This window comes from Ammospiza nelsoni, chromosome 2 (genome assembly GCF_027579445.1).
Source record: "Ammospiza nelsoni isolate bAmmNel1 chromosome 2, bAmmNel1.pri, whole genome shotgun sequence".
NCBI lineage: Eukaryota > Metazoa > Chordata > Aves > Passeriformes > Passerellidae > Ammospiza > Ammospiza nelsoni.
This window is the reverse complement of record NC_080634.1, coordinates 68,791,768-68,935,946: the sequence shown is the minus strand read 5'-3', so window position 1 is coordinate 68,935,946 and position 144,179 is coordinate 68,791,768.

Sequence of the window (144,179 nt, the reverse complement as noted above, 5' to 3'; positions counted from 1 at the left end):
TCTACTGCTGTCTGAGAAGTCTCACAGTGATGTTTCCAACTTCTTGTACAATTTTAGGCAGGAAAGCAGAAGGATTCTTTTCTTATTTTAAATTGTATTCTATTCCTTCTCTTAGAAATATGTTACTGCTTATCTTATGAATTTTTGTTTTGACTTGACCTTAACTTTTAATCAAAACATTGTTGAAGAAATTTTTCAGCATTAAAGTGGAGGTGGAAATTCTATACTATCCTATTATTGGAGAACACTGCCTTTGTCTCTCTGCCAGAGGCTGGCTAGAGAGCTTAGCCTCAGATGAGCATGTAGCTTAGAAAAATCAGAGATGCAGACACCTTGTTATTATCTGCAGGTCTCTTAAAGGCCTTTTAGGGTCTTCAATAGGTCTTCCATTCTGATAGGCACTAGCTTTCCTGACTTTTTATTCCTCTTTCCTGTAGATGCCAAAAAAATGGAAGGAAGAAGTAGAAAATAAGAAAGCATAAACTCCTTGCTAGTGTTCTCTCAGCTTGTCTTCAATGGCACACCTATGAGACAGGGAAAAAACCCAGGTGTTGGAGGAAGGACTCAGGAAGAGAGAATGAGGATGATGACTACTGAGTAGGTGACTCCTTGCTGATGTATTCATCTTTGGATGGAGATGTGCATGTGTGTGTTTGTCTATCAGGGAAATGGGACTGCCTGCTTCCCTAAAACACTTGCATACCAGGAGTATTATTGTACTTACAACTGCCTGAGACTAACAGGAAATCTCTTCTCAGTGTTTCATGTGAAAATGAAGAGTGAAAGATCTTTTTGTCCCAGTCTGTAACACAAATATTATTGTCAATGATTGTATGAAAAAATGGCACAGGTAATGACATTTTTTGAAATTATGTGTTTGGAACTAATTGGTTTTAAGAAGAGTCTTGTAAAATACTGTCTTTGTAGAGTACTTTCAGTACTTTCAGATTCACAGACACGCTGTGACTACCTGGGTTGCTCTTCAGAGCAAAATCAGTAGCAGAGCTTCAGTAAATTCCAAACCTTATTCAGAAACCAGATTCCTTATTTTCAATGAAAGACAGTAGGCACTGAAGAGAGTCTTTCACTACTTTCCTTAGCCAAAGTAGCTACACTTCTGTGTAACATGAAAAAACCTCTCAGACCCTGTCTATATGAAAGAAGCATCATCTTTGTACCATGGGGAATATTGAAAGAACACCTTTTCCCTCTAATCTTAAAATGGCACCCAGGAAAAGAGTTTAGATGAAAGCCTCTAAATCACAGTGATCCCTCCCTAATGACAGTGTAGCTCAGTCTGGTTACAGCACCTTTGAAAGAGGAATCTGCTGTCAAGTGCAGCACAAAGGTGCAGTTCATGAATGGCTTTCATGAATGGATCAAATGGTCTTGGGCTGGTGTAAAATATGTACAAGTGAGATCATAATTATGTTCATTAAATTAACTGATAGCTACCCTAACATCTCATAGTCTCATGGCATCTGACACTGAGATACATGTTTTATTAGATAAGTCAAGAATGGGGATGTGTTTTTCTGTTTACTCACAGTTCAGTAGTTCAAAGAAGAATTTCTGGGAATGTGTTGTATATTTTTGTGCCCCTTGAGACACATTCTCTTTTGTTTCCCCTAGGCTGATCCATTGTAGCATTTCTGATGTCAGATGACTTGTACAGCAGTGCTGTCTGCTGAACACTGGATTTATGGAGAGCAAAATTTGGGGCCCTCATTCTCACATTTTCTGCTTTACTTGTTTTCAAGTGAACTTCTTGCTTCACTTTTGATGGCACAGTTGGCGATCCCTGAATCCTCCTGCAGAGCTCCATTTTATCTAGTAGCATATGGGTATCTAGCAGGTGGAGCAGACACTGTACAAATGAGAATTTGCCTTTGGGTCTTTTCATATTTCAGCTTCTGTGAATCTGGCTGTTGCATTTTTTACTGATTTGCTATTTTAAACTTGGCTTTTGTTTTTTTTTACTCATGGTAATCCAGCACATTTCTGATGTGTCTGAACAAGTTTAAAAGATTGCTACAAACTGAAAACCCCCTATGCACAACTATGATTCTTTCTCCTCTTCCTACTCCTCCCTCTCTACTATCATGTGGTTGTGGTTCATGAAACCCTTTTAGGTGTGGCAGTACCTTTTCCTTGTCTCCTGTGAAACTTGTCTCCTGTCTAGGCTCCTTCCTCAATGCCTGTCATCACAGATTTGTGTAAGGTACCTGCCTCTCCTTAAGGTTTGATCACCATATGAATGTTCTTGCCCTGTCTCCTGCTTCCTTAGAGCAAGAAGTGTGGGGAAGACCCTGAGCATCTCATCACTAGCTCACAGGAGCCACTAGCCTTGCTGGAAAGGATAAAGAGGATGGGTTAAGGAGTATTTTGCATTGCTAGACTGATGCCAAGTGAACCTGACCCGCTGTGTTTATGCACGCAGTCAGCACCAGCCACACTCCCGAGAATTCACAGACAATAAAATAATGGATGCGGTAAAAATACCTATGACAAATTCAATACAAGAATTGAAATACACGGTAAGTGGAAAGGTGAAGTGTTGGTGAAAGTCTTAAATCTCAAGCTGACCTTTTTTTTCACCCACAGGACTTGCTGCTGCAACTTCTGGGCTGTTCCGCGGTTGCTTTAATTTATATGACTAATGACATGAAAGATGTAAAACCTGTAAAAATACAGTGTTTGGCTGCTTAAATTAAGTTTATGAGTTTTTCTTAAGCCTGCCAAACAACTTAAATATTTCATGGCTTTCACAGGCTACAGTTCTAATATTTATAACTCTTGTGTGCAGATTTCAAAAATTATAATTACAACTCCCAGGATCCCAGATATAGCAGATGTTCAATATTTTTGTACGATGTTGGCAGAAATGCTTTTCATGCTCTTTTTGATCTCAGTACCCCATGTATTGTATCTGCTACAACAAGCTGTTGATAAGAGAGTTTATTGTTATTTCCCTGTAAAAGACTCTGTAGGGCAGATTCAGGATGGCATATAAAGGAGAATGAATGAGGATTCAGCCCTAATGAATAATGAGGAACCCTGTGCAGTGCATTCTTTCAAATGGTGCCCTAGTAAATGGCATATAAGATGCCTCTCATCTCATAGATCCACATAGGACTTTTGGAGTTATTGTGACCCTTTCATTTTAGGCTACACGTCCTTGCCCCATTCTCCTGTATTGATGGATCATGTAATTTCTCATTCTTTCTTGTATATTCACCCCCACGGTGCCTGTGCTCCCTCTATGAGAGTGCAAGAATAGCCTTATTTGAGTCGGATGCCAAAGCCCATATATATGTTTTAATCAGAGAGTTGATGTGTGAGATAAAATTGTGGCACTGACTAGGACTTCTCTAATGATCTGCTTGCATGAGAAGAAGAGAAATGAGCTTTAAGCAGCTGGGCTTGTCTCAGCTCTTGCCATGTTTTAGTTATATTGTATGCTCTATTACTGTAATTGGGCTTCTTTTCTTACAATGATATTGAGTACTCAGTTAAACAGTTAAACTTCACTGTCACTCAAATGATTGTCCCAAATTTACAACACCATAACTGTAATCACACTCTACCCTTTAACAGACAGATTTTAATGCAGTCCACAAAGGTCAAAAAGAAAAAAAGAAGAAAAAAAAAGAAGAATATCACATTAGCAGGTTAATACAATATCCTACACTATTGCTGTAAATGCTTAACAGTAGAAAATAGTAGAGGTCATTATATAAATCAAATTATGTAAATTTAATTATACAATTATTCATTTAGGTCACAATTTGAAATGTGCAGAAGACATTAAATTTCACACCATTTTTAAAGAATTGCTTATAAAAAATTCAAATTAGTACCTGGCATCTGATTTTCAGTATTAACTTAAAAATACCCATACAAATATAAAATTTAGATTGAAAACATAATAAATTCTGAAAAAAAGATAATTTATGGATATACAAACCTCTTCTATTATCCATGCCTATAGTACAGCTGTAAGAAAGCTAATATACAGTGTTTTCAGGAATTATTTGCATTGAAGCTTGTTTATTTGTTATTTCTTCTAGTTGTGTACACAATAAAATACTCAAACAATGTGAAATATTGCCAATTGCTATTTACATACAAGGAATCCACCAAAATTGAAATATACAAAGCATGTAATATGGAAAACCCGTGAGGCTTGTTGAGATTGTCTGGAGCAGAAAGGGGGTAAGTAAAATGATGTGTTCAAACTGGTGAATTCAGATGTGATAGAACTACTCTGGACAACAATCAACTGTAGGAGATTGTTTGGTAGTTTTAACATACAGATAATTCTGTGAGTTTGAACAGCACTACCCAGGTAATGCTAATAGATTTAAAGTCATATTATTTAGGGAATATTTTAGGGCAATATTTTATATACTAAATGTAAGTTGAGCTTAAAAGAGTGGTTCTGGATATCTAAGGAAGTTACCTCACATATGTTGTACTTGTCTGTTTATGGGGCACTATAAAAATCAACACCAAATTATGGAACTGGATGTCTGGAACCACAGAAATTCTTTTTAGCATGCTGGTCAAACACCCTTTCACTGGTTTTCCTTTCTTACAACTATCTGTTTAATTCTCTTGCAAGTTAAGTCAGTTTACCATCTTTGAAACAGGTGGTCCTTTTGCATCTCCAAGGTACAAAAGTGTCTTAAACACAGATCTAAACATCAGTGTTTGCTTTGGCTCAGTTTCAGTAATTTTTGTTCTGTGTGTTTTGTATCCAGTATTTGTAAACTGAAAAGGCCACTTGTCTTCTCGGCTGGGTTCTTCTGTGAACTCTGGGTTAAAAAGTATTCTTGACTCTGTGTCTCTCCAGGAGATACATTACCACCCAGAACTGATGCAGAGGAGTTACTCAAAAGCCTGTAAAATTAACAACATAGCCATGGGCAGTGGACTGAAAATGCTAATTAATGTCTCATTGTGGACTGTGGGATGAGGCAAGATTCATTATGTCCTGGCTCTGCCACTTAGTTCAGTTCTGGAGATTTTGTATTTTAATGTAAAATACAAAACTGGACCAACATTTCTGACTGAATTTAGTTAAATAGTCTGTTCAGAGAACATTTTTATATACTTCTGTGGAGATTAAATGCCTTGCAGAGGCCTCTAATTTTCCCTGGACAAAGTTGTTATTTATGGGCATCAGGAAATCCATGCTTCTCTCTAGCAAATCTTAATGTTTCTACTTTTCATCTTTGTCCAATTCTAAGTTACAATTTTCAGCTGATTATTATACCAGGCCTGAGTTTGTTGGGATACTCTTTGCCCAGGAGTGAGTTTTTCTGGGATGTCAAACAGAAAAAGTTCAGATATATTAAAAAGCCCAGATGGGTGTGGGGAGGTTATTTATAATACTTTAACAATTCATCTAAGAGAGTTTCTTACAATATCTGTAGACTGATGTCTTATGTTAGTAAGTGGTTAAAAGGAGCTGATATTTGGAAAGGAACATGTCAAGCTTTGTGGCTTTTTAATATCTTCAAAATGTATTTCTTGTTTTTTACTACAAATACTTTGTTAGTAAATACATGCAGTGTCTGGAGAAATTTGTGAGTTCTGCTGCCTCTTTGACTACTGAAAAATATGCAGACATGAAGAATGCAGCTGCAGCATTTTGAGGGAAGACTCTTCCTTGCACTTGCTCTTGAAAGGACCACCTGAAACAAAGCAGGCACTCTGTTTTGATGGAGCAAACAACAGAAAATGCAGATTGCATTCCTGCTTCCCAAAGTGTTGTAAACACACATGCATCTATTTATATTTGCAGGGCTTCTGACACCTTTTAGAAGTGTAATAAAAACAAATCCTATCAAGGAAAAATATACTTATTTTTAAAGTGGGGCTCGGATGTTGTTTGGTATATGAGGTATGGGACTGTATGCTGAAATATGATGCTAGCAGAAAGCACAGAACAGCTGTCTCATTCACAGAACCTTGTCCATCTCGTAGACAAAATGTGATGATTTTTCCTATGGAAATATATTGTGCAATTGTATAATAAATGACTAATTGAAACAAGGATGCCAAAAGAAACAATGACTTTTCACTATTAATTCCTTGACTTTTGAGGATTTTTCTTTGCAACTCTGAAGAAAAATTTATGACAAGAAAAACATCCCTCTAAGCATTGCCTCCAAAGTAGGTGAAACTGGTATAACCAGTTAAACTGGATTCTTGGAGAGGTATTCAGCCCTTTACAGAACATGCTCAATTGTTGTGGGGATTTAACATTCCTTTGCTCTAGGTAGTAATTAATCATGATTCTTCAGCTCCTTTTTAATTATGTGATTGATGATTTCTGATACATCAAAAGAAAATTAAACAAATGGAAATCAATTGGGAAATGAGACTGGAAAAAACCCCCAAACAAACAGCAAAACCAACACTGTGAGCACCCAGCATGCTGTATAGAACCAGAAGGTGTGGAGGAGGAGATACAATTTCATAACAGATAGATAGAGTCCTTCTATTATTATAAGGACAAAATCTAAAATTTAGAAGTGCAGCTAATTAAAGTCCTCATCTTCTCATGACTGTAATCCCAATATGTGTAGAGGAGCTTGTTCCTCACACATGTGATTGCAACATAACGAGTGACAAAGCATTCTATGGCATGCACATTATATGTCTGGAACCTTTATTTATTAATATCTGGAGATTTTTAGCGTTCTTTCTCCCTACTCCCCCATCTCCACTGTGAGACCTTAATGAGTCTGCCATCAAGTGTTAGTTGACTCTGCTCTTAACATATTTTCATTGTCAGTTTTAAAAGAAATGTAGGGAATCTTTATCTATTGTGCCCAAGAGAGGGAATACATTATATGGTAATGGGTGAACTCTCTTACTCTGGGAAACAAGATTAATATCTCCCAGAGTGAGAATAGGAAGAGTTTTGTATGTGATGAACTCTGTAGAGCAAGGAATAGGAAGCTCATGAATGCAAGAAATTCAAATGGATCTGTATCCCAGAGAGAAAAAGAGAGGCCAACAGAGCCATTGTTGGCTTGACAATGTGATCCTTAAAGGTAGAGAAGCACAAGTGGTTCAGGATGTCAGACACATGTTGTGTTCTCTGTTTCTTATAACATCTTTGAGAGAGAGGTAAAAGAAAACAAAAAAGAGTAGAGGTCACAGAGACCACTGCACACACCACAGCAAGAAGACAAGCAAAGGCAGAAGTGCAAAAGGCCATTGGCAGGGCACATTTTTCTATTTCTAAAGAGGAGGGTAGAAGAGATGACCAGCAGGAGTCTCATACTTGTGAGACAGAGATCAGCAGGAGGAAAGGAACCAGCTCTGGATGAAATGGGAATCATCAGCTGGACAGTTGAACTGTTTCACAGTCTGATGGGAGGTCTGGCCTTCTCTTTCATCTTGAGGACTTTGTAAGAATAGCTCTGAAAAAAAGGCAACTGGACAAAGAGTTTTTCCTCAGTTCTGCTGGGACCGCTTTAGCTTGGTGTTTTGGGGTGTTTATTTTTTGAAGGAGTTTGATTGTTTGGCTTTTTTCTGTGTGTGTCCAGAAGTGGTGGTGTTATTTTACCCTCTCCCTCCTCCAAGGTAACATGAAAACCTGATTGGAGGTTTGAATCATTCTTTGGAAAAAGACAGCTTTAATATGCCTATATTTATCTTCATTTCTATAAGCCAGCATGTTCTAAAAGTTCCTGCTGACACACAAAACTTGCTTGGAAGAAATTTGATTCAAACCATTCACTTTACAATTGAGATGATATTATCAGTGATTTCATGAGAAAAATTTCTTTAAATGGCTGTATAAATCTCATAAATGGGAAAACAGTTGCTCTGATTTGTACTTGCCGTAATAGTAGATATTATGTGAATAAAGAGATGGCATTGCTACAGGATAGATATCAAATCATTGACATTTAACCCAGTGACTCTTGAGCCTAATAGGAGGTCATTGATGAAAGCACATTTGGTAATTTCAGCTCATCTTCTTCCTGATGGAATCTTATATCATCCAAAACAATTACACATATACTGTGTATGTACATGCATAGCTGGCATAAAGTTACACGTGAAGATGACTCTGAGAATACTCCAAATTGGAAAAGTCTACAATAGCAATAAAAGTTTATCATTGTGTGTCATTGGCCTAGTGTTAATGTTGGACATTATTTGAAGGACTGAGAAACTGGGGATCTGTAATAGACAGCAAAGTCTCTCATCCATAACTCATGGCTTCAATCAGTTCAGGTCAGCTGCGGCAAAAATCATCACTTGACACAAGTCTGTAATTGCACACAATGAGTTGATGATGTTTTTTGGTCACACAAAAACACCCCATCACCAATGAGACCCTGCTGGTCTCACCCACTGAGGATGTGGATAATCCCACCAGAGTCAGAGTGAGCCCACAAACAAAGCAGCTGAGGTATGGCATCCACAGCTGCAGTCAGGACAAACCCTGTGAAGCCAACCTTCTGCAAGCCTATGGCCCCAGCCTAGATACTTTGGGATCTTACCAGATTTCATTTGATTGAAACTTTCAGTGGCTTCAAACATCCAGGAGCCCAGGTAGTGAAGACTCATGTTGATACATAGATTAAATAGACTGGCTTTTTTGGACATTGGATGAAAAACGCCCATTTTGCAAGGCTGGATGTAAATTGGAAAAGCACTGTGGGAGAGATTGAACTTATCTTGATTTTGTAAAGGCTTTCTGTGGTCTGTAAGTGTGGTTTTTCCTGTCATTTAATTCAAAGGGAAATATATGGAGGGAATTGGGTTCTCTCAGGGGGTAGAAATGGTGAGGTTCAGTGGCTTCAACTAACTCATGTCATTTTGTACAGGAGAAAGAAAATGTACAAAGCAGGCTGATAAATGGGTCTGCAAGCTGATGAGATATTCCCTTTAAGCCCTCCAAAGAAGATTGCTGGTATTTACTCATCAGATTTAGCTCTGGGGACATAAGGTGAACAGAGAGGGAAAATCAGTGTATTGGGCTACCTGGTTCTGAGGGAATTGGGTCAGTTTCTCATAGGTCAGTTTGACTTTTCCCAGTGGCAGGTTTTCTGCTTATTAAAATGAAGTTACCAGAGCTAAATACTATCTGCTGAAATTCTCAACTGGCTAAAAATTCTGAAAGGCAAAAATATTTAATTGGTGGTTTGATGACAGAAGCTAATACTGTAGCCAAAGAGGGTGAGAAACAACAAAATGGAACCAGCAGTAACTTGTAAGATCTTGAGGTAAAAAATATGAAAATTGAGCTAGATGGCATCAGCATTATATAACTTGCTTACACCATGCTAACCTGATGTTTTCATTAAAGATGCCACAGAAGGAGTTTGGAGAAAAGCTTTTGGAGAAATTTACCAATTTAGAGCTGACAAAGTGGAGTTGATTTTGGCTCACAACTTGATACCTAAGTGTAGTGAAACAGAAGTGAGATATTTAAGCTCCTTTTACAGTAAGCCAAACTATCAGTGTGGTCACTGTGACCTCTACAGGGATATCTAATGCTTTTTGAGACACCTCAAGGTATTTCACCAGTCCTTGGCTGTCTCACCACAAGTGTGTAAGTCTCCCATAAGTCCTACGCCATATCTGCCAATCCCAACAGTTGTCTTGAGCTCTTCATGGTGTCCCCAAACACCTTTGTTGGAGGAAGTGAATAAATCCTTGCCCTCCACTGAAAATATTTGGAGTTTTGGCATCTAGTTCACATGTAGATACTCAATTTAGGTGGCTACAGGTGGGACCTGATTTCTACCTCAGATATCTCTTTATGGAAAACTGGTTTTCTTGGAGCTAGGAGCAGGGTTGGAAATTTCCCAGTTACAGAGTCCAAAGCAGAAAGTGATTGTAGTATGGCTGTCAAAAAGACATCACTCAGTGATATTTACATGGGCAAAATTTACAGTAAAACTGAGGATGTGAGCTTCTGTGAGTAATGTAATGTCAAGCTGCCTCTGAAAGGGGCAGTCCTTGTTCTCTTGCCCTCATTCTGCCATGGACTTCTTTTTCATTTCAGGAAATCAACTGTCTGTATCAGCAAGATGGATTAGTTCAGCAGGCTGAGAGGACAAAACCCTACATTTAAAAAAATGTATTTTTCAGAGTTAATTTTGCACTTGAACACCATGAAGTGAATCAACTCATCCTGCAACCACTTGCTTATCCAGGCCAACAAAAAGAAGGAAAAGGAAACCGAAGACTTTCCTTCAGCTTTTTGGACTCTTTTGGCATAACTGTAGTGCTAGCATTGGCCTAAAGGCCCTGGAACAGAGGGAGAGCATCTTGTCACACCTAGGTAAATCTATTGCTTATATGTAGATATATTTACCAGATTTTTCTTTGTTTTATACACTGTCAATATGTATCATGATGGAAGCAGTACCTCCTGGGAATGATAAGGAAGATATCTGCTTTTCCACAGGTTGTTGAGTAAACTGGAGTGTGTGAGTATGTGCACACTTCAGAATCAATACAGAAATGCTTGAACCCACTACTTTTGCCTGGTAATCATACCATCAGATATATGTATTATGAAGAGGAATGCTTTAAAACTAATGTGTTTTTTTAATTAACCATTTTAAACTTCAAGTAAGTATTTAATATATTAGAAAATATTTTTTACTTGTTTACGACTATTTTCTATCTGTTTTATGAAGCTGTCTTTTCTGCATATGATCTCACTTTCATACTGGCAAAGCATTTAAGAATACAAACAACAAAATAATTTTTTTCACCATCTTCCTTCCAGGTCTTGGGGCAAGTAGCATAGTTATGTTAAGATGCTTGTTTTGTCTTTTAAATGTTTTATGAATCTGTTTGAAGAAAATATCAAAGGAATCCTGAATGAATGAAAAGTGATTTGATGTAGCAAAAGGGATCTAATCACTGGGATCTGTGTTTGTGTATCCAGCCAAAGAAAGTAAAAAAGCCAAAGGAAATTGGATGAAGCCAAAAGCTCTCTGCTAATGTCTTTGCTTATGTACCAATATCTTTGATGAAAAATCAAAGCTGCTATTGCAGCTGAAGTAATAGTGCTTTTGAGGGGACAAAAAGACTATCAGAAACCAGTATTTATTTCTGGAGAAGATTTTAGGAAGAGCAATCACAGATTTAAAATTCAGTACTATTGGGGACTACTGCTAATACTTGGGGACATAAAAATTCACAGGGTAATAAACATTATCCCTGATTCAGATAATTTCATTGCTTAAATGTTAATCAAAATTTGGACCCACACTGCTCAGTAAAGAATGAAAGAATGTCTGCAAGAATAAATAAAGGTATAGTGTTGTTTTCATCACATTCTGAAGGGCAGAACATGCAATCCAAGCTTGAATGTCTAAGAAAGACACCTTCAAATCTGCTGTAAAATAATTATTTTTACTGCAACTTATAACTCCTCTTTTTTTTTACATAACTAGATAGCCTACTGCTTTTACAATATGTTGGTCCCTTCATGTGCTAGAACATAACTGAAGAATAGAGTTATGCATATTTTCATCACAGTGCTCTGAAGAACTCTTTTAATCATATTTTGTTCACTGGCTGGGGGAAAATTTCCATAATCTTTGTTGTTAAATTGGTATTTGATAAATTGGTAATCATGGCTATCTTGATTAAAACATGATTAAAATACTCTTCAAAGTAGGGAAAAATATATATACTTTCATGGCTTACATTGACTATACATTTTAAGATCATTTAACAGGAAATCAGTTTCACCTCCTGCAAAAATTCTTGGTAGTGTTCTGCAAATTATTACACGTCATTATGTTAGCTGTGTTCATCGTAGGCGTGGGGTTCCCAAGGACTTAAGATCCCCAACATGTTCGGGTGTGTCTGCACACGTATCTTGGTGTGCAGAACTGCATAGGTCTGGACTGCAAGAAATTACATGAACTAGTCTGACCTAAGGAAATGGCAGAAATATGTTAATTGCAGGTTGCTCTTGTGTTTGTCTCTCCCTAGTCCTACAAATGCTTAATTATATAAACTAGATGGGTTTCAGAGGAGTGTGAGAGATCCAAATTTTTGGAGTAGCCAATGAAATTGAGATGAGGAAATGGAAGAACTGGTTATGCATTGGTAGCTTTTTTATTCACTTATTTTGGGAGTGCATTTATTTGGGAGAATCTATTCTAAATTAAGGGATGAAGCTGATGCTGAATCATGATTACTGTCCATCTGGAATTAGGTGTCTCCTGCTTCCCCCCATACCCAAAATCCCACGGTGATTATGTTTGCACTAAAGTCCATGGCCCTACACAACAGATGTGATCATTGCTTGGGAGGGCTCTGCTTGGGATAGACCAAACTTGCATTTGGATGATTCATCATGGATAAGGCTGAGCCATGCACTCTGGCTCCATTCACTGTCATCCTTCTGACCACAGCTTTTGTCTGGACCAGCTGGGTTCCTGGGTGTTTTGTCCAAGCCAGCCACACACTACTTTTTGGCTGGGAAAATGGGGGAGAGATGGGGAGTATGTGGCAAAAGGTAAGAATCCCTTAAATTGGGAAACTGAAGGAAGTCCCAGAAGGCAGAAGGGAAAATTTTCTATCAACTCAACTGAAAATGAGTTAGCAAAGTAGACAACAAAGTTCCACTTGACCTAAACTTTCAGCAACAATGAAAGCTGTGTACTCACATTATAGACTATGCCCTTATGCACAATATTCTGTATGGAAGATACTGTATCAGTCACATTGTAAAAGACCTAGATCAACTTAAAAAAATAAAACCCAATAGAATGATTACAGCCACTGCATAGAATGACAAGTATTATCAACAAAAATTAATCAGGCGCATCTTTTAGTGAACTCAATTAATAATGTGCAACAACAGGGTCTCTTTTCTTAAGATGAAAATTAATTAGTGGAGGGAAGGTCACTTGGAGATGCTGACATCACTCATCAGAATGCTCTGGCAGCTCTAATTATTTGTCTTCCAGGCTTGGGTGATCAGAAATTATTGCAATACCTGAGCAACATTTTGAAAAAGCTTTGTGCATGGCTCTTTTAATTAGACCTGGTATTTGATTAATGCAGTGGAAGCATTTAGATCAGCCTCTTATCATTGAGTGACTTAGAAGTTTTAGGGTATTATAGTGTGCAAGACAGGGTCACAACAGTAGATTTTTAATCCAGACATCAAAAAAAAAATCAGCTTTAACAATTTAAATGAACATACACATCCTTTCCCTTTTTCTTCATCATTACCTTGAATGAAATTATATATTCTCACTATCAACTGAGGTAAACTGCATAGTGTGTGAAAATGTAATTTGTGTGTGCATAATAATACACAATTTACATTTATATATATAAATTTCAAAGCACCTGCTAAATTTGTGCAAGCTGGATTTATATAAGATTATAGCAAAGCAGAGCATTGAGCCGTAATCTATATTGCATTGACTTTTTATTTATTTTGTTTTTATTTATATGTAGAAACACACACACTTGTGTGTGCATAAATATATATGAATGATTTCCTGTTAGAACTGTGTGAATAATTTAGAGCAATTTTCAATGCCTTGGAAGCCAGGCACTGGCTCTTGTTCTAATGAACCTAGCTGGTGGTACAGGTTGTACTGGCAACTGAGTAGTAGGCAAACACAAAGAATTTAAATGTTATTAATTTTAATAAAAACAATAATGAATAAAAAAATACTACACATTCAGAAAAAGAGAACACTATTAAAAAAAATATACCCCAAAGATCTCAATCAAACAATTAAAAGCCACTATGGACACTCAGAAATGACAAATGCCTTTAGTAGAACGCAGCTTTCCACTTCCTGTACCTCTGAAATCTTGCAGGTTAGTTTGGAAACACAACTGGCTTTTTCTGTCCATGGCTCCTCTCCCACCAAAAGATCTCATTATTCCAAAGTGTTCCTAAAGCAAGTCTGAGCTTCTAATATACTGATTGTTACAAGTACAAAAAATGCTTGAAATTTTGTTAATCAATATTGATTATGAATGAGGTTTAAATATAGAGCATATGCAGAATACCATTGAAAATACAGAATACTATTTCATAGGCAAACAAGAAGGCAAAGCAGTGATATATTTCCCCCATGTTTTTAAATCAAAATAAACTCTGAAATGAGCACAATTCTATGGAAGTTAATGTAATTGTTCTGGCTGAACACTAGATTTGGCCCATTATGTTGCATTCTCTCTCTGATTTCCTCCCAGCATGGTTTTATTATGACACAGCTTTAAATCATAAACTTATTTAGTCTAAGAGACTATAAAACAGAGTAATCAATTTTTATTTTTGATGTATTTGGTTATTTACAGCTTCATTGTCCAACTAGGGAATATGCAGCACTGATATACCACCACTGGCTTCAATAGAATTACACCCTTTTATACTGAGGCTGAATTTGGCAATAACTGCTAAAAATGAACATATCCCAAAAATGTAATAAATTGCAATTTCTCATAAAACTCTGTGAAATAAATTGCTTGGAATCTCCTATTACTTAAAGTTCAAAAAATTATGTTTTACTGTATCAGATATAATTTGTTAGTCTCACCCAGATGGAAAGGAGTCTAGAAATTACTTTCTGAGTGGAAGGGATCATATACTCAAACAAAAATACTCTTGCAGTATAACCTAAAGATCAGTCAAGGCCACAGAGGATAGTTTTCCTTGAAGTTTATATTGTGGTAAGTCAGTTTTTGTTCCACTGGCCAGCTGAGCTGACTTGCAGGAAGGAAGGGATAAGCTTCTGTTGCCCAGACCTACAGAATTGTTCCCAAACATTGATTTCTCATTGTCCACCAGATCTATTGCCACGAAGCAGGTATAATACTTCTCTGCAGTGGTGTGATACTAAGAACTAGATTGCAGTGATCTTTTAATTTAGTTTTTGGGGTCAAAATTTAGTATTTAAATAAACTTCATGCTACTAAATGAAAATATATTGAAAATACCAAGAAGGTTTTCAGATAGAGCTAATGCTTTGAAATTTATTTTCTATGAGGCAATAAGCTCTTCCTGTTAATTTTATTTAGCCTTACACTGTATCCAAATTGGAAACAGCTGTTTGGCTTTTTAGACAATGCCCTGGAAATTTCTATAAACATTTGTGGAGGCAAATGCTGGATGATGTCATATTAAATGAGGTGAAACATAAACATTCCATTTTTTCACATCTCATGGCCAGGTATTTAAAAAGATGTTAATATGTGTTAAAAGTTACATTTGAAAGAATAGAGCAAAGTAAATAATAATGGGGTGAAAGAATACAAGATAATTGATCTTCACTTATCATTTTGGGCTACGCAAGATTGATTTTTGACTGGTAGCTTACCCATATTTCATTGCTTTGCTAGTAGAAAGAGTACCTTTTATTCTGCTACCAATTTTAATTTCATGCAATTCTCCCAGTACCGTGCTGTCACACCTGTTTGCAGGAAACCTGTTTCAAACTTCTGTGTGAAATGCCTCACACCAGAGCAAGGGTATGATTTAGTTGTGTACTCAGAGGAGATTCCGTGTGGTACCTCCTCCACCTCCAGGTGCCTTTTCTAGAGCTCATCACATCAGTCTCTCCACTCTTGGCCCAGGAAAATGCAGACATTTGGGACACCCTCCCATAACACATCTATCTATTATTTTACTGTATCTGAGATCTGAACTTTTAAAAGAATGAAAATGTTCAAGCAAATGTTGGAAATACACCAAATTCCATAATGATTTGACACTTAGGAATAAATCAGTTGTCGAAATCTCCTTGAGCTGTGCACAAAGCAATATCAGGTTCTTGCAACTCACATTTTATTGTGGCTTTATTTAGCAGGTGTTTACAGTCAATTTGTTTAGAAATGCTCTGTATGTTTTTTACTCATTTGTATCTGTCATATTAACTCCCCTTTTTTATCACTTATCACTAAAAAGACAAATTTCTAGAACTTTATGGCTGAATTTTGTTGTCAGTTTACTTGGGGAATTTTTGGGATAACATTTATCTGATTTACAACAGTAAACTGGAGAACAGAATTCAATTTCAATAATGTGAAGAACTTCATAGGCTCAGGCTAGCAAAAAAATAAATGCATGGAAATGAACTGCAGTTAGTCGAACACTTGGGTTCATTTTACAGTCTATTATTATTAGACTTAAATTTTGTCCCCTGCTCTTCATTGTTCATTAATAGATAGAATTTACAGAAAGCTATACTTGCTGTTCTTGTACGAAAAATTTGTGTATAGAATACCACTGCATCTAGATTTTAGTATGTCATAGCAGCATTTTGCACACATTTATATTAATGTACATTTTTGATGCTTTCTTGAAACAGAAATCTATGAAGTTTTTTTAAGGACTGGCTTTGCTCATTGTTTAAAATGAGTTACTTTGTACCAGATGCCTGGTGTAATTTATGTTAATGTTAATTAACAATATTTGAAGCAAATAATGATAAATAGATGCCCCCCCAAACATTATGCATCTAGTTGTCTAGGTAATCAAATTAGCACAAGCTTTGCCAGTGTTTAGACATAGGTCTTTATTAGAAAAAGTATACATCATTCCAGCTGTGATATTTCTTATGCTTATTATTTTGATCAAACTTGAATCATAAAATTACTCTAAAGAAATTTACTGCCTTTGGAAACTATTTATCTCCGATTCTGGAGGCTAAGCTTTATTTCTCCTTCCTTCAAATACAAAATTAAAACAACTCTACTTTTAAAAAAATAATGCAAAGTTCTTTGTTTTATAAAATCCTTCGTTAAAAGCCCCTCAGCTTTCATAATAGCAGTAAAATCGGGTATTTCCATCTATTTATAAAATACATAGAAGTCTATCCTTGAACTGCCTTAGTAGCATAACTATATCATGAAGATAAGCTTTTATGTGTTTTGATTTTGACCTCCATACCAAATGCTAACTGATGGACAAAGGGAAGTTACACACTTATAGATATATTAAAGTTGTGTGTTATATTTTATATCAATTAAATAAATATTAGACAAACTCCTACTACTCTTTGTTTAGCTGTGTGGGGCTCAGCTGTGTTGCTTCTAACCCCAACTACATCACTTCAAATTACCAGTAAATTAACAGAGTAACACTTTCAACCTCAGAGCAGATTTGATCCAAATAGTCTTTAAATGCCATTTCTGTTCCTATTAACCTAAAGATCGGCATAGCAGATATTTTCGTAGGCTGCCCAGCAATACAGGACATTAATGGCTAAGTTGTGACAGCACTTTTCATGATGATTTATGATTCAGTGTTTAACTTGATTACTCCACTGCTGACTCTGAATACTATTTCAATTAGTGCACAGAAGGTCACATCACAAATATTCCTCTATAATCTATTCCTATTAACACTAATACACAGAGTAACCAAATCTTTTCACCCTTGTTGATTCAAACCATCCATAGCACTAACTGCAGACTTGTTTACCAGTTTACTTCCCTGGACACATCTGAAATGGTAATTTTTAGAGCTTTGAGTATCATTAGCAGCTGTACCATGCCATCATGAATAAGCATCCCTTTGCTCATGTGTGTGCATTCATAATTATCAAAGGTTTAGATATTTGAAATGGAATGTTTTAAGAGAGAACTCACCTCTAAATTATTATTTCACAGCTAATCATGAAGGGGGAAATAATGAGAAGGCATTTAAGAAGCACAACAGGAGAGGTGAGCAAGTTAGGAGAACACATAAATCAAGGGTAGGGATCCTAGTAAAGATGGAATCTGGGAGCCATGCCTTGCCTGATGGTTATCTACCACATTCCCGCACACACCTCTAGTGTTAGTGCTGGTAAATGAGGAACAGCTAAAGTTTGGAAAGCTTAAAATGGGAGCATGAGAAAGGCAAGGCAGCTCAAGCAGAAACCTCAATTCTCCTGGTCCTACTCACATATGTTTTCTGCCATCTCTGAGTCTTGCAGAAGTACTTTTGTGCCTCAGATGAGTAGGAGAGACATGCTAATGTTTCCAACTCAGGTTCTGGGTGCCTCCCTTTTGCCAGGATGGGCAGTCTTTTATTTGTTTCATATTTCAGTTTTGTTTGGATCAATAACTTGAACCTCCCTCTCTCCATATTCTCCAAGGGGAGTTGCATCAGTGGACACTTTGAACAGGTGAAGGTCAGTCTCTATGAAAGCTACAGCAACAGCTGCTGCCCCTTCCTATGCTGCTCCTGCCAGTCCTGTATGCCTCTGAAAGCCTTCAAATGCTGAATTCCAGTAGGGATTCCTGGCTTTTGGTTGTTCATGATTGGGTGAGATGATGGGTTTTGTAGAGGTGACATAGGCTCCCTAGATGAAGTTCTGCACTAAATAAATGACTTTTTCACCGAGCAGAGGAGGGAACATAATTCTCTGATGTCATGGGCAGGGCTTTAACTGGACAACAGAGTGGGATTACTTCCCAGCCTCTGCTCCACATGCCATTTACACATTTAAGACAAGCTGATTTCATATTAATATCAAGTAGGATTAGGCACCCTCATGGAAATAGCTTGTATTTCTAGCCTTTCAGGACTTTAAAATATGCAAAAGCTAGTATTATCAGTGTTTTGGGGAAGAATACATTCACAGATTTATTTTTTGAAGAAACTTTTTCTGGTCTGGGAATGGACTATATTTTGAGTTGACTTTAGTGGAGGTGACTGCATTAATATTTCAATTCAAATTCAAAGGAATATGCTTTTAACATCAGTAACCAAATTGTTCCCACTTTCCATGTTGTGGTTGGTATTGCAGAGCAAATTTTAGAGGGCATGAGCTGGATTCCCTTTGGGATGAAATTAGCACAAAGAATGTAATCTAGGAGCCATCAAAAGAGTTCCAGCTGCTAATTTATGTTCATCTTGTGGACCAGATTAGAAGTTCACTGTAAATTTCCCCCTCAACATTTCTGTGTATGTCAGGTCCTTAGCAGCAGCCATTTAGCTCCAAAGACATTGTGTGCAGGTCAAAGAAAGGGTGTCTTTAGACAGTAAAAACCCAAGTATAAAACTTGGAAGTCAGTAATTAAAACTTTTATTTTTAACAATGTACACACTTAGAAGGTAACAAGAGTGTTTTGAAATCAAATTATATCATATTATTATTACATTCATTGGTTTATAGGTAAATTTCTTCTTTTTTTCCCCCCCAGATATTGCATTCAGAGCTAGCTTACACAAATCTGTTGTTAATTTGCACACAGATGTCACTCTCTGCAGGACATAAAACCAAAGCAGAGACAGCCAACAGTACTATTTGTTGTGGCATCATATTTACAGAAGCAGCCTGGCTTTCATGGGGGTTTTTTTATAAAACAAAAACAAGCTCTCCAGAGGGAAAGTGGACAAAGCTCTAATTTGCTGCTCACTAATATTTAGGTACATACCTATTTATTTGCTGTATTGCATGTATTCTTTTTGAGAAACGTAAAATTGTTGAAAATTGAAGTGTTGGAATAATTTCTAGAACAATGCTACTGTTTCCCACTGTGTTGCAAAATGTGTCTGACTGCAATTTTGGACAATGTTGTTCAGGGGACTAAAATTGTGGCTTTTTCTTTTCCAAGTTTTATCATGCTGAAAGTTCCAACAAATATTTGAAAATGAACCATGCTGACAACCTCTTTTCTCACATAGCTGGTAGGAAGTGAATTGAGATCTAACACGTATTGGACTGAATTGAGCAGCTAACATGGATATCTGCAAGTTGTTGGAAAAAAACTTATTTTCAGGAATTACAGCTTGGAAACAGATGTGCAGTGGTAACTTGCAGGTGGAGTTTTTAACAGCCACCCACTGACTTATACCCCTGGCAGAATGCAAGAAAGCTCAGACAAATTTATTTAAGCCCATAAATCTATAGGTAATCTATACAACTAGCCCAAACTTGCAGCATTTAAGGATGAAGAAACACAAAACTGTATTGATTACTATGTAGAATAACTTTCCTTTATCTGTACTGTAAGAATTTTGTCTCTGCTGTAATCAATGTGAAGAGTTATACGACAGCATAAACAACGCCATTTTATTTTGGTATTTTATCTCTGATATTTGTGATTACAGCACAAATAGGAGAAGTATTAAAGAAATAGTGTACCTTAAGAACTGAAGAAATGGTCAGTAAAACTCTGCCATTTCAAAAGAGATTTCCCCTAACACAGAGTATAAGTACATAGAATTATGCGCAATGTTGTTACATGAATAACTCAACTATCACTTTGTTCCATTCATTATTCCACTTTGGTTTTAAAATACAAGTCACTATGCTTTTTGTAGAGAAGGGGGCCTGGATTTGGAAGGCAGCCACCTGTAGGTACAGGGGTGTTCATGAACTGCTATGCCTACATTAAAGCATCTCTGGTAATCCTGCTGCTTATGAGGTGTCACTTCCACAACATACCGTGTTGTAAGTTTAAATTGTATCTTGAGTTTCTGTCCAGATTGCTAAGCTATGAATTCAAGGACAAGGGAATTTGATTTATTCTTCTATATTAACCTTTTCTGCCTGCAATAAATATAAAGGGATGCCACTAGCAACAGTTCTTTTACATCTTTGGTACCTTTCTTGAACTCCCTTATTGTTCAAATTCTTCTTTTGTACTGAATGACATGTCCAAGCGATTTGAAGAAGAGTAAAACTCTACCAAAAAATCATGCATGATAATTGCAATAAAATGACAGAACTTAATTTCCTAAAATAATCACTCCAACATGTGTCACATGGCAATGGAAAACTAAAGAAACCAATATTCTTCTATTTTCTGCTTGATGTAAATTCTAAAACATCTTCAGACAGTTCAGCATTCCATGTGATGTGTACCCAAAAGCAGTACTTTTAAATACATCTATAGGAAAGAAACTGGTGTTTCTTGGATTAAAATAAGCATTATTACTTTCTGTGCTTAAAGGAATGTGGGACCACTCCTGGTACATATAACAAAAAATGGTCTGGTCTTTTTAACTTGTATCTAACATCCAAAGTTAACCTTCTGGAAGGTCACATCAGTTCTTTGAAAAATGCACCAACATTTTCAAATTTCAGAAGTGGTCTGAATCACTGCAGAAGAGAGGGAATGAGAACAACAGAAGAGCAGACTGGAGGGAACCTGTTCAGAGGTAGAAAAAGGAAGAAGAGATTAATAGCAATGAAAAGAGAAAGGACTGGCATGGGCAAAGCAGGATGTCAGCTGTGCCTGGACATTACAGAGGATGGGGAAGGAAAGCTTGCAAGCACTAGCAGCCACTTCTCTTCAGAGCCTTAAACAGAGTAGCTGAGTTGCAACACCCCTCATCTGTACGGGACATGGCTGCACAACTGGAAAATAAGCATCTTACTCCCTTTGGAGTCTAGGTCACAAAAAAGTAATGTGTTTTCACTTTCATGGCTTTTATAGTGTGTTTTCTGACATTGTTCATTAATTATTTCTTCTTCTTCCTTTTTTTTTTTCTTTTTTCAGTTTTTATTTAATTGGGAAATTGGATACTTAGGCAGTAATAAATTTGTGATACATTTCTTCAGTTTAAAATCTATGCAGAAAGAAATACATAATAGAGTTTTCTCAGATATAATAACTTCCAAAATTAACACTGTTAAGTTCCAGAGATTTTCAAGTGACATCAACAGCTGCTTAGAAATCTGCTTTCCTCTAATATTTAATGTTACAAAAGTCCATTGATTGGTGAGTACCATCAGGAGGAGAACTTAGGGAATTGCTAATGTTCAAACTATTTTAATGGCCCTCACTAAGGTGCTGAATTAAGGTTATGCAGGTACTTTGCCATTCCTTAAATTTGACACGAGTCTTCAGAAATTAATTTTTTCTGTGACCCAGTTTTTGCAGGTAATTATCCTTTCTGTTGTTTTTTCCAGTGCAGGGAATACCTCAGCTAAGATTTTCATCCTGAGATTTGGCATATCTTTTTCCAGCCATCACTACAAACAGGAGAAAGTAGGAACCATAAAAATTGGTTTGTGAAATAGTTGACTTTCTAAAGTATTACATATTCAGTGGATTTAACTTTAAACAAAGACCTACGATATTTTTACTTATCTGGCTTCTGCTACTCATAACTAAAAATAAAGAAATGCATAAAGCAGCCAACAATGAAAAACTTCCTTCTGCGACATGAAAATCACCTCTGCCAACAATTTGATTGTGTCCTAGGGACACGCAGAGAGGGAATTAAAAGGAAAGATCCTCTATCAGCTCCTTTTTGTTTGTGTATTGTTTGTGACTGGATCCGTTTATTAGCCTGGAGATAATGTGACAGTTGACTCGAGCAGTAACACAGCACTCATTAGTAAGCTTGACAGGGAGGTGCCAGCAGCTACTTGAGATTGTATTTTATCAATCTTCATGGCTCATTTGGGAGGCTCACCACACTGTGAGCTACTCCCAGTGCTCCCTGGGACAGGGGCAAGCACTGCGAGTGCTGCTGGGAATGGGGACTTGCAGAAGTTCTCTGTGATGAGATGATCTCTCAGTGAAGAAATGTGGTGCTGACCTAACAATCCTGCAATGTCTGCCTGAAAAATTCAGGATCAAAGGCAGGAGACTTGTAAGAGTTTTTAATGCAAATTTTCTAACATTTCTGTACCCCTTAGGACAGTTATTTGCAGAACTCTCTCTGAAAGGAAAATTGAAAAGATGGGTAAAAACATTAGTACCACTCTTGAAACAGTCATCAATAGAAAGAAGCAATGACAATGTTTTATGAATTTCAGTCTTTTCTCTCTTTTCCTTGATTTTTCCCATGTTATTTTTGGTAGATTATGGTAATTTTAAGTAATTTAATGTTTTTTAAAAAATTTTAAGATCATATTGATTTGCAGCACTGTGATTCATCACAATGATGCCAATCCCCATATGAAAAGATTTTGTATCATTCCTTCCACAGACATTAAACTGCAGTAAATAACACAAGATAATAGAAAAATAAAAAAACCCTAGTGTTTCTCCATTCCTCTCTGCATTTTGAGCTCTTCAGAGACATTAAGAACATGTTTTCAGTGCCCCTGGAAAAGATAGTGACATATTTATAAAATACACACAAGCTAAGATTCTAATTTATTTACACTGTTCACGAATGAGTACTTTGGGTAAAAAATTAACTATTGCAAGATTCATGATAAAAACATGACTCTTGGCAAAACTGGTGCCTGTTGTGTGTGTTGCTGAAATATCACGTGCTGCTGATAGTTTCCTACTGCTGTGTGGTGGTAATGTCCCCCAGATTACCAGCTGAGGAAACAGAATGTCAGCTTTTGTCAGGCAAGAAGAAATGTTTTAATGTGTTTAGGAGGTTAGCGCAGTATGAATTACTGAAATACCATATGTCCTCTAAAACACATGGCAAATTTATCTTGCCAGAAGAACTGCAAGTAAAAAGCGCTTGTCTGTGTGGTCTGATACCAGGCAGACAAAAAAACCCCAAACAATCCCCCCCCCCATGCTTACATGCCATTTTGGGTAATAAATTTTGTAGAATCAGATAAGAATTACATTACAACAATAATGTATAGAGCAGCCTGACTTCATTTATTCCAATCTTTTTTGTGTCTTTATATAATGTTGAATTTTTTTTAGTATATTTTCAATACTGTGTCCATATAAGGTTTGCTTATATCTAAAAAAATAATACTTTCTTTTAAAGGATTGTATCATCCCTGTACCAGAAAATGGTTAACCACAAATTCTTGTAATAAAAAATGAAAAATGCCTGTGCCCAGTCAGACTCACTGGATATAGACAGGAGATACCAAAGGTGACAGAACTCAGGGACTTTAGTAAGAAAGGGAGAACTGAGGAAGAAAAATATGAGGCTGGATGCTCGTTTTGGGAGCATGTATATGTGAAAAACGAGAAAGGGAAAGAGAAGTCACTCCTTCACCAATAATGTTGAACTCTGGCCATAATTTGAAGCATAAATGCAGCATTCATGATGGTGTCTAAAATTTTACCCTTTGAAGTGATTATACCATTTTTTTATTGATCATTCACTTTTTGATACTAGTTACATATTTGGTTTTTGTATAATCTGGAAGGAATTTCAGTTCATAAACCTAGAAGTCAACATGTGAATTAATTAGTTCAACAGTATCATCACTGAAGTATTGTTAAGCCTGTAGCAGCAAACAATCAAAACAAGAAAATTCACTGCTAAGTCTTCACCATGCCATATGTCCTCTAATATCTAATTACAACGGGGGCACAATAAGCAAGTCATTAAACTTGCACCCTATTGTGCATAGGTATTAGATGACATGTGGTGCATTTAAAATAAAAGAATGACATTCCACTCAATTCTTTTATTTGTGGCAACACTTTCCAACATAGGAAATTTTGGTCTCTCTTTTGGTCTTCTGGGAAAATTGCCAAGATTATAGTTTTTGACAAAAATTATTTTAAAAATACCCTCAGAGCTCTGGAATCTGCAATAGCTATTTATATTAAATATACATCAGCTTTGTTACAGAGGTCTCAAAAGTTTTCTATGGTCAAACATTTCTGATGAGTCTTTTCACCATTTAAAGATACTGAGTTGACACAGGAAAGGAAGAAAGGTTCCTTTATGAAAGCTGATTAAAGGATATTAAACAAAGAGCAGACCTTACTAGCCCCTTTTTGGAACAGAGATAAATCCATGCTGAAGCACTACACAGAGAGTTGGTCAGATCAGTTTTATTGAAATCTTCATTAACAACCCAGAGAAGGGACTGGACCAAGAAATCTCTTTGTTTGTAGATGATTTCAGTAAAATGTTACCAATGACAAGGAACTCCAGAATGACCTTAAAAATCTGAGTCACTGGGCAAAAACATGGCAAATGAAGTTTAATGTAGGTGAGTTTAAGGCCTCTAGGAAAAAGTAAAGTTTGAGCACAAACTTGAAAGTCACAACCATGGAAAGGGTCAGTCCTTAAATCATCAGTTTGGTGGAAAGTCCAACGAATTGGACCTCAAAATGCTGGTCCTCTCAAAGAAGGGAAGGGAGAACAAAACAGAAGCTCTCATTTTCTTACAGTCTAAGACTTTGTTAGCTCAACATCTTGAGTATTGTGGGTAGTTTGGGCCTCTCCATGGATGGACATAAGGAATTCTAGGAGTGTAGGGAAATACCAGGCGGAGTAGCAGATTTATGAGGAGACATTCAGTTTTTAGAGGAGAAAGGTAAAAGTGATACAGCTGAAATTCACAAGATCATGAAGGTGAATAAAGTGCAAGTAGGTTAATTGCATTTATAAATAGCTGAACATTCCCCATTCTGATATACTATTAGAATCAGAAGTATTTTAAGATGACATTTCAAATTGTGATTTCAAACTTTGCAGATCCCATGAAATAGTAAAGCAGCTTAGAGCCCAGGCTTGAGTTTGCCATTATTACAGCTGCTATGATAATTATTGTTTTGCAGCAGGTTTCATATTTTTAAAATTTACTCCTTTTTTTGCAGTTTCAAAATTCTCACTTTATGTCCAGTAGATAGATTTTGGTTCATCATTTAGTTCTAACTGAGTAGACAGTGTTAAACCATGGAAACCAATGCAGTCCTTTATGGTCCAAAGTATGATAATGTGAACTAACGTAGGTAACACTACAGTTAACAGTGCACAAGATTCAAGTGCAAGTCTCAAGTACATATTGAACTGTCTAGAGGTCAGAGTTCAATAGAAACTCCAGATACAGTCTGATACCATATACATATATAAAACATCTCACACTTAAGACCATCACTGTTTTCTGTAATATTTCTACACTTGCTGCTTTCACTTTTCTCTGTTTTTTAACAGCTTTTTAGGCATAAGTTTACTTATCTTCCTGTTATTTTGAGAATTCTTTGGACACATATCACTCTTCTCTGCTGCTGCAACTCTTCCTATAGTTTCTGCACATAGGATAAGAAAGGCTGTTTACTTTCCATGGCAGAATATCCTTAGCACAGTGCGCTGGTTTCAGCTGGGGTAGAGTTAATTTTCTTCCCAGTGGCTGGTATGAGTCTGTGTTTCAGATTTGTGCTGAACACAGGGATGATAATATTGAGCAGGTTTTGTAATTGTCAAGCAGGGCTTGCACAGAGCCAAGGAATTCTCTGCTTTTTATACTGGCACACTGGTGAGGGAGTTGGGGTTGCCTGGAGGATGGGAGGAGACACATCCAGCCACCCCAGCTGGCCTGAGGGATATTCCAGACCACAGGGCATCAAGCTCAGTATATAAAGGGGAAGGAAAGGAGGAAGGGGGGATGTTCAGAGTGTTGGTGTTTGTCTTCCCAAGTCACTGTTAGGTGTGATGGGCCCCTGCTCTCCTGGAGACGGCTGAACCCCTGCCTGCCCATGGGAAGTGGTGAATTAATTCCTTGTGTTGTTCTGCCTGCATGACTTTTGATTTCCCTAATAAACTGTCTTTATCTCAAGCCATGAGTTCTCTCACATTTTTCCCTTCTGATCCTCTCCCTTATCCCACTGATGGGGGAGTGAATGGTTGTGTGGGGCTTGGTTGCTGGCTGCGGTTAAACTGTGATACAGACTATTAGTGTAAAAGAGGAGGAAAATGGAAAACAATTATGCTCAAAACACAATGCAATAAAGCAAAAACCGTGGTATTAAAATGGACTCACTCCTGTATTACTTTAGCATCTCATTTCAGGCTGTGTTTTCAGAGCGTTTTCTTTCTTAGATACAGCCCCAATACAGACATTTGAGATGTACAGATCAGGCATATGAACTTTATGAAATGTCAGTAATTGCTGTCCATGCACATAAAGTCCTTATTTTAAACAAAAAAGCCTACTTAGGTTCCCCACTCCCCCTACAAAATAGGTGAAGAGATTAGATCACATTAAGGTCCAGTGGCTTGCAAAATTAAAACTGTTGGAGCAGAAAAAATCTCTGATCAGATATTTTAAAATCACAATGAAAAGATCAACAATGGGCTACCAATGAACTTCAGAGTTTTTAAATAAATCACCTTGTATCTAGGGTTTCTTAATGTTATAAATAATATTTTAGAATTCAGTATCAAAGTAAATAACTAGCAAAAATATAAAAACCAATTTCTTTATATTACATTGTCCATTAAATTAAGTCTCTGTGAGGATTCATAAAAACTGGACTATCTCTAAAAGTTTTTCACCATTATCATTTCAATATAATAGACTAAATGCAAGCATGTGTAGACATGTGCCAAAACCACACAATATATGTCTATATTTCTACTTTTCATTAATATCATGGAGGGTTACACAGAGGAAGAAAGGAGCAGAAGTACCTGAACAAAAAGCATTCTAAAAACCAAATATCTGTAAATGGAAAAATATGAAGCCTTTAAGCACAGGAACCTCATTTCATACTTAAGAATTAATAAGGTTAATATGTTTTTGCAGTCTACATGTTCATATAAATACATTTAAATATCTTGCTTTAGCCTAACACCTCCATGGATTGCTGGGCTGATGGTGAAATCTTTTAGCAGGATCCTGCTTTTCATTGTCATTTTCATATGGGCTTTCTTGTGATATTAGTCATGCCATTGTCAAACAAACTTTTGCTTGCTATTTGTTTTATATGATTAGTTGCTACCAAAACATAAAATTAAGATTGTGTTATAAGAGGGTAGCACTGTATGTAAGGGGGTTGGTGCTGTTGTCCATAGAAAAGAGAAACTATGAGAAAATAAAAGTGACCCAAAAAATGGAAATTCTTCCCATGGGAAAGTTTTCTTTGGTTTTATGATATAGATTTTTATTACACAGGAATTAAATGCCCAATTAAAAATAAATAAATAAATCCTATCTTGCCAAGCATATTATGATCTAGAATGAAATACTGATGTTGGCTGCCCTGATATACTGATAGTTCCAGATAATTATGCTGCAAAACATTGCATAGTGCTTTATAAACACAGCAGCATACAGCTTAAATTTTAAGCAGAAGAATATTTTCTTATTACAACAAATGACTGAATAAAAACATAGATAAATACAAGTTTATCTAGTCATAGTGTGGGTACAATGCCAAAAACAAGTTAGCTGTACATGTTTGGCTTTTTTCTGAATGCTTGAAAATGTGGTTGGCAAAACAAAGCTATCTTAAAGAATGCACAGATTTTCAAGTATTCAAATGCATTCTTTCCTCAGCTCATCTGTGACAAACTTTGGATGTGTATGTGTGCGTATGTGTAGATTTGTAGAGAAGAGTATCATGTATTTTTTTTTTCAAGGTTGGCTTGGGTGGATTTTTTGCAAATAACAGCCATAAAAATTACATTTTCACATTCAGAAATTGCATTTTTGAAACTTTTTAATGTTCATTTTACCCTTAAAATAAAGACTATACATGACTGATCTATACTTTGTATGAGAAATAATTCAACCTTGAGACAGATTCCAGCCAACTTTTTAAAAAATGGTGATTTATGAGATGGATAATTCAAATTGCCTTTAAAATTTCTGGTTTACATGAAATATTTTGAAATATACATTAACCTTTGAGATGTTTTGGGCTGTTGGCCAGAAGCACAAGTCTTCTTTGACAACAGTAGTAAGGGTTTTTTTCTAAACACCGCTGCCTTGTCACAGACCGATGCTATAAAAATAATTTAATATTTTTCTCAATAGTGTCATCTGCCTTGAAGTTTTATTTGTTGTGTATCATTATTTCTTCTTGTCCAAAGGTTACATTATGGTTTTGCCAATGGCCAGGAGCTGCCCAGGTCTGATGGACAAGGAGTTCTTTATTCATTCACAAACCCCTTTTTTTTCATTAGGAAACCAGCACAAGCAGCTCGTATGTGCAGTGTGTTAGGCAGAGGTGAATGTTGGGGTGCTTTTGCCAACCCTCATAATTTGCTCTATCTCACTTGGTAAATATTTTTTTTTTCTCTTTGAAAAGTTTTTTATTCTGGCTCATGCTATAACAAAATCAGTCCTTCTTGATTCCAAAGACTTTCTGTGGTTTTGCTGCATGTACTTTATAGAAAATTTGCAGGTCAATTTATTTGAATGCTCTGACTGTGGTGAGTTCACACATCGTGTATAAGAATTTTGTAAAGTTTTGAGATCATGTCAAGAGTAAATTCAAATGTTCCATCTAATTTAAGCAAAAAGCAGCCTTTGTGAAACTGGTAACCCAGCTTTCTGGTTTTTTGCTTCTTTTTAATTTTGATTAAAAAGGAAAAAGTATCTGCATTTATACTATCTCAGCCTAGGTCTGTTCAGTTATTTGCCTCAACCCCTCCTCTCCATACCTTTTAGTTAGTTTTGACCAAATTTCACAGGTTTCATGGATCACAGATCAGAGGAAATATGTAATGTAGATTGCAAAGTTGGAGAGAGGGACCCCATTAGTGACCCAGCTGAAGAAAATATTGCAACCACTGTTTGCCACTGTTAGACAGGAGAGAATCCACACAAAGCAGGTGGGCTTTTTCTGAGCAGAAAATGTTCACTGGAAACACAGCATCTGTAGGGGGAGAGAGTATCAGCTGTGCCAAACAAATCCATAGGAAACTCAGCTTGTTTAGCTCTAGTACTCACTAACCTGTGAACGAGAATGCTATTGAATCTGTCATATGTGAGAGAGTGCACATGCATATTCCTTCAGCTAGATGAAAGCAAGTCTTGTTATTCCCTAAACACTGATACAAATGTGGATTCAATTGTAAAGTTTTTAAAATGTGCATTTCATTTGCTAGAGATCTTAGGTTGTGTTTCATCTGCTGTTCTTTCTAACTCCCCAGCAACAGCACAACTCAATGCAGCAAGATTTACTGTCGCTCAAGCCACATTACTGAATGTTCCTGGTTTCATAAAATATTATGCCTACAACTGCAGCATGGAAAAGAAAGCTAAAAGGCTGAAAGAAGCGTATATCTCTAGTATATTATTCTCCATTTAAAAAATGCACAGGTAAATAGTATCCCATACTTCTTAGCCACTGATGTTATTTAACAGAAAGTTCCTATGTTTTATGTCTAGCACTGGGCATCTGAGTTGGATGGGCATGAAGAAAAGTGGCTGCATCATTTTAGGATGTTTTGTAGCACAAGCTTTTCTAAGAATTTGTCAGAATCATTAGCTACTTTTCTTATTTGCCACTTATATGCATTTGATTTGATGCATTTCTTTGATTTTCCCTTGGAAGGAAAGACTCCAGTCTCATCCTACTTTTGTTACTCCTGGCGTCTCTAAAATACTTAGAGTCTGACCTGTCATGTGCTGTTGAACTAGTAAATCAATTAATATAAGGAATTTAGTATATCCCCATTGTTTTATACCACCTCAAAAACACTGCAGGGCTTCAATGGCTTAATTAACTAAATCTCAAGTTTTATAAATGCATATAATCTGGACTGGAAGAACTGAAAAACCATCATTCTTTTCAAGAACTGTGCTTCCTTCCCATTAAAGTTCTTCTGTGGTGAAATGGACTTAGACATTATGACCTGATTATTATCTTTAGATGTTTTAGATGGCTTTTTGATGAAAAATTACTTGAGAAACAAACTTTACTGAAAACAATGTATAAAATTACTAGTTTGCAAATGGAAAATTTTCTATAGGAGCTGCTAGCTGTTCCAATAGTACACTAGCCTTGCACAGTTTCTACAGTGCAAAACTCCTCACAATTAGTAATCTGTATTTGGGTTGGTAACAGTGAATTTAGAGAAGCAATTCAGCATCAAAAGCTTTTGATTTAAGAAACAGGGTTTAAAATAAAAAAAGGCAATGGGATGACGCAATGTGGTTGATCTGGTCAGTAAGGAATGCTCCCCTCTGTGCTGGTGGATCCTCTTGGGCAGCAGAAAAGGGTTTGGGAGCCCTTTGAAAAATCATTTCTCCAAGTGTTCAGCCACATCAGTAATACCACAGTCTAATTCAGCATACTCTAATAACCACATCTGAGCCCTCTAGAGGTTTTTGTTGTAGAATCAATTTCTACAAAAATACTAGTCTGAAAGTATATATTTTTCAGTGGTGCAAGGACTGTAAAAAATTATTTTTGTAATGAGGCAGTATTTTCTTTCCCCATGTGAAACGCTGGTGGAAATCATGATAAATAAATGCAATGTCAGGTTAAAAAAAAATGTTGTAGTTTCATGTTGTTGGTTTGCAAATTGAATTTTTACATAAAATTTACACTAAATGGAACCTCATTATACAGGGATGAGGTCCAGTATGATCCAAATCATTAAAATCACTGTACTGCTTAATGATTCACTAAGTGGTACTGCAGTGCCATAAATTTAGTACTAGTTTCATGATTCAAAACACCAGACTGAGACACCAGCAAATCGTATGTGGATCATTAAATTTACAATGAATGTCAGAGATGAAATAAGGGGGAAAAAACACTTTGAGAGATAGGGATAATATGTGCTCTAAGGTGACATCCATCAAGATAAATGATCTTATACCACTTCTGCTTGGATAATAATGGGGGGTTGTTTTTTTGTTATTCTTCATTTCATAATTTCTAAAGGAGTTGAAAGTCTAAGCCTTTTAAGAATTAAAGTATCTGTCATTTTCTGAGTACCTTGTGATCTATTTTATTTGTATTTATACAATATACATATGCTGCTACATTCTCCTCTGACCACATTGGGCCAGATTCTCTCCTTGGTACGATCAAAATAGTTCAGCTTTGTACATTCTACAATGGTGGATTAAAATAGTGTAGCCAGTACACTACAAGTGCTATCAGAACCCTTGAAAATAATGTTTTGAGGTTTTTAATGCATATAATGGGTGATCAAATAAAGAAGGTCCTTTTTGACAGCAAAAACAACAACAGCCACAGCAACAACAGCAGCAACAACAGCAATAATAGTAATAATAGTAATTTATATTTCATTAGTATGCACGTTTTAACTTAGCTATGCAAATAAAAAAATTATATCCAAAGGAGAAGTTTAAGGTACAAGCATGGGATACTTAATTTTATCAGTTTTAGGCAACTGAATATTTTGCTTTTCCTTTGATTGACAATTTAATTGTTTTAATTCTCCACAAATAGCTGTTCCCCACCATGAATCAGGCATCATCAAAACAGTATACAGCATGTGGACTGCATTTTTCAGAACCAACATATCTTAAGTGAGGGGTAATGCATAGATTTTAAAATTAAAAATATTAATGGAATTTAAATAAATATCAGTTTCTGACTCTTTTTGCGTCCCTCAGTAGTGTCTCCTGGTCAGTGGTTCTGTCCACATTTTTAATGTTCTGGCTTCATGAGCAAAGAGTGTCTCTGTTGCCTGCCCTGACCACTTATTTTTTGATTGGAAATGTAAGATTTTTTGCTATTTTTGCTGACTTCTCAGTTCCTTCCTTAATCCCACCCTGTGGAATTTTCATCAGTCCACAGGACTGATACCAAACACAGTGCACACTTTGCATAATGGAAACAGTGATTCATGTTATTACAATAATGTAATTTTAGGCTGATTGCAGTAATTCATTTTGGATCAAATATCAAAGAGGAGAAGAAGCAAATGCTTTTTTTTGCACATCCAAGAGCTTAAGCCATAGAAAAATCTTCAAGGTCTATGCAGGTCTTAAATTAGTTTAAAATTATATTTTAACACTCATTTTAAATCACTGCCAGCCATAGGAGTTTTTTTAAGATTGTTTATAAATATAGTGTCTGTTGTAAGGAGGTTGCAGGCTGTTTGCACTGTGAAATTGTACTTGAAAACAATTTATGCCAACCAACCTGGATTTATTTTTTTTCTTCACACTAGTCTTGTAAAAGTGGAAAGTGAGATGAAAGGAAAATGAATTCATTTACTTTCAGACACAGGAAATGCTACTAAATTTGGATATGTGAAAATCTTGAACTTTCACTGGGGAAAAAAATAAATTATTTGAGGCCCTAGTGATCACACAGAGGATCCAGACAATTTGACAGGTATGAATTTATCTCACTTGTGAATGAATAACCTTTGGTAACTCACTTGAGACTTAAATATTCTGAACACATTTTCTCTAGAACACTTCAAAAGACACAGTTCATTTCTGTCTCTACCAAACAACCCCTTTGGTTACCTTCAGTTTACTGAGCTTTTGCTTTGCAAGTTTGGAAAATTAACATAATAAAAGCCTACCAGTGAGTTTTACTCATGAAGGAATGAAACTAGGTTAACTCTTTGATTATTCCAAAGTCTAAAAAATCTGCTTTTGTATCATCTGGGGGAGGCTTCATTGATCTCCTGTAAATCTTGCTTCAGCTGTAAATGAAAATTCTTTAAAAACACTTTAAAATACAGGCATACATTTTCAAAGCAATGCTGGAACACATTCAGCAGGTGACCTGTGTGAGCTGTTTTGTGCAAGGTGGACCAAGATGCGCCTCCAGGAAGTGCTGCATGCCCTCAAAGGAAGCAGAGAGCTGAAGATGTAAATGAAAGTGCAGGAGAAGGAAGGCACCCCAGCTGAGAGTGGTGTATCAGGGTTAGAAGTGGTCTCAGTTTGCTGAGTGTGCTTTGTAGATGGGTGAAGCACACTAAACTAGTACTCTAAGGTTACTTAAACTTATGGCTATGTCCCTTCACCAGTCACTAACTATGAACAGGCAACTGTGATGCATATAAGAGGATCCAGTTACTCATCTTGAATACGCTTCTTGAGATGTAATGGTGAAACATAATAGAACTTGGAAATTAAAGCTTGAAGGGAGAAACGAAAAAGGGCAATGGATATGAAAGTCACTGGTGCTTTAAACTTTGATTTATGTTTGTCAAGGTTAAATGTTTCTGTGCTTATGCTAAAACTCTGTCATAATGCAAATTGTTAAATATTCTTGTACTATATGCGGAAATTTCTATTATTTCAAAGTTTTCAGAAGGTTGAGTTATTCAAAAGGTTTTATTGTTTCATAATTTTCTGCTGAGTAAGCATGTGGAACTGAGAAACCACGAGATTACAGAATGGCCAAGGTTGGAAGGTACCTGTAGAGATCATCAACTTTGGATTCTAGAATCTAAATTTAGGTTTCTAAATGCAAGCACCAACATGTGAGTTAGCTACCTAAGCTTTCATCTAGTCCATAAAATTAATAGAAAATGGGAGTTCTTAAAATCACCCCAAAGTAGCTAATGATATTTAGTCAGATGTACAGCCTTGTTTGTTTAGGCTAACATTTAGCTGACCATAATGGGAAATGTATTGAGTCTGGCAGAGATGGGGCTCGCTTCCCCAGAGCAGCCCTCCCACTGCTGAGCTTGGCACTGGTAGCTGGAAAGGGGCTGTGACACCCCAGTGCTGTGGCCACTGCTGAGCAGCGCTGGCCCTGCATCCCTGCCCTGTCTCACATCTCACCCTCGGCAGCAGGAGAGGGGCGGGCAAAGCCCTGTGAGGGACACAGCCAGGACAGGCGACCCACACTGGCCAAAGGGGTATTTCACACCACATGGTGTCAGCTCAGATGCAAAAGCTAAGAAAAGGAGCAGAAAGGGGGAGAATTGGTTATTTACAATGTTTTTCTTCCAAAGCAGCCCCTACATGTGCTGAAGCTTTGAGTTCCAAGAAGTGGCCAGGTATCATTTGGTGATGGAAAGGAGAGAATGATACATTTGGCATTTTTGCCTTTTCTTGTGCACATGCAGTCTTTCATTTTTGCTTTAGTAAACTGCTTTATCTCAACCTAGAATATTTTTTCCATCTTATTTTTCTCTCCATCTGACAAAAGCAAGGATAGAGCAGCTTGGTGGGCACCTCCTGTCCAGCCAAAGTCAACTGACTACAGGAGCTTAAACTCTTAATTAACTTATTTTGACAATTAAATTGGGGTTTGCACCCTGCACTGGAAAGTCTTGGGAATGCTTATAAACTGTGTTCATTGTTGTCAAATTCATGCTTTGGAAGTTCACCAGCCTTGTAGGCTCCTTCTCATATGGTATCACCACCCTGGAGAATATATACATGTTTTTCCTCCTCTGTCTGCAAAAGTCCTCTTTTGTCTGCATCTGAGGAGATCTATTCTGCAGGCCTGAAGGAAGTACACTGATGGCAGTTCTTTTTATATACATTTATGAGACTAAGTGTAACAATTTGTTCATTGCAATGGTGTCCTGATGGGGCAGCAATGGCCCAAGCAGAGAGGTTTTACTTCTGTGAGTGATATGCATCAGTGCTGATGTTCCTGTTGTCACCTGAGTAATACATCTGCTGCAGGTCTGACCTTCTGAAACCACATTAAGGAGACAAGTATGAGCTAGGTGACTGATAATAGCTGATGCACGTGCTTCCTAGATCTGGTGCTCTCTTTGCTTCATCTTTTCTTCTGTAAAGCACTAAAGCTAAAAAGAAAACATGTCACTCATCTAAAAAGGATTATAAGCTTTCTTTGAAAACAATAGTGTAATTTAAACAGGCTAGATCAATAAAATAAATATATATGTCTTCAAGCAGCATAGTGACACACTTTTTTTTTCATCTAGAGTGCATTGTAAAGTAGTCAGCATACAATATCTTAACTAATATAAAAAATGACATATCAATCACTTCTACTGTGCTCCATCTTCATATGACATTTCAGCTCTTTGTTTAGATAATAACAATAATTGTACACAACTCTGTAGAGCTTTGTTTCTTTAGTCTACCCATGTCTAAAGCATTGTTACATTTAATAGGAGGATTTCTACTTACAATATAATTACATTGTATGTATAATTACATTCTATGTATCTAATTAGTCTAACCCTGTATTAGGTATTGATTGACAAGATGGGCTGAAACATAGCATGAAGAGACTTCATGGTAAATATCAATGTTTGGTTTATAGCTGTAAAGAGATTTTAAAACCTACCTTGGTTAAAAATGGTAGTAGTGAATTATGGCAGTTATAGTTTCACATTATAACTGATTTACCAGCTGGACTGCATCCACAGTGTGAAACTACTGTATCAAGATATAGAATTACATAGCTCACACAGGATATGCTATTCATTTATATATTAAAGGGTTCTTCATATAAGCACTCATGCTCTAAATGTAACACACAATTTTAAAACTACATCTTACAGAAATATGCATAAAAGGATTGAAAAGAGGAATTCTTGTGAATCCTTCCAATGTCAAAGGAATGTCTGTTCCTTCCTGTAAAACCCTCACAGCTCCATGAGCAAACTGTTTTAAAAAGCCTGGAAGAATAGATGGTTAGAAAATAACAAAATCCTGTCTAATCAAGAGGAAAAGGAACTCTCAGAGCAAAGTAGATCTCCAGGCACATCTACATTTGTACTTTTAACTGAGTTTTCTTCTTGTGGTACATAAGTCTGGTTTGTGGCCTAATGCTGAATAGGCTGAGGAACTAATGTCTGTGTTACTAATATCCTATTAATTAAAATTGACAACTGATAGTACATTTACAGTTTTGAAAAATCAAATATATGTGAACTTTTGTGAGAAAATGTTGCCATTGCTAATGACACACCAGTGTAAGCGCAAACACTTGTGATTAGATTTGCCACAGTGATAGCAAAGACTGAGGGACAAGGTATCTCTCAGAAATATGTCTATTTGGAACTCTATGCTTCCAAGTGACTGCTGCAAATATTTTCTCTGGTTATTTTACAGCAAATGCAGCCAAGGTTCACATATTTTTTCAGGTAGGTTACTTAATAAGGAGGCTCACCAAATCCTGCTTGTTTGGGTAGTTCTGAGTAGTGTCATACCCTGTGATTAAACCTGGAAGTGATAAAGCCCTGGGTTCTTACAGGAAGGCTTTAGTCCTAAAAAACAAAGACGTGAATATGTTGAGTAAGAAAGAGATGCTGAATAATTGTTGAAGTAACCAAGAATCTAACTGGAAACTAGCAAAGAATCTTGTGCTGGAAACTTTAGTCATTATAAGTAGTGGTGATAGGTGACTAATTCTCCATACTTTTGCTTTTAAATATTTTTTAAAATAATTTAAAATTACTGCTCATAATTTCTGTCACCTGTACGCATGAGGCCATCAATGACACATTGCTCTATTTCTTGCTTAACTGAACTTGAAATTAAACCAAACAAAACAAAAAAGTCCACAAACAAAAAGGAAAAAAAGGGGAGAGAGAAGGAAAAAAAGGAAAATTAGGCAGTTTCACATAGTCAATGTCTCAAATATGTCATGCCAATAGTTTTCCTGGAGTTTCCTTACGTTGCCAGTAAACAAAGGAAACTGGTGTCAATTTATTTAGGAATAAACAAATACATAAACTCATGTTGACCTTGTCTTTTAAGGTTAAGGTGTGCCTCATAGGAAACTTTCCCTCATGAAATCATATGCTTGCAGATGACCTTGTAAATGTTTATGCATTTCCCTCCATTTTTTGATTTTAGAGTTGTCCTGATTAAGTGCACTAGAGTCACTATATATTAATGTGACAGCTCAAATTACGGGGAGCTTGTAGAATAAAAAAGTAGGTAAATTGGATAAATGGGGTTATACTGGGATAGCTAAATTAATTAATTTTCTAGGAAAAAACAGAGTCTCTCTAATACTTAAATATCTAGAAGGTGATTATTTTTAAATAAATAATGCATAGACAATCTTTTAATAAATGTAATCGGTCAGATTTATTACTCTCTTCCAGCAAGTATTTTGCAATAATTTCAGCAGAATGTTCCAATCTGACATCCAACCTAAATCTTCACCACTTTGCTCATACTACCCCTCCATTTTCTGAATTCTCATATTTCTGAGTCGGCACCTAATAGCAATGACTGCTATAGAAACTTTTGCATTTGCAGAATTATTAAACATGGACATAGAACCTTACTGAAAATAGAATACAGAATGCCTCAGTCTTGTTTTAGGATGGCTGCCTTGAAGGTGAAAGAGAAGGTTAATTTTATCAGCTCCTCAGCTCTTCTCTCTTTAGTAAAGGCTACAGGGTTAGACTACTTGTATTTATGATTTTGTGATGTGGACTTCTGTCCACCACGACTGAATGCAGTGGCCTCTTCCCTCTCCTGAAACTCCTGCAGCAGCCTCTGCTGTCCGTGCGTAATGATTGTCATTGATAACAGATATAGATGGATTTATTTTAACCTTCTAGCTTACTTGTCCAGCTCCAATTCAAGGTTTCATATTGTCAGATTTGTTTAGAATTTCAGACAGTCCTAACAAAAATCTGAATTTACAGCTAATCTGGCAAGATACTAACTAACTACATTGAGGTCTGATGTAGACAGAATGTCAAAGTGCCATATGAGGAAGGATCAACCCCTAACTGTGACAATTAAAATGTTAGGCACTTAAATAAATGATGTTCCTCTTGGTACAGTTGTGTCTCCTTAATGATGTATCTTTACTATGGATGGTGAAATTAATGTCAATAAAGATGGCTCTGTTTGCTAAATTAGCATATAATTCTCACAAAGATTTAGTAATTTCTACACTTGGAATATTCTGAAACACAGACCATGTTCCTGTCATGGCAAATTAGGTCAATATAGAGAAACATGGAGTCATGGGATGATGAAACTTTAAAGAATACATTATGAACTAATGTCTTTTTAATTTAATTTTTCTTCTGTGACATTTAACAAATTGAATGTTAAACGCTGAGAGACACAGAAATGCTTTGATTACTAACAAACAGGGAAAAAGAGTTCCCTCAGCTGGTTTGTAACATAGTGATATAAAGCTGAGCTTAATGACAGATTTTGGAGATGTTGCTGAGGTCCCTCATCCCCCAGGTATGTTAGAGGTGTGCCATAATACAGTCCACATGATTTATTAAGCTTTTTGTGCACTTTTATGGAGCTACTTCAGTTTTGCCTCTGCCATGTCCCATGAGGAATTTTTAGAATCTCAAGACTGCAGAAACCAATGCAGCAGTTCTGCAATCCACATCCCTCAGAAGGTACCTCTCTGTCATCAGCACTTATCATTATCTTGAGTGTACAACCGTTTTTTCATGTTTAAAAAGGTGAGAGATTTGGTAAAGTTAGTCAGAGTTGAACACCTACTTGCAAGGGTGGAAGTCAGACTCCAGACACAATGAGAGCAAGAAAAGTTAACCTTTCCTATTTTAGTGTTTTTCTTCTTTGGTGCAAAACAGAAAAGGCAACATAAGTTTCTGCATCCAACAGCAAAGGTCTATAAGGTAACAATGACATTTGTATGAAAACTTCTGGGTCTCCCTAGCCAGGGGACTAACAGAGCAGTCGGCAAACTCATCATTCAAGAGCACATGTATTATATTTTAAACCAGCATTATATAATGCTGGTCTAAAATATAATATGTATTATTCAGTTCATGTCAGCACATCCTAAACTGCACCCATGAACATTATAGTGCACTCTGAATGCTTCTTCATTAAACATTCAGGGCAATGAAGTAATTGAAAGGATTATCACAAAATTTAAATCATGAAGTCAGAATGCATGTTGGTTTCCTGTTAATACCAACAATATTTATAATTAGTAAATTATTGACCATGTAACATCTCATTTATTAATAAATAAAAATGGATATACATAATTCTGTTCCTGAGACAAACATGTTTTTGGATTTGCTCACTTGGAAAAAAATATGGAATGTGAAATAGCAAACAGGTCTCCTAACTTCTGCCCTGGCTGCTCCTAACTAGATCACACTTTTGAATTATAATTTAACTGTATGACTAATATTATATATGCAACAATAAATGAGACACTTGGGGCATGGGACAAGGAACTTAAAACTCTGTCTCTGTCTCAGGACTGTAATTGTTTATTTACCTCTGTGTGATTCAAACCTGAAAGTATCCTCTTATACCCCAGTGTTTATATTATAAATTTGGGTACGTTCACTCTTTTTCTTGCTCTTTGTGGAAGTGGCAACTGTGGTGAAAGGAGTAAACATAACTTTGATTCCAGTGACGATCATTGCTTCAGGGATATTTGATTTTTTTAAGACAAAAAGTAATTTACTGTGTAATGCCTAAATAAATTGACATGTATTTTAAAAATTCCTTTCTATAGAATAATCTGGCATTCAGTTTGATGGTAAATGGAATAGCTAGAATAGAAGGAGTTAGAATAGAACTGTGGCACTTATTGGTGAGGTTTTATGTAAAAGAGCATGAAATTACTGGCAGTCCTGGTGACTGATGATGTGAAGTGAATGAGTTGTGTCTCCCTGTCTGACAGTCCAGCTGAATGTGGTAGATCATTACTCTTGTATTCTTCTCCTTACCTCTGCCCATTTCTTCTCCCCACTTCCTCTCATCTCAACAGGAGGTCATAGCTCTGAGATGTTGCGGTACTGCTGCTGCTTCCTGTATCACATACACTTCAAAGGTAAGGCCTCAGGCAGTAGGATCAAAACCATCTCACCTGTGCATGATGCAGGAGTTTGAGAAATGGGAGTATGGAGAGTTGCAATGCAGTTACACCCAGGGGGACTGCCCACCTGGAAAGCTACTTTGCAGAAGGGTACCTGGGGGCCCTGCTGGACACTAAGCTCGATGTGAAGCAGGCTGTGCCCTTGCCACAGGGAAGGCCAATGGCATCCTGGGTTGATCCATGTGGCTGCTGCTGGGGTAGGGGAGGGGATCCTTTCCCTCTGCTCAGCGCTGGTGAGGTCATTCCTGAAGTACTGTCTCGAATTCTGAACTTCTCAGACCTGGAGAATAGCAGACAGTGCTGGAGAGTTCTCTAGGTAAACTGGAGAGAGTCCTGCAAAGGGCCATGAAGGTGATGAGGGGTTGAAGTATCTCTCCTATGAGGAAGGGCTGAGAGAGCTGGGATTATTTAGCTGGGAGAAGAGAAGGCTCAGGGGGAAAGTTGTCAATGTATATAAATATATGCAGGGAGTGTGAAGAAAGCATGGAGCCAGGCTGTTTTCCTGTGGTACTCAGTGTCAGGACCAGAAGCAATAGGCCCAAGTTGAAACACAGGATGTTTCCTCTGAACATCTGGAAACACTCTTTCACTCTTTCAACTGACCACCGGCACAGGTTGCCCAGAAGGGATGTGGAATCTCCCTCCTCAAAAGGTATTTGCACATGGCCCTGGGCAACCGGTCCTAGGTGGCCCTGTTAATGCAATGGAAATTAAACCAGGTAACTTCCAGAGCTCCCTTCCAGCCTCAGTCATTGAGTGATCCTGTGGGAGGCTGAGAGGCATGTGGAATGTAGCATTTAAATCTTTATTTGGGAATGCCAGGTTAGAGAATGGTGATGTCAGACACATCATGCTGGTGACCTGGCTCGGGAAATTAATTTGAAGGTTGATTGCTGTTTGCAACTTTGTAGTGCAGTTAAGAAAAGAGCTTGATGATGTTTGCTGTACTTAGATTCAGGTGGTGGGGATATAATTATTTCAGGGGTAGGAAGCAGGTGATTTCTAATTTCACAGATGCTGCAAAGGAGGCTTCACTTAGGTCTCCCTGTGTAAAAGAGCTATCACCCTTAATGCCATCTCTTGGATTGTATCTTCTGCCTCACCCCCTCACATGAAAGGAAATAAGTATATTTACTGCTTGGACACATGATTTGGAAGTACAGAAGGTATCTTCAATGCCTTTTATTTGCAGAGTAAGCTGCTAAACCATGACCAGAAATGTTATTTAATATATACTTCCTCCTTAGCAATAGCTAAAGCTTTTTCATGGATAGAATTAAGAGGCTTTCTACAGAACTTGCAGGCTGCTGAGAGGCAGCTATGTGCTCCCACTGATTTATGCTGTTATTCACTGAGTCTTGGCCATCTAATCTGGGACCTTGATAGCAGAAAGGAAGTCAAGCCGCTTAAAGGTTTAGGCATTACAAATCCCAGCACAGCAGCACCCAATTCATTTCATATATCTTGCCCTCAGTGTCTAACACATGCATTTTATCAGCAGCTTGTAGGGCATGCAGTCAGACAATTTCCATTATGGTCAGTGAAATAGCATGGTTAAAATCCTGTGCAATGCTTTATAAATTTAAATTTAAGCATAAATGTTCTGTAACAAGATTATTGTATCTGATCTGATGGTTGTAGAAAGCTCACTCATTTTGTATTGTCAGCACTTGGAGCAGTCATTGATGTATTAAGCTCTTACACAAGTCATGGCATCTTACTTGAACCAACGTGCAGCCGCAAGGGATTGAAGTTGAAAGAGTAGATGCAAGATACACATTTATAACAGTGAGGGCAATCAGCTTTGCAATGGATTAGTGAAGAATATGGTAAATTCCTCATCACTTGGAGTCCTTTTATCAATGTCAGGTATCTTTCTAAAAGAAACAATCTATTTCAATAACACTTTATTAGGTTATATGCACAAATAAAGAGAAGAAATCTACAGTTTTCATGCAAAAAATTGGTTTAGATTAGCACAGTTTCCACTTCTGTTCTTAACAATTTATGGTAAGTAAGGTTATGAGAAAAAAAAATAATTGAGACAAACTACCAGATTGTTTCCCTCAAAACCACTTAAACAGGAAGTGAACTGTGACAGTATTGTCCTGAAATTGCTGCCTTAACAATCAAAGAATCAAGAATTGTTCAGATTGGAAAAGACCTCTAAGATCATTGAGACCAACTGTTAACCCACTAGAGCCAAGTACACCACTAAACCACGTCCCTAAGCATCACATCTGCACATCTTTTAAATATCTCCAGGGATGGGGAATCTGCCACTGTCCTGGACGACCTGTTTTGATGTTGAACAAATCTTATAATTGAGAAATTTTCCCTAATATCAAATCCAAACCTTCTCTGGGGCAAGTTAAGGAGACTTGGTCTTATTCTGCCACTTGCTAACTGGGAGAAGGGAGCAACCCCTACCCAGTTACAGCCTCCTTTCAAGTAGTCAGAGAGAGCAAGATTCCCCCAGCTTCCTCTCCTTCAGGCTGAACCACCCCAGCTCCCTCAGTTGCTCCTCACAGGGATTGTGCTCCAGACCCTTCCCCAGCTCTGCTGCCCTTCTCTGGACTTGCTCCAGCACCTCAACACTTCTCTTGTAACGAGGGGCCCAAAACTGAACACAGGATTTGAGGTGAGGCCTCACCAGTGCTGAGTGCAGGGAAAAAAATCATTGCCCTGGTCCTGCTGGCCTGGTCCTGCTGATACAGGCCAGGATGCCACTGGCCCTCTCGGCCACCTGGACACACACTGGCTCATGTTCAGCTGCTGTTGATCAGCAGCCCCAGCTCCTTTTCCACCCAGCAGCTTTCCAGCCTCTCTTGCCCTTGCCTGTAGTGCTGCCTGGGGTTGTTGTGACCCAGCTGCAGGACTCAGCACTTTGCCTTGCTGAACCTCACACAACCGGCCTCAGTCCATCAATCCAGCCTGTCCCGATCCCTCTGCAGATCCTTCCTGCCCTCCAGCAGACCAATGCCCTCAACCCATCTTTCTGTCATCTGCACACATACTGAGGGTGCACTCAATCCCCCTGTTTGGATCATGTCTAAAGGTGTTAAACAGGGCCTGCCCCAGTACTGAGCCCACTTGGGACTGGCTGCCATTTGTATCTAGTCCCATGCACCACCACTTTGGGCTCAACCATCCAGACAGTTCTTTACCCAGTGAACAGTACATCCGTCCAAGCCATGGGAAGTCAATTTCTCCAGGAGAGGGTGATCCTTTCAGAGCAAATGCACTCTAAATTAAACCCAAATTCTAAAACTCCTGACTCCACAGGTATACTGAAAACTTTTTTCTGTCTGTTTATATATTTTAAAACATTGTCATCTCTGCCTGCATATGATGGATCTGGCACTTATCTACACATGGCATAGAATTTTCTGAAGCAAATCCCTTTTGTCAAAATGAGTTTTGCAAGTATAAACTCCATTACTTACACGTGTGAATGCTTATGACTACATATTTGAAAGCCTCTTTCAAAATGTATTCTGTTAAATAAACACGCAAATTAGCAAGACTAGCATAGTTCTCCAGAAGAAATCTTTCCTTTAAAATAAATGTAATATTTCACTAGAAGTAAATGGAACCACTTATAGAACTGGGTTGATAAACAATATTGAGTTTGTGTAGATTTGTAGCAACTGATGTTTTAACAAAATTGGAGATGCATTTTAACAGGCATTTTAGCTTGACTTGTCTAAAATAATAAATTTCAGTAGTCCAACCTAGTCATGACAAAGGTATGAATCAACTTTTCCACCTTCTTTAAGCAGAGATCTCAGGCATATATTGTACCTGTAATGGTGAAAAGGGTTTGGATATTACATGAAGATGGCTGTCAAAAGGTAGCTCTTAATTCAATATCACATCAAGGATTTTTATGCTGACAGAGAACATGAGATTGTTGGTCTCAGAAAAATATCACAGAGAAAGAACTCTGCTCTTTGTGTTATTTGCAACAATTAGAAAAATGCTGACTCCATTTATATTGTGGTTTGTTACAAAAATAAAAACCAAAACAAACAAACAAACAAAACCCAACCAAAACTGGAAATACCTGAGTCTATTCTTTAGCAAACTATTCAGATATATACTAATTCAGATGTAGAACATGTGCCTACATCCTACTTTTTAAAGGAAAATTTTCCATTCACAAAAGACTGAAGAATCTGCCTGTTAAGAACTTTACTTCAAAATTTAGGTTTCAAATATTGGAGTGCAATGTGCTTCTGGTGCCGTACTTCGTTCCACAAAAATACACAACATTCTTTTTGTTTGTTTTGCTCATTTTAGATGGAATTCATGACTTCTGTTAAAGGAGCTGAAAATGAACAGGCATGATGAGCCTGGCTGCATTAGCTACTGCTAGTTTTTACAACCCAGCTTTTTATTTTGACAAGCATAAATCTTGGATGACCTTTAGCTATTAGAAAAGGTATAGTAAATACCTTAATGCACCACAGCTGTGAAAGGTTGAGAAAGTACTATGCCAGGTTTTAGATCTTGCATTTGCTGTTATCAGGACCAGATGCACATTAAAAATACCTGTGAGTTGCAACTGCTTTCTGTAAAATTTGTTCTTCCCCCATTCTCCACTTGAGCTGATTCTCTACGTCTTTTAGATTGCAGCCTAATGCATACACATCCCTTTCTGTAGCTTAGCAGTCATTTCTCTATTGTTTCTCCTTCTCATTGCAATATTTAAGTCATATATGCAGGATGTTTGGGATGTTGTAGACCTCCAAAAGATTACCTGATGACAGCCCTGGTGAAAAACAGTTCATTAAGGAAAATGCTTGGACCTTTGGGATGTTTGTTTCTTTAATACAGAGACTAATGAGTGGCTATATCTATCATCATTATTTGCCAACATATAAGAATGCTGTAAAGAGTTCTTGAGGTGAACTTTGGTATAAGGAAAAGTTTTCCAGCTCTTGAAGCTAGTGAAATTCTTTGAAACAAATTAGACATAGATATTCTAGAATTCCTTTGCCTGGATATTTTAAAGAGTAAATTAAATAGACTTCTGGCAAGTATGGTCTTGACCAATTCTCAGAGGAAAAGAAAGGTCTAGATTAAATCCTAACTCATTCCTGTTCTGTATTTAATTACACTTTCCAGTCAGGATAAGTTTATTTTGTCAGCATGATTTGGTTAGAAAACATATGCTTTGTGACTTTTTGGTAATTGTCAATAGCATTTTTTGGTGAATTTTTGCCAAATACCTTGCTGAAGAGGTTTGTCTAATGATGCGATCTTTATTCCTTTACTGTTTGGGACATAGAAGAACTTTGACAATAATATGTAAGATACATATTTGATAATGGCTATGTATTTTCACCTGGGTTATCATATATAGAGATCAGGCCACCCAGTGACACAGTGCTCCTTTCTGATTTTGATATGATTTGGTTCTTATTCACATCTTCGGGGGTCAGGGAAAATCATAATTGAATACACTCAGGCTTTATAACAGAATCAAAGAATGGCTGAGGTTGGAAGACAGCTCTGCGGATCATCTAGTCCAGCCTACCTATGTAGGATGGGCTAGAGCAGATGTCCAGGATTATGTGCAGCAAAGTCTGTATTTTGTCCAAGGATGGAGACCCCATGGCCTCTTTGGGTAAACTCTTACAGTGTCTGAACACCATTTCAGTAAAAGAATTTTTTTTTCTTGTTCCCATCACCTCCTGCACTTCAGTAAGTTCATGCTCCAGACTCAGGAGAGCCCAGTACTGGTGCCATCACTCCAGATGTTTCTAAGTGTAAGACATTTTATTTTCTTTTGTTGAATTTCTTGAGATTCCTGCTGATGTATCACATTTTATTTGTATACTGCTGAGTGTTGTATCATTCAGTACCTAGTAAATATCACTTCATGCATTTTCTCTACACATTTGCATAATTAGAAATTAATCAGTAAAAGTTGGGTTATTTATCACTTAAATTAATTTATTCATTTTTTTCTATACAGTCCACTTTTCAAGCTTAATTATAAACTTTGGTAAGTCTACCTGAGGAAGGATTAGAGAAAAGGAAGCTCTCCAAAATTGGTTTCATTCCATCCATAAAAATACATCTAAAACACATGTGTTGACTCACTATTTGGAAATCTTATTGTTCACAGCTGACTACAGATGGAATTTGCATGAGTAGTGTTTGTAAACTAGAAAGAAATGAGAAGTGGTCACTCTGAATGAGGGGATCTGGAGGTGTTGTCATTTCTTACCTAATATGAATGAAATACACATAGATTTACCCATTAGATAACAATCTAACAATATAAGTTTAAATACAGTTAAATACAGTTTAAATTAGTTAAATACAAGTTTAAATTCCCAGTTCTCACACCACAAAATGTTTTAAAAGTAATAATGACATAAAATGTTGTTAAAATTTATTTTAAAAGTATTGAAAAAATGCCCTTACATTTTAAGCGCAGCAGTGCTTGTCACTAAGTTTTAAATGCTCCAAAGCAAAATTTCCTGATTGTGTCTGGCCTTAAACACTAAAATATGCTTTCTTCAAGTTATCATCTAAATCATTGTCCATACCAGTTTCCAAAGATTGATCCATTTCTGCCCTACAAGAAGGTAATAAAGAATCAAGTTACATCTGGTTTGATTTCCCTGTAATGAAACAGCCAATTGCCCCATGTCAGAAAAGATCTACTGTAGGTATTCTTCTGGGATTTACCTGGCTTTTGCCAGTCAATAAAGAAATAAGATCTAACATTTCATTTATAAAACGTGAATTCCTCTGGGTTAGAAGCATCAAGAATGATAATAGGTTTTTACTCTTACATACAGAATATTTTAGCAAGTTTTTTTTGCTATCTACCATTAAGAAAACAAAAATTACCATTCTTTGTGATTTTAGGACTGGTATACTTCTTTTACTATGCAACAAGATAGTTTTCTGCAGTGCTTACAAATGCTGAACTGAATTAATGAGGAATGAGTTAAATTAAATTACTGTAACAAGCCTCACAAGTGAGATGAAGGATGTTCCAGTTTGCAGTAGAGGGGTTTTCAATGTACAAATTACCATATTGTAGCGAAATCCTCAAGGTACAATTTTTTTTCTTCATTTATTTATCTTCCATGAATACTTCTACATTTGATTTGACTCAGCTTTTCCCTTGTCTTTTTCTGTTGCCTCAGTTGTATCAGTTTTTTTAAAATTTGACTGCGCCACCCCTCATCCAGGTGATGCTTCTGATCAGAAGTAGCTCCATTCAACATTTGAATGTAGAAAATTAAGAAGAAATTAATTCCTCAGCTTGGAAGATATTACAGCCACTTTCCCAGAAATAATACTTTTGCCAGCATACAAGTTTTTTAATCCAATATTCACATCAGAAATGTTAAAATGGTATTAGTCATAGAAGCAAAACACACTTTAAACTGAGCTGCTAAAGGGTTCAGTTTGTCCACTTCCTCTGCCTAGTTGGGCCCTTTTGTTTTGCTGGGCCCTTTTATTCCCTGGTACCCTTCAAACTTTTAAGTCTCTGTCTTAGCACTCCAAGTCACCCCATGTCAACAAAATATCTCCCAGATATCCCTGTTTTCTTCCACTACAATGCTTGTTACCTTCTTTGCTCTTGCACTACTCCAGTTCTCCAGATACTGGAGATCTCTCTCCAGTTCCCTCTCTGATCTGCAAACCGGGCTGGGAAGAACATGGGCTCTGCTGCTGGATGAACTGAGTTATGTAAATGCTGATTGACTGGGAGACCCATCTGGCCTGTTCCCCTGCCTCTCTCCGGGCCCCCAGCTGCCAGGTGCACGGAAAAAAAACAGGAAAAAAGGTAGTGCTGTGAGAGAATCACAGTCCCTTTGCAGGAACGTGTGGCTGTGCATTCCAAAGCCCTGATACCTGCCCCTCCTGGCATGTTTTTCTTTCTCCGAGAGAGCAATGAATCTCCTTTCTGTGTTCATGGGGTGCAAGAAGCAGAATGGTGCTGGTATGTTTTGGTTAGAAGAGAGCCTAGGGTACTGGCTTCTGAATTTCCTTGGTTTAATATAGTCTGTGTCACTCACTGGCTGTATATTAAACCTTGGCTCTAGCTGAGAGGAATTCAGGTAGGTTAATTAATTAAACATTTTCTTACTGGGGGTTACAGGGCCTTTCAGGTCCACAGGGAACATACAAATGATGCCATCCTCTGGGATAATATATCATGCTTCTTTGCCTCTGTGACTTCCTTTATACATAGCCCCAAAGTGGATTTTTAATATTTCTGCAACTTGTTGCTGATCAAACAATGTTCATTAAGTACTTTAACAATTTTTATCTTAGTCTTTGAAAAACAACTTGTAGTTTTTACATAGCTTCATCTCTGACCTACCTTCCATATCTTTACCCAAGGCATGAAAAGCTATCACCATCCAAGAAACATTAGTTAGGAATAAATCCTCTAGCAGTTAAGAAGAGAATCCCTTCTTAGTACTCTTCTGTATGTATTATTCTTTCTTTGACACCTCTTTTTTTCCTTTTTTTTTTTAATAAAAAACAGATTATGTCTAAATATGCAAAGAAATATATCTACATCTAAATGACATTCAAGATTGCAGCACACTTATTAGCTGTTTTCAAGAAGTTTTGAAGTGGCAAGTTTTAAAAATTACCAAGAACAATGCTCCAGAAATTCATGTCAGTGACGAGCTCTGAACTAGTACACTGGCATTGCAAATCTCCTCACTTCATGTGTTTCTTCTTGCTCAGTGTGACATCACACTCACTGAGAAATAAACTCTTCTTCTTCTTTCAAATTCTGACACAATCACAGCGCTGGGGTTGGAAGGTGAAGCTTTTGAGGAGTGCTGTAATTCACCATTGTGCCACTTCTGTGCTCTAAATTAAGGGTTGCAGTGACAGTAACTATTGAGAAAATTAGGATCCTAGCATGGCAAGCCTTTTTTCTACTCTGGCAGAGTATTAAAATTTCTCACCACCAGTATTCAGCATTAATAGATAAGTTCCTAGCATCAAAGTGGAGGCAGAATGTGAAGGAGCTTGTTAGAACATGAATTAATCTTCACACAGCAATGAGCAGAGATAGTGCTACATTATGAGTTTGGGTGGAAATCCTCAAGTCTCTTCTCCTTCAGATTCTTAGTTATATATTACAGATTCACCAATGATGTGTGTTATATATTATAGTTTTCTTGAGTCACATATTATCACGGTAATGAGGGGAATTTGCTTTCATTTTGGCCAAATTCAGCCTTTTTTCTCCCAAAGGAAATTTCTTCTTTAAGTACCATATGAAGAAAATTCTGTGAAGAACTGAGGTGTTGCAGTTGCATCTTTATGTCTGTTGTATGTCCTTCAGTTGCTAATTTTTTGTAATGTGCTTTGAATGGGGTGCCTACTCTGAAGGGGAAGAACATATCCCTGAGCAGGCCCAAGCATTGATTTTGCCAGCAAGCCAAAATGAGGCAATGTAAGACAGATATTTGGTAAGTGTAAAGTAAAATTTATCTTCAGCCATTTTTCCTTTAATGAATCATTATAGTTCTGTTATTGAAATATATTGCATTAGTATAAAAATCCACTTTTAAATGAGAAAATCAGTATTAGCAATCCCATCTATTCTCTATAATGGTTTATTTACTTGGTGCAGACAACTCAGACAAAACCATTTTTGAATAAATATTATTTTGTTACATCACTAAATGTATCTTTTTGTATTTCCGAGTCATTTAGGCTGTCTTTGAGCTTAGCATCCTTGAATGAAAGCAGCCAAGTTTTTTCCTTCTTTTTATATTACTGAACTGCAACAGAATGCCTGGGCTGGCTAAATATTTGTGTGTGGCTCCCTCTAGACATCTAGGGCTCCAAACTCTGTAGACAAATATGTGAAAAATTTGTTATGTGTGTTCATGCATTTCCTGGTTTTAAAAGGATGGACATTATTTTTAGCACCATCAGGAGGGGAAGATGGTCTCTGTCATAAGTAGATTTTTTAAACATATATTAAACTCATGACATCCATAGCCATGCACCCAATAATTTTTAAATCTTTCATTTTTGACCTTCTGTAGCTCAGAAGTAGATTGTGAACCTATTTGTGACTATGCAGATAGTCAAAGACTAAAACCTAACCTTTGAAGTCTGAGCAGCTGTCTCTTGTCTTCTTTTTTTTCACTCATTAAGATAAACACCTACTTCCAGAGAAACCAGTTTTAGCTGTAGGAAAGGAAGGATGGAAACCCCTCCAGCAAGAAACTGAAGTGAGATCTTATGGTGACTAGCTGTGATGGTTTCAACAATAATTCTCATAGGAATTGTGCAAATGGAGGTTTTCAATTCCACATCCTTTCCCGTGGCTCACAACGAATAACATCTTAGTTTTAAGGATTTCATGAAAAAATCAAACAGGATTTCCTTTTACTGCAAGTAAAAGATGTGTTTTATTCACCATGTCTCATTTTTGGGCACTTTCGTTTCTGAAAAATCAATAGCAATATGTGGCCTCTCCTCACTGTTGTTAACACACTGGTTTGACTTGTCTTTTCATTACTAGAATCACTACTAATGTCATTCCACCAGTTTCAGAAATGTTGACATATTCCCAAAGCTATCAATAGCAAGAGGAATATAAACTCTGCAATTAGAGTTCAGTTTTGCTTTATCTGTTGTATCTTTTCCTTCTGGTCCTTGTTATGCATCATTATTAAAGCCAAACATGTCACCTTACTTAGCCATGCACAAGACTATTTATCAGAACAGTAAAATGTTCTACAGACATCATAGTTTGCACCGTAGTTTGTACTGCAGCCTCAATTTGTACTTCTGCTGTAACAATTACTTATTTTATGTTTTGCCATAACAGTGTTATACTGCTCCTATACACACCATAATTGTAAAACATACTGTGCTTCTGCATTCATTTAAAGAGTGACTACTTGATAAGTACAAAGTAATTAAGCAATAAGACATGACAGGCAGTGCACTTCTGGGGAGTTATTGCACTTCTCAGATGTCTTGAAAGATATGAGGCTAAAGGTTGAGTGACTTCAGCCACCTGAGAAGTGGAATAATCCCCCAGAAATGCATTGCTTACCACAGTTTATTGCTATTATGAAATGGAAATTATGAAACCAAAATAGCATGAAAAGATTAGATCTGTGCATTTATGGAGGATTACTTATACAGGTATGACATCACTGTCAGCTCTATATGTGTCCTGAGAGTTCTTAAAGACACTTTAGAATCAGCACGTGAGAAACACAACTCATCCCAAACTGCTGTTTCAGCACTCCTCATTACCAACTTTACTCAGACCAGCCCCCCAACATTTCCCTACAAAATCATATTTGTATTCTCGGTACAGACTTTGTCTCTGATACTAATCACACAACCTCAGGGGGTGTGGTTATTCCGAAATAATCATACCCCCTGGAGGATTGGAGGCATTTGGTTGCTTCCTTGCCTTGTAACACCCCAAGGTCATTATCTCATGATAATCACATCTCCTGGAGTTGCCTTATTGCTTAAGTGTAACACTAAATTTTAATTACAATGAAATAGAGCTCTTCTGGTAGTTTGTACAATATCCTGTGTGCCCAAAGCCAGATGGAAATAATGCCTAGCTTTTACTGTAATAGCATGTGGTGGGCTTGTGCTCTGGCACAACAAATGGTTATATTTTTGTTGGTTTTTTGATGAGAAAATAATTTTGAACTAAATTTGTAACACACCATTATCAAATTTAACTTGGAGTCTTTTTGTTCTGATTTGTTTTAAATAAATTTTAAACAACAAAAAAATATAGCGCGAAGACATGCACCGATAACATTCTAAATTACCAGTAACACTGGTTACTGAGTTTGACATGAGTTTTCTGAAGGTACAGAGAATAGCATTTTATTCTTTACACATTTCAATCAGTCTTCAGTAAAATATGAGTTTTGTATGGAAATTTGAGATACTAAATTTCAAATGTGGTTTAAGATTTCTGATTCTTTCAAATGACTCAAAAAAAAAAAAAAAGAGTAAAATTTAAATTTTCAAGTCCGTGAGTTTCTTCTCTTAGCAGTCAGAATTAACTATTATATGATGGTTTTGCTTAAGAACTTATATATGTATGAACTTATTATGCATTTTCAATTGTTTACATAGCAATATCTTAACATATTTTTGAACCACTCTCTGCTAAAATAGAGAAGTTATGGTATTTTGTATTTACCAGTTCCCTGATAAGGATACTCAAGGGTATAGGAAACACAGTTTTTCAAATCAAATAAATGAAAACATATAAGATATTTTAAGTCCAGGAATTTAAACAACAGACAAGAAAACAGAAAAAGTAAATCCATAAGATCTGTTGGGCTACATAGTACTATCTGAATGCATTATGTTTATGTTTGGTTCTACACCATTTTTGATCCCACTTAGAACTGCATGTGTATCTTGAGGCGTTTAAAGATAGATGTTTGCTGTTCATTCTTAGTAACTCTCTTGATATAATACAGCAATTTTTCAGAACACTTTAAAAACATCCCTTTCATTCTCTCTTTTTCAGATACCTACAGCAACCATAATAATATTAAATTCCTTGTGAAAATGATCAAAATATATGATCCTAGTTTTGTGAGATTTTATTTTGTTGTGTTTTACCTTTCTGCTCAACAATTTCTCAATTAAATCTTAATATTGAATTTACATCTTTAAGGGGCATGTCCTGACATTTGTATTGTTGTTAGCAAAAATTTTATTTCCTTGTTAACTTGTCATGAAAATAAAAAAAAAATCTGCTCTAGTATGATCACAGATAAGGTTTGCTGTTATGTACTTGAGAGTTTCAGGTAGATCACTGCACTTCAAGTCTCCCTATCACCAGTGCCTTTTGTCCCACCCACTGATACCTTTTTGGAAACCAGTGACCATTTTCCAGCCGACTTATTAGGAATAGATGCCATGAAGATATTAAGCTTCTATATGCTGCATGAAAAGAACGTGTCTCAAACAAGGGAGTTCTTAGTGTTTCTCATCAGTATATGAAGAAATCTCTCCTAATGAGGAAAAAAATGTATCAAAACATCCTTTAGTACACCTCATAGGGCTGATATGTGACAGATGTTAGGAATTAAATTTCATTAGATTTAATTCTAGTTCCACTATTTTTTAGATTTTTTTTTTTAATGTGTTCTTTGAAGAGAGACAAATTCTTTCCTTATATGCCCTTTGAAAACAGTAAATAACTTGAGCAGGAATTAGTTCTAACCTGCAATGTCAGAGATCTGTTGGCTTCACTAGGATTGTGGTGTGTGGCAAATGGTAAAATTTGAACAATCCTTCTGATACAAAACTAAATTGATTCTGTAGTATGGGACAACAAAATGTAATCAGATTTCTGCTGTGCTGAAGTTTGCTGACAAGCATTCATTATTTTTTAGCAGTATTGATGTAGAATTGCCTAAGAGAAAAAGAAACGTTTTATTTTTGTCACTTTATTGAGGAATAATAAAATAATGATAATAATAATAATATTAATGACAACAATAATATAGTGTTAGGAAACCAAATTATTAACTGTTGCACAAAGTAACCATACTGGGAATATTTCACCCTTACCAAAGCCTCTTATCTTGTTCTGCTTTTACACATAGGTCATATTATGCACTGCTTTGTGCTAGTTTGACAAGAACTAATGTGGATACTTAAATATTTTAAAGGCTGCACATTTCAGAATGATAAAATACTCAACTGATCTTCCTTTCCTGTTGAATTTGTGGCTAATGATAAAATAATTCAATTTTGGGGTTTTTTTTCTATAAGAGATTTTTAACAACAAACATTAAAAGTTCTCTTGAGGAAAAATCTTCATATAGGGCCATGCAATGACACTTTTTAACTACAGTTGTTTTTTATTCAGCCATAAAATCTATCTTTCATATAGAAACCCACTTACATGTCTTACTTCAGTGAAGGTTATTTGTAGACTGAAGGTCTTTTCTTGTCAAGATATGATGAATACCATGTGTGAAGACAGAAGAGCATCAGGACCTGTATTAGCCGGAAAACTCACTGATCTGTGAATAACCTAAAAAAGAAAACCTGAAGATTAGCAACGTCGCTTTTAAGAATGATCCATCAAATTCAACAAGCAGATTCACAGAGATGAATCATCTAGTTCCTTTTATTCCAACAATACAGTAAAGGTTATTTCCCTTCCTTACAAATAGAAGTTCTGAAATACAAGAAATAGAGACTTGTGAGTCCTTTTTCAGTCCTAAGGCAATGAATCTATATTTTTTTTCATTCTGTGTGGTTTTTAAACTTTTTTAAGATTTGTCAGTTGAAGTAGGTGTGGCTTAGCCCATCTAGCGCACAGCTAAATTTTGGCCCATTTATAAATGGTATTGTATTTTCTGCAACTATTAGGTCCACTGTTGAAACTATTAAAAAGCACAAAATGGATTTTGTGCAATTTTTAGCAAATTTTGTTATTTTATCACTGTATATTAAAGTATTGCTTCCTCCTAGCTTGAAAATCCAGTCAGACCACTGTGATAGACTTATGTGATGTCTGATTAAAAAACTTGGACTTTTTCTCTGCACTCTCCTCTCCTCTCCTCTCCTCTCCTCTCCTCTCCTCTCCTCTCCTCTCCTCTCCTCTCCTCTCCTCTCCTCTCCTCTCCTCTCCTCTCCTCTCCTCTCCTCTCCTCTCCTCTCCTCTCCTCTCCTCTCCTCTCCTCTCCTCTCCTCTCCTCTCCTCTCCTCTCCTCTCCTCTCCTCTCCTCTCCTCTCCTCTCCTCTCCTCTCCTCTCCTCTCCTCTCCTCTCCTCTCCTCCTGCCCCAAGATGATTTTGGCCCTTGATCCAATAATGCGCATTAGGGGAGAATCCATTAATATGTGGTTAGATTATGTGGGTGGAATATTACCTCCTCTTATCATGGAAATTCACTCAGAAATTCTTACTTGTAGGTAGAACTTTCATGTCAAGATTTCTGGTTTCTAGCCATTGATTGTTTGAATACCAGACTGAAAAGTTAGAGATAAATTACCCCTTCTTTACAAATACTTTATTTTATGTTGTGATTCTCACTAAGCATAATCATTGTTTGGGAGAAGAAATGGTTTAAAAAAAGAAACAATGTTACGTGCAATTCAAACTGCTTTCTTTTCTGTTGACTTTGCATTCCTCTATTTAACATTCGCTTAACATTTGTAAAGAAGGTAACTTTCCAGTGCCTAAACAATTCAGAAACATCTGGGATTCTCATAAGAATTTTGCATCTTGCTCCTATTTCTGGGATGTCAGGGCCAAGAACTACCTTTAATACTCAAATATTTTAAAATGAGAAGTTAGATGTCAGATTATTTTTATAACTTTAGTGCATTTACAAACTGACTAGACTATCTCCAAGCCACAGTTCTTACCTTCTAGAAAATAGAATAGCTGGTTTATCATTATGGGAAAATGGAGAACAAATTAAATAGAGTGTTTGAAAGAAATTGCAATAAAGCATAATTTTTATTTCTTTAATGGGGGAGATGTGAACACTCCGTGAAAAGGTCATGGGAAGCAGTTACTTTTTACAAGGGTTTGGAGCAAAAAGCAAAATTTTATCAGCTAACTGTCATCAGCTAATGTGAAGGTGTGATAAGTAAATTTAAATATGGATATATTGCAGATTTCTGTACACCCAAAAGGGTCCCTTCTGCTTGTGCTTGCTGAAAATGCTCTCCACTGTGCAAGAGAATATTTTGTCCCTGTTAGTGCTGAAGCATCATTGCCACTGGTGTCTGTGTGATAGGGAAGGGTGGGACCAGTGTGACACATGGCTCCTCCACCAGCCTGAAGGATGCTGAGCTCAGGGATAGTCCTCTGCATTTCTGACAGGGGTCCTAAATTCCTGAGTTTCTGGGTTTCCTGGCAAAAGTAAGAGAGGCTGTTTTTTTCTGTTAATATTCACACTTCAGCTCACAGCCAGAGTTTGACCAGTTATGCATTAGCATGCATTTTCTCCCTAAAATAATCTTCCTCATAAAATCCCATGACAAACAACTTTTATGTACTTCCTCCTTTCCTTTCATCTATGTAACTCTAAATTTTACTGGACACAATAAACTTTTCAACTATGAACAAGGGAATTGCAACATTTTTTAGGAGCCATCAGGTGACAAAATTCCATTTTTCTTCCCTTTAAATAGGTAGTAATTATTTATACTGTGATATAAAGCCTTTTTTGCAATGTTATTTATATAGTAATTTTCATTATGCAAATGAAATAATAAAATAGCAGCAATGTAACCTAGCTAATGATTTATAGTTACAAGAATGAGAACCTTATGGCTTGAACCATCTCAGAATATCTGGAATAACCTTGAGGGCATTTGAACATTTAAGTATCATCCATTTAGAGCTCTTAAAACTAATAAAGGATAAACACAAATTGAATCTTGGGTATTTATAATAAATTCACTCTTTAGAGGTGCTCCGGGATGTGTATTTAGCATTTCAGGTTTTGTGAGAGCCAGGCATATCTAAATATTTGCCTTTTTGACACCTGAAATTAATAATGAAACTCAGCATGGCAGTATATCCAAAAGAAATGCAGAAGAGAGAAATTCCACTGATTACAGAAAGCATAAACAGTGAGAAGGCCTTGAAACGCGTGTACCACCAAAAGGAATAGCCATAAATCACATGCAAACACAGGGCTGCAGCAAAGTGAAAGGCCCTGAGTTAGACTTTGGCAGCAAAACTCTACCTGTATTATTGATTTGAACTCGAATTTAAACAGCCACCCCTTCAATTTAATATCCCATTCTGAGGACATTAAAGCAATCTCACTGCTAAATAAAACAGAGAGTTAAAGAGACGTGTTGCTAGATATAGCAAAACAATGAAACAATTTAATTAGGCGATAATGTTTCTGGCACTGGAGTATACACAGCAATAAACTTTTTGTGGTTGATTAAATGCTGAAGTGAAGCAGAGCATGAAATCTTTCTCAGAGTGAGGAGTTGCTTCTGGCTCTTCCCATTACCAGTGTATCCCCACACTTCAGTAGGGCAGCAGGTCCCACTTGCAGCTCTCCTGTGACAGCTGTGGCTGTTGGGGGTGCAAATCTTAGAGGAGCCAGCACTGACTTTGCTCCAATCCATTTTCTCCATCAATGTGTGCTGCTGTAGGCAGTAAATTGGCTTCCTTCACTTTCACAAATAGGATGCAAGTGCAGAGTACCTCCCCACTGCTCTCAAAAGAAGAAAAGCAATTGAATATTTTTAGGAGCCAAAACCAAGCACTGCTCCAGCTCCTTGTTCATGCTGCCTCTAAGGCATTAAAACATGTCTTGCTGAAAATTTTCTGCATTATTAGCAAGTCTACAGGTGCTCAGCAAGGATTTTGTTGATCACTATTCTTAATGACTATATAAAGCTATCTTGGTTCATCTAGTATTTCTCCTGTGAAAATCCCAAGTTATTCCCGTAAGGTAAGATATACCAGACAATGCCATCACTTGAATCAGTTTTTGTAAAGGAAGATTTGCAATAACATTTTATTGGACAGCACTCAATTTCTTTCCCCATCCATTCTGTCTTTTTCCAGATTCTTTTTTGCTGTTTGTGGCTACACTACAGTTGAGTAGAAGATTTTCTTTGGGAACATGGTGGAAGAAATCACCTCAATTAATTAAAGAAAAATAACTTCTTAACACTGTCCATTTTAATTTTATAAATGGAATAAAACTTCCGTTTGAACTCCTGAAGATCATTTCTGACACTTTCTGTTACAGTACTTTGCAGATAACCTAACTTTCAAGGAATGTCCTTGGTTTGGCCATTACATAATTCAGTACTTTGGAATACTTCTGGGATGCTCAGAAGTTATATTTTTATATTTAAAAGTCTAATTGCTATGTTCCTAGGTGAGCTTTTTAAATGCAAATTTAGCACATCTACCACCTCCATTCCTCTTCTGCTCCCATGATCATCAAATCAAGCACCCCTCTGTCAGTCTAGGCTTCCTTCAGATTTGTAACCTGAACTGAAATCTTAATGGGTCTTCCAACAATTAAATCTTTGACAAAAGCTGGTATTTCTTCACCACAGAATGGCGTGTTCAACAAAATGGCTTCCCTGGGGCCCAATCTCCATCTTTAAACAAAAACAGTTCTGGTTCTCTGGAGACATTATATTTATTGAATGTAAACGTCATAATAGCTTGACAGGTGTTGAGCCTTGTCTGAATTTTGTGATCTGAAGCTGCAGTATCCTATTGCCTGCCCCACAATTAATCTTATTGTCTTTGTAGGGTCCCAGGGTCTATCTGCCCAGATAACAAGGGGCAAAGTGACCTGTCAGTTAAGCTTAGAAAAGTGCTAAATCCTGAAAGGGCACTTAAATCCAGCACTTAAAAGGACCTCCTGTACAGAATTGCCTTTCCTACCTTTCAACACTCTCCCCAGATAAGATGATGGAGGAAGGGCAGAAGAAAATCAAAAAACAAACTTAATAACACCTTCCCTTCCAAAGACCATGATTTATAACAAGATTGTGAGAACATTCTGTAGCTATTTCATGTTGAATTACAGTATACCTTTACAAGTGGCTGCTAAACTAGGAGTTCATGACAGGACTACTTGTGTTACTCTCATTCTGTTCCTTGTGCTGCCACTAAAATTTAAAATGCGGTACATACAAAATAGATCTATAAATTTATGTAGTAACTATCCCAACAAATGCAAACTCATTCTTAGTAACCATAAAATTACCTTCTGTTATCTATCACCCAGAGAATTATAGTTTCATCACTTAGAACAGCCAGCAAAACTGAATAACACTGCCTGTTTACCCACTATTTCACTGTTATATTCCATGCAAGCGCTGCAGCTTGCAGAGAAAAAGGATAAACAACAAAAAATTAAAGCCAAATATATGGTGTGATAAATAAAGGTTGTGTTATCAGCTCTGCACTGAATATGATTTTTTTTAAAGTCGCATCTACCTCTTTAGCTTTTTGTTTGAGCCACAAATAAATCAATATAATTTTGGTCCCCTAGATATGCCAACCAGCTTACATTTATGGAACATTCCACTGTCAAATTACTTTCATTAAACATGGCAACAGAATAACATACACAAACTGCATAGGTTTTAACAGCATACAAATTGATATAACTGTCTCTTTGACAGAGTGCTGGGAACAGTAAACTCCAGAGTGTTAATAAAACTTTTCCTTAGTGCCTCCTCGCTGCTCTGAGTTGAAGGTGGCTCCTCTACCACTGTTGCTGGAAGTGGTGGTTGGGTGCTGGCATGAGGGCATAACTCCTTGCCATCACAGGAGAATGCCAAACCCCTGTGTGCAGAAAAGCCATGGAAAGCACCCTTTCCATACCCTGGAATAGTACTTTTAGCCATGAAGCATCTGAAGCAGTGATCAATGCAGAGACAAGCACTGCTGCATGTTTTGTTTCACCTATCACAACTACGGAGATATAAGCACTGAAAACGCAGAGGAAGCTGTGACTAAAATTTACAGATGAAAGCTATTTGGGAATTTGGAGTATGTTTCAAATAATTGTTGCTTGATCACATATATTGTAGCATATCCAGCATAAAAGGCTGAATTCATCAGTTGAGTTGTTTTTCACTAATTATTTGCTCAGTCTGGTTAGCACCACTGATGCTGTATGTGAAGCTAGGATCCAAATACGCACAAAGAGGAACTGCTTTCGAGGAGCCCTTCAGTGGAATATTTTTAATCCTGCTTGCAAATAGTTTTGCATTAAGGAAAAAAATTAAAATGTACTGTCATTTGACTCTCACAGTATGTATTCCCAACGAACGTATCACCTGGATTCTATTCCCCAGTATAAAATCTGGAGAGCATCTGTTGTGATCTTGTTCTCAAAAATGTGATACAGAAACATTTCAGTCTGTGTTTCACTATTTATCTAGAGCTTATTAATTCAAAGTGTGATAAGAAACTTCTTTTTTTCCTTTTAAAATGTGTAAATAAAGCTTGACATCAGTCAGAAATCTAGGTCTTTTAACATTAACATTTGAAAATTGTGAATTGTCTGCCACAGAACTTTGATGATAATGGTTTTATAAAGGAATAAACAGGAAGGTCAAGCTGCCAGTGCCTCGTATACAAAGAAGAACTAGATCGTGCTGTCTGAATAAAGCCAAAAGTAATGTTAACTGATCTGCTACAAAGCACCAGGAATAATTTAGCATTTTAACCAAGCAATTGAAAGAGCAGATGAATACTTTTGCTTCACAATAGAGGGCTTAGACATTTGGGCAGTGAACTTCCATAAACCATACTTCTTTTTGTTTTAATATTCATGTTTATTATCCAAATAGCCTTTTTATTTTTTGATAAATTAGAAAAGCTCATTAAAAAAGCTTGAGTAAAGCTCAAAGGATGGAAAAAAATTATCGCTGACATTAAGATAAAATGCACAATACCAACCCTAGTCTGATTGTTTGCTCTAATGTGGAAGACTTGGATTTGCTGCATACCATCTGATTTGTCCTTTGAAAATTCTGCATATCTCTGCCTTATTATGGTCATTTCCTTTTCAATTCGACTGACTTGGTTAACCCAAGTCTCCCTGTCCATTTTCTTTTTTATCTTTCCATTATCCTTGCCTTAGTGCCCTTCCTCATACATCTTGTTAGAGGAGATCAGAACATTTCTTCCCTAATTTCCAGTCATTCAGATATCTTTAATTTTTTGGAATTATTTAAATTAATTTTAAAAAAATGAAAAATGAAAGGAAAAAAAATTGAAAATCAGCCTGGTGTTTTCATTAAGTTCTTTTCAGCTGATACACCTCTGCATCACTTTGGTTTACATGAGACTTTTGTTTCTTTCCCTAAACACAAAATGATTTGTAGATGAGTGACTCCATGGTGGTCAGCTTAGCATGAAAGTTGTGTGGGACGAGGAGTGGACTTTTGTATACATGGTGTTTGCAATGCCTCCAACAGAAATCGAGCACCAACATATAATTATTCAAAACTTTAATTGATATAGTGCCAATGCAGCATTTTTATGGTGTTTTATTAAAAATGACATTCTGAAACACCTTCAAAATTAAATACAGCTACAAAATTAAATAGACTGGAAAAACTATAAAGCAAATTAGAAATAAAATCAGGAACATTTTGTTTTCTCTGTCAATTCCAGTAGTGTCTGATTACTCAGAAATAGATTGAGAGCTCCCCTGAATACAACGACTGCTCTTGGGAGCATAGAAATGGCCACTTTATATAGCAACTATGATTTCTGCTCTTTAGCTTAGTTTCTTTTTTTCATATTTCTTTTTTTTTTTTTTTTTTTTAATCACACCAGCATAACTGTGTACCACTTCCTGTTCTATTTCTTCCTAATAAGCCCTGGGGTTTATCTCACAAAATGAAAAGAACAGCAGATTTTCTCTCTCTTTTTGCCAGTATGCTGACACTGCTCTGTATCAGTGCAAGCAGCCAACATGCTTCCCTAGGTGGAGGTGAATTGTCCTTTTCTGAAGGGGCATTTCAGCAACCAGCAAGAGTGAAATATTCTTTTCAGCAGACCTCTCTGCAGCTTTATTTACAGATTATTCTAACTCTGCAGATGGATGGCAGCTTTTCAGAGCTAATCAATTTGCCGAGAGTCTTTAGGAAGGTCAGAGCTGTAATAATAGCACAACTGAAACAGTTTAAATCCTTTTTCTACCCCCAAAATGCTGATGTTTATGGGAAGACAAGCAAAGAGAGCATTATTGATATCTGAAAGATATCAGATTCATACCATAGTTAACTGATTCCACTGAGATGACAGCATTGAAAGAATTTCAGTGACAACAAAACAAAAAATTAGATTACCCTTTTTAATGGTAACCTGTATCTCAGAAATGTATCAAAACCCCATAATTTATTGTATTTCTAGTTTTCTGAGATGTTGAAAATTTCAAAAGTTAGCAAGGTACTTAAGAAAATGCAATACTGATTCACATGGTCCAGAGACTGTCATCATAATTATAAGAATCCAGACTGAAAGGTCAAGGTCTTTTACAATATTTTCCCAAAAGTTGTTCTTCTATAACTAATTTTTTTATTGTTTATATTTTCTCCCATCTCCAAGTGTGACTGTACCCTGAAAATAATAACAGTAACTGAACACTTGAGAGAATTAACATTTTAAATATCAGCTATGGAAATGTGTGTTGGTGTTGAGTTCAGATGGGGCTGTTTGCCCTTCCTTCTTATGAGTTCACACATTTCATTTTATCATGAAATCTTTCAAACTAAGGTTAAGTTTATTCAAAAGGGGTACTCAGATTTCACCAGGAAAATTAAGAACTAAGCCTGCTGCATTATCTTTCAACCACTTAAATTTAAACAAGATGTAATTACTCACTCTAAAGAAGACTAAATGAAGACCTCAAGACATTCACTACATATGGGAAAGCAGAAGAGCTTTCTAGATGTCTTAGTGTCTGCATATTTAGGTGTATTTTCATGTCAACGTTTAGCAGTTCAATAGAACGAGTCGGACCTCCATTTCAAGCTAATCCATATAAATATTCCTATTATTTTTGAGATATTGTGCATTTTTTTAGTCATTATTTTCTGAAATATCTTTTACAAAACTCTGTTAGAGATAGGATGAACATTACTGCCCAGCATTACAGCTGTATCTGTATTAATAAAAAACTCTTGCATGGCACAACCCATATCTATACAGCCGAAATTTTTTCACCTCTCAGAACAGACTGGTCACCTCTAAAGAATGTGCTGAAATACTCCTTGGTCCACAATAATCTCAAAGCCATGAATGGGGACACTATGAAACAGCACAATTTCCCCCATTCTGAAGCTGTGAGGGGCACTTCCCCAACAAACAAATGAAACTCATCACCTTGTGTCTGTGCTCAGGCCTGCACCCTGGCTTTCTTCACTTTGCTGCTGCACACATCACCAAAATTTAAAACATGGGAGCTAATCTGTGCTTTGTTCATAGATTGCAACACATTAGATGTCATAAAAAGTGTTTTGTGCAAAATAGGTCAGAGTTCCTTTGTATTACACAGCATTCAAAATTAGTATAGATGTTTACACCATCAAGTACTCTGAGACCACATAGAGACGTGGAACACATCCAAAGTTTAGAAATAATGCAGAAACTTTAGCTTAGACTGTTATCAGTGGATATGGAGCTGAAAGGTAAATTTTGTAAGAATTAAGGCATGTGAAAAGAACTTAGGACACACAGGTGCACATTTTGTTCTATCTCTTGACTCATCTTTCTCAATATACCTTAACCTGCTTTTCCATCTCATCCACCAGTAATGCTTTGACTCCTTAGAGGTTTCTGAGGGAATGACTGATATTTTACCTACTTCTGCATTGCAGCTGTTGAGCCCACCTTGGTTTTGACCTTTATAAATTAAAATAAGATTTAAACCAACATGAACATTCAGATGAATGAATAACACCCAGCCGTGTCATTGAGTATGGATGGCAAAAATCAGCACCCTTTTCCCACTTCCTTTGTTTCCCAGTTGAGAAGAAAAACTAAATTAAAGCTCTGCTTTATGGTGCATGCATATCCCTGGGCAAATACAGACTTCTAAATTGGATGTCATGTGTGCGTCAATAGTGCAACATATCACAGATACAGGTGATCTCCTTAAGGAAAAGACATGGTATTTAATGTGTCTGATGGATGCCCTTTTATACTACAACAATATTGAGGACTCCATGACAAACTCCTGACAGCATAAACAAATTTCAGGCCTGCATGATAATGATGAAAAATCCTAAATCAGTCATACCATTTACAGTGGAGTGTCAAAGGTCTTTTGTAAGTCAGTGTATCTCAGTAAAGCAGGAAAGTTTTCACCAGGAACTGCATCAAATAACCTGCCAATTAGGTTATTTGATTTTTGTGGCTCAGCTTGTCCTTAAGGTTGTTTTTCTAGAACTATGTCAATACCCTTAAAGTTCTTACAGTACAACATGCCAGTAGCTGCTGTTTTGCCACAATTTCTGATACATTGATGCTTATCAATCTAATCATGTAAGGCTCATCTTCCAAAGGGAAACAACTGAAAGATCATAGCATCATATTTCACAGTGGAGTGGCTGTCATCACAATATATCATGCATGTATGCAAAGGTCATACTGTAAATCTGTTTCATTAGGACCAAACACGGAAGAAGGAGAAGGCAGCACATCAGGGAATTGCTGATGTTACAGAGATTATAAAGTCACTGCCTACACATAACTCCCACAGCCACTGCTGCCTTTTGCTATATATTTGTGCTGTGAAAAAGACTTTTCTTAAACACTTTTTCAACTTCACAGAAGATTTTCTTCTCTGAGATAGAAATCTACATTCTAATATTTGTTACTGAAGACAAAAATTTCCTAAAATCCAGAAGTAATACAATAACAGCAGCTTGGGGGTTTTATTTTTATTTAGAATTATTTTAGTGTATTTTGTTTTCGCTAGAGCTTTCCCCTTTTTTCTTAAATCTATATTAGCTCTGGCCAGTAGCATGCAAATGGTAGGCTAGGTATGTTTTTCTCTTTAAAGGAAGTGGTTCAAAATGAAAGAAAACATATTTAATCATTATTTTTTCTCTTTTTTTAATCTCTATGGATGAATAAATAACTGCAAGGCATATTTCCATAGTTCCTGTTCTTTTGTTTTGCGTATATCCACTAGCCATGCCTAAAAGCATACTAATAAGTGGTCTTAATATTCTTCATCCTTCTGGTCCTCTCTGCTTGCTTGAGTCAAATATGCAATTTCCAAAAATTTGTAGACATTTGACCTCTTCCTGCATTGAAGTGAGCCATAAAACTCTGGATTGAAGTGAGCTATATGAGTCCTGTGGTACTGGAAGTTTAAGAGGCAATTTCACAGAGTCCAGACCAGATATTATCAGAAATCACCACTTTGCTATTTCTCCCATTGTGTTCTAAGCAGCCCACATGAGCAGCAGGACACGGGCAGACTGTGATTCACACGGTGTTTTTTAGTGAGGCATTTGAATCATAGCCACTGATTTATTCACATATCCATAATCTTTTATTCCCATTGGTCAAACTTAAAAAAGGTTGAGAGACCTTTGACTTACGTATTTCGGTAATGGCTGTTAAAATCAATTCTAGCATTAAAGTCTCTAAGAATGAACAATGCATTGAGTGGAAAATTGATTAAATGGTCAAAGAACAGTCCTTTGTGGCCTCGTTTGCTTTTTCAATTAGTACAGATGTCACAGCTGGTCTGGGTGGCTCTCAAACTTTCACAAAAAAATGTCCTTGAAGCTTTGTCTTTCTGTGAATCTTTTTCTTCTTAGAAAGATGATTTTGCATTGAAGCTAGCACTTCTGTAATTTTTTGTACTCCATTTCCACAAGAAACCACAGTCATGAAAAGGAATTGGGCATTTGACTGATAAGACACTAACAGAAAAAAAAAATCTTTCTAGGTGATCTAGGTGAACTAGTGTCTTTTAAGGAATTTGCTTTCAGTGTTCTGGTGGATTCCACTTGAATTTGCTCCCCTCCTTAAGAATTATGGGGGTCAGTTTGTGCACATGTTTGGCAGATGAGAGCTGACAGGGAGATGACTCATAACTGCAGCTATCTCAGATTGCTTTTGAACAGAATTCCTGGGTCTACAGGTGAAGAACTGATGGGAACATGTATGAATTCATTTAGGGGAGCTCCAGTAAGTCATGTGATGAGGGCACTTAACTGGGATTTAGATGATCTGAGTGCAAGTCCAATCCCAGTTCTGCTACAACTTACTATTTGATGTTGAGAAAGTCATCCTGGAAATGATTTAGCTCTTGTCTAATTCTGCTGTCATTGACTTCCACATAAAAATAGTTCCCAGCATGTGCCATGACATGAAATATCATGTCTGTATTTGTAACCTATTGGTGTGTTGTCTCTTAGAAACTATAAGTAAGGTAATAAATCCCTAATTTCATTGCTTTAAATAAAAATGTTAGAGATTAAATTATTTTCAGTGTTCAGCTATGTAGAAGAAATGGATAGGAGATGATAACTGCACTGTTTCTCTCTTTTACCTGCTGACTGCCATGTAACATTCACAAATGCAAACACTGGGATTGTTTCTTTATTTTAGCTATGCAAACAATTTAGTTATAAGAGGCAATAGGTTTTGTTTTAGTGCGTTAATGTTTTATTAATTTAATTTTCCACAGTCAAAATCTTTTTTCATTTTGCCTTATGGCCTAAATTTCCCTTGATATTTGTAATGATATTTGTTTGTGATTATACTGCAACATACTGCAATTCTCGAACAGCTGACAATGAACAAGAAGTTTTATCTAATTTCTTGTAAAAAATAAAAATAAAGACCGATATGGAGATCCCTTAATTTATTTTTTTGCAAATTCAGAAATCAATTGCCTGATTAAACTTAATGCATTTAAAACTATACTTTCATCAGGCAAGTAAAACACATGAGCCAAAGGCAAGTCTCTTGTTGAGTGGCTTTAACTACCACCTAAGCTGCTGCAAGTTCTTTCAACCTGTGCATGGACTGAATTCCTCCCATAATATTTGGAATAATGGAGAACCATATAATGGATTAAATGGCTGGCCTTTCAAACTTAGTGATCTGCTTACAAATGAAGCCACTGTCAAATACCTCAGGTTATCTGCTTACAAATGAAGCCACTGTCAAATACCTCAGGTTATCTCCCAAAAAATCAGATAATTATGCAGTTTAGACATAATGAAACAACTGCTTTGCAATTTGGGTAGCCATAATTTGGTGTCCTAAATGATAAGGCTTATTTGGCATTACTTTGCATTGAGTAATGTAGAAATTGTGTTTGTCCAAATGCTTGCACTGTCCTCTAAAAAAGTGTGGATTAGCACTGTACTTCAATAATAGCAGCTTTTTGGTCTGGCCACATTATCTTTTGTTCCTTCGATCACCTAATATCAGGATGAAATAATTTTTTTCTGCAAAGGTGGCAACAAGAGGCAAAGCTGTGGATAAATCTTCATATCTTTCCCTGTGAGTAAAACAGACTGCGTTCTGAAGGGATGTAATTTGTATGAAGGGCTGGGACTGTGTTTGACCAGAGCTTTTTGTCTGGATAATTGTTGTTACTTGTTCACATTTTAGGAAGAAACTGTGGAATATAACTTCTCCGTTTTTGTGTCACAAACTTTTACTTTTCCTTTGGATAAAAGCATCCAGAATTTCACATTAACTTGTGATGAAGCCTGACTTGTCTTTTTAAAATATGGCATCCTCTAGGAGACAAACCCATAACCATTCAAACCTACCCATAACTGAGAAAGGAATAATACAAAGTTTCTGTTGGAAGGATTAACAGAATGGAGTCATTGCATGTTCCAGATATGATTTCAATTTTCTTCAGTTATGCAGAAATATTATTGATTTTACTGAAGATGATGTACTGAAGGCACATCTTAGAAACATTTTTTACAGGGAAGGTCAAGTTTACGCTCTCCTCTGTCTCAGCTCCCAGCTTAGCTTTTCCAGAATGTAGGGATTCACTGTGTCCATCTTGAGATAGAGCTGAACAGGTGGCATAAAGAAAAATTTATTCCTTACTGGTATTCATAGAGATTCCTGTTGTCAGTGATTTTCAGAGCAGTACATGTAGATTTTTAGACTGTTATAATGAGTAGGAGGTTATGCAAGTGGCTACTTGTTCAATAGTACAGAGTCATCAGCAAACTCTGCCACCTTGCAATCCTCTTACTTCAAATTATTAAAAAAATATATTAAACAACTTGATCGTAGTACTGACCCGTGAGACACTCGATTATTAATATATCTCTTCTTTGAGGTTATAACTATTTATTTCCTATCATTTAATCACTTTTTAATCCATGACAAGCCTTTGCCCCTTACTTCATTGTTATTTATTATCTTTAATATTCTTTTATGAGGGACCTTTTCTAAAGCTTTTTGAAATCCAAGTAAATTATGTCCATTGGGTCATGTTCATCTACTGCCTTATTAATATTTTCAGAACCTTCTAACACATTAGAGAGGCACAATTCTCAGTTACAGAAACATTGTTAGTTTTTCCCTTGCCATATATATTACAACTCCCTAAATGTTGCACTACTATTTAATTTTCAGACATTGTAACGAACTGTAACTCTCAAGACATCCCCAAAATCCTTAAATTTTTTTTTTTTGCTAATGACTTTCCTGTTTTCAGGAAGGATGGTGATTGGTAAGGGTATAGTGTAATTTTTTATTAAGCTACTCAATCAGTCAAATAATTTGAAGGATGACTCCAAAATTTTCTGTGAAGAAAATTCAGTTCCAAAGCAACCACTTTATTTATTTTTTAAAATAGCTTCTGAAAGAGGAGCTTTATAATCGTATTTCTTCCATTCTGTTGAAATACATGTGTATATTTTTAGCCAATTCTTTCAGTCATTATCCCCACTTCTTTAGTAATACATGCCAAGAAACCAATGGAAAGAATTATTCTGAAAATCTTCCTTTTTTAAAATTATGTCAGAGGACTCAGAAAATCTTATCACCCATCACTGTTTTAGTACTTTATCCCTTCCAATGTTGCCATTGCATGCTGATGGTCTTTTTCTTATGTGAGAGGTAGAGCTAGATGTCAGTCACCTTAGTCTTTCCCATGGTGGGCCCTTGGTCAGGAAAACACTGATGAAAGGGAGGAAGAAGCAGGAGAGCTTATGATGGTTTGTTCACCTCATTTGACTCTAGAGCCAGGGCAGCCACTAGGACTGAGCAGCAATATCCATATAGTGTATCTGGACATAGGTCAAATGAGAATCTCATGGATAGTGTTGCAATGATTTCAATAAGATGTTCTGTAAAAGAGGGAACATGGAAAATGCAGAGTCCTTTCTCTCTTCTTATCCCTGAATGTAGATACCAGGGAGTGAATTTGGGACAGAATTGCACAGAAATAAGAGCTATGCATAACTAGCAGAAAAAATTGTCCTTTCCTTGAAAGATGAGAAGGACCTTAGAGCTGCAGGTATTCCCAGTCTGTCGCAGAAACATGGACACGTGGGCACACCATAGCAGGCAACTGGTATCTGGTGAAAGCTCCAGGAGAGCTAGGTCTCAAATCACACCTACAGTTTGTAGCAGGATGCTTTGCCCTGGATGCTGTGCCCCAGAATGTGTCAAGCAACTCAATGTTCTACTTGCAAATGTGTTAGTGGGGGATCGAGAAGGGGCCCATGTGCTGGTTTTTAATTATATTAAGACCAGTCTGGCAACTAATCCTGCATCAATGTGCTTATAGTGAGGGAAAGATTTGGCAGCTAAGCTACTAAGCTGACCTGGAGACATATGACTGTCAGTCTTTCACTACACACTAAAATCATGCAGTGGGGTTCCTCTAACAAATTCCTTCTTGGAGTGTGTGTGCAAAGTTTCCTCTTTTGGGTAAGAGGATGCCCACCACAGATACTCCTCGAGGCTGAGTGAAAGAGACCTGCCCGTGAGCACTGCTGAGTTACATCAGTCTTTACTTAATAATGGTTTATTTTTGATAGCTTTGTTATAACTGCTTTTAATATAATTGCTTTGATATAGTGCATTATCATGTTCTATGCTATATCCTACTAGTAGTTTCAGCTTTTATACTGTGTAATAAATAATTCTTATTAAGATCATTTACCATTAAAAAAACCCATTTAATGCAAATAGATCTTATTTGCCAGATCTTTAGATCCTGTGGGACAAAGTTGATTAAATTATTGACAAAGGCTGGGGCTAAGATTGGACCCAATCTCACCTAGACTCCTCTCTGAGAACGGGTTTAGGATGAAAATTTCTCCTCGTGGCTCAGTGGCAGGGCTTCTCTAGCAAACCTTGTCTGAAGCTCCCACTCCACCCAAAACAGTGTGAGACCAAAGCAGGATGCAGGAGCTACTGGGACAAGAGGCTGAGGTTCATCCAGCAGTGTTTGCAACTCCCCTAGACACTATTGTCCTGGAACTGAGTGTGACAGATGGCAGCCAGAATATACAGGTTTCTTTATACAGAATATATTACTCATATTTGAGATTTGAGCCTTATTCTCAGCAATGCTCAAATGACAACATTACTGCAGCAGAATATGGGACTGGGCTGGGCTGTCAAAATTTGACAATGATGACATTTTTGGTCAGGCTGGAGATTTTATTCCTGGAATTATATTTGCCAGGTTCAAATGTGATAGGGTTTTCAGGCACTGGGAGACAAATGGACCTGAAGGACTTATCCTGTGCCCATCACATCCAACAAGTTAGGAGTTAAGGAACAACTGTGGTTTCACTACAGCCAAAGTGATTGTACCCAGTGAATCCTTGAGAACTGCCCTTGTAATTAAGAACCGGACACTCACATAGTGGTGAAGGAGTATATGGCCAATATAAATGACAAATTTAAACACAGACAGAAATAATTTTTCCTCAAAATATTAAAGGAGGTACAGCACGATAAAAAAATATCCATTTGACAGATAGGAATCTAGGAATCCCCTTGGGTTTTTTCAATTTATAATGGCACCTGGTCGTTGTTGTTATTTCTTGGAAATGATAGAGCTGCACACACTATTGAGATCATATTGTTTATTTATTTTATCATTGGACTTAATATAGTCTCCCTCCAGGGCTTGTACGCTTTGTCTAAGCAACGTGGATGGAATTCTTCATAACTTGTCCAGCATTTGAATGAGCATTCACAAATCAACCCTTGTGATGGGACGGACTGTGCTGCAGGAAAGCAGAGTTGGTTCCTATGGCCCAATATTTCAGTTCTTGGCTTTTTCCAGAGAGGGCTTGAGATCATGGTAAATTATTGCATTTTGGCTATTAGCTGAGTATGATCCCAAATTTACACACTTTTCCCAAAAGCTGTGTATCTAACAGAAAAAAAAAATAGATCTGTTTAGTCAAGTCATCTTGCTAGCAGTATGATCTTACGTCACCTAAACAATATCAAATTACTGAAGTCTGAGAAGGTTAAAATAGTGCTGAACATGAATTCAGCAATATTTACAGATCCCTAAGGTGGGAAAATTATGATAGTAGATTGGGTTTGTTGCCAGTGGAACAAGTCAGGTTCTGAAAACTAGGTTTTCAAATTAGTCAGACTTTTTTCTAAGTGAAAAACTATGAAGAATTTTTTGTTGGAAGCAACTAAAAAAGTGGAAGTTTACAGCTCAAATTGAAATATTTTTTAATTTCATCTTATTTTGGCTCATTTTCAGCACATTCTGCTTTTTCACTGCAGAAGCCTCTTATCAGCTTTTCCATTTTTAATACCTAATAAATCTCTAACTTAATTATAGTTAATATAGTGTTGTCAAATACTGAGAAATCATGAGTAAGGCTTCCAGAATTTATAGGTTTGGGTTGGTTTGTGGGCTTTTTTACTACCTGTTTTGGGTTCTCCTTGTTTGACTTCTATCTTTCGCAGTTTTAGGACATGGCTTGGGGTTTTTTTCTGCTTAGATATCAGGACTGGAAACATGATTTTTTAATGGAAGTTAATAGCCTCCTAATTAGTATAAATCTAGGAGCTAGGTCTTAAGGAGAAGCATCAAATATCATGAGGCTAATAATAAAATTGCAAGAGCTGGCAATATTGTTATCCAAAAATGAGTTAAGATTCCTTATTTTGCCAGAACAATAGTCATTTGTCTCAAATTTATCAGTAGCCTTTTAACTTTTACAGTTATGTCAGAGGTGTGGAAACATTTATTTTTATTTCTTACCTACAATTTACTTGTCTCTCTCTTGATGATGTTGTCTGGGTCTTCAGGCAAAATATTACACATTAACTTGTCATTAAGTCACAGTTTTGAAATAGAGCTTTTTACTCCATCCTGTGTATCCACTGATAATTAAATAAGAATGCCAAAGTACTTCCTTTGCAAACAAGATTTTTCCTTTTTTTTACTTCTTCTCTTGCATTTGAGTTTAGTTTTTTCTTTCATTTTCTTTTCCTCTGTTATTTTTTTTTTCTGTTAGTCATTCACTTTTCACAGATTAAGGTGCTCCTGCCTGAGAATGGAAAGAAAAAGCACAGTAAAATATGATTAAATATTAGCTGAACTGCTGAAAAATGTGTTGACAACAGGATAAACTGAAACTCTGCTAGGCTGGCTCATTCAGGATATGTGAAATTGTCACCAAAAAACCCCTGGGTTGGTCAGATAGGCTGTGGATGTCTCATCCTTGAAAGTGTTCAAGAACACATAGATGGGGCCCTGAAAAGCCTGGTCTAGTGAGAGGTGTCCTTGCCCATGGAAGAAGCATTAGAACAAGATGATGTCTAGAGTCCCTTCCAACCCAAACCATTCTGTGATTCCATGATGAGCAAAGAATGTGTTTTTGCCCCCCACAGCTGTGCCTGCAAAAATGTAAGGAGAACTTTACACACAGGGCTTCAGAAGAACCCCTTGGTAATTTGTTGTGCGTACTGCTGCTGTGTACCTCAGCAGAACACCAAAATTATTAGGCAAGCATTCATGCATACTTGAAAAGATTAGAGATTATCAATTTTGTAAGAGATTAAATACATCCTGTCTGTGCAGAGCTGCCAAGATTTGTCATAGGCAGGAAGGAAAATGGAATCTGGCTGTATCAGAAAGGAGCAGTGGAACCTGTTCTGGTCTTGCTCAGAGAAATGAAGGGGTGGAGGATAATGAAGAAAGGACAGCAACAGGGTGGAAATGCACAAAGGAAAAAGACTATTAAAGACTATCCCCAAAGTAAAACTGCTGCCACTGGAAGGATGGCAGAAATGGAAGGCTGAGGTGGTGCCTGTGAAAGGGCCCAGTACAACCAGCCCAGAAACTGCTAGTGACCACCCTCAGTGGCCCCTGACCCTGTACCCACACTGGCTTTAAAATTTAAAGTGATATGCTATGCCATGTTAAATGCCCCATCATTTAGAAAATGTACTTTTTTAAAACTATTATTACCATACCTTTCCTATCAGACCTCATCTCTACATCTCATCTGCCTCACATTGGCAGCTTACTAGAACACTGAGGAGTAGCAAACACTCATGATAGAAGACTTGGATCTCTAGATATCCTTAGAATGTGTAATTTTTTCTGTCTTTTAAAGAACACAACTTATTTTGTACTTCACTGCTAGTCTTGCTCTCAGAAGTAACACATTATCAGAAGATGATATGAAGGTCACTAGTAGCACTGAAATTGGAGTTGCATGTGGTTTGGAACTCATCTCCTATTGACATGGCTTTATATTCAGCCCTCAGAAGCAGTGTCAAAATTCAGGAGACCACTGAGGTTCATAAGAACCTCAGTTCTCAGTTGCTGTCAATCCAAAAAGGAAAAACTGCTTAGGTGCTAGATATTAGAAGCCTAGATTATTACTGCTGGGTTTTAATTTTGTACATTTTTATAACACATCAGATCAATTATGTTCTCAGTTTTATTGCACACTAAAAGACCATCAATTGTTATGGCCACCAAATCTTAGTTCAAACACAGGAGTGGCAATCTCCTTTGGACTTCATCTATCATCTTTGGCAAATCTTGGGAAGACTTAGCTACATATTTTTAGCTCATATTGAAAGGCACATTGAAAATGGTTTCATTACAGGGTAAAGGACAAAAAGAAAAGGAAGAAAAAAACAAGCACCTCCCCCTTATCTTCTGCAGAGAAGTGTTGCCTCAGAAATTTTAAAATATTTTATCTCTGATATAATAAAACAGTTATATGCTTTAGGGCTTTTAGATCTCACCTGTACTGCTGTGGTGGGTCAAGGATGTGCCAGATCATGCAGTATGTTCTGGGGGTCATCTGTTTTAGAAGACTGTGCTTTCCATTTTCATGTTTAGCTAAGGTAGCAAGTTATGTATCCAAAAAGTAACAGCAAAGAGCAGAACAAAGCTCAGGGGTTTTTCTCACATCTTCACAGTCAGGGCTTTATTATTTCTTCCTCTATCTGGCTAGCTTTCACTTGTTCAGATTGAAATTATTAAAGGCAGGTAAATATTTTAAAAAGCTTCATATTCTATTTATTTTATATCTTATATAAAATTATACATAAGAAATACTGCATATTATAATTTTTGTACTTTTATGAATTTATTATATGTATTAGATATTTGAGAAGTGTCTTTGTATGCTAGAAAAATAACAGCCTTTCCCCACAACTTGCCTGTTGCCATTTATGTTCCTTCAAATTTTTTGCATTTAATTTAATGGAATGATATGGTGCTTTTCCAGCCAAAGCATTGTGTAAATGTGTGCAGGATTATAACAATAAAGTCTTCTTTACACCTACTAAGAAAACAAGACAGGTAAATCCAGTAAAATTGTGAGACCTTTCAGTAAAAATGACAGAATTTTCAGGAAAAATGAAAAAAAAATGAAATAGCACAGGAAATATTAAAATTGGCAAAGTGAAGCTTCTGAGATGAGATACACAGTGTAAAAATTTGATCCTTTCTTGTTTTCACAGACTATCTAGGAAAGAGTTGTAACTCCTTTAAGCATCACCTTCCTTCACAGGTTTTGGGAGTCAGTCATTCAGATGGAGGAAAGTTGTGTGGATAGCTTGGCGGGTCAATGGAGCTCAGGTCAACCAAGTGACCCTGTTAATCTGTGAAGGGGATATAACTCAGACTGTCTAGCCCGCTGCTCCTCCTGCCATCTGCCTCTCCAAGCAACATCCACCTCAGGTACTCACAGAGGATCTGCTTCCTCAGAAAACCTGCCTTAGCAAAGGGCAAAACCCAAAAGAGGTGGGTACTGGAAGCAGGACTCCCAAAGCCTCGCATGACAGGATGAAAAGCCATCCCTCCTATCCATCATTTAACAGTGGTGGTGGATCGCCCACAGACGGCCAAGGACCTGCTACCAGAGGGAATGAAAGCTAATGGCAGCCCTCCTACAAGGGAAAATAATTAATGAAAAATTTATTACCTGTATTATAGAAATTGCTGCTGGATAGTCCCCAGATAAATTAAATTAATAAAGTTGCAGAGTAATTAAGCCATATCTTTCTGTTTTCTTGCATGGCTGGGGCTGATGCAAGCTCAGCAGAACAGAGGAAGGGGAGGATATAGTTTTGAAGGGCTGAAGTCTGAAAAGCAGAAGATTGAGCATATTAAAAAAGAAACTCAAAGCAAAGGGCCCATAGACAATGTAAGCACAGGCTTTTGAATGGGTTATTATGCTTCATTTTAGGAATATTACAGTTTAGGGAAGTTTCAGAAATGTGCAGAAAAAAACCCCAATGTTTTTTCAGAGGAAAAAATTGGTCCTGTGAGACGAACAATAGAATAGAGCTACAACATATTTTTTCAGTGCAGTGACACATTATCTGTTATAAATAAAACTACATATTATGTGTACATTCTATGTAATTACTCTTTGAAGTGAAAAATTTTCAGATTGAACTTTCTCAGACTTTCTGACACAAATTGCTGTACTACATATTGATTTAAAATTAGAAGCAAAACTTCTGAGAAAAATGAACATTTGTTACTTGTCTTGACAATGTATGAACAAATTCCTTACTTTTCTGAACTTCAGTTTTATTAAGTAACTTTCTATAAGACAAGTTTCAGCAGATCAGCACAAAATTTTCTTAATTTCATTACAGGCTGTAAATTAAAATTAATGAGGCTGACACCCACAATTAACAATGAAAAATGCAGATTGTTATAATTACTTAAGCAATAACATTGCTTTACATAGAAGACTTAAGGTGCTCCACAAATTATTTACAAGTGTTACATAAAACACAAAAAATGACAATTTCAATTTATTTTGTCAGTATAAAAAACAAAAATCCTTACTAAAACCTTTCTCAATTGGGAATCTCTCGCCATGCATAATTAAGCAAATTTGATTGCAATTAAGCCTGGCTTCTACAGTGGAGTTTTAATTAATGCAAATCTGGCATCTACATCTATAAGATTAATTTTTGTGAATTAAAAGAAAACAACAAAGCATATTTGAAAGTGCAGTTGCATTGTTGAAAGGATGGAATGCAAAATCTGATTATTTTTCAGTCTTCCATGTGGATAGCCTTTGACTTACACTTTAAGGAGGGATATTTTATTTGGATCTGTTGTTTTGTTTCTCAAAGCATTCGTTATTAAGCAGGATCATAGCAATTACACGAGGTTTCATCTAAAGAACATCTTTAAATGTAATTATATAGATTTAGAAGTAGAAGTGAATTATAATATAGGCTAAGGAATGAGGGCACCATTACACTATGCAATGTTTTTTCTGAAGTCACTGTTCTCTTGCATTTGGGGCATAGAATGTTCTGTGGCAACTACAGGAGTACTGGAGAGGTTTTCAGATATATTTTAATAAGATCTTCCCTTAAAAATCCCCAAAATTGGAATTACTTTTATAGGACTGGGGGAAAGAAAAATTTCTGTTTATTTAGCAATGTTTTTTATCTGCTTTTAAATTGTTTTTTTCTGTCTTAAATTTGTTTGTGCTTAGCATCTTTAAAACAAAAATTCTTTATTTGGAATTCTGTTCCTTTGAAAATCTCCTATAAGAGTCACCTATTCTGTCAATCTTTCTCTATAAAATATTCAGCTTTAGAATCCACATGGCTTGTCTTCCTCTTAAATACAGTACTGTGCAATTTTATTTTATCATTTGTGTGATAAAATGGTCAAATGGAAATGGACCATTAGCAGGACAATCAGATATTGCATTAAAAACTATTCTTCTCATTGACATGCTAGAAGGTAAATTTCATCCAGACTCTCCATATGGATGTCAGTCAGGTAATTTCAAGGAAGCGTTTACCTGTTTGGCAGAAATGCTCTGACTGATGTGTAATTTTTTATTGCTGTATTTTTTTTCTTGGTCATGCTTTTGAAAAAATATGGACTAGGTATGCAGAGAAAGCATAAATTCTTTTTTAGTCAAGGATGAAAAGGCTGAGTCTAGCCTGTGTTGGAGAAAAGGTCAGTGCTAAGATACAAGTGCCTCTGGGAGAAAATGAACCCCAAACCTTGCATGCAGATTATTGGATGTCTCTGACCCTGATATGCAAAGTAAAATTAAAAGCTGTGTAATTTTTCTTCCTATCTAATACAGCTTCTTTGTCATTTCTCTCCTTGTCTTTGCAAAACCCAAAAAGTCTCCATTTTGTTGTATGAAACACCATCTGAACTGAAAATTTCCCAAAGATGCTCTGTCAGAGGAACCGTTCTTTTACGGCTGTGTCAGGGAGAGTACAAAATCAAATCCTGAAGGGGCTATAAATGCTTCCACACTTGGTTCCCCCAGTACCATCATTATTACAGCTCCCAAAGGCAGCCTCCAAAGCTCCACACTCAGGGTGCTCACAGGGCACTGCAAACAGCAGGAGGTGAGCCCAGCCTTGCAATCACATGAACCACTTTTGCAGCAGTGGATTTAAAAACTTCAACAGTCTTTTTGTTCTGCTGTGCTTTACAACAGAGGTCTATTTACAGATTTTCTTTAATTACGTTTAATTTCAGAATATTAAGTCTAGTATTTACTTTGGTTGAAGTCAAAGAGTAGTATTGTAAAACATTAATAGCATGTTTAGACAAGATTTCTAACTCGATTTTCAAAATTATCAGCTCAAAAAAAAGGTAAAAAAGAGAAGATGTTCTGCAAGTCTCTGGATATGGATCAACTTCTGCCTTTGTAAATCTGGAAGAGCAGAAGTATAAGTGGTCTGTGACTTATATGATCTTTTTTGCTGGAATAGTAAAGTGTCCATCACTCTCTCCCCTCTCCAATCTAAGCATAGCTGGCACTAGAACCTGACCTCTATGCTTCCCTAATGTCTGTGTTTGCATGCTTGTTCTTTTAAATTATTTATCCTCAGTGTGTGCAAAAGAAAGATATTTGTAATTATATTGTCTGTCTGTATCCAGTGTTTGATAATTTCGACAGTGATTCAAAATGGCCACTGGTTTATCTAAAGGTTACCCCTGCCCCTTTGTTAAAAGGACTGAGGAAGGATCAAAGGAGATTTATCAAAGCGCAAATTTGTTTCTAGAGCATGATGCTTAAAACAGTCTTCTGCTTTGCAAACCAGTGAATTTTGGGGGGTTCTATTTGTTTGCTTTCCACATTTTTTCCCCAATATTTTTCAGCAGCCTCAGCCATGTATTTTTCAATCTCAGTTGGGTAGACATTCTCACAACAAATATAACATGCATGCCCACACACACACAATCTCTTGAAACAGAGAAGGAAAGCAGCAGCCACTTTGGTTAAACCTAGGGTCAGGGAAAGGGATTGTGGTTCCCCTTTCTCTCTAACTAATGCAATTAGTTAATCAAGCTTTGCTTGAAAGCTTTATAGCATTGTGGGTGAAGAATGAATCAAGACATAAAAACTTCTGAGATCAGAGAGAGATTATCAACCTTAATGAGAATAAGGAAAATTAAGAGAACATTAATAGTAATGATACCAAAATGAGAACTAGAAAACCGGTCCAGGAAATCTACACACTCTTGTGCCAGTCATTAATCTGAAGACTATGATTAAAATATAAGAAGTTATTCCATCAAATTGTTGTGCAAACATGCTGAGAACACCTCTCTCCTGGCTTGTGTTTTTGAAAAAAAGCCTAGGGCTATTAGGCACCCAAATCCATTAATAAATCCTTGTCTTGGTCTACACCTTTTCAACATCTAAAAATAATAAAGGTACATTGTGCTGGTATTTCCTGTTTAATGTTCATTATGCACTGAAGAGGTATTGAGAAATAGTTTTTCTCCTACAGTTATGAAGGAATTATACTCTTTTCTGAGTGAATGAAATAAGAGCAGATTTCGTGTGTCTATGCCAAAATCTATTTAATTAGGTCATCATTCTTAGGAAAATAATGCACCAGCAGCCTCAGAGAAAGTGCAAAGCATGACATATTTGAATTACTCCATTTAATTAAAGGAACACCTTCTGAGGGTCTCAGATTTCATGGTACAATCCTGTTGTCACTGTGACTGCTATTTTATGCATACTGGAGCTCAAGTTTTGTGTTGCACTTGTTGGTCTTGTTTTGTGCTAGAAGTATCTTGTTTTATATGAGGACTGATCACAGCAGCTACCAGGGACAAAACTGGAGGAATTGCCCCTAAGTGATGAAATACAGTGGAGATAATGGAAAGGGAAAAGGAGCAAAGAGGATGGAAGAGAGTTTTGAGCAGTTCAGGGAAGGAAAAAAAAAATGAAAGAAAAAGGGTTTACGTGATGTGTATATTCAGGCCTTTCAAATAGAAAGTGGCAACTACTGCTGCTGTGTTTCTACATGTTTGATAATTTTACCACTTTCTCAGCCTGGAAGTGAAAGATTTTATGTGTTAAGAAGGTCTCAGCCAAGGTAGTGTTCACTAAAAATAGAACTGCAGCTGTTTTCATTTGTGTAGATAAAGTCAATATGGTTCTGTTAAAACCAGAATTGGAGAAGTTCAATTAAAAAACATGCTTTCCATGTTTTTTAAAATTTATACCTTGATTTCGGAAAAGAACGTTTGTTGCCTTGTCTCTTGATAGAATTGGATATGTCTTATCCTTTTGTCTTTGAAGGAAGATAACTTTTTCCTAAGATTGTTGTGGAAAAAGAGAGTTGGAGGGTAGTCATAATAAATTTGACCTGATGTCATAGCATTAAAAGCAATTAGAGATTTTTAAAAAAGAAGCCCTCTTTTGAGGGTTACTGAGTTTTTGTGACATTCTTGTCTAGTTTGTTTGTTGGTTATTTGGTTTTTTTCTGCTAATGTAAATGATAAACTGTTCTCAGTAGTGAGGGTATAGAAGGGGAATTTTGGAAGAGATTTTAACTGTGAAGAGGGAAAAACATGAAAAGGTAGGGAGAAGAAATGACGATAAACTGCTGTATAGAGTATGGGGACAAGGATCTTCAAGGGACAAAGAAGAAAGAAAATTACTGGATATATATGCACAGAATGCAGGGGTTTGGGCAATTAAGACAAAAAGTAAAATTTCACTGTAAGCATAATTTACTTTCTTTTATGTCAATGAAAAAAAACCCAGCAATTCAGCTTACCTCTCCAGTATATCACATTCTACACTTCTCTAGAAGAGTATAAGCAAGGGAGAGGACACCAAAGACTTTTGGAACTCTCAATATTCCTGAATTTCTAAAAATGAAAAAAAAAAAAAAAGGAGACTGGTACACTATACACTGAAATTAAAACTATTATTTAGTATTTTTTCTCTCTTTGAAATTGGCCTCTGTGGCTTGTTATTTGGAAAATTGAGCATTTGCAGGAAAATGTATCCTAGTATCCTAGAGGTGCATTTTCATTTTCTAGATTTCAAGAGGATATTTGTGATGAACATGTGAGTAAAGTGGTAATTGTCTCTAAAAGGAAATTTTAGAAGTCCAAGTATGTAGGGTAAGAAGGAGAAAACCCATAAAAAAACATAGAAAGAAATCTAGTGCATATAGTGATGGAGGTTCATATGCAATCAACTAATTTTTAAATCTAAGATGTCTCTGTTTTATGGCTGTTACGCCATAAATACATAATACTTATAAGATATTTACCCTGGTTCCTTATCTAGAAAGAAGATGGCCCCAGAGACAAATATAGACTTATTTTGTCCAAATACTTTAAGTGTTCTTTTTTCCTCTCTCCCATTAATTGATTTGTTGATTTAAAGTTACTGACATGGAAGCTTAATCAGTCTAAGATGTGATATCTTTTCTCTCGCCTCCTCTCTGTGCTGCAATGATTTTAGTAAAAATATGAAAATGACAAACATTTCTTACACATTGAAGTTGAAAAATGAACAAAGATATGATTTAAAGGAGCAAATTCGATTAAAGAAACTTCTACATTAATCCATTACAACCCACAAAATTATTTTAGTCCCAGGGAGGGATTTCTTCACTTTCTTATTTACAGAAGCGTAGTATCATTAACATAATTTACAAGTGACTTTTCAAAGGTATTTCTATATTATCTAGGAGATACATTTGGAGAATTCTATATGATTCATTGCAGCATTTCATTATGATTCCACAATCTTAGCAGATCATTTCCTTCTTTTGATAACATGAATTTCTCTTGTTTATTCTTGCCATTGAAATTAAGGACATTGTCATCTGTGATGGATACTGAGTTGAGAACAGAGTATTCTGGATTTCAACCTTCTAATAGCAATCTCCTTCCTTACAGCACTTCCAGTGACCAGAATTCTGTAGTTAATACCATGAAAAAGTTTAAAACAGAAGGCCAAACACAATTTGCTCATGTAGATAGTAATCTGCCATCTTGAAAATATGGTACAGAAGCCTGAATTATATTAATTAGCTTATGATTTTGACTCAATGTTCATGGCTGAAGAACATAAGTATATAAGATCTTGCAGATGAGTTCATGAAGTTATTTGTAAGGTGAATCCATAGCGACAAACTAGTTATGGCATCAGTATTAATAAACTTCTAAAAGGTTTCTGTACAAAATTTGCTTCAAGATTAATTGCTGCTCAGAACAGACAAAAGCAAACATTTCAGTAATTTGAATTGTGAATGTTCTCATATGAAATGCATTTTTTAACTCTAACATTTTTTAAAGGAATTTTGCTGGAAAGCTGTTATTAATATGACTAGTAAAATCACTATATTTCAGTAATTAAATGTTCATGCTTCTTATGCAACATGTCACTAGATGTCACTCTGGATTCCATTATTTTGTGTTCTGGTGATTTCTAAATTTTTCTGCCTTCCTGTATCTACTTTCCCCACAACAAACCTGAACAGACAATGTAAAATGTGCATGAATAACACAGAATTGCTGACTGAATGTCAATTTTCTAGTGTGCGACTTCTATTGATCATTCATTATTGACATGAAGGTCTCTAGTGTCTCTCCTTTCCTCTTTAAACTCTTTCTCAGCTAAAATTTCCAAACAACAGAACCGGGAGGCCTTGAAGAACGGGATGATTCAGGTCTCTTAGGATGTTTTACAGAGTACTTTGACCTCAGGAAGGCATCAGAGGTACCTTTTTATAAAGACTCAACAACTGTTTGGAATAAAAATTTAAACATTGGGAAAAAAAAAGAACCTTCTACTTAAATTGAACCACTTTCATTGACACTCTTTTGGTGTAAATATAACTGGCTGCTTTTGGCAAACATAAGGACTTTTAAAACAGTTTCCTAAATGTATGCATTTCCCTTCCTTGTAGCAAATAAAATATAAATAGCATTTTCACAGTGACGAATGACATGTAGTACAGTATTCTATGATCATGGTTCCAGGATTTTATTTCTTTTAGCTTTGTATACATTAATTAAGTATACACAATCAGTGTTGAGTGCAGAGACAGCTAAATAAACAAATGACACTGTAGAAAGGTCTTTCTGCATACTAATCATATCCTACATCTGCAAGCAAAAGCTCTATAAATCGATTTGCTCTTTCACATCAAAAGACAAACAGTGAGGCAAGTCAGCAGTTCCTTTGTCAAAGTCACAGAGATTGCTGTTCTTCACAAATGCATTTCTACAGAGCTGAATTCAACCATTTGATGATTAGCATTATTGGCAACTCTTCAAAGAAGATTCATCAAGTAATTTGCAATTGGATTGGTTGCCATTTTTGTGATTCTACCCCATGAAATTGAACAAAAAATGATTGACATTTGAATTCTTACTTGGAGGACAAAGTGAACTAGCATAAGAAAAAGAAGCAAGCAGATTCCCAAGAGGTTGAGAAGCTGCTGTGATATCTCTGGTGATTCCCATGTGGACCAGATAAGATAGGTCTGAAAATTAAATGAGTGGGTAGGGCAGAGGCAAGCAGGAAGATATAATTTCCTATGAATATAAAAAAAAAAAAGAGCTAAATTTTTAAGATGTCAGTGTATATATCTGTGTTTATGTAGCCCCTCTAAACACTAAATCCATTAATGTGGGAAAAACCTCACTGAGGAGGAAAAATCAGTCTATCACTTCACATCCTTTGCCAGCAAGAATTGAGTTCTCTGCTACCAATGCACATTAAATATGTATGACAAAATTAAAGAATAACACAACACATTCGTGTGTGCATGTAAATAAAATGCAGCTGTGTAAGCAACTGCAAGTGATGTGACTGAGTACAGAATTATTCAGACCTTGATAACACTACTTGCCCACAGGTTTCTGTTTTTCAAAACCAACCCACAAAGCAAAAAAAAAATACTTGTTGGAATTCTTAAATATTTTGTCTCCTGCTGTCTCTGTTAGAGAAATTTTGAAGATGTTCAGATTCCTCCTTGATTATAGTATTTCCTAAAATAGGAGAGGAGTGGAACTTATTACAGAAATGTATAGATAGAGAATTAAGTGTATTTGAGTTCATTTGCTGACATTTCCATAGCTTTTTTCATCTGTAGGATATTTATTGTATAGGGGTTTTTTTGCCTTTTTTTTTTTTTTTTTTTTTTTGTTATGATGAAGCTTATACCTCCATAAACTCTTTTTGAAATAGATTTTCTTTCCTATGTTTTGACCTCTAATGACCACAGATATTTTTAGAGAGGCTGATCCACCCAGTTACACTATAAATGCTCAGCTAAATCTTTGGCTAAATCTTTACAAACCAAACCAATCCTTAATTCTGAATTTTAACTTCAACAGACTTCCATAATCTAAAATTAGGACGCACAGATAGCTAAAGGCTGAACTTGAAACCATATTTTTATGGCTAGTATATCCAAGCTGCCTTCTCAAATATACTTGTTGAATAATAGTAATGAAGAAATTGATTCTCTAGTCAAGACAGAGATGAGACTACTGCTTTACAGAACATATATCACATAGAAATTGAATTTTAGAAGGCTTTGGGTAACATTGTCCAGGATTAATTTGTCTAAAACTTGTCACTAACTGAAGGATGGATTTTAAAGATAGCTGGATCCCTACACATAGCATCCAGAACCTTCCTGGTCTGATCCTGAGTCTGGTGGAAGCAATCATTAAAATATGTCTCCTTTACAATCTCAGTGGCTGACCCTAAGACCAAGGGTGTAATACCTCTCTGGAGTGTAGTGGCTACTGATCTATCCTGCAGTACTCTCAAATTGCATCTCCTGCTCCATGGTTGGATTAATGCCACTGCCTGGTATTGTATGAAATCCTGAAAACAACTAAGAGTGCAACCACCTCCCCAAGCTTCATGTGTCTGAGGTACTGAGGCCAGGTTTGTGGTGTCCCTGAACCCTGCCTGCCATCAGGTTGTCCATTAAAGAATGACAGCAGATAATCAGAGTTAAAAATCTGTTAAAGGTGATAGGGTAAAGACACTCCAAATAATGTCTAAGCTTATATGTCACTGCTTTTGGTGAAACCATTATATATAAAAATATAAAACCATCTGTTTACCTATATATGACAAGTTCAAAATAATCAGGTGGAGAAAAATATCTGATATTTTTAATGATTTTCCTTAAAATGACTGTCCATGGCACAACAGCATGCATACTATATTTTAAAGAACCAGATGCTTATTTCCTCTTCATCATATCTATTTCTCTCTTGCAAGCTATGTTCTAATGTTAATATTGGTATTATCTCCCAATAAAAATAACAAAGCTCTCATCTCCAGGAAGTACAGTGACTTTTAATCAAATGGAATTAAACCAAAACCGAAACCAAAACCAACAAAACCTAAAACAAGAACAAAAACTAGACAAAAATCTAACAAACAAAAAACAAAACCAAAAAAATACGAAACAAAACAAATAAAACCACAAAGGAAAAAATAAAAAATCACTTCAGGCTACGACTGTCCTTACTTTTAAGTTATATCAAATAAATAGTTTGAGGAAATTCAACAAAACTAAAACCACTTAATCTGCCTAGTGATATGAGAATCTCTATTTTTTCCAAGGAATTCTTACTTACTTTAAAGGTCAAGTAAACAGAAAGAATCAGCAATGCTGATTGGTATTGATATTCAAATAGCTTTGATCTCTGCCCCATTATGAGATCCCTCACAATATAATTGGAAACTATGAAAAAAAATGACAGTATAATTAACATGTATTCTAAAAGATCTGCGACTATCACATCCAGGACCTCAATTAAAATAACTATAATTTTATACTTTTGTTGATTTGAATAATTCAATATCATATTCACTTCTGGAATAAATAGATGTGACTCTCACTGAAGTGAATATATCTGCTTTTGGAACAAATATGGTTCTCTGTAACTGACTATGCATAAAATATGATGGCAACATCTAGAGAAACTGGAGATAGCTGTTATTACTTTCTTACTGAGTCTGAAGAAAATAAGTAATCAAATATTTTACCAGATGCTGATTCTTGTATGTGCTTTAAATGTTTGTTACATATTTTGGATGTGTGCTATTCAGTGTACATCTTCAAAAAGAGAATTCATTGCCTTGGTTATCCAGATTTTGCAGAATGGTGTATGAGCTCTTGCAGAGTACCATCCTCACTGTTCAGAAAGTTACTTCTTTGAGTATTATCTCTCCAAATTATACTGGCATTAGAGAGAGATTGTTTTTACGAGCGGAAGTCAGGATATCACTCATATTAATTGGCTAGCTCATAAAGCCATGAATTGATGAAACTCACCGCACTTCCAAGGGGAATTCTATGGTAATGGATTTTAAGAAGACATCTGATTCTGGGACTTATATTAGCCAGACTGACTATTCACTCAGTAGCTGCAGTAGAGACTGCTGCAGTGCTTTCTGTTTTCCTAATTACACCTGTGCTGGCCACTTTCAACGTGGTCTTTGTAGTCTACAAACTCTGGTCAATGTTTGCCAATCAGACGTAAAGCAGCAGGACACATGGGTTACAAAGGCCAAACAACCAGCCCTGCCTTTGCTCTCTCTGGTGGCAGCTCACCTCTGAAAACCTGTCCATTTTACTTGGTGCTCAGTGCACTAATTATGGGAATAGCTCCCTCCAGATCCCCAAGACCAGGCACTCAGATTTACCCTTCCCGCACAGTGCAGGTAAAATACAAGTCACTTTAAAAAGACACTGACAAGGAGAGTAATTCCAAGCTCTTAAAGAAATAGGTTTTGTTGGACTAGAGCAGGGATTCAAGACTAGTGGTTAAAGCTCTAAAGATTATTTCTGTGTGAAATAGTTATGAAATAAAATACTTAAATATTCTAACAAGTGGTCAGTGCCTAGTTATTAGATTAGACTGATGTTACCTCTTTCAGACATCTTAAACACATACTTGTGAGGGTAACCCACTTTTTACTTTAAAAATATCATGTTTCTTTTTGGATATATATATCCAGTAGGTAGGGAACTTCCTGAGCAGATGAGAGATATCAGCTTTATCTGCCTTGTGCCATAGCAAAGATCTCTATTCCTCTGAGTAAATTCTCTCAACAGTGGAGTGAAAGGACCACTGTACAACTTCTGCAAGAGGAAAAAGAGAATCAGGATACTGTAGCGACTGGTAAATAAAGCATACTCTTAGCTCAAGGTTAGACTGTGTTACAGTTCTGAGTTAGCTAGCCCATGCAGGATGTTTGCACTGGAACTGGAAACTAAAATTCCATGGATCACCTGTTGACTGCCCATGGCACACAGTGTCTGGTCTCCTGCTCTTGTAGTATAGTACACCTCTTACCCTGACATGGACACTGAGGAAGGGGAATAATTCTTTACTTTCCCCTTAGAGAATACTGAACATGTGATAATACAAACATGAATACAAGAGTTTGGAAGTAATTAATGACCCTTTAATTAAAAAAAAAAAAAAAAAGCATTTGTTGAACAGGATTATATATCCTGGGAAAATTTAAAAGAAACAGATGGAAAAGTTCTTTCTTCTTCTCTCCCTCTTTTCTTCATTTCTCTTCCCTTTTTCCCTGCTCTCTTTCTCTCTTTCTTGCTAGAATTCTCCATTGTTGTTCAATTTTTCCTTCAGACAGCCTTTCATCCCTGAAGCACCAGTAGATTTCAACCCAGGAATCCACAGTAATTTTCTTCTGTTTGCTGTCTCCTGAATATTGCACTGATTCCTAATCAGGTGCAGTGTTAATCTATTTTCTAAAGAAGAGGTGTCTTCCTTCATAAGGAGCTATTCATAATTGACACCATTGACTATAATAAAGATAAAATTATTCTGAGTGCTAGAACTATGGCTTGAGCTATATCAGAAGTAGCAGCCCTGTTCAGGATTAGGATAAGAAACCATGCATCTACTAAGATAAGCAAAAGGGCTTATTAAATTGGTCTCAAATTTGATATCTGTGTGCTAATTTTGCTCCACTGCAGAGAGACCTGTATCTTCTTACAGTTGAGCATGTATGAAGGATCACTGTAAATCATCACATGTTGAAATTTGGGGCATACCCTCGATTAATGAAGTGTATGGCATGATGCCTCTTGAGCTGGGGAACAGAGTGCTGTAATTTGTGGGCTTATACATTTTTATGTACTGGAGTTAACTCTGACTCTTTAATTTTAACATGCCAACTAGGCATAGTAAGGTTTAAACCACTTAAATAGATGTCTTCAACTTTAACACATTAATTTATCTTCTACCGATGAATGGAAAAATTTACCAAAAATACAGGGAAAATAAAAGTTTGAAAAGTAACTTTAATTTGCTTATAGAGCTATCGTAATAGGTAAAAGCAGTCTTTCCACCCACTTACAATAAAATGTATTGGACCTTCAGAAAATTCTATTCTTTTTTAGTATGACCAAAGCAAAAAAAAAAAAAAAAAAGAAAAACAAACCAAAACCAAACAACAAAATACTTGTACAGAAAATCTCTTAAGTCACAAACTTTTATTATCCCTATTGTTAAGTTACTATAAGCTGACCTAAACTCTTATTGCCAGAAAAATACTTTGTGTAAAGATATTTGACTTTCTAGGGCTTCTGCTGAAACTTGCCTAAGCATCCTAGTAGAACTTGTGCTTTTAAGGAGAGTAGAAATTTCATTAAGAGGTACCTGTAAAGATGTGCTTCTCTCTCTCCATCCTTCCTGAAACTTTTCACCTCAAATATTTGTGAATTTACCTGTTTTGATAAAATAAGCATTGACATAAATACCTTATTAACTGTAAAATAACACTGGACTAGATCTATGACAATATCTAGGACCTGCAGCTTGCAAAAACTGCAAGTAAATTTCTATCTCAACTAAAAATAGCATATTAGTGTATGGCTCACTGATGTATCTAATGTGTTTTGGCTATCTAATGTTGATATTTTGATTTTTGTGGTTCCAAACATTTTCTTATTTGCAATAGTATATATTATTGGTATTTAAATTCTGTTTGCATCTAGTTTCTTAAAGGAACTAAGCGTAGATTGGTATGGGAAATTTGAACTGATAATCATAGGGTCATAGGATATTTTGGATTGGAGACGGCCTCTAAAGATCACCTACTACAACCTTCCTGCAATGAACAGAGACATCAATTTCATCAGGTTTCTCAGTACTCTGTCCAGCCTGACCTTGAATATTTCCAGGGATGGTACATCTACCACCTCTCTGGTTCAGCCTGTTTCAGTGTTTTACCACCTTCATCATAAAAAAAAGAAACCCATATTAGTCTAAATCTACCCTCTTTTAGTTTAAAAGCACTGCTCTTTGTCCTCTTGCAACAGGACCTACTATAATGTTTGTCCTAATCCTTCCTATAGGCCCTTTCTAAGTATTGAAAGTGGGCAATAAGGTTGTTCTGGAGCCTCCTCCTCTCCAGACTGAACAACCCCAGCTCTCTAAGTCTGGCTGCATAGAAGAGGAGCTCCATTCCCGTGATCATTTTGTTGGCTCTTCTCTGGATCCAGTTCAACAGGTCCACGTGCTCCTTGTGTGGAGGAGCCCAGAGCTGGATGCAGCACTCCAGGTGAGGTCTCACGAGCCCGGAGCAGAAGGGCAGGATCGCCTCCCTTAGCCTGCTAGACATGCTTCTTTTGATGCAGCTCTGGATACCATTGCTTTCTGGATTCCTGTCCAGCTTTTCATCCACCAGTACCCCCAGGCCCTTCTTCCTTTGTCTCCCAGACTGTATTGGCACTGGGATTGTACCAATCCAGGAGCAGAATCTTCCGCTTGGCCTAACTGAGCCTCATGAGGTTCACACAGATCCAACTCTGAAGCCCCTCGAGCTCAATACAACAAGATATTCACACATTCATTGTAAATGTAGTTTTTTATTTCCCTATTACATTAATGATGTTTTATGCTATGTTTTACTACAAATCTCTTCTTCAAACTTTATTTAGTTTACCATTTGATAACTGTTTGACTTCTTCATTTCAGCGAAGGGATATATGAGTTCTGAGATGTTTTTTGTTGATAGTATATATGCTTTTATCACCTAGTTAGTAGCAATAGCTTATTTGCTAAATTTTGTGATATATTTCCATAAAGAATTTCCATTTCTTCTGCTCTTCATGTAAATGAAAATGGCTTTGAAATTTTACAGCTGGAAGAAGATATTGCCGGATTTATATTTTCATTTTAAGGGTTTCCTCCATTCCTATTTTTAAAGTTTTGTGTTTGGGATTTTTCTTAATTTATATAAAATAATTGAAATACCATGAAAGACAAGAAGTCCATCTAGAGGCCTGTGTCTGAGAGGGACCAATACAAGATGTCTTCAAAGAAGCTTCAAAACTATATGAGGCAACAGTAGAATCACATACATTTGAATGGTGAAGCCTCTGTCTGCTTTATGCTCTGAATCACACCTTTCTGATTGTTTCTTTCTGTAGATGGCTCAAAGAAGGCTGACAAAAGTCACTGTTTCAAAGAGTCAAAATTAGACTGCAAATATATTATCCTTTGTCCTCCAAGTGTATCTAGGAATTTTCTATGAAGATGGTTTTTGAAATCTCCTGTATAACAGAGACTAAGAAATACCTGCTGTGTAATGGAAGGCAGTGGAAGGCTCATCTATCTCTTCATAGAAAATTCTATGGTCAGGAAATGTCATTACAGTACAACACAGTGAGTTGTTTCTTCAAAGAGTTAGTTGTATAAAATTGTCTGTCTCTTTAGCCATTTTATCTTTTCTGTCTTTTTACCCTTGTGTTGTTGTCTTCATTTATCATCACTTTCTTCATTCCCCGAGACTTCAGGATTTTTCTTTTCACTCACAAAATGTCTTCATCATTCCTGTGTTAGTCTTTAACATCTAGCAATTGTTTTCTTACCCTCTTTCAGTCATTATAATGAACAGAAACATACTTCAGCTGCACATAGATCAAATTTATTAGAGTTTTGTTTTGAAAGTATTTTGAAAACCTCCGTAGAAATGCTACTAAGTGTAGAGAATAGAAAATCCTTAACCTTCACAGAGCCTACCAGGTACACAACTTTCACACCCAGCTCATTTCACTCACTAACAAAATAGTACCCTTGTTGCCTGTTTCCTTTTATTGTCTTTAAGGGGATGGAATCTATCACCATAAATCTTAAATATCTCCAAAACTACAAGTAAAAATACATAAATATATGTAACAGATGCAGAATTGCCTCCTGGGATGCATGTATTATGCATACAGAACTGTCATAACATCCCTCATACAATCACATTTTTTACTCTGCTCATGGTCTTTACACCTACCTCATTTTGACAATGGGCCTGCAAGTAATATGGATACTAAAATGTAACTAACACCACAAAAACATATTTGCCACTTTTTTGGAATTTACTTATGTATACAAATACAGAATCAAATAAATCCATCTAGATTAGAAAAAGCAGTAACCACACAAAAGCATTTACTTTTTTTAAACCAAATTACTGAAAACAGTGCTATGAGTTTCAAGAAGAAACTGTCTTTTGAACAAATTAATAGACTAAGCTTATTCCACATGGTACAATTTTACATTTTTTTAATATGTATTACTTTAGAAGAGAGTAAAATAACTTAGGTTTTATTTATATTACAATGCATCTCTCTACATTTGCCAATAATATTGTAAATGGGTCGTATTGATCCCTGATCTAGCTGATATGGTTCAAGGTCTTAACCTTTTAGCTGAAAAGCGGTAGATCTTCTAATTCGAGAGTAAAATATTTTGATTATACTTTTCCTAATTTTTTTCCCTAATTCAGGAGCAAATTCTTTTTCATGTTTCCTCTACTTGGTACTGGTAAACTCTACTCAGCACTGGCAAGGTCGCATCTGGGGTACTGTGTTTAGAGACACAGAGGCCCTGGACAGGGTTCAGTGGTGGGCCTTGATGGTGTTGAAGGGACTGGAGCAGCTCTCCCTTGAGGAAGGGCTGAGAAAGCTGAGCCTGTTAGGCCCAAAGAAACTGGGGAGGAAAACTTATCAAAGTACATAAATACCTGAGTGAAGGGTGCAAGAAGAACAGAGCCAGGCTTGTTTCAGTCACAGGGCAAGAGGTGACAGGCCCACACTGAACCACTGGCTCTAGGTTGTCCTGCTCAAGCTGGGGAGTTGGGCAAGATGATCTCCAAAGCAACAGTCCCTGAAGTTTCAAAGTTTTTGTAGTGTCTTTGGGAATATTTCCCCTTTTTCTGTTTAACAGAAATAACCACAAAGAATGTTTTACTTTCAAAAGCAAAATAAAATGCATTGATACGGTGTTCTTGCATAGAGCTTGACACAATGAGAGCTTGCATAGAGCAATGACACAAGTTGCTTTGGGCTTTGTCAAACTCTCAGATGGATGGTCAAAGATTTTTTAATCTTTTATCAGTTACATGTTTCAATAAAGTCTGCTACATTAGGTAGGATATTAGACATCACTGAATTAGTGGTAGACATCAATAACAAAAGTTATTCAATAATATCAAGAGGTAAATGCATTACTTGTTTTATGGCTTTATTTCTTTCCACTGTATCAGACAAAGTGACTGAACATGAGTGCCTGTGTCTTCGCAGATTCATAATGTGTGTCACAAGAGACACAGATACTGTCCTCAATATTTTTATTTTTAATTCTAATTGATTTCCAAAGACATACAAGAGTAAAAAGATTTTTTAGGACATCTTTGTTAATAAATGCACACACACACTGCAGCCCTTCATATCAACAGTATTAATAAATTGTTAACAAAAGTGTACAAAGAAATTATAACACTTTTAGCAAACCATTTCTAAGTAATGTTTCAAATGTTTTTTATTGCATTGCATTTATAGTAATGTGTGCTGCATTCAGATTAGCTATGCTTCATATTGCAACTCTTCTTCTACCATACCTTTCTTCCTAAGTATGTGATATGAACCATGACATTATAATCTTAAAGCTGTAACAAGAATGAGTTATGTTTGTACTATTTCCCATTCTCATTATATTCTTTGTCACACAATGAATTAATGTTGTGTCATTCTCTACTCTCATTACAATCTTTTCCTTATGAATGGGGCATCAGAATTTTAATGTCTTTTGTAATCTCTGAGTTATAGGAGTGTGTTACACTACTATGACCTTGCTAACATTTTGCATGGTCATTGGGTGGCTGCACACTGCTGGGTGTGAGGTTGCACCCAGCAGCCAGTCCAGGCCCTTTGGCAGTGGCTGCTTCAGGATGTTCCACTAACCCGACACAAAACCCAGGGACCCAAGTGGGTTAATGCTGCTTCTAAGGACTGCCAAACACAAGGAAGTGTTCATTCTCTTCCCAGGTATGAACAAAGTATAAAGACTTCCATTTCCACAAATTATGAAGCACTTAGAGGAATGATAAAATGCAAGCTTTTTGCAAGTGCTTTTATTCTTCCTTTGATTTTATGTTTTTCACAGGCTTAAAAGCTGTTGTGCATTGCTTCCATATTAAAAAAGAAATTATGTTGAGGCTTCTAAATTTCTGTTGTTCTTAAATTGAAAGCAGTTGGAAGCTAGGAATTTAACAACTTGCTGATGCACTGAGTATCTGATGCACTGAGTGTGTGGCTGACAGATTGGGAACTTCATTTATTAAGTCCCTCTTTTCCAATTTTGAAACCCAGAAACAGGGTATATTCACTTTTCTTTACCTGTGCTTTTAGCTAAAACTCTGAACATTTCCAGTTATGCATTTAAATTACTTCTTGTCTTTTCAGAGAGTCTCTGATAGAGTTTTGTGCTATTAGTCTTTAAAAAATCTTTAAATAATAACAAAGTCTGATATAAGTCAAAATATATTGCAGAAACATGGAAAAATATAATATGAATTATAAAAAGGATTCATGTTTATCAAATATGCTTTTCATGTTAGTTGATTCTTGAAAACATTTTCCAGTTTACCAAACATAAATTATATATATGATAATGAATAAATATGGATTTTCTTTTATTTTTTGTATCCTATCATGTAATAAAAACATGTTCATAGCCCTAAGGAGCTGCTATTGTTGATTTGTGATAAAAAGTCTGAGTCAGTTAGGAAAATGTTAATACTGGCATGTTGAATATGATGACAAGTAAATTGGCATATGTCAGTCAGTACCATGTTGAAATAAAGCCAGTAACTTAAGTCTTCTTGGTAAAGTATAATTTTCTATTTAACAGAAAAGCAACTGTAAGCAATAAACAGTGTTTGACTTAGGTGCTGCTGAAACCCATAACTACTAAATCACAACCCACCCATCATTCTGAGATACTAAGGAGATTGCTTTGGTTAGGAAACTGTCATTAAGAATTGTGTAAAACCACTGTGACCTTACAGAGACTGTGGGAATGAGAACACTCACAGGACCCTAAGAGCTTTGCTGAATAGCAAAGGGTATCTTGCACACAGAATTACTTACCTGTAGTCCAGTTCTATTTTCTGTCCTGGGGTGGTATTTGAGTGCTATAAGAAACACTGATCAGCAGTGGTTCATACACAGCTTCTTTATTGAATTGTTTTTTCTTTGTTTCTTTGGAACTCATCAATGTGCATTCTCAGCATCTCACAAAATTTAAATTCATTTATTATTGTAATATTTCCAGTAAAGTAAAGAATTATGTTACAGCTTGAAAGCTGAATTTAGATAAAATGATTTGGCTGGTTTGGCCTAGCAGTAATATCATTACTTTATCTCTTTACACACAGTCAGTCATGTGTGTGAAGAAAAAGGATCTGGATCTTAACCACTGACCAGTTAGGAACATGTTCTCTAGTGGGCAGTGTTATTTTTGTTATTCTTAGAGGATTTTAGGAAAACCACTCCTTTGTCAAAATTTAGAGTGTGGGGCAGAGAATGCACTGAAGAGCTTCTCTACTGCTCTTGCAGCCCAGAGAGCCAAACGTGTCCTGTGTGGCATCCAAAGCAGCGTGGCCAGCAGGGACCGGGAGGGGATTCTGCCCCCACCTGCAGTGCTGCATGCAGCCCTGGGGGCCCAGCACAGGAAGGACATGAAAATGTGGGAGCAAGGCCAGGGAAGGGTCACCAGGATATTTAGAGGGATGGAGGAGGTCTGCTATGAGGAAAAGCTGAGAGAATTTGGAGTATTCAGCTTGGAGAGGAAAAGGCTCTGGAGTGACCTATTTGAGGCCTTCCAGTACCTAAAGAAGGCCTACAGGAGCTGGAGAGGGACTGATTACAGGGATATGTAGTGACGAGATGAGGGAGAATGGCTTTAAACTGAGAGTAGGTTTATAATGGAAAGAAATTCTTTACTGTGACCATGTTAGGCACTATAACAGGTTGCTCAGAGAAGTTTTGGATGCCCCATGCCTAGAAATGTTCAAGGCCAGGTTGGATGGACCAATGGGCACCCTGGTTTAGTGGAAGGCTCCTTGCTCATGGCAGGAGGATTGGAACTAGATTATATGTAAAGTCACTTCTTACCCAAACTATGATTCTACGATACTGGAAGAATAGGAGAAAGTCTATTTTGAGCTACCTCAGCAGGTGTATATTTTGGAAAGTCATTGGGCATTGTCTCTGCTGTATAATCCTTTAAGAATAAGCTACAAATTAATAAGAACTTCCACTCTATGGCTGCATTGTTATGGCATCTCAGGAAGTTGTAACCGGGAAACTAAACCTACCACTTAAAGTTGGCTTTTCTGGGAAGAAATGGGAGGGACTGTGCTGTGACATAAGATCACAAAACAATATTGCAGATTTATTAGTGTCCCTGAGAGTTATAGGGCAATGGCCTTCATATATTAGCTCATTTGTTTCTAAATTTATATATTTATATGTACCAAAATAATTTTTTCTTTCTCTTTTTGCATTTTTGGTGTCTACCTACATCTCGTCCTTTGCATTTAAATTGGATGGTCCTGTCAGCATTTAATTACTAACAAATGCAACTGTGTAGCAAAGTTAAGTGTGGAATATGTGTCAAGTTTTAAATTTCTCTTTAGAGATTTGACTTAATTTGATTTGGGTAATGTAGTTAGGCAAAATGAAGTTTACATAACATTAATTCTATCCCAGAACAGTGGTGTCCACAACTTGCGCGAGGAGGAAAGTTCACGTTTTAAACTTTGAATCAATCCCTTTATAGGTTAAACCTCGAATTCTGAGATTTTCTGCTATTGTGTTAAATGCATTAAGGAAGATATTAGATAATTACTTCAGTTTCCAAAACTTTGTGCAGCTACTTTGCTCCAAGGAAAACACAGATTGCTTTTATTCATTAAAAAGAGTTCATTCCATACAATATGTGCAATAGTAAAAACTATGTGAAAGCGATGGCTAAAACTAAAGTCAAGCTCTGAAATGACCAGACAAAGGTTATTTTTGCATTCTAAAGTCTCTTTTTTCCATAAGGATTTTTACTTCCATGATTGATGACCTTTTTTCTCCTACATGTTTTTCATCTGATAGCCTCTGGCCTTTCTGAACTTGAACAGAAAAAAAAACTCTGATTTTGAAATAAAATGGGAAGTACAAAGGTATGTATAAATGGGAATTTGTTGCCAGATGTCAGAAGATTGGACTGACTGGAGAAAATGACCTGACCCAGGGTACATGACATGACTACAAAACCAAGTTTGTTTGTTGTTTTCTACTGGATTCCGTTGCATACTCTCTTTTTTAAAAATAACATTAAGAAATCAAATTTTTTATTTATCTGAAGGATTTGTATTTACATATGCTTACTTCAAATCAATACCACAAATTAAGTTTCTGCAAAATGCATTTTCTCAGGAAAATTAAAAAGGTGAAGGGCAACAAACAGCTATAAGTAACCTTGGCATTCTTGTTGATAAAAATAAAAGCCTGTTTAGTTTAGAAAGTTCTATATTAAGCCCAGCAGTATATAAAAAATTAATTTACATGACTGCTGGTGAAGCATAGATCTTTCCAGTTTCATCTGTTCATTTCTGACTTAGCCAATTGCATAGCAGGAAAAGACTCTGAAAGGCTTTGCAAATTTTGCAAATATGTGCTGTAAATTTTGATAAAGTGAATAAACATAGAATTTTCCTTACTAGTTTTTAGTCTGCTTCAAGCAAAGGATTTTATAAAAGAGAACATTTGATTCTCTTCTGAATGCATATAGAATATATGATGTATAGGGTAAATGATATATGAATTATTAGTTTATGTATGTGTGTATATATGTAACTCTTGTATCCTAGAGAGACATCAAGTGTTTTAGGCTCTCTGCCTCATAGTGACTTCCTTGAGCTACAAGTTTTTTGCACTTGCAACATTAGAAAAAATTCTAAATTAAGTTGCTATACAGTGAAAAATTATCTGGTATTCTCTGAAAGTGAAAATGCTCGCAAAACCAAAGACCAAGATGCAGCCACCTCTGGTTAGTAGTACACTAACACTGCACATCTCAACATTTTAGGGTGTGAAGTGAAACAATAGCTCTTATTCAGCTGGAATTGTGAGGCGAATTTAGATAAGCAGAAGGTAATTATACAGGTTAGAATTTGGCCGTAACACAGGAGCTGACACCTCCTATCAAGAGGTATGTAATCACATTGCGTGGTTTTCTCAAGAAACACTATTCAGAGCAGTGCTAATTTTCAATGCTCTTGTGAACAGCATTTCACAATATGTGTTATTTTTGAGACTCCATGAAAATTCTCCGTAACCGCTTTTAAGACATTTCCCCTGGTGCAGAGATTTATTTTTTTTAAGAACGTGTTCTGAAAGGCACTGACAGCCTCTTCAGCGGAAGAGCCAGGATTGTCAGCCATTGATGCAAAAACCTGAATCTGCTTTGACACCCCAGAATAAGCTTCTGGCAATGTTATGTCTTTCTTTTAGATGTTTGGATAAATCACACAGCTCAGAAACTGCATCATACATTATGCCTAAGTTATAAACAAATGTTGCTGAGGTAAGGATATTTCTCAGTCCAATGTTCTGAATCTCTAGACATTTCTTAGCTGCCTCAGGGAAATGTTTGCTCAAGGCTTGGTTGTGTGTTCCAAGTGGTTTATATGGATCTTCCAGGAGACCCAACCAAACAGATGTCTATATTGACACTCACTCCTTTCTTAATCACCTGCATTTTTCCACCAGCAGCACAGTGTTTGGAGTATCTGTGACCCAGAGGAGATACACTAGAAAAGAGAAAGAGAGAATTTGTGCCAATCAGTCGTGTTCTTTCTGGCTCTGACCTCAATAAGGCTTGTGATCGTGGCAAGTGAGGACTTTCCTTCGCGGTGGTTGTCCTTACATGATACCTGATTGCTGCAGGTTCCTCCCTTCATGTGGTTTGTGGTTGCTGGCAGCTCACCTGGACTGAACAGAGCATCCTCTTGGATAGAGTGCTATTGTTGAAATATTCACAAGTTTTGTAACAGGCTTGCTTCACTAGCTAATGACTGTTTAACCTTTCCATTAGCTCATGTGGAGCACCACCTGCATTATGTGTCTTTCCTGTTGGGTTCTGTAAGGCCCAAAGCTTCAGGGTCTGTTCCTAGGCAGGACCAGAGACTTGGTGGAGATTGTGCTTGAAAAGTCCTGTGATAAAACCACTGTGAATGAGGATTGCCAGGGCAGTTAGCAGACAACACAGGAAAGATACATGAAATTTTAACTTTCTTCTAGATTAAGGGGCTTTTTCACAGACCTGAAAAGCATGTGCACATGAAACAAACCATAAGTGCAAAATTAGCTGCCTTGTTTAGACATCTACATTCTTCTTTGTTTCTTTATTGTTGTTTTTGTTTGTTTGTTGGTTGGTTTTTTGGTGGTTTGTGTTTTTTTAGTATGGTATTTATTCCCTCTTACTCTGAGTATTTAAAAGTTGGATTTTTCCATGTTTGGTGGGCAAAGAATCCCTGGAATATGATTCATCTCACTTTGCATGTGTTGCATCTGCAGAGAATTGCGTTTTGGAAGTTTTCTTCTATTCACTGTAAAAGGAAATTTAGACTGATCTATTCATGTAGTCTTCAACTCCTAAATGGTTACAGTCATACACTAGGAGAAGCACTTACAGACAATTGAATCACTATTTTAGTTGAGTTTTTTGAAGTATTACGGTGCTACCCATGTATATATGATAATGAGACTGTTAAAATAGTCATCATCCAGGATACAGAAGATTTATGCTTTAAGATCTCTCTATTCCAAAATGCTCTAACTTCTGTCTCCCAATCAGGTAAATTCCACCACTGGTGCTTGTATCAAATCCATCACAGCTAACAGTTACCAAATACTAAACTCCTTAGGAACAGCAGGTTCCCATGCTCTAAAACTAGGTCATACCATAACCACAAATGACACAAAACACAGTAACTGAGATTTATTAAAAAAAAAAAAAAAAGAAAAAACAAAAGAAAAATGTTTATTACCCCCGTTCCCATACTAGCTTGGTGTTACTCTGGATTTAACATTCCCACTTTGTTGCCAGATGTCCTACTTCCAGGGGACAGGCAATGGTATTAGAAGTGAGGAAAATAATGAGAACTCCAAAGGTAAATTAATGAGTGCTGATGTTCATCTGGCAGATAGCACCTCTAGTGTGTACCTTTTTTAAAACCTTTATCAAAAGACAGTTGATTTCAAAGGCACAAGAAAGCATGTGTGTGTCTTGATACAGTAGGTAGGGCTGATTTCAGGTTTTAGGGAACATGGGAAGTATAAAAGTTTCTCTTCTAAATTCAGCTGTCTTTATGGGTAGCAAGGAGATAGTCAGTATCCATTCTTTCCCAAAAGTGATGGAAAGAACTGGAAATGTCCAGAGCAAATCTCCTCAGAAGATGATTTATTCCATCTTGTTTAGAAACTTGTATGGATTATATCACAGGCTGGAAGTACCATTCTCTCTGGATTGACAACAGAGGAAGTTAAGAGAGTTCACCTAGGCTAAACAACTAACTTTTTGATGAGTTAAATTACATGAATGTCAACCTCACTTGTACCTGTTATGCACAACTGCTGAAGAATGAAGGCAGGCAAGCCGGGCAAATGACATGATCAGGACCAAAAGGCGTTAAGACAGGTAGTGAGTCAAGAAATAAGAGATGGGAGATCCAGAAAAGAGAAATTAAGATTTCATATACAGAACATTTTAAACTTATTTACTCCAATAGGTATTTTGCCATTGAAAAGGTAATGACATTGAGACAACCTTGTTAGACAATAGAATCCCCAAAATAATTTAAAGAGAAACACTAGAAGAGAAAATAGATATTCAATCCTTTTGCTGGCACTTCAGAATATAAAAAAATAATTGGACTTCAGGCAGGAAAGCTTAGCATCATCCACCTCCAGATAGCCATCTAACACCGTTATAATAAAAATGAGAGGTTTCCTAAATAATGCCAGGGAATTTCCAGAACAGGTCAGACATACTTGACCTTACTTTATGGAATATACTGAGAAAAAGTTCAGGAATTCTAAAATAGATCTGAAAATAGACAAATTGTAATGATGGCATGATTTCCTTCCCATATTAGGAGTGGATAAGAAGACAGATCAGCACTAAGGACTATAAAAGGTCAGCAAAATATTTATGGAGGAGTAAGAAACTTGCTTGCTGTATTTAGGCTTTAATTTAAGTAAATAAGTAAAAAAATAAACTCATTCAAATCTGAGGTTTCTGAGAATGTTCTTTTGTTTGGTTTGCTTTACTTTTGCTTGGTTTGATTGTAGGAAGAAATGGCACAGTACTCTAAAAATGAGATCTGAATTTTACAAGAAATCATAGTGCATCCACTCACACAGTGGAGGAAGATGGAAATACATGGAAACATGTAAAGTATCAATGAACTGGAGTGCTTAGAGACATTTTGAAAAAATAGACAAGAAAAATGCAATGCATTTATTAATTCCGAAATGGTGGCCATAGTATATGTCAAAATATAGTGCTAATGCCACAGTTTCAGGTTGGAAGACTGCTGTGGCAGCAACTTTTTGTGCATAAAGTTGTTAGCAATTAATAAATACATAAAAAGAAATAATTAGAATGAACTCCTGCTGCAGATCACCACACAAAAGGAGACAAAGAACTTAAAACTGCAAGCTTAGCTCTTGAGAGACTGTCCAGGACATTTATAAGAACATAAAAAGGAGAGGTGAAAACAATACATGCAATATGTTTATATGAGTCAGGGAATTCCAAAACTGATGCAAAATGCTTGCAAAGACAGTTATGATGGGACATGCTAATAACTTTGTGGAGAAAGTAGAGGGTACTTGAGGGAAGGATGCATCCTACCAGCTCCTGTACCTATCCATAAGCATGCAATACTACAATCAGAAGGGATTAAATATCTTTACAGATGGATATTCCTATTAGCACTGACGCTGGAAGTGAAGGAGGTCACTGAATTTTTTAAATTCCAGATATTATTTGGGTACAGGCATCGCATGAATGTATATTAGTATATATGAACCTCAAGTGTAGCCATAATTCTTGAGCATAGAATCCTGAGGGCTCTAAGACCCCTACTCTCAAAAGAACTCTGTCATGTGAACATTAGCTGAATTGTGTCTTGATATTTATTCAGTATGACTTGGGATATAAAACATGCTGCTGTTATTTCCAGTTTCTCTAGTTGGCTGTTGGAGTATCTTTTCTACTTCAGCCCGAAATCAAGCAGGTGAGCTTGAAATTTGAAGCAGACATGGAGAAGCCCTCCCACAACCTCACAGCGGGGTGGCCCAGGATGTGGCCACCAAAAGCACAGCAGTGCAGCTGAGACTGCCTCCCTGCACAAAAAACTTCTCTGGAACAAAACAAAAACCTCTCAGCTGGCACCATCTCACATGGGAGGAGGCAGATACCAGCTGAGAGGCAAATCCAGAGCCTGCTACCCTCCTCCAGGACATGTGCCTGCCTGCTTCCCAATTTGGAAACAACAATGGTAGGTTGCTCGAGGTCACACATACAGAGTAATCACAGAGAGATATTGTGGTGCTGTGGAAATAGTCCAAAGGGAAAAAAAAAAAAAAAGAACAGTAGATGAAATGCATGCAAATTTTGGTTTCATGTACACAAAAAAACAGCATGAAAATATTTTCATCCAGGGCCTTTATCATGTGAAGGAGCAATGTGAAAATTATATATGTGACAACTAATTTATGTCTTTTTTTTTCCCATATGAGGAAGCGTCTTAAAGAATATCAGTGGAGTTTAGGTTCAGTCTTCTATCTAACCTTTAGTTTAGTAATTTGGAGGATAGTAAATTCAATGAGAGGATTAATTACAAAGATAGAAGAGCAATAAAAGGCATCCCAAAGAAATTAGGATAGAAAACAGCAAAGTCTAAAGTCTAGAAAACACACAAAGCTGAGCTGGTGTGAGTTAACAAACAAAATAATCTGAAATACCAATACCACACAGAAACTGAAAGGATTTATGTGGGGTGAAGAAAGCATTACTAAATGGGAAATTGACCTGTGGTGTGAAACAGTGCCATCCATTTTGGAATGAAGAAGCTCACCACAGAGTATGAAGAGAGTCATAGCCCTTTCCACTGGGATTCTGTGTGATCCCATCCACTGCATTCCTCCCTGGATATCTCATTATCAGCATTAGAGTCTGGAAAGTGCCAAAGTAATTAGGAAACAAGAAATTGTTGACATTGGGTGGAGGGGGTGGGAATTAGTAAGCTAAATGTGAAAACTTACGTAGCAATATTTAAAGGAAGAGCGTAACACCTTGAAAATGCCCTGGAACTGTCAGGGCTGGAAAAGAATTGTCTGATGCAAGTCCTGGCACAACTGAGATAAGGCTGAAGAGAAAAATAGAAAAATGCAGGCAAAATAACCAGGTATATTTCCTGCCAATTGTCACTATTAGGCTATCTTCCAAGGGAAGCTTTTCCACTTGGGACATTGAAAAGTGGATTGGAAAGAATTCTGTGAGATGCATTGTTTTATATGGCTTCTTACGTGGTTTCTGTCACTAATATGGGCCAAATATATCAAGACTGCATACAGTTCCTGCTGCCATTAGGAGCAGGTATTCAAGCACAGAATGTGTTTCTGTGATTCTCCTATGGTGTTCTTCAATGAAATGTCCTTGCATTTACCATTTTCTAGAGATCTTTGGTCTTTTCAATGGCACATAACTGGCTGTAGGAAACATTTCTAACTGACTTGTATTTAACACGAGATTTCTAGCTGAGAAAGTGGGACCATGTTTGAGTATGTGCTGTTTCCAATTCACTGGACTTATTAGCAGTTTATACCCTGTGTTTGGTTAAGAATGTTCTCAGACACTATTCTAAGATGTTATTAATCCTTTTCATTATTGTTTTTAATCATTGTGGGTACACACCATATGCCAAGAATAGGCTGCAAGGTTTAGTTTCCTTGTCTGATAGTTTAATAGTTCTCTCTTGAATAGGAGAACTTGCCTTCAGAAAGATTTATCAGGTTAAAAAAAGGTTTTGATTTAATATTTGAAGATGGAGTTAGCCTCCCGCTGTGCTTTAAGCATTTGAAAACCTGCTGCAAAGTGGCATTTCAAAGACAGCTTAATATTAAATTCATTTTGCAATATTCATATCTAATTGTTGTAAGGCCTGTTGTTCTGTTAATAAGTGGCAGAATAACAGTGTTATTATGTTTGGTTTTCACATGCATTTTTAGACCTTTGTTAAAGGACATTGTTCTTGCAAAGGCTTTCCTCAAAGAAAAGAAAAACATTTACATATACAGTAGATAAACTCCTGCAGCTTCAGAGCAGTCTGGGTGTTTATCATCTTGTGCAGAACTGATTTGAGTGTTATTCTTCTCAGCTATTCTCAGAGTACACATTTTATTCTCATTTAAGCATTGGCTAGTTGTATTATCCAAATCACTGCATTATGAAAATAAAATATACAGGAGTATGAAATGATATGAACAGGAAAATATGCTATTTTTATGAACCTCATGCAATCTTGTCCTCTGTGTTTTCTTCTACAGCAGAGGTAATGTAATAAAGAATTTTATATGACTTCAGCACTGATGTTATTGGGTGATTTAAAAGCATTTTCCCACTGTAACTCAGCTGTTCTGCATTTTTAGAGATTGTTTTCACCAATATTACTGAAAATACCAAGAGAGTAGCTGCAGAAGTGACACCGGCTACTTGCTTCTGTTGGACGGCTTTTATCTGGCATAAAACTATTAAACATACAGTCATTATGAATCATTAATAGCCTGACAGCAAAGTTGACTGCAGTGGGAAAATCAAGTCAGTTTTATTATTCATTAAGACATTCCTGAAGGAGCTAACTTTTCACAGAAAGAATAGACAATAGAATTATAATATTTCATACTTATGAATGTGGTCATGTGTTAAACTACTTTGCCTTCTTATAATCAGATTTTTTCAGTTACTTATGCTAATCATTTTGGTTACATTTCTATTGCATGCATTCTGCTTAATTCAAAAACCTGTTTTACAGGATACTGAAGTAATGTCTGATTCTCTTTATAAGAGTTAAATTATACACATCTTCTCATATTAAATTTTAGTTTCTCAAAGGAATTTTATAAATTAAAATTAGGCTAATTGTGAATTTAAACCTAGTCTGAAGACTGTGCCTTACCTTCCTCTTACACAGGTCTTACTCTTTCCCAAACAGAAAAAAATAATCACAGGTTTTTAGAGAAATACATATTAATAGCTGATGTAAACATTCCAACAAAGACAAGAGCACTGAGACATTTGATTTCCTTGTTCTCTTTGTTTCTCTTTCATTTTGGCCTCCTTTGATTCAGGATAGTATTAGCAACTCTCAAGTTAGAGCCAGAGAAGCCATGCTGGGGGACGGTGCTGTAGGGAGATATATGATTCTAGCTGTTCTTAGGATAAAATTTGCAAATTTACCTCAGATTTGTGAACTCAGCCTAACTTTTAGAGGTGCTTTGAATACAAGTCCATGAGCAATGCTGGTGGAGTTGGCTAAGGCTTTACTCGCTTTTATGAGAATCCTCCCTCGCCCCGACTTCTGTGTATGTATATTCAGCATCCAAATCTCTTCATATTTCTGTCTTCATAATGGAATACTAATGCCACACAAGAAGAACTAAAATTCTCATATATTAAGATGTTTTTATATTTTTGATCATACATGTAGAAATGGATTTTCCATGCACATAAAGAGAACACATTGGCCTTCATAGATGAGATTCTGCCATATCTATGCACATGGAGCATTGTTTTACTCAGAGATTTTCACTTGGTCTAGTTTCTGAATTTGGCTGGGAAGATATGACTGCACAGAAAAACTCATTTTAAAGGAATAAATAAATTCAAAACTCAGTCTCACATACTAGTGTCACAACGCTAGGGTTGTAAGTGCTGACTATCTGTTTGTAAACTTTAGTTCGATCAAACTGTTTTAAAATAACACTTTAGTATTGATGAATCTATGTAAACTTCCATTCCACATCACTCTTTTTTCACAGGCATTGAGACAGTGTTCATGAGTCAAAAAGACAGCACCAAAATTAGAGAAGCAGTACTAAAAGAGCACTACAGAACAATCTGTCTTCTGGTAGGTTCTAGAAGTAGGTTCTGGTGTAGGATCACAGAATTTTTAGGTTGGAAAAGACCTCTAAGATCATTGCGTCCAACTGATCACTGTGTCCAACTATTAACACAGCATTGCCAAGTCCACCACTAATTCGTATTTAATGCTACATCTACACATCTTTTAAATACCTCCAAGGGATGAGACTCTGCCACTTTCCTGGATACTCTGTTCCAATGCTTGGTCACTCTTTCAGTGAATAATTTTTTTCCTAATATAACATCTAAACATTCCCTGGCACAACTCGAGGCTGTTTCCTCTTGCCCTGTCATTTATTACCTGAGAAAAGAGACTGACCCGTAGGTGACTGCATCCTCCTTTCAGGTCATTGTAGGGAGTGATAAGATCTTCCCTGAGAGTGCTTTTCTCCAGATTATACAACACCAGTTCCCCCAGCCACTCCTCAGGAGTGTGTAGGGGGCTGCATGAGTGGAAGGTGTGCATGCTGAGACACCACACGACAAGAACCTGCCAGACTTGTTGAAGGCTCTGCTGGAAGGTTGTGATGGAATGATGCCTTGGCCATCAGTGACACTGGGATTATGGGCCTGACTGACAGGATGCCAGTATTCTTCACAGTGATTAGAAAGCACATAAAAAAGAGCCCAGTTGTGAGGGAGGAATATGAATGCTATTTCAGCCATATTCTGTCATTGTTTTCTATGTTTAGGTGAGGAGGTCTCACTGTCTCTTACTTTTTTCAGTGTACCTCAGACAGTTCATCCAGGTTCTTAAATTTAATCATTAGCGTTATTCCTTTCATACGCAGTTTTAAACAATGGTCCATCCCTCTCACTCCTTTCCCACATCCTTCACAGAAAGTTGTTTGAGTTCCTGACCTCTCTGCCTCTCTCTCTCTCTCCACTGGCACTTCAAGCTTACTTTTTCTCTCGCTGTCTCCCCTTGTAAGTTGGCAAAAAATAATTTTTTCAGTTAATTCCTTCTGCATTCCTGACAACCCATTCTTAGCAAAGTTCTCTCATACCTTAGCTTGAAAGTACTTTGAGAACTGGTATGTTGAAAACACAAATGTAGGCACATGATATATACTAATCTGTGGAGCAGAATGTAAAACCCCAGAACAAAATCACCACTTTATTGCTGGTGTCATCCAAAGAGTCTATAAATCTGAATTTTATATCTGCAACACATGAGCAAAACCTGGCCTGTATTTCTTTTTAACATATCTTCATTCTAATCATTCCTAACACTAACTGCAAGTGTCTCAAACTTGACAGCTAGTTTAGCATTAGACAACAATAGAATATTTCATTTCTGTAAGTTTAGTTATCTTGTTAAAATTCATATTTGCTTGTAAAATACTGAGAAAGGCTTTTAATCATTTGCTGTCAAAATGCCAGGTGGGTTTTTACATCAAGAATTGGTAAAGTCAAAAGATTCTTTTTAAGTATTTTTTTTTTAATGTAAGATATATTTTGCTACTGCCTGAAAAATCAATAAAACATCTAGCTGAAAAAGGAGAGGGAGACATGAAAAATAAAGATGGGGCTTGCAGATCTATGGGGTTTTGCTTGACACAGCCCTTGTGGATGTGGTGGAGCTGAGGTTGAGCAAAGTAGACAGGGAGGGTTTCAGGGAGAAGAGAAGAGAAGAGAAGAGAAGAGAAGAGAAGAGAAGAGAAGAGAAGAGAAGAGAAGAGAAGAGAAGAGAAGAGAAGAGAAGAGAAGAGAAGAGAAGAGAAGAGAAGAGAAGAGAAGAGAAGAGAAGAGAAGAGAAGAGAAGAGAAGAGAAGAGAAGAGAAGAGAAGAGAAGAGAAGAGAAGAGAAGAGAAGAGAAGAGAAGAGAAGAGAAGAGAAGAGAAGAGAAGAGAAGAGAAGAGAAGAGAAGAGAAGAGAAGAGAAGAGAAGAGAAGAGAAGAGAAGAGAAGAGAAGAGAAGAGAAGAGAGAAGAGAAGAACCTGAAAGGAGGAGCTGCCTGAGATCAGCTCCTGCAGGAATCACATCAGAGAGAGTGTAAGCAGGATGGAAATGGGAGCTGCCTTATGCTGCCAACCATGAGCAAAGATGAAAAGTCAGTGAAGGACTGGGGAGGAGGCTGAAAGAGGAGGAGGTGGGAAAGAACAATGAGTTGAAATATAGTCATCTCTCTTGGCAAAACAATCTTCACCACAGCATCTTCTCACAGCCCCAGCTGTTTCTTCGCTACTGCTCCACTGTTATTGCTCTCAGACCTGTATGGAGAAAACAGAGAAACTATTTTGTGGCAGCTTTATTCTTAATGATCTGTTATCCATTTGTATTTATAGGCCATCCATGCCCAGGAGCCTTTGGGCACATAACAAAATATAACTAAAACACAGCTTAGTTTTAAAAAAGGCAACATGGCCCAATTAATTCCCCAATTAATTAATTTATTCTACATCCCTTTGAATTTTGGTCTAAGGATTTTATGTAGGACATTAAAAAAAAAAAAGAACAGTTCCACTGACAAGACAGGTAATTATTTTATTCAATGATTTTTCTCAATGCAAATCTAATAATAGCTGGATCACTAACGGGGGGCCAAATTCTGCCCTGAGGTAAATCCAGCACCATTTTTCCAACTTCAAGGGAATTGCTGTTTTACTCGGATCAGAACTGGGCTGTTAAATTATAAGTGCCCAGTTATTCATAGAACTGAACTAAATTATTTTTCTTTCCTTTTTTTCCCTCTTGTTCTTCAAATATAGAAGTTAGCTCTAAATCACCAAACCAAACCTGAAGTATATGGCTGTAGTTTCTCCTCTAAGGAAAAGAGGAGAAGCAGTCTCCCTCTCAACCCCTTGAGAATCATCCACAGACCCCATTTGTGTCCACATGCTTCTCTCTCTGCGAAAACACAGGCAGGGCTTGACAAGACCTCAAATAAAGTTCACATTGTCAGAAAACAAATGACATATGTAAGGTAAGGGGACAAAGGAAAGGCAAACATATTCAAATATTTAATGTACCAGGCTGCGCATCTTTTCTCCTCCTCCCAAATCCAAAGTTTCCCAGATATTTGTTGCAAATATGTCACTGAGTACCACAAGGAAAGTTTGTGTGTGCTTTGGTTGAGCTTTGGATTCTCTGAAGAATAAAGGGGTTTAGGTTTTGGGAACACTGTGCCCATATGTCAGCCTGGTGGTGGCTCCTCATTCCTGTGAAGGGAGGGAATGGGTATGTAATGAACACTGGTCTTCCCCCTCCTCTCAGTTAATTTACACCCACACGTTTTCAAGAACCCTGCTGTATTTAAATACCTTATTATTAGGTAGTAATCATGTTATCTTTTTGCCATAACTTATTTCGTTGTTTTGAACACAGATCACTGATATACTTAGACTGACACTGATAACTAAATGCCAGACTGAAAGGAAATTTGCCTCATACAAGATAGTAAACAGTTACACTTTGATATCATCCTTGAGAGAAAGGGCATTACTATTTCTCTGTTGCATGCAGAAACTTTGTGCCATGAGATAGCTCTGTCTTCTCTGTATTATGAAATGAAACTTGTTTATAGCACTTTTTTCACTCTAGCAGTAAGAGAAGACCTTTTTTTCATTGTTAACATCTTCCTCCTTCTACATGCCTTCAGCTACAAATAGCAAAAGTAGTCTAAACCCCCCCTACCCCCCAAATTCAAATTGGAGTATAATACCACACTGAGAGGAAATGTGATTTAATAACTTGTTAGCTTGGGAGTAGAAAAATTCATTTTCCAGCATTATTTTAGAGTGCTTGAGTGACCTTGAACAAATCCCTCTATCCCTCTCTTCGCCTAAATTCCCCATTTATATAACAGAAGCAATGATTTGTCTTTACTTGTCACTATAAGGATAAGTACAAAAACATTACAAAGCTCCAGCTGAAACAAAAGGGAGTATCTGAGTAGCAGATATTTGCAAAAGAGCAACTTAAATTTCAGGTATACTCCTTGCTCCCTCACTTCTCATCTCCGGAGTTTTAGAAACAGGAGATAGTAAGCACATCAGATTCTCTCACTTGTAGAACTGGATATTACCAGTAGTTTTATTAGAAGTGGACATATATGATGCAGATTAAAATCAACATTAAAATTACTTAGGATATTTACTTCTTTGTCTGTTGTTTAAAACCCACTGCAGACAACATTTATCAAAACTGAACTGCAGAATATACTACCACGGACTAATTAACATACATGAGATAAAAATCCCTTGACTGTGAAAATATATTTTTCAATACAAAAAGCCTATAGTAATCATCAAAACTACAAATTTGTAGAATGCCAAGTACTTAGAAAACAAAATAAAGAGTTCCAAAACCTCATTAGCAGGGAGTCTAGTCATTGTTTAACTGTAAAATGGGACAGGAGAATCCATGTTCAGCCCACTGGGGCTGAATACAGTCTGTAAGTCTGTTTCATTATAGTTTGTAACTGCATCCCTTTGGAGGAGATAGTATATTTTGGAACATTATTAATATGCAGTCCACCAAAAACTGTTTGAAAGCTAAGGAAAAGCCACCCTTGAAGTAAATAATTCTGAATAATTATGTGCAGAAAAATCTATTGTGTGAGTGTAGAAATCTCAAATAAATATACAGGGTGTGCCCCAGTTACTACACAATACTTCCAATCCAAATAGTGCCTTGTGTTGCGTGGGTATTGTGAGACCTGCTAGGATGCATTTGTTGCCAATCATTTTTATGGGAAAGATTACACTGCTTTTGGTGCATTCACAGAATTTGTGCTGAGCTCACTCTGGAACTTGTGTTATGACATTCTAAAACTTATTTGACACTTGTGGTATGATATTTTATGTCCTTGAGCTTTTAAACTTATTTTTTAAATATCCAAGTTGTGAAATATCTTCTGTACCCAGTCAAACCAGTTCCTTAAGCATAGAGGAGTTAATACTGTGATTTTTCAAGGAGGAATTCTATGCCTTTCAAAATTATTCTTGTGTCTGTACTACACAATTGTTTTGTAAATGATACTGTACACACTGAAATTGAAGATAATAGTATTTTACTACCCCAGAGACTAATGAATATGCTATTCTTGTGGCTCTTGTACTGTTTACTGGAACACAGGTAAATGCTCTGACTTGTTACTACAATGTCTGTAAGCAATTAGTTGGGAACTCAAATAAAAAGCTTTAGGATCATAACCCAGGTTTTTCATTTCCTTTAACATTCCCTTCAGTTGTACATTGTGAAGAATTTTATCTAAGAAAAGATATGGGTCTGGGCTGCCTGCCAATAGTTTTGGGTTCTTAACAGATTGTTTTTCCCTGTGGGGTCAACTCACTTTCTGCTTGAGATGTCCACTTTTGTCTGTATTTCCTGAAACAAGTCACTTACAAGCCTAACTCCTATACATCTTGAGTGCTTAAAGAAAAGAGACATGTTGGTAATGTTATCACCAATTGTTATCACCAGTTATCAACCATACTTAAATATAATGTCAAACACTTCTAAATCATTCTCTCAATGCTCTTCTCAAAATACCATTTGTTACTCCAAGTGCTTGTCAATCACTGCCCAGTCTCACACCTCATCAATGCAAAAAGTGATTTGAGACAACAAGGAGCCACACAAGCACATGGGCTGGCCTCTTATTACATGGAATCTCCCAGTAATTTTTCCTACAGGAATTCAGACATGGATCCACTCAGGCTCTCCTGTCTGAGCATTCCCCTGCTACACTACAGGTTATCAGACAGTTGGGCTGTAGCAAGCATGATCATGGTGGACACCGCTGACCTTACCCTTGGGATTCACTGGTTGTGATTCCACACATAAGACAGGCATGATGCAATTTAGAACTTGCATGCATTTAAAGTAGGTCACTGGAAGATACATTCAAAGCTGATCTTGGCAACTTCGTTCTTCACTGAACTCTGGTATATGTGGGGTTTCTTTAAAAAGCTGAAAACTTTGTACATCTTTCCAAAACTGTTCTTCAGTACAGTTGTAGGAAGTTGAAGTGCAGTTTGTAGACAAAGTACTCTATATGATCTGTTTTGAATATGATAGGAAAAATTTCATTCCCTAATGACAGCTGTAGATGATGCCTTTTCAGTTCCTCAGGATATCCCTTCCTTTGGCTACTAGTCAGAAAGAATGCATTCTTCTGCACTTTCTGAGTCATGTCTGCCAACTTTTTGTGGACAATCTATAATTTAAGACACTGAGAATTTCCCTGAGTATGCTTATGCCCCTGAATAGGCACTGCAATGTCATCCATAGAAGAGACTATTCTCAAACTTGAGCTTCCTACACAGAAAGTTCTGTTGGAGAGTGCCTAAACATATGGACATGAGCTTGTGGTAAGAATATTCATCAGCTTTTTCTGTATGCACTGCAAAATTTATCTGTGTTTACGAATTTGAACACCTGGTGGTTTTGGTTTTTTTTTTCACAACTAACTGTTGTAAGGAGAAGACTCAAAAGTCAAAAGGAATAGCAGTTTAAAAAACCCGAGTTGGGAATAAAGGTATCTGTCTATAAGTGTAGGAGAAGTATTGATGAAAATATTTAAAAACTGTTGAATATGCAACATTATTGAAAATATATTAATAACATAATGCAAATTTTCTGGATCAAACAGTAAGTTATGTAGTGTTTCCCCAAATATACTATTTAATATATTTAACAATAAACTAGGAAATGGGCAAAGACCACAATGAAGGTGACTTGTCTCTAGAGGAATTTATTGTCAGTGCAAAGATATAGATTCAAAACCTGAAGAACAAGTTTTCATTTCTTTCATTTGTGGATAACAACAAAAGAACTAGTTCATCTTTAATTTTTGAAAGATGAAAAACAAACTGTGACAACCACTCATGGTACATAAATAGAACATCAATGATAAATTATAAAACAGATAATTTTCCTTAGTGAATAATGAAGAATAAATACTGAAAAATTAACTATTTCATTTATGTTGATAGAAAACTTAAGGGCATACCAAACTAAGTTTCCTTGTTTGATCAGCAGAAAATGAATGACAATTTCAACTTCCAAACTGATAATGAGCTCTGGGCCAATTTGCAATGTACTTTGCCAGCGAAATTCAAGAAACATGAAACATATTGAATCATAGTGGTATTCCTGAACTTCTAATTACACTGGGAATTGATCTGCTTCTAGATATTTTAACTTTATTCTTTGAAAAGTGTAAGCTTATTGAGATATTCAGATGCATTGCATCATTTAGTTTGAAGCTTGCATAGTACTTTTACATGGAGAAAGAGCATATGCATCAATGCGCCGTAAGGCTGTGTATACCTCAGGTGTGTATACCTCAGATATTTTCCTGTGTGGGGCATGCATGCCAACTATGTTTAAGGAATTTACACCTCAAAAATGGTTTTCTTTGAAGGCCTTCAGGCCTTCAGGTTATGTTTCAGTTAAGCAGCATTTAGCACACTGCTTTTCAGCAGTACTATTTGAGTCAGTGATGCCTTGCCTCGTTTTTGTCTCTCTGTGCTGTGAGGTGGTGCTGTAAGCAGCATAACCTGATGCTGTGTGGCCTACATTCAGAAAGCGTATATCCATATCAATTCCAAGACAAAGCTTTGCTCAGTGAAGGAGACAATTTCCATTATACATACATACATATACATGAATAATGTATTTCTGCACTTAATTTGCTACTTCTGCATATTCCTGTTTAGGCATGTTTGAAGAAAGAGGACCCAAAAAACCCTTAGTCTCTCACAGAAGACAGTTGTTTCAGAAGAGGCAGGAGAGGGACACACATTTTCCCATCACCCAGTGAACAGTGCTGTGCTGCTTTTTGTCAAAAGCTCCTTGCACATTTCCTACAGAGGCTTCTGACTTCCACTGCAATGCCCCACTATTTAAGTGTGTCTGGAAGCTGTGGGAGTTTGATGTTTAATAAAACTTTCACGTTTCATAATTCCTTACAGACATTGCAAAGCTTTTTGAGCCAATACTGGGGGGTCATAAAATTTTATTGATCACTGACAAAATGCCCAATAATCTACAGAAGGATTGAAGCAATATTTTAGAATTCTTTTACCTCTTTCCTCTTCACTTCCTTTTGTCAACAATGGCATTTATTTTTATTTATTTTTATCAGATGCCAACTGAAAAAATGAACAAAAGACAAACATGTTTCTTAGTTCTTTTTAGACCTGGCCACTTCATTGGGAGGTTCCTGAGGTGTGTGGAAGATAACTTGCTGACATAGCTTGTGACTAAGCCAACTAGGGTGGGCGCTTGACTGGATGTGGTGTTTGCAAACAGAGAAGGACTGGTGGGTGATGTGAGGAGGGGGGTCAGTAGAACTGTCAATTACAGAGAGTTGAATTTGGCTAGTTTAGGGGCCTGGTTGATAAGAGTCCTTTGGGAGGCAGACCTGAAGAACAAAGCAGCCCAGGAAAGCTGGGCATTCTTCAAGAAGGAAATCTTAAAAGTGCAGGAGCAGACCATACCCATGTGTCGAAAGATCAGCCTGCAAGGAAGAACACTGACCTGGCTGAACAGAAAGCTTTGTCTGGAACTCAGGAAAAAAAAAAAAAGAAAAAGGAGAGTTTATGAACTTTGGAGGAAGGGCAGGTCACTCAGGAGGACTATGAGGATATTGTGAAATTATGCAGAGAGAAAATGAGAAGATCTGAAGCCCAGCTAGTACTTAATCTGGTTACTGACATAAGAAACATTTTAAGAATATGTCTATAAAGCAGTGAGCAACAAAAGGAGGGCTGAAGAGGCTCTCCACTCTTTAGTGGATGCAGGAGGGCACATAGTGAAAAAAGGGTGAGGAAAAGGCTGAGGCATTTAACACCTTCTTTACCACAGTCTTTACTATTAGACAGACCAGTTGTTCTTGGGGTTCCCAGCCCACTGAGCTGGAAGACAGGGATGGGGAGCAGAATGAAGTTCACAGAATCCAAGGCAAAATGGTCAGCAACCTGCTACAGCACACAGACCCACACAAGTCTATGAGGCCAGAGGAGATCCACCCAAGGGTAATAAGGGAACTGGCATAAGTGCTCACCAAGTCACTTTCAATCATTTACCAGAAGTTCTGCCTAACTGGGGAAGTCCCATTTTACTGGAAGATAGCAAAATGTGATGCACATCTCCAAGAAGAGCCTGAAGGGATGCAGGGAATGACAGACCAGTTTGACTTTAGTGCCATGGAAGGTCAGGGAGCAGCTCATCTTGAGTGCCATCACATGGTATGTACAGGACAACCTGGAGATTGGGTCCAGCCAGCACATGCTCATGAAAGGCAGGTTCTGACCTGCTCTCCTTCTATGATAAGGTGAACTACTTAGTGGCTGAGGGAAAAACTGTAAGGTGTTGTCTACCCAGATTTTACTAAAGACTTTTATAACTTTTCCCAAAGCATTCTCCTGGAGAATCTGGGCACTCATGGCTTGGACAGGTGTACTCTTTTCTGGGTAAAAAATTAGCTGGATAGCCAAGGCCAGGGAGTTTGTGGTGAATGGAATCCAACTGGTGGCTGGTGGCTGGTGGCTGGTAATGAGTGGGGTTTGCCAGGACTCAGGATTGGGGTGAATATCTTTAACAATGATCTGGAAAAGGGAATGGAGTGCATCTTCAGTCTGTTTGCAGACAGCACCAACTTGGGTGGAAGTGTTGATCTGCGGGGGGTAGGAAGGTTCTGCAGACGGATCGAACAGGCTGGATCCATGGGCCAAGGCCAATTGTATAAGTTGCAACAAGGCCAAGTGCCCAGTCCAGCTCTTGTGTCACAACAACCCCATGCAGTGCTACAGGCTGGGGGATGAGTGGTTGGAAAAGGCCTGGTGGAAATGGACCAGCAGGTGCTGGTTGACAGCTGGCTGAACATGAGCCGAGGGAATTGGAGATCTTACCACTCTCTACAACCACTGGAAGTTGCAGCAAGTTGGGGGTCAGTCTCTTCTCCCAAGTAATAAGTGATAGGAAAAGAGGAAATGGCTTCAAGTTCCAAAAGAGTTTTAGATGAGGTATTGAGAAAAATTTCTTCATGGAAAGGGCAGTAAAGCATTAGAAAAGGCTGCCTAGGGAAGTGGTGGAGTCATATCCCTGGAGACATTTAAAAGCCATGTAGATGTGACACTTCCAAACATGGCTGAGTGGCAGACTTGTTATGGACACAGTTTAGAAATGAACTTGGCAGTGCTGTGTTACTGGCTGGATTTGATAATCTTACTGTTCTTTTTCCATCTAAATGATTTTGTGATTATTTATAAACTTCATCCATGAATAAGCCCATGAGTGTTACCTGGCACTATGTGGCCTACATCCTTGCAGTTCTATCCTAAATAAGGCAGACCTCAAAAACACATGGGCATTTAGATACAAATACTTTGAGCACAGGCTGAACTGAAATGCAGTTTTTAAGACGACATAGTCTTTCATCTCTCTTTTCCTGAAAAGAGTGTGGCTGTCTGGTACATACCCTACCACTATCAGTTTGTGTCATTTCTGTCCCTTCAGCCCAGATCTACTCTTCTTTCCTTCAAAAACATGACATGAACAGAGAAACTCCCTAATATTCCTCCGGTTCAAGGCAACAAATATTTAACAATCATCTAAATCAATTCACTTAAGTTTTGCCTGCAATGGGAACTCACCCAAATGGGGTTCCTACTGAAGTTAAGTGTCTTGGTTACATAGCAATGACCTCATGCTGCAGTTTGGAGGTGGATGCCCCAGTTCCCCCACTTACAGTGCACGGATCCATTTACACCAGGAAGTGATTTGAATAAGACAAATTTCTTTTCAGATTAAGTTCAGAGCAAAGGAGAATATCCAAAAGTTCAAAGAGTGGAGATGTAAAGCTCCCAGCCAAACTAGCTGTGATCTATATACACGCTTCCACAGTGCAAACTCCTGGCTAAATGGAGCTGTGATGTGTTCCATCTGACAAGAATCTTACATCTGTGAAGCCAAATGGTTGTTTTACAAAATGAGAATGGATATTGAATTTAAACTTTTAGTTAAATGGAATAAATTTGTCTTGGAGCTCTTAAAAAAGACAAATCTTCTTGAAAACGCAGCTGCTCCTTTGATAAGGCCACTAATTTTTGTACTATGTAAAGTGGAAATCCCCTCACTTACTAATTTTCTCCAGGAATTGTACAAGCTTATTTTATGACTCTATGTGTTCTTCGAAATGTTGGGGTAAATTGCCACTTGCTTCAATTTTTATTATTTTCCTGTGTAGATGTATTAATTATTTTCCTTCACCAAACTGCTTTTGGCTTATTGTCATGCAGACTCATCTACAGGTACTACAACACTCTCCATAGAGTTTGGTTGTTGCTTTTTTTCGTACTTGTAGCATGCATCCACTCACAGCAGAGAAAATGCAGTGCTTTAAAGATCCTCAGAGTGGAGCTCAACCACAGCCTACCAGAAACATAGGATCAGGCACTAACACCTTGGTGCAAGGTCACTCCAATTCCCTCCCTCTGTTTTTCTCTCTCTGTTCTATCCAAATGGGAATTCAACAGTACAGTCTTGAGTGGAGTCTTCAGACTATACCAATAGCTTATTGAGTAACTGCACCTACTTTTAAATTTTAATGATGCATTTTTAATGTGATAAATGTATTATACTTCAATGGTTTTATATGCAGGTCGAATAAACTATGAGCTTTGTTGCTCTTCAGATATTACTTTCCTAAGAACATCTTTATAATTGTACAGCTTATGTAGTTGCACATGTTCCTGCTAGTCTGAAAATGGCTCTGGTTCTGTACCAGTGAACAAAAGGTACTTTTGAGTGCATATGCTAGTTAATTGTTTTTGTTAACTTGAGAGCTGCATCACCTAGAATCAGGCTGACAAAGCATTTAATCGAGATGGTTTCTGTGGAGGGGAGAGGAGGTTTTCTTCTGTTGATTTGTTACAGCAGAATTCAGAGAAAAAAGTTTCTGGCATTTTGTTTTAACTGAGTTGCTTGGATGTGTTTGTGATATAAATAAGATACTAGCCAGATACTAAAGGCAGAGTTTGACAACTGTGATAAATAATAGTTACTGATTTTTTATAGAGAAGTGGGTGGTTATAGTGAAAAATAAGAATTTTACTTTTTAATGTAGCTACCCGAGATAATTGACCACCAAAAGACTGAGGTGTAAGATACTAATATAGGAATTTGCCCAGAAAATTGATATGTATAAATAAAAACATTTGTGTGTTATTAGTTTTATTTTGCTATTTCAAGTAAAGTATATTTGACTTAAGAAATATTCCCAAATAATTCTTACTGAGTGGACTGGTTGTTTAATATAGAATGAATTCACTTGATCACAGTTTTCTATGCCCTACCTTGTCAGATTCATTAGTTGTGACCTAGAATACTTCTGCATGGTTCAAATTAGTTATTTGGACTTTTTGCTGATTCTCAATTGTTGATTCTCTTTTAAGAGTTTTAATAAATGTGCCACAGGGATAAAAGTGCTTACTTCTGGGCATTTATCTTAAGGAATTAAACTGAGACCAGAAGCTCAGCCTTGTATTAGTGTAATGAGTTCCAGTTGTTGTGTTTTGGTATGTTTTAATAAGATTAATTACCTTTTGCCTGGGCTGATCCTTTTCCTTCATTTCTAACAAAGAATGGACAGTCACTGAATTACCTGAGCAAATAATAATATCTAGTGTAGGAATATTATCCAGCTGGCAAAGAACTAATGTTACTGGTTTACACCAGCCTCCAGGCAGAAATGGAGTCAAACATCTGTCATATTGCAGCAATTTTCATCTGGCTAATGGGCTGTTGGCTCTACATGCCAGCTAGTGTAACCACAACTTACTTTAAGGTATTTCAGACCACTACAAGATGATTTTCAGATAAAAAAGGGTCTTAACCAGGTCTTAGTTGTTTTCCTTCTGCTATTTTCTATCAGTAATGGATGCAATGGAAAATAGTTCAACCTTGGTAGGATTCCCTTCACTGCCTTCCCTTAGAATAGATATAAGTTCCCTACCAGAAAACATCTGAATCCATGAATGCCTTTGGTTGTTGAACATTTGGCAGTAGTTGCATTTAACTTCTCTTTAAAGTCTACAAGATTAATGGTCTCCTAAGTCAAAGCATAAAAGTGATTACAAATTCAACCCATTTGGTTACCATCATGCTCTTCTTAAGAATACGGTCAGGCGCTCTATTGAACGATGGCTGACAGCAAAATTGTACTCAGTGACACTGATTCACTCCAGCACCTCCGTTATACCTTATCCCTAAGTCCTCTGTAAATGATTTTCTCCTACATAGGCTTAGAGGGCTAACCTTAGAGCTGTACACACAAGTGCCACCAAAAATGGCAAATTTCTCTAAGTTGTAGCTTAATTCTGAATCACAGCATGAGCAATTCACAGCAGCAGCTGGTCCAGCGTGCCTATGATATTGGATTAATTCCCATCATAAAATGTTCATGGAAATGATGAAGAAGAGTGTGTATAGACCAGAAGTGTGGACCTTGTTTGCTCCTTAGGCTTTCTTGCTGAATTTTTTCATAAGGAAGAAAGAAAATAAATTTCACAAACTACTGTTTGCAGTTCAAGGCACCTTCTTGCACTGTTGAAATAAATTGATTTGGGGCAATGGAATCTGTGAAATTAGCGCAAATATCCTTCCTTCAAAAGTTTGGATGTTATATATGTCTGTTTTCCTCCAGCAGCCTTTATATTTTCACACTACTAATGAATGAGTCCCTAATTGCCACAGTGAAGCTGTCTGGGGTTACTTCCCAGCAGTGTCTTGCCAAGGCCAGCTGGAATTCTGTTTGCATTCTGCAGCTGATTAGTGGAAACTGCTACTGCTAAACATAAATAAATAAGAGACACATACACACACAAGAAAAAAAAGCATGGAGTTCAAGAAGTGCTCCCCTGAAGTCAAACAATTTTCTTCAAATTAGAAAAATTGACAATGGATAAATATAATAACTCCTGATATAAGACATAACCAGCTGCAATCAACATAACTGGTTACTGACACCCTTTTCCCCACAGAAAAGCAATTGAAACAGCTTTTCTCTGACATTAGGGAATCAGACTGAAGGGTTTTTCCATCAATCTTTCAGTGACATTTTGAAATCATAGGGATATCTGGGTTCTTTTCTGTTTCACAGAAACAAAATCTATTCAAACTGATTTCTCCCTAGAGGGTTGATTTTTGTTTTTTCTTTTTTTTTCCGTCCTTAAATATTTAAAGCTTGAAAATTCATTTTGATGAGGCTACAAGAGAGATAAAATCTAGATTGCATACCTCAGTTCTCCATTAGATTCAGCTCTATTATTTGTCTTGTATTATATAAGCTCTGGAAATCCATGAGCTCTGTGTAGTAGGAATCATCTACTTACTAAGATAAGTAGAAGCTAGATGTTCAGTAGAAAAATGTGGGAGAAAATGAAAGGGATAGCCTTGATTTCAAAGAAAGACGTTGCCTCAGTGTCTAAACGTGTCTGTTCTGGAGCTATTCAACAAACTCCTTTTCTGAAAAGAAGTGTCCTGTGTATATCTGTAAGAGTCCCTATTATAAACAGGATGTTTTTTTCGTTTTTCCCTGAATGCAAAATGGTGGTTCTCCCCCAAGCTGCCACTTCCGGTGTAGAAATCTAACAAGTGGGATTTCAGAAATATTCCTACAACAGCAGTCCTTCGTTTGCTGGTTTCTCAGTTGGTTAATCTATTCCTGAATTTTATCTGAAAAATTTTTCTGGATAGTTTGACAGCCTTCCTAGTGGGATTGGAATACTCAAAGCTCCCGACCTTCCTCCACCACAGAACATTCAAAAGCTGGGATGGACAATGGGAGATGCATCTGTATTTCTGAAAAAGAAAGGCCAGGAGGAATTTTTGACAGGTGTTGCAGACTGCCTGACATCCTCACCGCTGGTTCTTCTCCACCAGACTGGTGTGCCTGAACTACATAGTGCTGATATATGGGTGTGTCTCAGTTCAAAGTATCCGAAATTATGGTAAATCTTTTTTGCAGTACAACAGTATTCTGATTTCTTCTGTAAGGTGTTTGAAATAAGACCATGTATCATTTTTCTAGAGGTAAGGTCTGTTGGCATGGTGCTATAGTCGGAGTCTCTTACTATAAACATACCTGCTCTTATGGTTATGATCCCATATTACTCTAATGTTAACCAGAATAAACAATGAATAATGTCAGATAAGACTATTTAATGAGTAAATTTAGCAACTTAAAACACTAGGTACTTAAAAAAATAATCTGGCATCTTTTTATGGTTTTGATGCTCCTGGTGGGATTTTTCTTCGCATACATTTATTAGTAAACTCGTCTACAGTTACAGTGAAAATTAGAGGTGTCTTTGGACAGTGATTAATCTCAGCCTATGGTGGGTGTCTAAAAGAGGTTGGATGAACTATCCTCTAGTAGTGTGTAGAAGTATCTCTTCACAGACTGGTAAAGAGATGGTGGCTCTCAACTTTTGATCCAGGAAAGGCAAATAAAAGCCCCAAGACTGGTGCCAGCAGAAATACTGACAGGAGGATTCATATTGCTTTTGGAAAATCTGTGAGATCCACAAGCTGGAAGAAGTTTAAAATTGTAAATGGAGTCTGGATGACACACTTAAGACTGAGCGCTGGCATTTGAAGTTGGGAATATAGTGGGAAATACTGATTTATATCCAACTGCTATACCTTGTTGCTTCTCTATGAAAAATTAAGGATGGACTTTTGGGAAAAGTAAAATATTGAGAACCCATTGTAAGCTTTTTGCTGAAAATAAATGGGATATTGGGGAGATCTTCACTTGTTATACTAGTAAATGGTCTATAAGTCACTTAGGTCTTACTGGGACTTATGCCAGTACAATACATCATTCTTTTTAATTAAAATACTAGTTCTACCCGAAAGCACTAAAACCCATCAAAAATTTCAAAAAAAATCTTGTCCTTGTTAATGTGAAATGTTACTTTGTCTGAGTCAGGGACATGATTTTGTCCCTGTTATCATCTCCACAAGAAAAAACAATGTTGCATAAGGCATTACTGTATACATGTGTATTTATTTATATAAATATATTATTTTTTCCAAGATATATTTGGGAGAAGTATGCAGTCATATTTAAGCACAGATTCTTCCATTTTTATGGCTGAGTTATGCAATGCTTCTTTCCGTAAGCTTACACCTTAAACAAATAATTTATAAAGCACTGTGTCTTGGGAACTGTGTTCTGGTTAGTTTGTTTAGACACAACAGTTTTCATAACTGTCACTGCACATTGAGTTTCTTATATTTGCTTTGGACAGCAAACTGCCAACTACCTGCAAACGCTAGCAACTTCATACAATTTGTTTTGGCAAAAGGTCACCATGCAGAAAATTTTCTGTAAGATGTGGCAAGTCAGATTTCATACACACTATCCTCACTGGAACAAAGGCTTGAGATTGTTATTTCTATAATACTCATCAAAGCCAGAGCAGCAGAGATAGAAATGCTAGTCAGGTGGCTCTACTCTTTCACTACTAAAGTTTACTGCACTGTGTAATTTTTGATCATATTTAAGTCCCTTGTATTTCCTGCAGTGAAATCAGGTCTGATCATAGGAAGAAACCATTAATTTGGATTTTAATCTCTGTTGCATTCAGAACAATTCCACCAACTGAAGTAAATTTATTTACTTTTATGCAAATTAGTTCAGATTTTTACCATTTGTTTTTATTTTTGGAAGGAAAATTTAGCAGTTCACATTGACACTCCACCACCCTTCTTTTATCTGTACATCACTGCAGAAGTGCTGTTTTCGGTTCTTTGTTGTTATGGCAGCATGCTTTTCAAGCTATCATTTTAATCTGTCTCCTGCAGATTCTACTGGTTTTTCCTATAAAAAGCCTTATAGATAGATATATGTCCATTTTGTGGTACATCATATTGAAGAGATAAATGCCTTAAACTGCATGTGAAAGTATCCAGAGGCTGATATTCACACTTTCTAATTTTCTTGTTCTTCTTGTAAGTATTGTTCCCTGATACCTTTACCAGCAATTTTTGAGTCAGTGTTCTGGATGGGCCAAAGTGCTCCATCCACACAAAACCAAAAGTTATATTTGGCAGTCTTACCCCCAATATAGCACTCTTACCTACTCACATAAGTGTGGATCTAAGGTAGATTTCATATCTTTCAGTGAATGCTTTTCTGTGCAGAGCCAGAAAAAGATACCAGGAACCATATGTGAGTCCAAAAAACACTGCAATCCATGGAACAGGACTTCCCTGGCAAAATGAAAAATGATGTTATCTTAGAACAAAATTATGAATGACTTATACTCAAGAGCAGCAAGGCCTTGAGGTTCGTTGGTTCACAAGAAATCAAAGAATCCTGCATATGCACATATTTTAAGGCAGTGCATTGATTAGATCATTAGTCTGACACTGACACTGCAGACTTTCATAATCATGAGCTACTTAATGTATAAATGGCTCTCTGCCATTAATGACAACATTCACAAACATATTTTGTTTGGGGTTTTTTATGTATGCCTCTCTATTTCAGTTACTGAACGATTTGCAACGCCAAAGAAAAGCAGGGAACTGGAAGGCAGAGAACATTCCCACCCACAGCAGGCTCAGACCTCCTGGTCAGGCCTCTTTCTGGGAAAACTGGGTGATACATCTTTGAACTGAGCTTGTTACGTGTTGATCAAGTTACGCTTTTGTTTTTGTGTAACAGGCTCCTACTCCTACACCCATTCACAAATGCCTGTTCCCAGTCCCCATCAGAATTTCTTTCCTCTCAAACAAAGCCAGCAGACTCAGCGTTTCATTGAACTGTGGAAGCACGAAACTCTTGAAGTAGTCATGGGACAGGGAAAAGAATTAGGTGGAGAGGAAGGAGGAGGACTCCTGAGGTGTTTTGGCTGACGATAAAGTAAATGTTTCCATAAGTAGCAGATCTACCTCAGGACATTTTGTCTCTCCTCCAGCTTCTGTTCTTTTCCTTGTCCAGTCAGGCTTCAGTCTAATACTTAGGCCAACAGACAAATTGTTTGTGTGACGGTTGCCTCACTAAGAAAGAAATCTTTTTGGGAGAAGGTGAGAAGAATGTATTTTTCTTGATTTCTTTGAAACAGATTACCAGTTGTGCTGGTAATATACAAAATAACAAAATAACAATCCTAGTCTCACTATTCTGAGTCTCCTCAAACTGAAGCACCGTGAAGACTGTTGCCTCCCTGGTGAGTCCTGTAGCTACTCGACTGTGAGGTGTAATCGTACCTGCTACCAGTTGTATCCAGAAAGAAAAGTGTTTTGCCCTTAACTCCTTGAAAGAAAAGACAGTGACACTGCTTTTCTGAAGTAAGTTCTGCCTCTGTATTTCCAGTGAACACAAATGAGATTCCTGTGAACATAAATACTTTTCTGGAGGTCTATATGATGCACATATTCTGCAAGTCATGTTGATAACCATGATTTTGAGCTGGAATTCAAGGACCTGACCATTAACATTAAATTACTTTCTCATGGGTAATTGCTGTACTAGAAAAGCAAGAGTCCAAGTTAGAAGTAATTGTCTTCCTTGTTTGTTCCTCTAGTCACTGTATTCCAGAGTGAAATATCAAAGGTAATCTTAGAAGTAAAATCCCAGTAGTGCTGGGAGTTATGGCTGTGCTGTAAGAGCAACAAAGACAGAACACAAGCTTTCATGAAAGTCTAGGGTGAAGGCTGTATTCCAGACTCATTGCATCATTTTGTTTCTTCCATTTTTTATTGCTTTATGTTTCCATGTCCTTCAGAGAAACATATTTTATTGGCTAAATCAGAAGTAGTCAGAACAGTCAACTTTCCACAAGTCAACTTTCTTGTGGACTTGCTCTTTAGGGAAGCCACTCACTGTTTTCCACGTGCCACTCATAGGATGGGTTACTAGTACTTATTTATAGCAACAGACAGAATTAGGCTAAGCTGCAAAGTATGTTGATATTCTTAACTAAAAGGTGCTGCACAAAATGGAAATTATTTTTGTTACTCTACTCTTCGTCATGACACCTTTTGGCTTCAATTTTACCCCAATATGCTCTTCTGTCTCTCCTTACAATTGTGTTATATTGTTCTCCTTGCTCCCTTCAATCACCTCATCTTTCCTTCCACATCAAGAAATCTTTCTCAGAAACAGTTCTGGCATTTGGGCATAAGGAGCATGCCCCACTCAGAAACGCAATATTATTTCACTATGAAATGTGGTTGTCTTCAGTTCAGCTCTGGATGTCATTTGCAGCAGTTCAATAGAATATTCAGCAGAATAGCTGATGATGGGTCTGATTCCTTTCACATGTGTCAGACTTACTCCCATTGCCTTCAGCAGCATTCAGCTGGTTCTAAGTGAGTCATAACAGAGTAAACATAGCTGAGATGTTTCACGCATCCATAGTAGATCAAGCGTGTGCCACATCAGTGGACTGCACATTTTTGACATTACTAGCCAAAAAAGCCTAGATAAAGTACATAAGCAGTCAAGATACAGTGAAGGTATTAATTTATCAAATTTGGGCAAAGAGAATTTGCCAGTTTCAGGGCATACTATAAGACCCTACCTATGGGCAAAGCATTTCAATTTTTACAAATATAGATGCTGCCAATGCAATGTATTTCCTGTAACTTCTTTCCATGGGGAATAGCTTAAAAGCATGGAGAAGCAAGAAAAATCCTGCTGTTACTTCATGTTTTTCCTGATACAGAGGCATTAACTCAAGCAGGAATAGTGAGCCAGATAAGAGGATTCTTGCTAAGTTTGCATCAAATTATTTCCAACAGCATTTGCTATTTACATAACACTAGTGAAATATTTTTAGATGCTCTGTCCAACTAAATTTGTCACAGTTATCACAGTAAAATCACTTTTTCTTTCTTTCCAAAGAAATTTCCTAAAATTTCCTAAAGAAGGTTTTCTAAGCCCTAGAGACAGAAGAGTTCTAAAACTATTAATTATTAAAAAGGAAAGAGAGGCAACCTCAGAAAATAGAATTTAACTAATTTGTTTAATTAAAATATTCAAAGCCACCTTCTGTTTTTTTTTAATGAAATACTTCTCCTTGAAAAAGTGATAATCAATGTGGACTTGGGCTAGAGAGGTCAGACTTATATACCATATGGAATTTTGTAAGACATCACTGCCATGACAGATAAGAGAATTTTAATGCATGTACTATACTTAGAATAAAAAAAAAAAAAAAACAACTGACAATTTTTTATACTGGAGATAAATTACTTAGGTACCATCATGGAATGAAAATAATTATACAGTAATGGACAAAACACTGGTACAACAGCAGAATAAAAAAATACCTGAACAGGGATGTTTCATCCTATTCAAGAAGGAAAAAGTGGGTTAAATATACAAATTAGGAACAAATTGGAAGACTACTCCTCTATATCTCCCAGACTGGATGGTGTGCAGGACTACAGAAGGGAAACCAAACAATGAACCCATTTTTGTGCTTACTCTACTCTGCATAGGGCAGGAAGTGTATAGACCTGTCAAGGATGGTCACACAGATAGAATTTTGAGCTGATCTGCCTGCACTATTGGACCAAGGTAGCACTTATGATGAGAGATAAACAGTTATTTTAACAAAGACAAACAAGTCTTCTAAACTGTTGGTGATTTTAATGTCAGACAAACAGTGACTAACAGGGGGTGCTTGCCCCAGCTCCTGCTGTGTACCATAGAGCAATGATAGGCATCAGTGTTCTTCCCAGGAGCAAGGAATGAGGAAAAAAAAGTGGGTCTGAGTCCAAGGAAAGCTGAGCCACCAAAGCCATGAGACAAGCAATGTGTCTGCAGGCAAAGAGAAATGTAAACCCTGCATGGTTATTAGTGCATGGAGCAGGGGGACACAGTGTCACGAGCATGGCTGAAAGATTGTCTGACTCCCTTCTTCCAAATGGGGTTCTGCAAAGCTCTTCCACTTGATTTTGTTCACTTCTGTACTATATATGGCAAGTGTTTTCCTGCAAGAAAACTTTCAAAGCCATGCAAAAATACAAAAATCTTATGTGTTTTAGGAGTAAATGTGAACCAGTCTGGTATTGCATCAGTGCTCCCCCAATAAGAAAAATGCACAAAGCTGGCAGCGCAGAGTAACTGAGGTTGTATAGGGACAGTGATGGGGGGAGAACAAGAAGCATCTATGAGTTCAAGAAATAGAAAGAAGAAATGTCTGTTTGTGGAGGAGGAAACACTAAGGGGAAAAGAGCACAAGGAAGAGGTGTTACTCTGAATAAGTCTGCACGATCTTATGTCCTTATTAGCTAGCCCTAGGTGGTTAGGGTTCTGAAAACATGTAAATAAAAGCATTCTTGGAGTACTGTGAACAAGTAAGCAGGATAATTATTGTAAAAAATGGTACTCTCAAAGCTTAGTCCATTTTTTATTAAATAGAAAGTTATACTGATGTAACGTTAAGAATGAGATTTTAACTGAAATATTTAAAACAACAGTTTCTTCAGAAACCCTCAAACTATCCTTATGAGTATATGCATAAAAATAGGCTCTTTCATTATGTACAGAACTTTTGCATCAGGCACTGAATAATAATTATTTTCTACTGTAGCTTCACCCCAGCCTACCTGGAGTTTCACAACATTGCAGCAGAAAGTTGCTTTCTGAATAGGCAGCTCCTCAAACAGGCAGTGATCTACCAGATGCTAAGAGGATACAAGGAAACATGAGGGAGGGCTTAAGCCAGTATATAGGAGAGAAACCAGATGTGTAAGAAACATTATACAGGCACTGTCAAAAATAAGGAAAGAAATAGCCTGAAGAAGCAGATGGGTGGACATAGTGACAATAATATCAAACAACAAAATAGACAACAAAATGCCAGGCAGGGGGGAGAAGGAAGGAAAAATTCCCTGTACTTGGAGAGAAAAACAGGTAAATATGAAAGTTTTGAAAATAAAATGAGGATTCATGGGATTTTCTAAGATGTGTGTATGCAAAGATGCATAGCAAAGATAGTATCAGTAGTAATAATTGTTATAACTCTGAATTTATCAGGGTCTCTAACAGGTTAATAACTGTGGTGTACAACTGTGATTAGAATTATACATGGCCTCAAAATGGAAGGTACAAATACACACATCTTTTTAGGTGCTCCTTAGACATTTTTAAAATAGTTGTCCAAATACATTGGCACAATCTTAATTGATCTACAGCATTTTTGAACAGGCATAAAAGCATCCATGCACAGAGCTGTACTGATTTTATTGATATTATACAAACATTAATGGTATCTTTAACATTTAGTTCACATTATGCAAAACTCTTGTATAGATAACCATAGTTAAATTGATTTGCAGCTGTTACTAGTTAGCAATATCCACATTCAGTTTTCAGTGGACTCTAAGTTTCCACTTCAAACACCAAACTTTTGAATTGATTTTTGAGTTAGGTACTTTCCGTCAAAAATCTCAACACTGAGAGGAAGAAAATGGACACCAGCCTAGAACATCTTCATTGATACAATGGATTTGATCTCTGTCTGATAAATGTTGATACTCAGGAAATGCGAGTGCTTCAACAGCTTTTTCTATGGTTCTTTGCATTTAATTTACATTAATTAAAATAATTGACCAAGTACAGAGTATATTAGAATCGAATCTACTATATCTTTGGAAGGCATAACATCTTTGGGTGCTATTAGAAAAGTGATCTGCCTAAAGGCAATTCACTTGTTTACAGAATGTTGGGAGATGTGGAAAAATGTCAGAAAGAACATAAAATAGGCGACAATATGGAGGAGAAAAGAAGGAGTAAGACAAAAAAAAGTTAATAGATTCCTATAATAATTTTCAACACAGTGACTTCTGAATTGTATTGTTGTAAGAGAAAGGAGAAACCAGGAAAAAGTTAGGATTAATTGACTAATAAGATCAAGACATCACTGAAAGACACAATAAGGCCTCAAAAAGATAGTGAAAGTAATTTATTGACAGCCTAGGTAAGCATTGCTAAAAATTTTAATGAATTCTGAGCCTCAGTGTTCACAAAGGAGGATTGGGAACAGATGCCAGAAACAGACATAAATTTAACAGCAGAGGTGGAAAGCATACTGAAGAAACTCAAGATCGTGCCAGAAGAGGTGACCTAGAAATTAGAACATTTAGAGACTGACAAAACTAAAGGACCAGAAGGTACACATTTGATGAAGCGTCCCAAAAGAGATAGGAAAACCTTTAGCAAGTTTATTTATAATCCCTTTGGAATTGAAAAGGGCAAAGTAGCACATATCTAAGAAGTGATCTAGCTAAAATCTAGAAAGCTTGACTTCTAAGATAAAAGGTGAACCAAATGCTTTAAAAGGTAAAGACATCAATTAATTACATGGATTTTCAAAAGCTGTACAAGACCACGCGTGTGAATTTCAGAATTACTTAGAAGTGCATTTCTGTCTTAAAACCTTATGAATTCTGGTTATCTGTTAATATTTTTAAGTTCTGTGTTTCTTTTGGTACTCTTTCTGTGTTATTGAACTCTGTAAAATGATGGGTGATCACTAGTAATGTATGTGAATACTGGAGACTTTGTCATACAATTCTAGCTATAAGAAGACATTTAAAGCATTGGATCATGTATTCTGAGAGAAAAAGGAAAAAGGAAAAAAGGAACAAGACTAAATTTTAAGCCTTATACTTTCCGTTCTGAAGAACTACCACCATCTGTTTGTGATTTTATGGCTCTGGTAGGACTGGGTCCCCACAATTCCAGAAAGAAATTGACTCAAAGTAAGGTCACAAATATGGTCAAAGGACTGGAACACCTGTCCTATGAGGAAAGACTGAAGGCATTCAGTCTTTTCTCTTTGGTGAGGAGAAGACTCAGGGCGACCTTTTCATAGTATTCTAACACTTAAAGGGGAGGCGCAAAGAATCCCTTTTCAAAGAACCATATGGAGAAGATGAGAGGCAACAGGTTCATGTTTCATTAAGAGAGGGTTGATCTTGATATAAAAAAGAAATTTTATATGGTGAGAAGAATCAGTCACTGGAAGTGAAGTCCACACTCCTGGAAGTGCAATTAGATAGGATGCAAAGTAATCTAATCTAGGCTCCCTTTTCCATGAAATATTGAACCAGATGATGTTTCAAGGTTCTTTCAAACTTGTTCTGTTCTATAATTCCATTCTATCATAAATTGGTTCATTTGCAAGACTGTTAGGAGCTGTTAGCTCCCTTAAGGGCAGGGAGACCCTGCAGAGAGACTTTGACAAATCAGAGGATTGGGCAATCACCAATTGCATGAAGTTCAACAAGGACAGGTGCTGAATCCTTCACCTGGGATAGTGCAACCCTGGATGTACGGACAGGCTTCAGAATGGGACGCCGGAAAGCAGCACCACAGAAAGGGACCTGGGGCTCCTGGTCAGTGGCAAGTTGAACATGAGCCAGCAGTGCCCGGGCAGCCAGGAGGGCCAACCCTGTCCTGGGGTGCCTCAGGCACAGCATTGCCAGCCCAGCAAGGGAGGGGATTGTCCTGCTCTGCTCTGCACTGGGGCGGCCTCATCTCAAGTGCTGGGGGCAGTTTTGGACACCACAAAGCAAGAAAGACATAAGGATATTAGACAGTATCCAAAGAAGGGCCACAAGGATGGTGAAGAGCCTTGAGGGGAAGCCACATGAGGAGCAGCTGAGGTCCCTTGGTGTGTTCAGCCTGGAGAAGAGGAGACTGAGGGGTGACCCCATTGCAGTCTACAAGTATTTCATGAGGGGAAGAGGAGGGGCAGGCACTGATCTCTTCTCTCTGGATACCAGTGACAGGACCTGAGGGAATGGCCTGAAGTAGTGTCAGGGGAGGTTTAGGTTGTATATTAGAAAAAAATTCTTCACCCAGAGGGTGGTTGGACACTGGAAAACCATCCCCAAGGGATGTGGTCACAGCACAAAGACAGACAGAGTTCAAGAGAGAGTTTGGACCATGCTCCCAGGTACACAGTGTGACTCTTGAGCGTGGTCCTGTGTAGGGCCAGGAGTTGGACTCAAATGATTTTTGTGGGTGCCTTTCAACTCAGCTTTTCTATGCTTTGTGATTCTGTGATTTGCCATGTCCTTCAGTGTGTTATGGAAGTTTATACTCATTTGGAGATACTGAGAAAATGCTTCCTAATCCTCACAGCCATATATATTCTGTTCTGTATGCTGGAGACGCTTTTCATATTCCAGGGAGTTATCTGTGTCTCGGCTTCTGACTTTTCTGCTTTTTTAAGGCTAAATCTGACATTGCTAGGCATTTTCTCTGAAGTCCAGAATATCCTAGCCCTGCGCTGCACACCTACAGGATGCTTGAAATGGTTGTAATTTCCAGCCCACAACTTCTGTTGCTTGACATATTTTTTTAAAAACATAAATCTGGCCCTGCATATGATTTTTAACCCTCTGAAAATGCCAGCTCACTGAAGTTTTCACTCATTCCTGATTTTATCAAAGGATTTTCCTGTGATATAATCCTCTAATCCAGAAGTCTTATGAACTTAATTAAATTCAACAAAAAGAAACTATGACAACTACAGAATTGAGATACTTTGCTTAGTTTGCAAAAAAGGTTATAAAGAAATTCAAATGGATTAACACTGAAAAAGGCTATGGAAAAATTATCTCTAGAGTTCATTGCAAAGTTTTTTTCAGAGAACTCAAGAGAAGTTTGCTACAGGCCTGGTGATCTATGGTACTGGCAGTATGTTACATTAATGTCCTAAGGATTGACATATATATTATAAAGGGTAGTTATAAGTTCGAACAGTTGTGAATGAGGAAAGTATCAGACAAGGATAAGGCCAAAGTATCACTATTAAGACAGATTTTATTCACCTTATATAAAAGTAACCTGAAACACAGAATGTGCAGTAACAGGCTGAAATTTGATGACTGCACAAAACTGGAAAATAAGTCAAAATGAATGAGGTGGACACTAAAATAAAGAGCAGTTGGAAAGGCTAAGACCAAGGACAGATATATGGTTATGACATAATTCAGAAAAATATAAGAGAAAGACACTGAAGATGAAAGGAAAGGTTTTCAATTTTCAAACAGCAATACAGAAAATCTAGGTGTAGTGGAATATATCACGTAAACCTTTGACCTATTGCTTATAAGCAGTAAATTGTAAGAAACTGGAACTAGGGCCACATGAGAGGACTTTGGAAATGTAATTGAGTGGGAATTATTTGTCTGGTGTAGAAATGGGACCAGGAAAATGTTTTATTGGGCATAACACCCAGAAGTAAAGAGTTGCAAATATAGAATAAGGAAATTTTGATAAGGACTAAATTCCTGGGAGAGATTTCATTGAAATTAACAGGCTTCTGAATATATATACAAAAAAAAAATTCTGACATAAACAAAGCAGCTTCCACTTGGTTTAAGTTAACATTCTGAAAAACCTCATGTAGTTTATCATATTATACTCTTTAATTCTGTGAATTTAAGTTCACTGAAGATTACCTTCCAGGAAAAAAATGCTTGCCCCAATGCCCAGGAAAAAATGGAGAGCCTTTTGATAAATGGCGGCATCCAACCCCACTTTGCGTCTAATCTTCCCAAAAGGTATTGTATTTTTGGTGTAGGTCTCCTGCCAAGAACAAGTTGTTCTTCCCCCAGGGTTATGTTCAGTTTTGAGATTGATGAACCCAGGACTAGGTTATCCCAGATCTGACTTCAGTCTGAGCAGCAGAGCTGAGATGTCTCAACAGCAGGCAGGAAATGAGTCTCCCTGAAGGTAAGGAAAGATTTGTTTCTCTGTGACTGTTTCCCTCTCTCAAAATTTCTGTCCTCCTTTCTCCTGTAGTGGTCCTGGGGTCACAGAGCCTCAGAATGGTTCCTCTTCCAGTTCGCTGGTAAGCCATGCAGCTTCCTCTAAAATCCTTTTCTATGAAATATGTCTAGTTTATTACCCCAACAGTGAATGCAAGGTTTATACTTCTGTGTGATTTCACTGAGATTGTCTTGTAGACTGGTGCAAGTATCTGATGCATCTGTCCCAGTACATCCCTAGTGACAACAGATATGGAGAAAACCAAGGTACTCTGCAAGTTATTCATCTCAGCCTTCAAAGGCAGTCAGGCTTCCCATGTCACAAGTCCCTGAACCTCCAGGATGGGAGTCAGGGAGCCAAGTCCTTCCTACTATAAGAAAAGAGCAGGTTTGAGGCCACCTGATGAAGCTCAGTAGGCACAAGGCTCTAGCCCATGATGACCCCATGGTCCTGAGGGAACTGACTCATGTGATTGAAAGTCACTCTCTATCCTATTTGAAAAGTCATTGTGGTCAGGTGAAAACCTCAGTGTCTGGAAAAAGAGAAACTTCACACCTACTTTAAAAAAAGGGGAGAAAGAAAAACCAGGGAACTACAGAGCAATGAATCTTACCTCTGTTCCTGGGAAGACCATGGAATATATCCTAATTGAAGCTGTATTAGGGCACAGACAAGGCAAGGATGTGACCCAAGACAACCAACATAGCTTCACAAAGGGCAGATATGCCTGGTCAGCCTGGTAGCCCTCTGTGACAGAGTGACTGCAATGGTCAGCAAGGAAGACTGACTGTTGGGATCTACTTAGGTTTCTGCAAGAAATTTAAGACACTCCCACTCAACATCCTTAGGTCTAAATTGTAGGTACATAGGTTTGAAGGGCAGACTGGTGGATAAGAAAATGGCTAGATGGACGGATCCAGAGAGATCTGGTCAATGGCTCTGTCTAGGAAGAGGCCAGTGACAAATGGTGTAACTCAGGCTCTGCCTTGGCATTGTTGCTATTTAAAATCTTTATCAATGACTGAGAGAGATGAAGTGCACCCTCAGCAAGTTTGTAAATAGCATGAAGTTAAATGGTGCAGTTGACACAATAGAAGGAAGGGATACCATCCAGAAGGACCTGGCCAAACTTGAAAAGTGGGTCCAAAAGAGCATAACAAGGTTCAAAAAGTTCAAGTGCTGCACCAGGTTTAGGGCAATCCCAGACATAAGTACATTGACGGCAGCCCTGCACAGATGCTGGATGAAAAGATGGTAATTCTCCCCCTCTACTCTGCCTTTCTGAGACTTCACCATAAGTACTGCTTCCAGCTCTGAGGTCCTCAGCATAAGAAAGACATGGATCTGTGAGGGTACAGAGGATGGCCACAAAGAGTATTAGACCATCTCTTCCACAAAGACAGGCTCAGAGAACTCTGGTTGCTCAGCATGGAGGAGACAAGATTCTGGGAAGATCTCATTGGGATGTTCCAGCCCTTAAAGGGGGCTTATAAAAAAGGAGGCTGTCTTTTTATGTGGGCAGATAGTGATTAGACAAGATGGAATAGTTTTCAGCTAAAAAAGAGATTTTGTTTAGATGTTAGGAAAAAATTCAGGTAAGGGTGATGAGGCACAGGAACAGGTTGCCCAGGGAATTTGTGGATGCCATAACCTGGAAGTGTTTGAGGCCTGATTGGATGGGGTCCAGAGCAATGTGATCTAGTGGCTGGCATCCATACCCATGGCAGAGAGACTGGAACAAGATGATCTTTAAGATCTCTTACAACCCAAACAATTCTATGATTCTATTGTCCCCAGCTGAACCCCTATACGCAATACACTGAAGATCTGGATGTAGGGAATGTAACCAGTTGTTCCTGATTCATGTGACCATCCTCAGATATCTCATTGTCTTGTACACATGAAAGTAATGCAGAATATAAACAAGATGAAAATCCTGGGTTGACTCCAAACCATCATCACTTATCTGCATGTTTCTCATATTGAGCACATGATTTCTAGCAAGGGCTACAGTAAATTTCAATTTAACCTAAAAACACAAAGTCACTAGAAACACTGAATATTTGGCAGATTTTTAGTGTTCAAATATAACAATAATACAGTAACAGGTTTTTTGTGAAATGGTACAGCAGACAGCATAGAGGAAAAGACTGGATTTTTTTCTGAGAGATCTGCTTTTTATAGTAATTGGGATATAAACACCTAAAATCAGGATTTTATACTGAAAGGGCAAGCTAACCTTACTAATGGTGATTACTCACTGTATAATAGAAAAGGAAATAAAAGCTTTTTTATAAAACGTATCAAATCCTAAGAGTGCTGTTAAACTCATTAAAGAAAAAATGAAGTTAGAGAAACTGGTCTTATTTTTTTTCACTCCCAGTAGAGTTCATTTCTACTTCAACAACTAAGCCAAGGTCACATTTAACTCACTTCAATTTCACCCAGTGCACAAGCTAATGTCAATAGTACAGCTGCCATGCAGAGCTAAAGACTGATGGTTAGACAAAGCCATTTACACAAGGCTGGGTCTTTCATCTTCTCTCAGCTAGTGACATAAGAAAGCACTGAGGTTATTCTCAACTAGAGACTAAAACTGGCATATTAGAAAAAATGTTATTCTCCTTAGCTGTCACACAAAGGATCTGAAGAAATGTAGAAATGTTTTTTTCCTTGGTCATCTAGGGAGATCACAAAGTGACTCTAATAGCCTTCACTCTGAAATTTTCACATGGTTTAAGTGATTGCCAAGTCTGATATTTTCCATTTACACTTCATTGCCATCAGAAAAAGAAAAAAATCAATATACCTACCTACTCAAGTGTGTCACAGGATGAGCTTATAAAAGAAGACATCAGTCTTTTTAGGGCATGAAAAATATACTTATTCAAATATATCTTATTTTAAATGACATAAATTGCAGTGGTTAGTCAAGATTCGATTTCCTCTAAAATATAAGACTTAAAATATTCCGTGACTTGCCAAGGAATAAGAATCCTTCAAACTGTTGATATGTACAAATCTACTCGTTTTCTCTTGTAAGTTATACCTGCCACAGTGTACCCATATTAGTGACTACTTTTAGGAATTTTAATGGGAAGGTGAGATCTAACATATTATCACATTTCTCGGAGATGGTACAAATAACTGGAACTTTGCCAAAGCGTGGGAGCAATAGCTTTTATTATTATTATTATTTCAATTATACTATGTTTATGAATTTGTGTTGCCTTAGCTTGTTGACCCTAATGTGATTCCACATGATGTCATGCAGCTCTAACAAGCTCAAATACCCTAAGCAGAGCTATCTTCCCCTTGCATGCTATAGCTCTTACATATTTTATCTGCCTTGTTAAAGATTTCTAGCAATTTTGCTGCAACAGCATGCAATGTCTTTGTTTTAGATTAATAAAATATCATAGATACAATGGAATTGTCTTGTCAAAGATTTGACTGCTTGGACACTGTCAAGAACATTTGACAAGTGAGAGCCAAATTTGTCCCTGACTGTTCTGCTCTCGATGGAAGCTGACAGGTCATCATTCACCTTATGATGTCGTTTCAACCCCATTATCTTTTCCACCTTGTTTTAGCACCTCTCTCTGGCAAAGGTAGTGAGTAAGATGTTGAAGAACTGAGGTGGTATTTCAGGCTATCTGCCAGCAAGTCCTGAATAATAATGGAATTTGTTTGCTTACAAATTGAGCAATTGAATTTAGACATTGAGGGGGTCACCTCTGTGATTTGTCCCATCCCCAGATGGTCAATCATCTAAAAAGGCAGAATTACAGGGTCAGTCGTGGAACCCTTTCCCCCATGCGGTAGCACAACATACCAACCATACAACTACTAGGCCATCCCCCACAGTTACAAGTATTTCAAGGTCAATTTATCAATTTAACAGCTTCATCTTCTTAATCACTAAACTTCTGTCTCTTTGAGCTTGTGCTGAAAGACTGTGGCTGCTAATTAAAATGGAGCTTTACTAGCAAGTACACAAATTAGATCCTGTCAGTAAGTTTATTCTAACTATTGGTCATTTCTAAATGCCTTTTTAATCCCCTAATTTTTACATTAAAATTCAAAAGCCTAACAATCTTAATCACCCCTACATCAAATTCATCATTAAGAACAGGAAGCCAGATGGTATAATTTTGATTTACCGGACTTCAGCGTGAATTAATGTACTGAGTGCCGATAATGAATACATCAAACCTGATATTGCAGAAACCTATGAATCTGGCATGTTAAATTAATAACACACTTTGCACAATGAAAGCATGTAAGCTCATATAAAACTGAGGAGTAATGGTCCCTTTTATTTTAAATGGTCTTTATTAGCCTGCAGTTTTGACTCTTAAAAAAAAAAAAAAAAAAGAGAGAGATGAACATTGTGGTTAAGAAAGTTCTGTCTGTTTCCTATCTGTTCTTTCTTTTCATTTCACTTCCTACCTACATAAAAGAAAAGAAAAGGTACCCACCTTATTGCAAACTTTATAGTTGTGAAAGATATACTGGTGAAAAAGAGCCCCAGTGAATTGTCTTCAATTTTATTGGAAATTACAGTTAAAAGTTTGACTCATGCTGAAATACACTTATTCCAAAGAGCTGTAGCACAGTGCTGTTTGCTATGTGAGATTGTTATCCACTGAATGGAGTATGTAATAAATTATGCAGATTATGCCACTTTTAAAATATATCTTTCTTATATTCTTTTACTTCTAATACCTACTGCTTCTTGTTCCAATATATGGTGAATATGAAATGAACTTTTTAGAAAACAGGGTCAGAAATCATGCATTTCAAAATAGTTGGTATAAAAAAAAAGTGCTGGGTAGGAAAGGTCCATGTCTACCACCTTTCCTGATCATCTAGCTATTATATGGCATGGAGATGGCATAGAGTTTGGCTTCTTTGAAAGAAAAATAATAGGTATCAAGTTGGAACCATTGAGTAGCTTGTGTGGTAGAAGTGAGAGATACACAGGGCTGAAATTTTTCAAATATATCCCTTCTGAGTATATAATTTAATATTTATTTGGGGTAAATTTAAAATATGTCAGTCATTATGTATTCTTGTGGATCTACAAATAAAAGGAATTCCACATAATTCCTACTCACACCTAAGAGAAAATTGTCTTTGACTTAAGTGAAAACAGGATTTGGCTCTAATACCTGACTATAGGATCTGAAGCTTCCTTTTCAGATATGTAGCAGCAGCACAAATAGAAGTATATTCTCCAATATGAATTCTGGTTCTGAAGTACATCTGAGTTATGTAACTCCTAACTGAAATATAGTCTGGAATGTTTTTACAGTGAACAACCTGAAATGCACAAATGTGGGCCTATAGACCATAAGATAGAAAAGCATGATGAGGCTGGTCTCTGCTTTAGAAACCACAAATTGTTTGCTGTAAAAGCATTTAAAGAGTGAGAAGATGCCTAGTCCAGGCCTGAGCAGGATAAAGCTGACTGAATAGGTTAACATGAGCATAAACATTTCCCCAGGTTTATTCTGTCTCTCAATTTTCACACAGTAAGTGAGCATTTCAACAGTCTCTGTGTAACTGTAGGAAATATATTCTATCTAGCAAGGATAGGATAATACCAAGGAAAACATTGCAAACCTGAAAAAGGTGCTACTTTGCAGCTAATTTTCCTTATTGTATGAGTGTGTTCTTGCACTTACCACTATGGCATACAATTTGTACTGCTTAGAGATAAACTGCTAAGATTGATTCCTAAACAAAACAGGGGATTACACATTTGTCTAGAGAGGATATAAAAAAGCTCTTATGTGTCTCCTTTATGTATTTAGTGGTTTTACCCTTAGAAGAAGTAGTACTTAACTAATGTTTGAGGAGGAATGAGAAAGATAGTTGTTCCCAAAAAAAGAAATTTATGCTGAGAACTGTTCTAGAAACTTGGATAGGAGAAGTCAGTTGTTCCTGGATGGAAATGTTTCTCACTCTTAAATCTCTAGTTGAAGTTCATTTGACAAACCTATTATAAAATGAATAAATGTAGCTCTGTGTGATTTGTCCATTGTCAACATGTTAACACAATTTATTTGAAGGTAGATTGATGAAGGATGGCTGAAGGAGTTTACCCTCCTGAGTTAAAGAATAGAAAATCCTTTTTCCTTAGCATTTCTCTTTTTTTCTTAGAAGTTCACAAGAGTAGATATACAATTATCCTCGACTTGCTGATGCAAAGGAACAGAGCATTTAGTTTCTTGTCACTGTCTCTGAAATTCCTAAAGGTACAATTAGCATTTCATTTGACATAATGTTGAAAGGTTCATAGATTGATCTTCCCTAAAATGCAGCAAGAATTTTTTGAAATGCAAATTTTGACATTTATTAACTTTTATTCCAGATCTGTTTATAGACTGTAAAACTGTGCATACATTTAACTCAAAGAAGCTAAAAGGACAATGTTTAGGTGGATACTCTGTGTTATAATAAAAGTCTATTTTATTGTTTCAACAATGAAATTTTTATTATCAGAGATTTATGATATCAGCACAGCAGTTTTTACTGCATGATTCACAGTGTTTTTATAGATGTATATTCAACAAAACAAGGAGAGAAATTGTACTGCAGTGCTCTCTCTCAGGAGTGCATTTCCCCATTGAAATAATGTCAGCAGTTTTCCACCTTCAAAGCCCTATGTTTTCAAATCAATTAACAATTCTAATTGTGCTGGAACAGTTGTTCACTTAGCTTGGCAAATGGGACAGGAAACATTATTTCCTTTCTTTGCCTAAAATGAAGACTTTAATCTTCTGAACCATATTTAACATATAAAAAGCACACATCTGAAAAGTTAGGCAGTTTGGAAACTCACTCGATTGTAAATATTGTTTTTCTCAGTGTTCAGGCCACGGTAGAAGAAAGGAGAAAGAGCACTACAGTTTCCCCTCTGGCTGCCAGCAAACCACCTTAGGATTAATTCTGAATGTTTCAGGTGAGATTTGTATCTATCTGGACAGCTGTAAGAGTTATTGCTTTTGTAAGGTGGTAAAACAAACGCTGGTTCTGACCAAACTAGTGATACCAGAATGCAGATCTGTATCATATTACACAGGACTGACATAAAGTAAGTAATGCAACATGCCAGAGCCAAGACTTAAAGGCCAAATTTACATTCCATTTTATTTATATACATATATATTGTGTGCTTAAATAGAGGCATGGTAAAAGATATAATTGCTATGACTTCATGCAGAGACTAACATCCAACAGTTAAAATAAATGCCCCTGTTTCTTCTGCAAACCCCAAAGCCATTTACCAGAAGGGCAAAATAAAATTATCCCATTTTACAAGTGGTACAATCTTGTGGTACAATGTAGAATCAATGTAGAATCATGTAACACACCCTTTCAGGATTCAAGATTGTGTTTTCTGCTGAACAAAATTAAAATCCTCTAGCAAAAGTACAACATGATTTTAAGCCTATACTGTATCTTTGCACAGCACACTTGCATTACTCAGAAGGTCATAAAATCAGTAATAAGGTCATATTAAGAGAAGTACCAGTAGAGATTATCTGTATGAAGGGTTTGTTGAGCATTAACATACGTACTCACTTCAGTCGTACCTTATTAAGGAATTTGCCAGGAATATGGTGCTACTCTCTACATTAAATTTGGGGATGGTTAGAGCAGCATTTCTACAACTGTGGCCATGTCTTACTGCAATCTAAGCAGTCTTCACATGCATAGCATTGTTGAAGATACTAGTTTTAGCATTGTACTTATTCAGATCCATTCCAAGAAAGAGATACAACAAAGTTTTGACTTCCATGGTTGTTGTGAGGTTTTTTCCTTTTACTGTTTTGCCATCATTTAAAGGTCTTCAGTATTTATTTCTTTGCTTGGGTGATGGTGTATTTAGACAGGACTTCAAAGTAAAAATGGTAACAAACTTTTAAGAGTTAATTAGAAATTCAGGGTCTAGAGTTCAACTTGCTTGAGTACACAAAGATCACACACTTTTTCACACCTCTTTGTCTCTTTAGCACTGACACAGCTGGCCTGACACCCTCATGACTAAACTCAATATCTCACTGCTAAGATGGACAACACTTTCTTACTGCATGAATTTAATTTTTCCCTGATGAGGAATATCTGCCAGAGGAATGGCATCATAGAAAGATATTTATCCTGGTATAATTTTTAGGTTTCTGATTCAGAGCCTGAAACTTGATTCAAAATAGGATCAAAAGCTAGATGAAATTCATTAGAAACTATGGTCCTGTGGACTGGTGAAGAAAAGGCTACAAGAAACCGGTTGGTGATGGTCAGTACCTAGCTGCCATTCGTGAAATTGTAATAGTATTTGACATAATTTTTAACTTTTTTTGTCTGCTTCATCATCATTTATATCTTTACCCCTCTTTGCAGAGCTCGGCATCAACTTCCTATTTTGTAAATGATGAATTAAGCTAGACATTATTCAGGTTACTCAGTCACAGTGACTAGCATCTAAATTCAAGAAAGCCTGCCTACCATCCCAGCCTGCCAAATCTTCACTTTTTTCTGTCCCCTCAGTGATGATGTGTAGTCATAACACCTAAACTAGGTAATGACAGGGGACAACATTAATGTGATTTGCTCAATGATTTTGTCTAAGCTGATAACAGAGATTAAAGAGGAATGCAAATATCTGTGTGCCACTGCAAATGCATGGACATGTTTCACCCTGGGTGACTATACCTTTAGAGCAGTACTGCTTCCAAGAATAGATTTAGGCACCTAATCTGAGACTCAGAAAGAAATTAGATCAAAACAGCATCCTTGGAAATATTTGTGCTCACTGGGCACCTTGATTTGTCACTTTCCAAAAACAGCAGGAGGCACACTAAGATGCCATAGTTCTTGCCTAATACTCTTTTTCATTTTGGAAATTGAGCCTTTCTCAATTTAGGCTTCATGGCGCTTCACGCAGTGGCTTTTCTTACTGATTTCATTCCAGCGCTATCAAGTTGCCTATAAAATACAATGGAAATTTTTGTCTTTCTCCCTATCTGTTACAATAATAATGTGAGATTTTATGGGGTTTCTTGTTTTTTTTTGTTTTGCTTTGGTTTGGTTTTTTGGGTTTTGGGTTGGTTTTTTTTTGTTTTTTGTTTTTTGTTTTTTTTTCATGTCTACTGGCTAGAACATCCACACAGGCAGCCCCTGTTCCATCCCATCCTCCTGGAAGAAGGTTCTAGTCACTAAGACAGTAGCAGTTTATGAACACCTCCACTGAATGTGAATGTTTAGGGCACCTACTTTAGAAGGAGAGTCCTGTGTTTCTTGTTCTTCCTTGCAATCACATTGCTGAGTTTTGCATTCAATAATCATTGGTTTATATTCCAAAATGCCGGATATTTTTGGGGAACAGAACCTGGAATCACTAAGCAGCCTAGTTATCACTAATCACCAGACTAGAAAACCCTATCCCCAGCTTGTTCTTCTTTCTGGCCCAAAAAATCTCAAATTCACCTTGTCATAGTAAGGCATATCTTATAAACAGGTTAAAACAAGAGTAATTTCTTCCAACATGTATTTAGCTTTCAAGACTGAAGCTTCTATGACAGAAATGTAAAAAAGTGTGTGTCCCAAAAGCATATTTTTTCCCAATTTCTGTCAACCAGTGTAATATATTCTGTAATCCTTTTTTACAAATGTTGCTTTTTTCTTGCATAATTTCTTAGGGAGAGAAAACAATACTCCTTCCCCAGAGCACTGGGGGGGAGAATTCTCTAAATAAAAGACAACAGCAGAGCAGACTTCAGCGCTGAATCCTTTCTGTCCACACTGCTTAACTCTTAGTTGATACGCTTCTTATGCTGACTGCAGGGTAAATCTCTCTATAGGAGCCTAGTCCTAAGGAGTATAAAATCTGTCAGTCAGATGGCCTTGTGGCAGCAAGCCAGACCAGAGACTGATTCCTGGTCTTTTTTTATTTGCTGGTATAGATACACCCAAATTGGCTGCAGTGCTTTACTGTGAGTAATAGGTTTGACAAGACTGCTGTGTCTGTGGCTACACAGTGATATCTTTTTCTTTTAGTTGGAAGTAAAATCATTATTAAATTATTTGGGGAAGAAAAGTATGGAGGGGCTTTCCTTCAAAAATTATTTTTGTGGTGTGGATTCTTAGGTGGCAAAGTGCCTTTCCAAAGTCCCAGGGAGACATGTCAACTTAAAGAAGGCATGGGACTTTAGCTAACCTGTGTCACTGGTGTTACTCACTAAGCCAATTTTAGCTGTTCTGGGCATCCCTCTTTAAAAGAGGAAAGTATCTCAGATACCTAATAAGATGTTACAATTTCTGTTCTAGAGACATTGCTAAAGTTAAGAACCATGATGTCTGCCCTTTGCCAAACTTAACCTTGTCACAGTTTGACCCTGAACAGAACTCCTTGACCTGGAATCTGCAGCTGATGGAGAACCTGCCTCTCATTTGTACTTCTGGAGACCACTGAGCTATTCACTTCTGCTGTGCTGCAAGGCTTATTCACTTTATGGTCAATTCTCAAATGTCTGTGAGAAGATTATCTGGGTTATGTATTATATGTGTCACGCTTAAAAAAAAGAAAATCCTTTTCTGACCTCATTCCATGCTTATAGTCTCGTTCTTAAAAGGTAAATAAACTAAACAGAATGTGCTAGCATTTACTGCATTGGGGGGGGAGGTTTATCTGTGCTTAACTTTTTTGGGGATCCTGTCCCTTCTGTCACTGTTCTTGAAGACATGGCAGTATTTATGCTTGAAATCTGCTACTACAGAGTTACAGAGGGTTTGGTATTTAAAGTACCGTGAACCCCTACAACACTGCAAAAGTCATTGTGATTTGGGATAGCTTATTCTTGACCACTCTTTGCCCTCCCCACTGTGTAATTCATTCCTGCTATTCTCTTTTTTCCTATTCTCTGTACCTCTGAGCAATTGATTTCTTTTGATAGGAGGTTTGATTGATGCTGTCTTGGCTAGATATCAGCTTTTTGAATTTATTTTCAGAGCTTTGTACTGTGGTAATTGTGTAACATTTGAATATTATAGGTGCCTGAGATAAGATTAAATAAATAAAATTAGGAGTTGCATGCAATGTTAACCTCCTTTGTTTTTCTTTGTATATTTTGGTTTATTTCATGAATAGCTTTCATTTTTCCAGCAATATCTGTTAAATATTTAGCATAATAATAATTCGGGGATTTCTATCCTGAATGTTTTTTTATTTTTATACAAAGTATTGTATCACACTTATTCCAACTAAGTAGATTATTTTTCCTGTCATTTATTTCTTATAGTTTAGCATAACTCAGATACACTTCACAATAATAGCATGATAACATGCTTATTGTTCTTACTTTAATCCTTCAGTTTTATCTTAAAATATGGAATTAGAGAAAGAACTGGTTTCCCCTTTGTTACCAATGTTTATTGACGGAAAACCCTTATCTAATGAAAATATCTCATCTTCTTTTATGGAATTTTAGACTTTTAACATCAGTTGAACAACTGCATTTCTGGACTTAATATACAGATATGCAAGTGTCTTTAATACTCTGTTTAAAAAACAATCAAATATTCGGGGAAGTGACAGATGAGACTTGGTATAACCTGTCCACCTTTAATAAGATTTACTCTATCAGAGGATATGCAATGGTTGCTGGGATAATGATTACATTAGTTATTAGATTAGAACAGAAAATATTAAAACCTTTTGATTAGATAAATGTTTTTAACACAGTTGAAACTAATATGTATTTCTGTTAAATGAAGTAGAGTTAATGGCATACTTATGACAAACATGAAAGATTTTTCTATTATTTTCTCTGTTTTGCCAAGTTATTAAAAAATGTAGTAATTTTCATGATTTAATATTCATATTGCACATCCTACAGGGCATTGATGCAACAAAAATCATATTTTATTAAAATATAAACATGCTTTCACTGTTATATCTAGAAACAGAGACTTGAAATTCTGGCACCAAGGCCTGATACAACCAACTCTGTATGAAACACTACATAATATTTTAAATTAATGGACTTGATTTTCCTCTTAACAGTACAGTGAATATCAACATAAAGCATTTTCATTTCACCAATTTTAATGGCTGGGAAACTAAGATAGAATATTAGAGCAAGAATGTGTTAGTTGATGCAGCAAGAGAGTGCCCAAAGGATCTGGTTTTGATACTGTGATGTTTTCAGCGAGAGCTCTCCGTTGAGTAGAG